The 109,099-nt window shown below is 37.8% G+C and overlaps 3 protein-coding genes, 1 long non-coding RNA gene and 1 pseudogene across 9 annotated transcripts; 2 read left to right on the top strand and 3 right to left on the bottom strand.

The window, feature by feature from the left end:
* The first annotated feature begins 13,717 nt into the window (after positions 1 to 13,717).
* CLEC1A (C-type lectin domain family 1 member A) lies at positions 13,718 to 43,849 on the top strand. Of its 5 annotated transcripts, none has more exons than XM_033223406.1 (6): positions 13,721 to 14,030; positions 23,306 to 23,404; positions 31,429 to 31,605; positions 37,188 to 37,339; positions 39,422 to 39,540; positions 41,896 to 43,849. In XM_033223406.1, exons 1-6 carry the CDS (start codon positions 13,916 to 13,918, stop codon positions 42,098 to 42,100), a joined length of 867 nt encoding a protein of 288 aa, XP_033079297.1. In that variant the 5' UTR covers positions 13,721 to 13,915; the 3' UTR covers positions 42,101 to 43,849. The 5 variants fall into 5 exon arrangements, with proteins under 5 accessions (XP_033079301.1, XP_033079297.1, XP_033079298.1 ...); XM_033223408.1 differs by lacking the exon at positions 13,721 to 14,030 and adding an exon at positions 20,011 to 20,108 and having other exon boundaries at positions 41,896 to 42,991; XM_033223409.1 differs by lacking the exon at positions 13,721 to 14,030 and adding an exon at positions 20,011 to 20,108 and having other exon boundaries at positions 23,306 to 23,446; positions 41,896 to 42,991.
* Positions 43,850 to 43,980: 131 nt separating this feature from the next.
* Positions 43,981 to 48,011, top strand: LOC117090818. The gene is made up of 4 exons (XR_004440135.1): positions 43,981 to 44,845; positions 47,404 to 47,458; positions 47,642 to 47,734; positions 47,875 to 48,011. It is a non-coding gene; the product is annotated as an uncharacterized LOC117090818 (long non-coding RNA).
* Positions 47,652 to 85,085, bottom strand: CLEC9A (C-type lectin domain containing 9A). Its single transcript, XM_033223404.1, has 8 exons — positions 84,792 to 85,085; positions 72,683 to 72,837; positions 61,155 to 61,942; positions 59,573 to 59,653; positions 52,567 to 52,713; positions 50,616 to 50,767; positions 48,965 to 49,086; positions 47,652 to 48,003 (listed from the first exon to the last, which is right to left on the bottom strand). The coding sequence occupies exons 3-8, from the start codon at positions 61,405 to 61,407 to the stop codon at positions 47,871 to 47,873; spliced, it is 888 nt and encodes a 295-aa protein (XP_033079295.1). The 5' UTR covers positions 61,408 to 61,942; positions 72,683 to 72,837; positions 84,792 to 85,085; the 3' UTR covers positions 47,652 to 47,870.
* On the bottom strand, positions 68,424 to 75,794 carry LOC117090812 (annotated as a pseudogene).
* Positions 85,086 to 92,450: 7,365 nt separating the features above from the next.
* On the bottom strand, positions 92,451 to 101,663 carry CLEC12B (C-type lectin domain family 12 member B). Of its 2 annotated transcripts, XM_033223412.1 has the most exons (6): positions 100,980 to 101,663; positions 98,772 to 98,870; positions 96,915 to 97,133; positions 96,273 to 96,427; positions 95,961 to 96,076; positions 92,451 to 93,357 (listed from the first exon to the last, which is right to left on the bottom strand). In XM_033223412.1, exons 1-6 carry the CDS (start codon positions 101,068 to 101,070, stop codon positions 93,207 to 93,209), a joined length of 831 nt encoding a protein of 276 aa, XP_033079303.1. In that variant the 5' UTR covers positions 101,071 to 101,663; the 3' UTR covers positions 92,451 to 93,206. The 2 variants fall into 2 exon arrangements, with proteins under 2 accessions (XP_033079303.1, XP_033079302.1); XM_033223411.1 differs by lacking the exon at positions 100,980 to 101,663 and having other exon boundaries at positions 98,772 to 99,073.
* Between the last annotated feature and the right edge of the window lie 7,436 nt (positions 101,664 to 109,099).

Raw genomic sequence — 109,099 nt, 5'->3', positions numbered from 1 at the left:
GCGGCCTCGGTTCTCGGTGGCTGCAGTCGTCTCCAAGGACATGATAGGCCGAGTCGTGGCGGCTACTCGCTCACTTGTCCCCACCCTCCGGGGAAAGAGCCTTGGGCTCTGCCGTGCTCCAGCTCGCACTGCTGAGGTCTGGCCTCGTCAGCTGACTGAGCCGCTTCAACTGCAACCCCTCCTTCCCAGCCGCCTCCTCAGAGAACCCACCGACCCACAAACCAGCTCCCGCAGGCGCCTTGCCGCCGCCTCTTTTTTGTTTTCTGTTTTTGTTTTCTGAGGTGGGGTCTCGCTGTATTGCCCAGGCTGGAGTGCAGTGACACTTAATCTCAGCTCACTGCTGCCTCCGCCTCTCAGGTTCAGGCGATTCTCCTGCCTCAGCCTCCCGAGTAGCTGGGATTACCGGTGTTGGCCACCACATGCAGCTAATTTTTGTATTCTTAGTAGAGAAGGGGTTTCGCCATCTTGGCTCTGCTGGTCTGGAACTCCTGGTTTCAAGTGATCCGCCCGCCTGGGCCTCCCAAAGTGTTGGGATTACAAGTGTGAGCACCTTGCCTGGACATTAGGCTTTACTTCTGAGTTCTCTTTTTTCTATTCCATTGGCTCATGTGTCTACTTTTATACCAGTACCATGCTGTTTTGGTAACTATAGACTTAGAGTAAAATTTGAAGTCTAATTATGTGATGCCTCCAGATTTGTTCTTCGTGCTTAGGATTGCGTTGGCTATCCAAGCTCTTTTTTGGTTCCATATGAATTTTAGGATTGTTTTTTCTAGTTCTGTGAAAACATGATGATGGTATTTTGATGGAAATTGCTTTGAATCTGTGGATCACTTTGGGCAATATGGTCATTTTCACAATATTGTTTATTCCAATCCATGAGCATTGGATGTGTTTCAATTTATTTGTGTCATCTGTGATTTATTTCAGCAGTGTTTTGTAGTTCTCCTTGTGGAGCTCTTTCACCTCCTTGGTTAAGTATGTTCCTAGGTATTTATTTTTGCAGCGGTTGTAAAAGGGTTGAGTTATTGATTTGACTGTCACCTTGGTTGTTATTAGTATATAGCAGTGCTACTGAATCGTGTACATTGATTTTGTAATCTAAGAGTACTGAATTTGTTTATCAAGTCTAGGAGTCTTTCAGAGGGGTCTTCAGAGTTTTCTAGGTGTACAGTCATATTGGTGGCAAACAGTGATAGTTTGACGTCCTTATTATCAATTTGGAGGCCTTTTATTTCTTTCTCTAGCCTGATTGCTCTGGCTAGGACTTCTAGTACCGTGTTGAATAGAAATAATGAAAGTGGGTATCCTTGTCTTGTTATAGTTCTCAAGAAGAATGCTTTCAGCTTTTCCCCTTCGATATGATGTTGGCTGTGGCTTTGTCCTATGTGGCTTTTATTATTTTGAGGTTAAGTCTTTTCTATGCTTAGTTTGTTGAGGGTTTTTATCATAAAGGAATGCAGAATTTTATTGAATGCTTTTTCTGCATCTGTTGAGATGATTGTACGGTTTTTGTTTTTAATTCTAATTATGTGATGTTTCACATTTATTGACTTGCTTATGTTAAACTATCCCTACATCCCTGGGATGAAACACACTTGATCATGATGTATTATCTTTTTATATATTTCTTTTTTTTTTCTTTTTGAGACAGAGTCTCATTCTGTCACCCAGACTGGAGTGCAGTGACATGATCTCAGCTCACCACAACCTCCACCTCCCGGGTTCAAGCGATTCCCCTGCCTCAGCCTCCCGAGTAGCTGGGACGACAGGCACATGCCACCACACCTGGCTAATTACTGTATTTTTAGTAGAGATGGGGTTTTGCCATGTAGGCTAGGCTGGTCTCCAACTCCCGACCTCAAGTGATCCGCCTGCCTCGGCCTCCCACAGTGCTGGGATTACAGGCGTGAGCCACTGCGCCCGGCATTGTACTATCTTTTTGATTGGCTGTTGGATTCAGGTAACTAGTATTTTGTTAAGGATTTTTATGTCTATATTCATCAGGGATATTGGTCTGTAGTACTGGTCTTTTAAAAATTATATTCTTTCCTGGTTTGAGTATCAGGGTGATATTGGCTTCATAGACTCATTTAGGGAGGATTCCCTGTTTTTCACTTTTTGACTAGTTTCAGTAGGATTAGCATCAATTCTTTGAATGAGTGATAGCATTCAGCTGTAAATTCATCTGGTCCTAGGCTTTTTTTGTTGGCTTTTTTTTTTTAATTACAGATTCAGTTTTGCTCCTTTTATTGGTCTGTTTAGGGTTTCTACTTCTTCTTGATTTAATCTAGGAGGGTTGTATTTTCTACGAATTTATCCATTTCCTCTAGGTTTTCTAGTTTGTGTACTTAGAGGTGTTCATAGTAGTCTCAAATGATTTTATGTATTTCTGTGGTATCTATTGTAATGTTTCCATTCTCATTTCTTTTTCTTTCCCTGGAGGATAAACTATTTATATTTTATTTGTTACAATATAATATATTGATTGCTTCAAAAAGCAATCAAACCCAAAGCAAACAAAAACCTAGAAATCCAGAATATGACAGATACAAATGTGTGACGATTGCCTTATAAACAGCTTGGGAAGCTATATTTCTATATCAACAATGTCAAATTTGCAAAAGACACAAAACTAGAAAAAACAGTTAACATTATTTCCATAGATCATATTATTCTCTCTTTTTTTTATTATTATACTCTAAGTTCTAGGGTACATGTGCACAACGTGCAGGCTCATTACATAGGTATACATGTGCCATGCTGGCCCGCTGTACCCATCAACCCATCATTTACATTAGGTATTTCTCCCAATGCTCCCACCCCCCGCCCCACGACAGGCCCCAGTGTGTGATGTTCCCCACTCTGTGTCCAAGCATTCTCATTGTTCAATTCCCACCTACGAGTGAGAACATGTGGTGTCTGGTTTTCTGTCCTTATGATAGTTTGCTCAGAATGATGGTTTCCAGCTTCATCCATGTCCCTGCAAAGGACATGAACTCATCCTTTCTTATGGCTGCCTAGTATTCCATGGTATATATGTGCCACATTTTCTTAATCCAGTCTATCATTGATGGACATTTGGGTTGGTTCCAAGTCTTTGCTATTGTGAATAGTGCCACCATAAACATACATGTGCCTGTGTCTTTATAGTAGCATAGTTTATCATCCTTTGGGTATATACCTAGTAATGAAATCACTGGGTCAAATGGTATTTCTAGCTCTAGAGCCTTGAGGAATCACCACACTGTCTTCCACAATGGCTAAACTAGTTTACATTCCCACCAACAGTGTAAAAGCATTCCTATTTCTCCATATTCTCTCCAGCATCTGTTGTTTCCTGAGTTTTTAATGATTTCCATTCTAACTGGTGTGAGATCGTATCTCATTGTGGTTTCAATTTGCATTTCTCTGATGACCAGTGATGATGAGCATTTTTTCATGTGTCTGTTGGCTGCGTAAATGTCTTCTTTTGAGAAGTGTCTGTTCATATCCTTTGTCCACTTTTTGATGGAGTTGTTTGTTTGTTTTCTTGTAAATTTAAGTTCTTTGTAGATTCTGGATATTAGCCCTTTGTCAGATAGGTAGATTGTGAAAATTTTCTCCCATTCTGTAGGTTGACTGCTCACTGTGATGGTAGTTTCTTTTGCTGTGTAAAAACTCTTTAATTAGATCCCATTTGTCTATTTTGTCTTTTGTTGCCATTGCTTTTGGTGTTTTAGTCATGAAGTCCTTACCCAGGCCTATGTCCTGAATGGTATTGCCTAGTTTTCTTCTAGGGTTTTTATGGTTTTAGGGCTAACATTTAAGTCTTTAATCCATCTTGAATTAATTTTTGTATAAGGTGTAAGGACGGGATCCAGTTTCAGCTTTCTACGTATGGCTAGCCAGTTTTCCCAGCACCATTTATTAAATATGGAATCCTTTCCCCATTTCTTGTTTTTGTCAGGTTTGTCAAAGATCAAATGATTGATTGTAGATGTATGGTATTATTTCTGAGGCCTCTGTTCTGTTCCATTGGTCTATATCTCTGTTTTGGTACCAGTACCGTGCTATTTTGGTTGCTGTAGCTTTGTAGTATAGTTTGAAGTCAGGTAGCATGATGCCTCCAGCTTCGTTCTTTTTGCTTAGGATTGTCTTGGCAATGCAGGCTCATTTTTGGTTCTGTATGAACTTTAAAGTGTTTTTTCAATTCTGTGGAGAAAGTCATTGATAGCTTAATGGGGATGGCATTGAATCTATAAATTGCCTTGGGCAGTATGGCCATTTTCACGATTTTGATTCTTCCTATCTATGGACATGGCATGTTCTTCCATTTGTTTGTGTCCTCTTTGATTTTGTTGAGCAGTGGTTTGTAGTTTTCCTTGAAGAGATCCTTCACATCCCTTGTAAGTTGTATTGCTAGGTATTTTATTCTCTTTGTAGCAATTGTGAATGGCAGTTCACTCATGATTTGGCTTCTGTTTGTCTGTTATTCGTGTATGGGAATGCTTGTGATTTTTGAACATTGATTTTGTATCCTGAGAGTTGCTGAAGTTGCTTATCAGTTTAAGGAGATTTGGGGCCGAGACAATGGGGTTTTCTAAATATGCAATCATGTCATCTGCAAAGAGGGACAATTTGACTTCCTCTTTTCCTAATTGTATACCCTTTATTTCTTTCTCTTGCCTGATTGCCTGGCCAAAACTTCCAACACTATGTTGAATAGGAGTGGTGAGAGAAGGCATCCTTGTCATAAATAGCTCTTATTATTTTGAGATACGTTCCATTAATACCTAGTTTATTGAGAGTTTTTAGCATGAAGGGCTGTTAAATTTTGTCGAAGGCCTTTTGTGCATCTATTGAGATCATCATGTGGTTTTTGTCGCTGGTTCTGTTTACATGATGGATTACGTTTATTGATCTGCATGTTTTGAACCAGCCTTGCATCCCAGGGATGAAGCCCACTTGATTGTGTTGGGTAAGTTTTTTGATGTGCTGCTGGATTCAGTTTGACAGTATTTTATTGAGGATTTTCGCATTGATGTTTATCAGGGATATTGTTCTAAAATTCTCTTTTTTTGTTGAGTCTCTGCCAGACTTTGGTATCGGGATGATGCTGGCCTCCTAAAATGAGTTAGGGAGGATTCCCTCTTTTTCTATTGATTGGAATAGTTTCAGAAGGAGTGGTACCAGCTTCTCTTTGTACCTCTGGTAGAATTTGGCTGTGAATCTGTCTAGTCCTGGACTTTTTTGGTTGATGGGCTATTAATTATTGCCTCAATTTCAGAGCCTGCTATTGGTCTATTCAGAGATTCAATTTATTCCTGGTTTAGTCTTTGGAGGGTGTATGTGTCCAGGAATTTATCTATTTCTTCTAGATTTTCTAGTTTATTTGCGTAGAGGTGTTTATAGTATTCTCTGATGGTAGTTTGTATTTCTGTGGGATTGATGGTGATATCTCCTTTATCATTTTTTTATTGCATCTGTTTGATTCTTCTCTCTTTTCTTCTTAATAGTCTTGCTAGCGGTCTATCAATTTTGTTAATCTTTTCAAAAAACCAGCTCCTGGATTCATTGATTTTTTGAAGGGTTTTTGTTTTTGTTTTGTCTCTATCTCCTTCAATTATGCTCTGATTTTAGTTATTTCTTGCCTTCTGCTAGCTTTTGAATTTGTTTGCTCTTGCTTCTCTAGTTCTTTTAATTGTGATGTTAGGGTGTCAATTTTAGATCTTTCCTGCTTTCTCTTGTGGGCATTTAGTGCTATAAATTTCCCTCTACACACTGCTTTAAATGTGTCTCAGACATTCTGGTATGTTGTGTCTTTGTTCTCATTGGTTTCAAAGAACATCTTTACTTCTGCCTTCATTTCGTTATGTACCCAGTAGTCATTCAGGAGATGGTTGTTCAGTTTCCATGTAGTTGTGAGGTTTTGAGTGAGTTTCCTGAGTTCTAATTTGATTGCACTGTGGTCTTAAAGACAGTTTATTGTGATGTCTGTTCTTTTACATTTGCTGAGCAGTACTTTACTTCCAGCTATGTGGTCAATTTTGGAATTAGTGTGATGTGGTGCTGAGAAGAATGTATATTCTGTTGATTTGGGGTGGAGAGTTCTGTAGATGTCTATTAGGTCCGCTTGGTGCAGAGCTGAGTTCAAGTACTGGATATTCTTGTTAACCTTCTGTCTCACTGATCTGTCTAATATTGACAGTGAGGTGTTAAAGTTTCCCATTATTATTGTGTGGGAATCTAAGTCTCTTTGTAAGTCTTTAAGGACTTGCTTTATGAATCTGAGGTGCATATATATTTAGGATAGTTGGCTCTTCCTGATGAATTGATCTCTTTACCATTATGTAATGGCCTTCTCTGTCTCTTTTGATCTTTGTTGGTTTAAAGTCTGTTTTATCAGAGACTAGGATTGCAATCCCTGCTTTTTTTGGTTTTTGTTTTTGTTTTTTTGCTTTCCATTTGCTTGGTAGATCTTCCTCCATCCCTTTATTTTGAGGCATCTCTCTGCATGTGAGATGGGTCTCCTGAACACTGCACACTGATGGGTCTTGACTCTATCCAATTTGCCAGTCTGTGTGTTTTAATTGGGGCATTTGGTCCATTTACATCGAGGGTTAATATTGTTATGTGTGAATTTGATCCTGTCATTATGATGTTAGCTCGTTCTTTTGCCTGTTAGTTAATGCAGTTTCTTCCTAGCATCAATGGTCTTTACAATTTGGCATGCTTTTGCAGTGGCTGGCACTAGTTGTTCCTTTCACTTCTAATTGAACTTTCTTGAATCTTCTCTCTTTTTGTCTTGCTTAATCTAGCTAATGGTATATCTATCTTGTTTATCTTTTCAAAGGGCCAGCTTTCTGTTTCATTGATGTTTTGGGCTTTTAAAAATTTTTTTTGGTTTGTTCATTTAAATATCATTTAGATCTGCTCTCATCTTTGTCATTTTCTTTCTTCTGCTAGCTTTGGGTTTAGTTTGTTATTATTTCTGTAGTTCCTTGAGGTGTGACATTAGGTTGTCAAGTTGTGCTGTTTCAGACGTTTTGAGTAGATATTTAGCACTATAAACTTTTCTCTTAGCACTGCTTTTTTTTGCTATATTTCATAGGTTTTGATAACTAGTGTTTTATCATTCATTTCAATTAATTTTTAAATTTTCATCTTGATTTCATTGTCAACCCAAAAATCATTCATGAGCAGATTATTTAATTTCCATGTATTTGTTTAGTTTTGAAGATTTCTTTTGGTGTTGATTTCTAGTTTTTTTCCACTGTGGCCTGAGAAGATACTTGATATTATATGTGTTTTTTAACTTATTGAGATTTGTTTTGTATCCCATCACATGGTCTATCTTGGAGAAGTTTTCATGTCTGATGAGAAGAATGTATGTGCTTTGGTTCTTGCAAACAATGTTCTGTAAAGTCCATTTGTTCCAGAGTGTAGTTTAAGTCCACTATTGGTTTGTTGACTTTCTGTCTCAATGATGTCCTGCTACAGGTGGAATATTGAAGTCCTCCACTATTATTGTTTTGCTGTCTATCTCTTTCTTAGCTTTAATAGTAGTTGTTTTATGAACGTGGGAGCTCCAGTGTTAGGTAAATATAAATTTATGACCGTGATGTCTTCTGTTTGGATTGATCCATTTATCATTATATAATGACCTTCTTTGACTTTTTTTTTTTTTTAACTATTGTTACTTTAAAGTCTGTTATGTCTGGTATAAGACTAGCTACTCCTGCTCACTTTTCATTTTCATTTGCATGAAATATCATTTTCTACCCCTTTACCTTGAATTTATATGAGTCCTTACATGTTAGGTGAGTCTCTTGAAGATAGCAGATATTTGGTTTGTACTTTTTAAAATTGATTCTGCCAATCAGTTTCTTTTAAGTGGAGCATTTAGGCCATTTATGTTCAATGTTAATATTGAGATGTGAGATATTGTTCTACTCATCATATTAATCGTTACCTACATACTTTGTGTTTTTCACTGTGTTGTTGTTTGATAGGTCTTGTGAGTTTTATGCTTTCAAGAGGTTCTATTTTGGTGCATATTGAGCTTCTGTTTCAAGATTTAGAACTCCTTTTCACATTTCTTTTCTTTTCTTATCTTTTTATTTTTTTGAGACAGAGTCTCACTTTGTCTTTGAGGCTGGAGTGCAGTGGTGCGATCTTGACCCACTGCAACCTCCACCTCCCAGGTTCAAGCGTTCTCCTGTCTCAGCCTCCTGAGTAGCTGGGACTACCTGCACCCACCGCCATGTCTGGCTAATTTTTGTATTTTCTTTTTTCTTTTTTTTTTTTGAGATGGAGTTTTATCTCTTGTTGCCCAGGCTAGAGTGCAATGACCTGGTCTTGGCTTACCATACCCTCCACCTCCTGGGTTCAAGTGATCCTTCTGCCTCAGCCTCCCAGGTAGCTGGGATTACAGGCACCCGCCACCATGTCCAGCTAATTTTTGTATTTTTAGTAGAGTTGGGGTTTCGCCATGTTGACCAGGCTGGTCTCAAACTCTTGACCTCAGGTGATCCGCCTGCCCTGGCCTCCCAAAGTGCTGGGATCACAGGCATGAGGCACTAGGCCTGGCCTAATTTTTGTATTTTTAGTAGAGACGAGGTTTCACCATATTGGCCAGGCTGGTCTCCTGACTTGTGATGCTCCTGCCTCGGACTCCAAAAGTGCTGGGATTACAGACATCAGCCAAAACACCCGCCCCTGTGCACATTTCTCATAGTGCTGGTTTGGTAGCACTACAAATTCTCTCAGCATTTGTTTGTCTGAAAATGACTTTCTCTCTCTTTCATTTCATTATATCTCTGTTTCATTTTGTTTTGCTGGATACATTGTTGGCTGACAGTTGTTCTGTTTAAGGCAGCTAAAGACAGGGTCCCAATTCCTTTGGGCTTATAAGGTTTCTGTTGAGAAGTCTGCTGTTAGTCTGATAGGTTTTCCTTTATATGTGACCTGATGCTTTTTGTCTCATTGCTCTTAGATTTCTTTTCTACATGTTGGCTTTGCATGGCCTAATGACCATGCCTTGATGGTGATCTTTTTGCAATGAGTTTCTTAGGAGTTCTTTGAGCTTCTTGGATTTGGATATCTAAATCTCCAGCAGGGCCAGGGAAGTTTTCCTCAATTATTCCTTCAAATAAATTTTCCAAACTTTTTGTTTTCTCTTCTTCCCTCAGGAACACCAATTATTTTTAGATTTGGCTGTTTTACATACTACTGTATTTCTTGGAGACTTCGTTCATTTGATTCTTTTTTCTTCGTTATTGTCTGATTGGCTTAATTTGAAAGCCTTGTCTTTGAATTCTGAAATTCTTTCTTCTACTTATTCTAGTCTTTTGTTAATACTTTCCACTTATTTTGTAATTCCCTAAATGTGTCTTTCATTTCCAGAAGTTCCTTTTTTATGATATTTAGCTCTCTAGAAAATTTTTCTTTTGTAATCTGAATTTTTTTCTTTTAAATTTCTTTATTTTGGTTTTCACCTTTCTCTGGTATCTCCTTGAGTAGCTCTTATACAACATTCTGAAGTCTTCATTTGGTATTTCTAAGATTTTGTCCTAGTTTGGCTTCATTTCTTGAGAGCTAATGTGATCTTTTGGGAGGTGTTATAGAACCCCATTTTATCCTATTAACAGAATTAGTTTTCTGGTTCCTCTTCATTTCGGTAGACTGTTTCTTCTAATTATCCTTAAATTTATTTTTGATTTGACTGTGTGATTTTATTTCTTATTTTCCTTCTTAAGGATTTGACTTTAATGTTTATAGTTCGTTATAGCCGAATTTGGTTCTTGGTGCTTTTAGGGTTGAAAAGTCTGTATGATTTCCTTGGTTATAGAGAAACTTTGTATGATGGCTTTCTCAGATGCTAGACATAGCAGTAATGTACTCAGTGAGTGAGCAAACTTACTATCTCTGGAAGCTTATCTCATTCCAATGTGGTATGCACTTTTAAACTTATTTACTTTTCCCCAGTATTTCATTCACTGGGTTGATGGTTCAGGCTTCAGGCCAGTAGTGGAGGTGTTCCTAGATAGGAACCAGTTGTGGCTAAAGAAAGTGGATAAATGCAATACCCAATGGTGGGCAGAGGTCTCAACCTTGACAAAGGGGGCTGGGGGAGCTGTCAGTGAGACACACTGAAGTCTTATCAGGGAAAGGGTGGCAGCCACCTTAGCTCCCCTGTCAGGTCAGCAGGGAAGCTATCCATCTCCCAGACACACACCTGTCCCAACATTCTGGCTATTTAGATCAGACAGGCCTTTCTTTTCATCTGTTGGAATGTTAATGCTCCAAGTAGACAATTGTGACTCTGCCTCTTAGGTAAGCCTGAAACTGGAGGGTGCTTCTCCTGTGGGGATGCGGTCACCCTGAAGTGTTCGAGAAAGTCTGTCTATGGGTGCACCCATGCTGAGCTCTTGTGGGAGAAGACCCAGCTGTGTCTGCAGTGGTGGATGAGGTTGGTAAGAAGTCCCCTTCTCCAAGATCCTTGATAAGCATCAGGGCTGTCTGACTGTTGGGACAGCTATAGACATTCCCTGCTGAACCCAGCACTGCAATTCTGCCTCTGTTGAAAGAAACTGCCTACCAGTGGAACAATCTAATCCTCAAGACCTGCCATCTGGATTCTTTGGTCACACCGGGTGTTCCCTTGATGTGGCGCACTCTCCCTTTCCGTAGGAGTAGAAGTTCCTGAGAGACAGACTACTGTGAGTGCTGCTTCTCCTCTGGGTCTAGCCACTCACTGGCTCCAGATTAGTGCTGAGAGATGTCTACTAAGGATCCAGTGATATGACCTGTCTTCCAGTTTTTCAACAGCAGGTATCAGCACCAGGTCTGATGGGGGTGCCAGAGGCGTGACATAGACTCTGTGAGATTCCTTGATTATAGATAACTTTAGTGTGTTGTCTTTCTTGAATGCTGGTTCAAGTAGTAATAAACTGGTCATGTGGATAGACTCAGGACCTCCTGATTAGATAGGGTGGTGCAGGAAGTGGTCATAGCTGAGGTCATACAGTAGTTTTGTCCTTCCTGAGTGCAGTGTTATTCCACCTACGGATGCTGTAATGGACTGGGTTGGTAGCCTTCCAGCTACTGGGTGGCATTTACAAAAGAGTACCAGGTGTGGTAGTAGCAGTGGGATTTGTGCTTGCCTTATGTTGCCCAGGGTAGGTAGTCTGGCTTCTCAGGTGATGGATGGGGCTATAAACTTCCCCAGGGTTTCTGTCCTTTGTATTAAGCTACCACGGTGGGTGGAGGGGCAAAGCCAGGTGAGGGCTGTGTTAGGTGGGTCTGCACTCTGAGTCACCATGTGCCTGGCAAGCAGCGGTCCCTGTTGGAGATGGGTTTGCACAGGGAGTGGGGAGTAGCAGGCAGCAATAAGCCTAACCCAGATTTCACGCAGTTGGCAAGGCAGATCTGGCTCCTAGAGTACTCTGCTAGCAGCAGTGAGCTAAGTTCCAGGCAGTCTGCACTCAGAGCTCACACCAAGTTGCCATGGTGACAGCAACTGCTGGCTTTCGGGCCATGCCATACTCTGTTCACCCACACAGCTGGCACCCAGATCCTGTACTCACGGCTGCAACACATTTCCCACTCATCTTTCTGGTTCTGGCCAAGGGAGTTCATCTTTGCTTGAGGTTATATTGTGAATTTCAGCTGGGAGTTTTTACAATGTGCATCCCCTGGCTGAGCTAGTTGGCTGAGTTCCACGAGGTTGTCTGTGAGGTGTAATAAGGAATAGCTTCCCTTGGTTCGTGCTGGAGACTGGGAATACACACAGGTCTCTTCCTGCTGCTGCTGTTACTTTTATATTCCTCACTGCTCTTTTGATTGGTTCCAGTGCTGGGAAGGGTTAAGGCCTTCCCCCATAACATGGACTTTCAGGTTCCCCACGGGGGTTTGTATCCTGGAGCCAGTCTCTTCACCTCTCACACCCTGGAGGCTTACAGTTTTTCACCTAACTCACGGTGTGGGATGTAACCTGCTGCTTTTTTCGAAGAGTCTATGGATTATTTCAGTTTTCCTGTTCAGTTCCTACATTGCTTCTTGGAAAAATGTACACAGTGAGAATTTTTATTTTTATTTTTTAGGTGGAGTCTCACTCTGTCGCCCAGCCTGGAGTGCAGTGGCACGATCTTGGCTCACTGCAACCTCCACCTCCTCGGTTCAAGTGATTCTCCTACCTCTTGCCTCCCCAGTAGCTGGGATTATAGGCACCTGCCACCACACTCGGCTAATTTTCGTATTTTTAGTAGCGATGGGGTTTTGCCATGTTGGTCAGGCTGGTCTCGAACTCCTGACCTCAGGTGATCCACCCACCTCGGCCTCCCAAAGTGCCTCCCGTGGTGTGAGCCACCATGCCTGGCCCACAGTGAGAGTTTTTTACTCACTATTTTGTCCTTCCAAGTGGTAGAGTCATGCTAACACTGCCTCCAATCTGTCATCTAAAAAAAAAAAAATCCTGTTTTTAAAAAATTTAGAATAATTTGATGAACAACACACAGCTTGAAACACATGTGAATCCACAATATGCACTTCCTCATAGATCTTTTAGATGGTCTGGCTACCCCACCTGGAGCATTCTGACACTCCTTTATATTTAGCATGCTTGATTTTGCCCATCTATCACTTAACATCTGGAAAAGTTTTGGTAGAGTAATATAAATCTATTGTACAGACTCAGGAAGAACTTTTAGACATTATCTAAAACAATCTTCTTGTCTTTCAGTTTAGGAAATGCAGACGCAAATTGTTAATTGTCCTCCCAAAGCCACAAGGTTGTTACTGATAACTATCTTACTATGGTTTGAATGTGTTTCTTGCACGATTCAGGCGTTGCCAGTGTGGTCGTATTGAGAGAGGTGGGGCCTTTAAGAGATGATTTGGCCTTGAAGGCTTCTCTCTTGAGGATGGTATTAAGACCTTTATAAATGAGGCTACATGTAGCATTTGGCTGGCTTGTCCTTCTGCTTTCTGCCACGTGAGAATAGCCTTCCTCCACTACAGAGAGTGCAGCTCTCTCCTGACATCCAAACCTGCCGGTGCCTTGATCTTAGATTTCCCAGCTTCTGGAATGATGAGAAATAAATTTCTATTGCTTATAATTTATCTGCTCTCAGGAATCCTGTTGCAGGTCAGCACAAACAGACTAAGACAGGGAATATAATTCTAATGTACTGATTCAGGAAGAATTTTTTCACACTACCTAAAATATTTTCCTCTCATTTTAGGAGATTTAGGCACAAACTAACTGGCTTCCGCAAACCACATGGTGGTTAGTAATAGTTTTAAAAGTTTTTACTTCCAGTAAAATGTATAATTCCTCATCATCATAATGTACCAAATGTGCTATAAAATGTTACATCAAGTTCAGATACTATAAGAAAGATCACTACTCTGTTCTTGGAGAAAGGAAGGGGTTAGATCCTATAATCTCTTCTCTTTTCACAAAGGCACAGAGAGGTTAAACTAAGTGACTACCTAAAGAATGGGTAAGAAATGAGGATGTGTGTCCTTCCAAGTTATTATTATTCCACAGACTCTGAAGGAACCACAGTGCTACACCTTGCTATTGTAAGTTCTTGCCTTTTTTACACTGAAGTTATATGAAAAATGCACACAGGTAAACAAGACCTGAGAGAGGCCAACTTTTTGATAACTGTTTAGACAGAGACTGCCTAAACAGAAAACACATGCTGTTTCTCCCCAGCCTGACTGATTTGGCGTTCAGAGTACAAGCTCACAGGAGAGGGGCTGGGCCTGTTCAGTCAGGAACTGCAGTCGGAGACTTCCCCTGCTACTTGCTGGGAAAGAACATTAGGAATGCCTTTCAGTGCCTTGCTTCCTGAACGAGCTCACAGTAGCCAGGCGGCCCAGGGCAATCCGACCAGATTTCACTCTCACCGCTGTAGGAATCCAGATGCAGGCCAAGTACAGCAGCACGAGGGACATGCTGGATGATGATGGGGACACCACCATGAGCCTGCATTCTCAAGCCTCTGCCACAACTCGGCGTCCAGAGCCCCGGCGCACAGGTACCCTGTCTCCTGGAGTCCAGATAGACCAGAGCCCTTGTGAAATATGTGAGATGAGCTATCCCTCCTAGAAATTTATACATTTAACTTCTATCTTATGATTTTATTTCCAATTACTCACCCTGTGACATAGTAGTGATTTTTTTTTCCAGTTCTATTCAGTTCCATAATTCACACAATTAGAGAAGGATTTTATTTCCTGGGCCACTCAGCCAATCTAAAGCTAAAATATGACTTCAGTTCTAGTGAAAAGGACTCACATGGTAATATACACAGGACTAGGTTCTAGGTCCTAACCCAGGTATGCCACTTTCCTTCTGTGTAACCTTGGATGAGTTATTTAAGTATCCTAGTAGCATCATATTCTTTATTTATAAAATATTAATGGCCACAAACATGTATAAAGGGCTCGTTATGTGCTGGCAGTGTTTTAAATACTTTATATTAATTCATATTAATTTGAATTAATATTAAATAGAAGTAATAAAACTTCTTTTACAAGGTGGTTGTGAGTACTGAGAATGATAAATTATGTAAAATATTTGAATGTCTGTCTGAACTGATATAGACTGACACAAAATTGCTGAAAGGAACACTTGAGGAATTCTCAAGAAATGGAATGTTGAAAGGAATCCCATATTTTAGCATTCATTCAGTGCCTGTATTTTAATATGTCCTTTCCCTCTGATTATATCATCATTTTCTTCACCTTTGTAAATTTGGATATACATTTAAAAAATTTTTTAAAAAGATCCTGTTCCTTATTTCTTTATCAAATAACTTGTAGTTTTCCTTCCTTTCTCCTACTAAACCCTCCATTCGCTTTCTATTTATTAAATGACTCTCGACCTGAGACCTACTAATATGGCTCTTTTTTTTTTTTAAACTAAATTACCCAGTAAGCTGTTAAGGGACACTGGGGATTTCCAACCTCTTTGAAATGAAGCTAAGTGACAAAAGTAGGGATGTCAGCTTCTGTAGCCACAGGATATGTGTAACAGGATACAAAGTGTTTTCCTCCAAAAAATCTTAGGAAGAGTCCATTTTTAGGGCTGTGGTTTTGAGTAGCTTGTATATAACTTCATTTTCCACCTTTGACTGGAGCCAGAAGTCTCTCAAGGATTAGTGATCAGCATAATCAGGAACAGCATGTACAAATAAATTCTGCTGAGGTTGAAGGGTGGAGAGGGATGTGGAGCAAGATAAAACACTAGCTGCAACATCTGGGAGCTTCTTTGTAAGAAATGGAAATTCAAACAGTAGGAGTAGAGATTACAAAGAATTGTCTTGTAGGAAATCATCTGGAAATAGTTATCTTAAGCAATATACATGAGATCTTGTTTTCATCTTTTTATGGTAATGCAAACATTCAGGGGAATGCCATCATAGAAGTATAATTATTTCTTAGATAAACATGTCTGATATACCTTCGCTGATAAAAATAACAGCAGAAATCACTCAAAAAATTTTGGCAATGTGGAGGATTCAGCTTCAACATACTGATGTGACACCATTAAGAGCTGGCAACTTTTATTTTTTAGAATTAATACAAATCACACATACATTCATTTAATTTCTAGACTTTTGTCAATAACAATTGACATAACAACTATGTTTGTGTTTACAAATGACAAACAAGATAGTAAAAATGCCAAACAATTAAGATAGTGAAAATGAAAGACCACAACCTCATATGTTTTCCACAAACTTATGTTTGGGGTCATGTTATCCTAGTACTGAGGATATAATGTCCAATGTGATATGGTCCCTTTTCATAAGGAAATTGAAAGTCTAATACAATTCTCAACTGAGGAATAAGTATAATAAGGTGTTATGGCAGAAGCATGTACAGTACAGCTGAGAGCTTGGTTATGTCTACCTAATTAAGTAGAGGAGCTTAGGAAAGGCTTAACAGGAGGAGCGACTGTGGAGTTGAGTTAATTTTAAGATCTTCCACATAATGTGGAATCAGGAGTGAGGATGTTTGAGAGGCTGGGGAACACTACAGACAGAGAGACATATGAAGGGAAAGTCATGAAGGTTTTCAGTAGCTTTGTATTTTTAGAGAACTATAAGCAATATGTATGGCATAGGTGTAGAGTCAGAGGAGGGAAACTTGGCAAAGGGGTAAGTCTGGCAAGTTAAGGAGGGATTTTAGGGCATGCTGATCTATTTTAATTCTATTCAATAGTTAAAATGAGGTTAATGCAGGATTTAGATAGGAAGAAACAGAATTTTGCATTTGGGGAAGACCTTCCAGGCTGCAATGGAAAGGATAGGTTGAAAGTATAGGAAACTGGATGTGCCAATACCATATGTTTTCACTAGTCCGGTACAAGAGTAAAAGAACCTGAACTGAGGCAGTATAGTAAAAATGAGGAAAAAGAATCAGATATGAAAGACATGGAGGCAATGGAGTTTAGATCATCAGTGACTGGTTACATGTGAGGAGACAAGGAAAGGGACCTCGGTGGTAGGTTGACTAGGTTCTGTCTGATGTAATGTGGATGGTACTGCTGTTTAACTGAGACAGAAACTATAGAAGGGACAGGAAAGATGATGAATTGAGTTTGAGTTTAAGGGGTCTGTAGAAGGAGGGACATGCATTTGGAAGCTGTCCAAAGACACCTGTATATTAAGCATGTGGGTTGGGCTACATATACTTGTGGGAATTACTGGCATAGTAATTAAATAAATAAATAAAGTAGATGAGGTACTTAAGTCATTAAGTAAAATAAATGGATAGTAACTAAAATGTATGGGAGTGAGTGAGATCATTGAGGGAGGAAATGTAAAACGAAAAGATGAATGAACAGAAGAATAGAGTGTCAAGGAGAAAATCTGAGGGAATATCAGCATCTGAGGAGCAAGAAGAATGAAAGATTCCAAAAGGAGCTACTAGGGATGAATGGCAGAGAGTGGTAGAAGCAGGAATCTGGGAGAGAGACATCAAGGGCATCAAGAGACAATAAATTCAAGAGTAATGGAAAATCAGAGTAATGGGAGACAATAAATTCAAGAGTATTGGAATAAAGTCAGTGATGATGACTGTGAGTTTTAAAAACAACAAATAAATACTGCAGAGAGTTTAAGTAAAAGGAAGACTAAAATGATTATTTAACAATTTATCAATAAGGAGGAAAATATTTAGTTTTGATAGCAGTGGTTTAAAAAGGAACTGATGGTTATATAATAAAATAAACAATTACTTTGGTTAAATAATTTTAAAAAATTTAATAATAAATCCAAGTTCCTCTTTACCCTTGTTCACATTAACTACAGTACTATTGCATTTCCCAGTGTCTTAGTTTTATTTCCTCAATTACAGCATAAATCTCTCATCACAGTCATGACATAAATCACTGCTAACTGATTCAACAACTCTTTAAATCAAACCTACTCATGACAAGACATTATGGGATGCACTAGAGGAGCCTGTTTTTCAGGTTCTTAGAGAAGTGGAAGGAATACTCTAAATCAATAGTTGTAGTAAATGTCATTTAGTACTGTTAAATCAGTGTTGGAGGCCACAGAAGCAATATAGGAATGAATGAGTTACTGATTGAGTTTAGTTTTGCGAGTTCCCAGAGGAAGTGACATGATCTGGACCCATGAGGCTAACGAGTATAATGGGATCCTATTAGGAAGAGCCTGATACAGCCCACTAAGAAACTGACTAGAACAGAATGAGCCTTGGGAAACTTTTCTTCCTATGGAAGAGAGGAAGTGTGGCTTTCAAAATTCATCTTGCTGCTAGAGTGGATATTTCATAATGTAGAAGTGAAAAGTTGCAAGCTGCTGTCGTTCTATGATTGCAGATGCACTGCCATGTATAAATATTGATCTGAGATGTGTTGGGAGGATAAGAAGATGATTGAAAATGTCCAGCTCTGGAATCAGTCTGCTTGGGTAGCTCTATTACCTACTAGCTGTGCAAACTTAGGCAACTTCAGTGACTCCTTGGTAATTGAATTTTTGCAAAGGTTGCTTCCAATGAAATAAAGTGTATCTAGAACATACTTATAGTTACTATTAGTAACTATTTCTCTCTCTCTGTTTTTCAATATTCTCCATCCAATCATTCTATATAAAGACATGGAGAAACACAATCCTGGGGAGTTACTAATAATTCCTTAGTAACTATTACTAATAGTAGCTGTGTGTTCCTGAATAAGCTGTCTAAACCCGCTAGGCCTCAGTTCCCTACCTGTAAAGTGAGAGAATAATATCTTCCTTATAGGGGTTGTTTGTGAGGCTAGATGAGAACATTCATATAAGACATTTTTCTCAGTAACTCAAGAAATTTGAGCAATTATCATTAATGGTAATGTTGTGTTTGAATTATATTTCAGTAAGCAGTATCTGTTGATGGGGATATAAAATTGCATCACCTAAATTTTACTGAAGAGGAAAATATAATTCAGCTTCTAAGTACTGTGAATTGGAACCTCAATGATATTCTAGAAATATCTCATATGTTCTTAGATGTATACTTTTTTCAAATAATAGGAAGGATAACACACATTTTCATTTAGAGAGTATGAAAATAGCGATATTTGAAATAGATTCATAAGAGAAAAGAAACCTGCATTTACATGAACACAGAAAAGCAGACTCAACCCATGAACTCAGATTCCCATGAGGAGGTTTCCTGTGCACTACATGTGAGGATTAAGGAAACAAAGACATTTACATTTCAAAATACAAAGGGATCAAAAAGTACTTTCTGAAATATTGTGTACATTGCCACCAGTTTTGCCCGCATGTCTCTGTGACTCCTGACTGGCTCACGGAAAAGTGTGCAAAGTATAGTGTTAAACATAATGACTTAATCCTAGCTCTGCAACTAGTTTGTAATGTGCACATTATTTAAACTCTCGGTGTCTCCTCCAGTTTTTAAGACCTTTTGCATTCATAGGTGTACTAATATACATGTATATGGTAATGTCAGCTTAGTTTCTTGGGTGGAAAACAAAATTTTCCCTCTCTGATGCCTGATGAAGGGTAACTGGTTCAGTTTGACAACTCTCCACCCACAAAGTTTCATATAATTACACAGTAATTGGTATCCAAAATTTGACCCTAGCACGAAGGCCTTTTATACTATGGTTATACTAAGAGGATACAGGAAAGGTTTTTTTTTTCTATATATATCTTATTATTCTTAGGGATGTTTATATCATTCCTTGGCCTATCCACACCCCTTTCTAAATATGCCTCAGGAGAGAGCAAAGGGGTTCTCTTCCAAAAAATAAAACCACAATAAAGCCAAGCCAAACTCAAGCGACTGCCCAGGCATCTTATTTTTGCGAAAATCTTTCTCGTGTTAGGATGAGGGTGATCCCTGGAGAGAGACTTCAGTATGATTAGGAGCACTTGGAATAAAACTGAGAAACATTAGACTACAGTTAGAAGAAAAACATCTAGAAGGAAAAATAGCATCAAAGAAAAAGAAAAAGTGAAACTTTCAACTTCATGGATTTTCCATCATGGGAGCTTGGCTTCCTGGAAGATGAACTACCCAGGATTGTGTTTCTCCATGTCTTTATATAGAATGATTGGATGGAGAATATTGAAAAAGAGAGAGAGAAAGTGAGAGAGCAAGAGGGAGATGGGAAGAGAGAAGAAAAATTTCAAAATGGGAAAATTTGATCAGAGAAAGAGGATTTCTTAAAAGAGATTTTTAAAAACCTTTTAAACCCTATTATACTTCTTTTATTTTTTCTGATCTAAAGGCAATCTTAGGAAGGATCCTGTATTTTTTTTCTTTTCGTGAATGTAATTATCATTGAAAGATGTTCTGATTTCTAAAGTCCAGGCCATCACTTCACAGAAGGAATTTGAGTTCACTCTTTTTGGTCCTTTGGGCAGAAAAACAACACCTCCCGTGTCCTCGATATTATGCAAGGGAAAGCAGATTTATTTCATTTCATTTCATTTCATCACTACTTTTGAGAGAAGATCTTGCTCTGTCGCCCAGGCTGGAGTAGAGTGGCACAATCACGACTCACTGCAGCCTTGACCACCGTGGCTCCAGCAATCCTCCCACCTCAGCCTTCTGAGTAGCTGTGACTACAGGTGTGTACCACCACGGCTGATGAATTTTAAAATTTTTATAGAGATGGGGATGGGGTCTCACTATGTTGCTATCTTTTGTAGAGATGGGATCTCACTATGTTGCTCAGGCTGGTCTCGAACTCCTGGCCCAAAGCAATCCTCCTGCTTCAGTTGGGAGGATTCCAGAGTGATGAGATTACAGGCCTCAGCCACCGTGCCTGGCGGAAAACAGATTTATAAAGAGATGAATAAGTTGCTTGACTGTCATAGTTCTTCTTCTCCTTTACTTCTTATTTTTAATTTCAGCCAGACAAATATTAATTATAAGAAGTAGCAGGATTTAAAAAATTATTACAACTTTGAGATGTGTATTAATGTAACTATGTTTGAGTAGGGGTAGGTAGGCATATAACACAGATATTTGTATATAATGTACCTATTCATCCATTTATTTCAATTGAGCTTATTTCAGCTACTGTCCTAGGAACTGGGTTACAATAATGACTAAATAGATACTTTCCAAGAAAGAGCTTAATTTTTCCTGGAGTAAGACAGATATAAGCTAAATGAAATAACAAAGATATACAATATATTTAATGGTAATGAGAGGTATGTGGAAAAAGAAAATCACCATGGTGGTAGGCTCACATAAGCACTTTTAACTATGGAATCTAGAAACATCCATATGATTAACTGTCTTGGACTGTAAGAAAGTTTACAAATACAGGGTTTTGGAGAGGATGATTCACCCAAACTATATTCTGCCTCTAATCTTTTTTTTTTTTTTATGTTCTGCTGATCTGAAATACTTTTACAATCAATACCATGAGAAAACCATCCTTTTCCAGAAAAACTAAGACTAAATAACATAGCTCAGTTAACTGAAGGAAATAGGAGGAAGCAAATCTCCCTTAGATTTGTTCATGATATAATCTCACAAAAGTCAGTGTATAGAAACCACCATGGCTGGGAGATGTATTTAGCTGAGTCTGTTTTCTGCTGACATAGATGTTGCTGAGAAGTCAATAGACTACAAACAAACAAACAAACAAACAAACAAAAACCCTGTAAGCTTAACTTTGGAGAACCCACTTATCTCTTTAAAACTTAGATAGTTTAAGTCATATTAATTTTTTATAATTTCATTTTTCAATTATTGAAACTGTCAAAGATTTACTCCGCCCTTATGTCCCAGGCACTACTTTCAGCAGTGGAAATACACTAGTGGACAAGATAGACAAGATCATTGTTTTAATGGAATGCTAAATGGAGAGAAAGGAAAAAGAAACAAAAGTCATGAAAATATTACCTAGTACAGGATGAGTGATATGCTAGAGATGGACTCATGGACCTCTTCCAACGATGTGCCATTGAAACTGAAATTAATGCAGAGGCAGAAGTAGGGCTGATACGAGGTACTTAGGGTCAAGCTTGATCAGATTAAGGATTAAACGGAAGGCCATTGTGAGTAGTACATGTGAGTGAGAGGAAAATAGTTCAGAAAGGGATGAAAGAGCTAAGGAAGGTCTCAATAAGACTAATACAGGATTTAATTTTAAGTGCAACAAAGCTTTTGAAGTTTTTAAGTAGGGAAGTAGCATAATAAAATTGCCTTTTTTTTTTTTTTTAAAGGAGCAATCTGTGAAAAGTGATTTGGATTTTATTCTAAATGCAATGAGAGCTATTTATAAAGGAGATGATTGCTAAGAAATAAGATTCACATTTAAAAAATACATCAGTATGTCTACTCTGAGACTTTAACTTATTTTCCCTACTAGATTGTAAGTTCCAGAGGATAGTAATCATATTGTCTATTTCTATATTCTTTACTAGTTATCATTCCCCATTTGGAAATAATGTTTCATATAAATCTCTGTACCTAGAATGGGTTGGGCACGGTGGCTCATGCCTGTAATTCCAGCACTTTGGGAGGTGAAGTAACAGGATCACTTGAGCTCAGGGGTTAGAGAACAGCCTGCAGCCTTGGCAACATGGTGAAACCTCATCTCCAACAAAAATATAGAAAAAAAAAAATTAGCCAGGCGTGGTGGCACGTGCCTGTAGTTCCAGCTGCTCAGGAGCTGAGGTGGGAGGATTGCTTGAGCCTGGGAGGTGGAGGTTGCAGTGAGCCGAGATCACGCCACTGCACTCCAGCCTGGAAAATCTCTGTACCTAGAATGTTTTATGTATAGGACCTTGCTAGAAGGAAAAGAATTTTCTTTCAAAAAGCCCCTCCCATCTCTTTAATCTTTCTGTTTCAGAACGTGACTTGAATTCTCAGTGAAGTAGAACTAACGGGCTACAAAGAGATGAGAGTTTGTTTGAGGGTTTCACTCTCTCTGTTTCGTTTTTATCACAATGCTAACTGCTAGCTGCACCTGAGTGAAAATCTTCCCTGTCAGATACGTTAGGTCATTCAGACTCAGATAGGTGACCTCACTAGGTGAAGGGTCTACCCATGACTTACAGTAAAACCTCTGCAATTACTAGTCAAACTTATGAGAATGGAGGGCAAGGAAAGCATGTTTGCCACAGTTTTAAAAATTATTTAACTGTTGCAAAAATAGTTTAGATTCATCTTTCAGAAATTGATGATCCTGTTTCTTTATAATCTATTTTTGAAAAAAAAATCAAATGAATGAACAAACAATATCCTTACAAAAGAGGGACTTTCAATGAGGCAATTCCACAGAAAAACAGTAAAATTATTACTTCCCGTTACTAACACGCAATTTGCCTTTTAGAAAAAGCATATACGGAACTTGGGGGGAGGGGGATGTTTTTCAAAAGTAACAACAAATTAATTTCATCTTTCCCCTGATTATGTAAAAAGTTGCCCCTTGGTAAGGTTCAGAGATTCTCAGGCTGTGTTTCAGACATGTTCATGATAGTCTTTCATAATTAGAATTTTGACAAGCAGAAGGTAGTACAAACAACCACATAAAGATAATGCATAGTGTGCCTCAGTGCAAAGTAAGACTTGAGAGGTGGATACAAATGGGTGGGGCGTGTGAGAAAATCTAGCTGTGATAAGTGAGGCTTGCACTGAGCCTTATGATGATGTTTCTGAGGACAGAAATCAAGTTAGCCAGCCCCCGTTACTGTTGTCCAGCATAATTTGTTCCAGTGCAGAATCAACTCCTCTCCCTTACCTGTTATTGACTTAGATGCAAGAGGAAGAAAAAGCTAAACTCTGCTTTCTCTTCTGTTCCCTGCAGAGCACAGGGCTCCCTCTTCAACGTGGCGACCAGTGGCCCTGATCCTGCTGACTTTGTGCTTGGTGCTGCTGATAGGGCTGGCATTCCTGGGGCTTTTGTGTAAGTCTGCGCTCTGACCTGGGGGAGGATCCCGGTTCCAAGGTTTGTCTAGGATGAGAAACACTTGTTATGGATTTGTTTTTTAAGCTTTAATTCTTTAGCCTTTGGAAAACTCAGTGTATCTTTTTTTAAATGCCACTATTTAAATGGTGAATAATGGAAGAAGAATTAAAATATGACAATCAGTTGCCAACTAGAATTAAACATACTGTTTGAGATAAGAAGGGATTTGTCTGGTTGTTTATACGTCAATGTCTAAAAATATCGTTTATTTTAAATAAATGCATGCTTCAGCCCTCTCGCATTCCACAAAAGACTAGGGTGTCAGATGTTTTGACTCTGAGAATACAAGGTTCAGTGGGCTAGTGCAGAATATACTACCCACAGAGCCACGCATACCGTCAATACAAGGAGAGTAGGTAAACTCCTTAATCATCATATTTTTTAAAGGCCAGGAAGTTATACAGTCATTTTATAAAAACTTGTGAAAATCAAATCAGAAAAATGCATATCTAAAAATATTTAAATTTCAAACTAGTAAAAACAAGTTAAAAAGCTTAAAAAAGAAAGTGGATGAATTTGCCTCAGTAGGTGAAGACCCCACAGCAGTGTTTCCTGAACAGCTGAAGAAGGTTATTCAAAGAAAAATGTGAGGCCGGGCGCGGTGGCTCAAGCCTGTAATCCCAGCACTTTGGGAGGCCGAGACGGGCGGATCACGAGGTCAGGAGATCGAGACCATCCTGGCTAACATGGTGAAACCCCGTCTCTACTAAAAAAAATACAAAAAACTAGCCGGGCGAGGTGGCGGGTGCCTGTAGTCCCAGCTACTCGGGAGGCTGAGGCAGGAGAATGGCGTAAACCCGGGAGGCGGAGCTTGCAGTGAGCTGAGATCCGGCCACTGCACTCCAGCCTGGGTGGCAGAGCGAGACTCCGTCTCAAAAAAAAAAAAAAAAAAAAAGAAAAATGTGATATAGGAGAGCAGATTTTAATGTCAAAAATTGGGTTTTATAGGAATTTTAAGACTTTTGTTTGTATATTTCAAAATTAAAAATAATTTCTTATTGCCCCTTTTGATCCCAAAAGTTTTATTTCATTATGATATAACTATTATTTTGCAACCACCATTATTCTTGGAAATACAGAGGAACTCTCATGATTTCTGAGAGATTTCTATACTTACGTGTAGAGACCTGAATTTCAAATCTGAATGTTGAACATTTCTAGTAAAATGACATTAGGAATTTACTTACTCTCAATGATCCTAATTGCAAACTGTAAAATCATGGAAAAAATAATAACACTATTTCAATAACTCAGTAAGTAACAATATACGGTATATTGTCAATACTCAATATAATAACCAACATATAAACAGATTGGTGGTTTTATGTTGAGTAACATTTGAGAGTATACATAAAAAGATTTATCAAGCAGTAAATATAGGTTGAGAATTTATTCTTGAAGTTAGGAACTAATATTATAACTCCACATTTCTATTTATGTCATTTTAAATAGATATAGATAAATTACTTAAATTATACATTTTTTAAGGCCAGGAATGGTGGCTCATGCCTATAATTCCAGCAACTTTGGGAGGCTAAGGCAGGCGAATCGCTTGAGGTCAGGAGTTGGAGACCAGCCTGGCCAACATGGTGAAACCTCATCTCTACTGAAAATATAAAAATTAGTCAGGCGTGGTGGTGGGCACCTATAATCCCAACTACTCAGGAGGCTGAGGCACGAGAATCGCTTGAACCCAGGAGGCGGAGATTGCAGTGAGCCAAGATCACACCACTGCACTGCACTCCAGCCTGGGTGACAGAGTGGCACTCCATCTAAAAAAAAAATATATGTATATATATGTATAATATATATCTAGACTCCATCTAAATATATATATAAAAATATTTATATATATAAAATATATATAAAATATATATTTTAAAATGTTATATGTGTGTGTGTGTATATATATATATAACATTGAGGTATGTCCTTTATATGCCAATTTTGCTGAATGTTTTAATCATAAAGGAATGCTAGATTTTTTCAAATGCTTTTTCTGCATCTATTGAGATGATCGTATGATTTTTGTTTTTAATTCTGTTTATGTAATGTGTCATATTTATTGACTTGTGTATGTTAAACCATCCCTGCATCCCTGGGATAAAACCCACTTTATCATGGGGTATTATCTTTTTGATGTGCTGTTGGATTCAGTTAGCTAGTCTTTTTTTTTTTTTTTTTTTTTTTTTTTTGAGATGGAGTCTTACACTGTTGCCCAGGCTGGAGTGCAGTGGCACAATCTCAGCTCAGTGCAACCTTCGCCTCCTGGGTTCAAGTGATTTTCCTGCCTCAGCCTCCTGAGTACCTGGGATTACAGGCACCCACCACCACGCCTGACTAATTTTGTGCTTTTAGTAGAGACAGGGTTTCTCCATGTTGGTTAGGCTGGTCTCGAACTCCCGACCTCAGGTGATCCACCTGCCTCAGTCTCCCAAAGTCCTGGGATTACAGGCATGAGCCACCGCGCCAGGCCTCAATTAGCTAGTCTTTTGTTGACGATTTTTGCATCAATGTTCATCAGGGATATTAGTCTCTAGTTTCTTTTTTGTTCTGTGCTTTCCTGATTTTGGTATTAGTGTGATACTGGCTTCACAGAATGATTTAGGGAAGATTCTCTTTCTCTATTTTTGGGAATAGTTTCAGTAATATTTGTACCAATTCTCCTTTGAATGTCTGATGGCATTCAGCTGTGAATCCATTTGTGAATGGACTTTTATTTGTTGGCAGTTTTTTTTACTGTTTCAATTTCACTATTTCTTACTGTTCTGTTCATAGTTTCTATTTATTCCTGGTTTAATCTAGGAGGGTTGTATATTTCCAGGAATTTGTCTGTCCCCTCTGGACTTTGTTTATAGTAGCTTTGAGTGATCTTTTGTATTTGTGTGGCATCAGTTGGAGTATCTCTCATTTCATTTGTAATTGAGGTTATTTGTATCTTCTCTCCTTTTCTTGATTAACCTTGCTAATGTTCTATGGATTTTATTTATCTTTTCAAAGAACCAGTTTTTTGTTTCATTTATCTTTTGTGTGTCTTTTTTTTTTTTTTTTTCATTTCAATATCATTTAGTTGGCTCTGATCTTTGATACTTCTTTTCTTCTACTGGATTTGGGTTTGGTTTGTTCATGTTTCTCTGATTTCTTGAGGTGTGACCTTAGATGGTCTATTTGGGGTTTTTCAGATATTTTGATGTAGTCATTTAATGCTATGAACTTTCCTCTTAGCACCGCTTTTGCTGTATGCTAGAGGTTTTCATAAGTTGTGTCACCAATATTATCGTTCTGTTCAAAATATTTTTAAGTTTCTGTCTTGATTTTGTTGTTTACCCAAAGATCATTCAGGATCAGATTATTTTATTTCCATGTATGTGTGTAGTTTTCAGGGTGCCTTGTATTGTTAATTTTCAATTTTATTTCACTATGCTTTGAGAGAACACTTGATATAATTTCAGTTTTCTTAAATTTATGGAGACCTGTTTTGTGGCCTATCGTATGGCCTTTGTTGGAGAATGTTACATGTGCTAATGAAAAGAATGCATACTCTGCAGTTGTTGGATGGAATGTTTTGTAAATATCTGTTAAGTCAATTTGTCTTAGGGTATCGTTTAAGTCCATTGTTTCTTTCTTTGTTCTTCATTGTTGACTTTCTGTCTTCAAGACCTGTCTAGTGCTGTCAGTGGAGTAGTGGAGTACCCCACTATTATTGTGTTGCTGTCTATCTCACTTTTTAGGTCCAGTAGTAATTGTTTTATAAATTTGGGAGCTCCAATGTTAGGTACATATATATTTAGGGTTGTGATACTTTCCTGTTGGATTATTCCTTTTATCACTATATAATGTCTATAATATCTCTCTTTGTTTTATTTTATTTATTTATTTTTTTTACTGTTGTTACTTTAATGTCTGTTTTGTCTGATAAAAGAATAGTTACTCTGGCTCATTTTTGTTTTCTATTTGCATGGAATATCTTTTTCCACTTCTTTTTTTTTTTTTTTTTTGAGACGGAGTCTCGCTCTGTCGCCCAGGCTGGAGTGCAGTGGCCGGATCTCAGCTCACTGCAAGCCCCGCCTCCCGGGTTTACGCCATCCTCCTGCCTCAGCCTCCCGAGTAGCTGGGACTACAGGCGCCGCCACCTCGCCCGGCTCGTTTTTTGTATTTTTTAGTAGAGACGGGGTTTCACCGTGTTAGCCAGGATGGTCTCGATCTCCTGACCTTGTGATCCGCCCGTCTCGGCCTCCCAAAGTGCTGGGATTACAGGCTTGAGCCACCGCGCCCGGCCTTTTTCCACTTCTTTACCTTAAGTTTATGTGAGTCCTTATGTGTTAGGTGAGTCTTTTGAAGACAGCAGATACTTGATTGGTGAACTCTTATCCATTCTGTCATTCTTTATCTTTTAAGTGGAACATTTAGGTCATTTACATTCAGTGTTAGTACTGAGATGTGCAGTACTGTTCTATTCATTATGCTAGTTCTTGCCTGAATACCTTGTTTTATTGTGTGTGTGTGTGTGTGTGTGTGTTATTGTCTTATAGGTCCTGTGAGATTTATGTTTTCAGGAGATTCTAGTTTGGTGTATTTTGAGGTTCTGAGGTTCTATTTCGAGACTTAGCACTCCTTTTAGCATTTCTTGTAGTGCTGTCTTGGTAGTTACAAATCCTCACAGCATTTGTTTCTCTGAAAAAAACTATCTCTCTTTCATTTATGAATCTTAGTTTCACTGGATACAAAATTCTTGGCTGACAATATTTTGTTTGAGGAGGGTAAAAATAGGACCCCCAATCCTTTCTGCCTTTTAGGGTTTCTGATGATGTCAGCTATTAATCTGATAAGTTTTCATTATAGATTACCTGATGTTTTTGTCTTACAACTTTTAAGATTCTTTCCTTCATCTTGACTTTAGATAACATAATGAATATTCACCTAGGTGATAATCTTTTTGCAATGAATTTCCCAGGTGTTTTTTTAGCTTCTAGTATTTGAGAGATTGTTTGGAGGTTCTAGCAGGAGAGTGCAGCTACTTGTATACCCTTGACCAGACTGGTCCTCCTCTATCGGGTATGGTCATCCTCTTTGACCATGTGCATTCAAGAGGGATGCACATGGAGCAGTGAGGGAGGAAGGGGACACACGCCTAGCCAGCCAGATCAGCTGAATCAACACTGGCAATCAATGGGGTGACAGATATCGCAGCTAGATCACCCTTACATCCTGAGCTTCTAGTGTTTAGATGTCTAGATCTCTAGGAAGACCAAGGGTTTTTTCCTGGTTTATCCCCTCAAATAAGTTTTCCAAACTTCTAGATTTCTCTTCTTCCTCAGAAACAATTATTCTTAGGTTTGGCCATTTACTATGGCTCTAACTTACTTGGAGACTTTGTTCATTTTTTTTTTTTCTATTATCTCTGTCTTTGTCAGATTGGGGTAATTCAAAAGCCTTGTCTTCAGGCTCTGAATTTCTCTCTTCTACTTGTTCTACTCTATTGTTGAAACTTTCTAGTGCATTCTGTATTTCTCTAAGTGTGTCTTTCATTTCCAGAAGTTGTGATTGTCTTTTCTTTATGATATTTATTTCTCTGGATAATTTTTAAAATCCATATCCTATATTGTTTTTTAAAATTTGTTTAGGTTGGACGTGCTGTCTCATGCCTGTAACCCCAGCACTTTGGGAAGCTGAGGAGGGCAGATCACCTGAGGTCAGGAGTTCAAGACCAGCTTGACCAACATGGTGAAACCCCATTTCTACAAAGCTATAAAAATTAGAGAGGCATGGTGGTGGGCACCTTTAATCCCAGTCACTTGAGAGGCTGAGGCAGGAGAAGCAAGTGAACCTGGGAGGCGGAGGTTGCAGTGAGCCAAGATCACACTACTGCGTTCCAGCCTGGGCAGCAGAGTGAGATTCTGTCTCAAAAAGAAAGAAAGAAAACCATAAATAAGTTTCTTTAGGTTGGTTTTCATTTTTCTCTGGTATCTCCTTTAGTAACTTAATAATTAGCCTTCTGAATTCTTTATCTGGCAATTTGAAGATTTCTTCTTGGTTTGGATCCATTGCTGGGGAGCTAGTGTTATCTTTTGGTAGTGTTATAGAGTCCTGTTTTGTCATATTACCAGAATTACTTTTCTGTTTCCTTCTCATTTGGGTATATTGGGTATTTCAGTGAAAAGATCTGGAACACACAGGCTGCTATTCAGATTCTTTCATCCCATGGGGTGATCCCTTGATGTTGTGCTCTCCCCCTTCCCGTAGGCATAGGACTTCCCCAGAGCCAGACTGCAGTTATTGTTATTCTCTTCTGGGTCTAGCCACCGTGGGTGCTACCAGGCTCCAGGCTGGTGCTGGGGAATGTCTACAGAGTCCTGTGATATGATCTATCTTCAGGTCTCTCATCTGTGGGGCACCTGCTATGGGGAAGTTGGCAAGGAAGTGAAGTAGACTCTGTGAGAGTCCTTGGTTATAGATCTGTTTAGTGTGCTGGTTTTCTTGAATGCTGGTTATGCTAGCAGTGAAGTTGTCAGAGGGACACACTCAGGACCTCTGGTTAGCCAGGATGTTGCAGGCAGTGGAATTAGCTATTGTCTTCTCCCTCCTTGGAGCAGGGTTATTCTGTCTTGAGTTACTCTAATGGTTTGAGTTGGTTGGCCTCCAGCCAGGAGGTGGTGCTTTAAAGAGAGCACCAACTGCAGTAGTAGACAGGGGATGTAAGCTTGTTCTAAGTTTGCCAGGATAAGTATTCAGGTTTCTCAGGTGATGGGTGGGACCATACAGCTCCCAAGAGTTTATGTCTTTTGTGTTGGGGTACCAGGGTGGGTAGAGAAAAAACATCACATGGGGTCAGGTTTAGGCAGGTCTGAGCTCACACTCTTCTTGGGCAGGGCTTGCCATGAATGCTGTGGTTCATGAGGGTTGCTTCTCAGGGTATTACAGCTGCCTCTGCTGTGTCATACAGGTCGCCAGGGAAGTGGGAGAAAGCTGGCAGTGATAGGCCTTACCCAGTTCCCAGATAGCTGGTGAGGCAAATCTTGTTCCTCCCATACCCCACCAACAACACAGAGTTTATATCCTGGCAGCTCATGCCTGGGGCTCTGATCTTGCCCCAGGCTACAACCCTTCCCACTGAGAAAGCAAGCATCCTTTCAGGTCATGCCCCTCCCCACCTTCCCACGCCATCTGTCACAGTTCCTAGGCTAGTATCTGTAGCAGTTCCTCTTTGCCCCCTGGATTCTGCTTAAGAAAATTCGTATCCAGTTGAAATTATTACAAAATTCATTTGGAAGCTTCTTTCATCCTGTGGCTCCTCTTTAATTCCACTGGCTGCCTTGTCCAAGGACCCTGTGAGACAGAGTCAGGGATGGCTTCCCTGGGCTTGAGCTGGAGAATGGGAGTGCCTCCACGACTCTTCCTTCTGCTTCTTCTACTTTTATATTTTGCATATATTTTATATTTCGCTCCCTACATCCATTTCTGCTCCAGGTAAGGTTAAATCCTTCTCATGTAACCCAGATTTTCAGGTTCCCCAGTAGGGATGTGTGTTCAGAGGTGAGTTTTCCCCTCTTCACACATTTCTGACTGTCTTACAGAATTTTCAGTATTGAGCTGCTTCCTTCAAAGGATCTGTGAATTCTTTCAGTTTTCCTGGTATGTTCCTGAGGTGGTTCCTGGAGGAAAAGTTCACAGTGTGAGTCTCCTCACGCTGTTCTGTTGTCCAAGTGGGAACTCCACCTTAGCCCTCTTAGCTGCCATTTTCTCCCCACGACTTCACATTTTTAGACAGACTTAAAGAAATTAATTTGCCCAAGGTGATACAACTTTTCATATATGTACTAGAGTCCAAACTTGAATATAGGCAATATGAGATCTCAGAGCCCGAGATACTAAAAAATATACTGTTTGTCTTCCCCATAGGCAGAAAATGGAAATAAAACATAGAAATAAGCTGTCCAGTCTGACTTGGTCATTTGGGTTAGTTTTTCAGTACTACCAGCTCTCCAATACTGGTCAAGACACCATTTCTCAAATGGAAGAAAGATTAGGAAATATGTCCCGAGAGTTGCAATCTCTTCAAGTGCAGAACATAAAGCTTGCAGGAAGTCTGCAGCATGTGGCTGAAAAACTCTGTCGTGAGCTCTATAACAAAGCTGGAGGTAAGTGTGTCCTGGTCACTCTGTCCCCATGTTATCTGGCAACAGATAGATGGATTTCCCGCCAGTGAAAGTGAGAGTCAAGTATTATTTAACTAGAGGTCTGGCAAACTGAAAAACGGTTTGGGCTTCCAGATCATGATCAGTTGTTGGGATCCTGTGATTCACATGTGTCTGTGATACCATACATCAAGGCACTCTTCAAATGCAGACATTTTAAAACGATACAAACAATTACCTAAGAATAACCAAAATAAGACTACAAGTAAGGAAAATACAGGGTTATGTCTCAATTTACCTCAGCAAATGTTCTTACAAATTCTTTCCTAGTAAGAAGTAAGCAAACTCATAACTGTAGTTCTCAAATCTTAAAAATCATACAGGGACTAGTCCAAAAATGCAAATAACCTGAATCAAACTCAAGTTATTTTAATTCAGGATAACTTGGCTGAGTATCAGAAATATGTAGCTTATTAAGGACCACAGATGATGACAGTGCCAGTGGCAGGTGAACCACCATTGATAAATTTACTGCTGGAGAAGTCTAGGAGCATCGCTTCAGTGTGAGTGTGTATGTGTATTCCTATACTATTCTTTTCAAGTTTTGTGATAATCCACTTTATTCAAGTCAGCTCTCTCTTCTGCTCTCTTTATCGTGCTTACTTAGGAAATGGCATACATGTTCACGTTTCCACTTTTTATTTCTTTTTTAGGAACTCTGAAGGAGGGCAAAGTCTCCTCATCTGCTATACACACACCACTTCCCACCTGAAACAGACATCCTGATTGTGTGGCTACCTAGGAAAAAATATTAATAGGCACAGTTTTACTTCTCTAAGTGATTCTTTCCTACATGACTAATGACCTCAATGGTCATAATGTCCTTATTTACTAATTTTTCTTTTTCCATTTTTTTTGGGTGGGGGGAGATGGAGTCTCACTCTGTTGCCTAGGCTGGAAGGCAGTGACACAATCTCAGCTTGCTGCAACTTCCTCCTCCCAGGTTCAAGCAATTCTCCTGCCTCAGCCTCCTAAGTAGCTGGGACTACAGGTGTGCACCACCACACCCAGCTAATTTTTTTTTTTTTGTATTTTTAGTAGAGATGGGTTTTCACTGTGTTGGGCAGGCTGGTCTTGAACTCCCAACCTTAGGTGTTCCCCCTGCCCCGGCCTCCCAAAGTGCTGGGATTATAAGTGTGAACTACCCCGCCTGGCGCTTATTTACTAATTTTCCAACAAAGCCCAGTGTGCATACTTTTCTTTGTTGTTTGCCATATCTTCAAAAAGATAATCCACTACTCAACAGGCTGAGGCTGGAAGATTGAGCTGAGGAGATCAAGAGCAGCCCAGGCAACATAGTAAGACACTATCTCAGAAATTATTTTTATTTTTATTTACTTATTTATTATTTATTTTTAAAGTCAGAGTCTCACTCTGTCACCTAGGCTGGAGTGCAGTGGTATGATCTCGGCTCACTGCAGCCTCCGTCTCCTGGGTTCAAGCGATTCTCATATCTCCTCCTGGGCAGCTGGGATTACAGGCATGCACTACCACATCTGGCTAATTTTTGTACTTTTTTTTAGTAGAGATGGGGCTTCTCCATGTTGCCCAGGCTGGTATTGAACTCTGGCCTCCAGTGATCTGCCCACCTCAGCCTCCCAAAGTGCTGGGATTACAGGCATGAGCCACTGCACCTGGCCAAAAAAAATTTTTTTAAGGTAACTGAGATTTTCCTAACACAAATGGTCTTTCAAATTTTTATTTAGGTATATAAAAACAAATAAAAAGAAAAGCTATGCAAATAAGTCATATCTAATATAAATATAAAATCTAAATGCAAATATATTAAAGTTTCTTCTCATATAAAATTCTTACATACTTTTGGTTAGATGTCAGTTCTCAGTTTTAATCTGCTACATTTTATTTCTTACCCTCATCTTACCCATTATCCATCCATCCATCCACCCACTGAAGTGATATTTATCCATTTAGTTAGTACTACTACCAGTACGGTGGGAGTATTTACTGAATGCCTACTGACGCATATCTGACAAAACACACAGGATGTCTACTCTCATGAACCACTTACTCTAGTGGGGTGGTAGAAGTAAGTATATTGAAAAACATAAAATAAGATGACTCATGTCTTTGTCTGTTTGTGTTGCTATAAAGGAGTACCCGAGCCTGCGTAATTTATACAGAAAAGAGTTTTATTTGGTTAATGATTCTGCAGGCTGTACAAGAAGCGTGATGCCAGCAACTGCTTCTTCTGAGAGCCTCAGGCAGCTTCCACACATGGGGGAAAGTGCAGCAGGTAGCAGGACAAGAGTCCAGGAGGCAAGAGATTGGGGAAGGATGTGCCAGGCTCTTTTTAACAATCAGTTCTCCTGGGACTAATAGAGTGAGAACTCACCAAGCTGTTCATAAGGGATCTGCTCCCCTGTCCGAGACACCTCCCATTAGGACCCACCTCCAACACTGGGGATCAAATTCCAATATGAGATTTGGAGGGGACAAATGTTCAAACTGTATCAACCAGCATTTCCAAGTTTTCCCCCAACGTTCCCTATTTTAGTACTAAAAGTCCCACATCCTGGGAAACTCTAGGTCCCAGGTATATAATAATGATTGGCCAGCCTAAATATAATGTATGAGAGATTAATCAATCCTATGAGAAATGAAGGTAAACAAGGCAAGAGGGATAAGGAATTCAAGGGTAGTCTGTTGCTACTTTAAATAGAAAGGTCATAAATCCTTAATTAAGATGATTATATGGTAGCAAAGACTTGTAAAGTTGAGGGAGTTAGCCATGTAATACAGATAAATGACAAGCTTTATAGGTAAAACAGGAAACATAAGAGCCTTAAAACAGGAATGTATCTGCATATTCAAGGAATAATAAGAAGCCCATGTGGTTGGAGTGGGAGACTAACAGGAAGCTAGGTAGAGATCATATACAGCATTAGGTGCCTTTGCGAGAGATTTGGCTACTATTTTGAGCAGATAAGGATTAATTATGGGGTCTTGAGCAGAAGAAATACATGATCTGGCATAAGTTTTTAAAGGCTTAATCTACAATTATGTTAAAATTAGACTGGAAGAGGAAAGAATAGCAACAGAGAAATCAGATAAGAGATGGCTATTACTAAAATCCAGGAGAAATATGATGGTTCTTCTAACTAGAATATTGTTTCTGGAAATGATTGCATGATGGGACACAAATGGATGTGTGAGAAATGAAAGATTCAAAAACAGCTCTAGAATTTGGGGGCAAAACAGCTAGAAGCATAGAGATGTGATGGAGTGAAAGGAGGAAGAATTCTCTGGCTACAAGGGGAAAATTAGAAACCAGGAATGCTGTTTGGGAAGCTAGATATATGAGGAAAAAATTCTGGGCCAGACATGTAAACAGTCTTACATTCCTTTTGTCCAAAACACAGCAAAAATGAAGGGGAAATGGAGAGAGAAAGGACTGTAAGAACAAAAAGACGATTAGCCTTTTTTTTTGGATGACATATTTTCATGTATTTATGAAATGGAATGTCCTTCCTGGGGTTTTTGGCCTTGCTAATACGACCATTATTGTTTATTGATCCTAAATATCTGTGAACATTTATTGCACTATATCAGATACAAAAATGGTAATTTATAGGTAAAGAGAGTTCATAGAAAGTGTACATGTTCTGTTTAGAAATTAGTTGGTATTTTATTTTTCTTAGGTGTATATGCCATGGACAAAACATTTGAGAACAGGTCATTTTCAGTCCACCCATTTTTCTAGCCAAAAATATGCATTTTCTCCTTTAAAAATATATATTTTTGGGGAGAGCAGAGAGGTGGGGAAAACAGGGTCTCACTCTGTTGTCCAGGCTGGAGTGGAGCGTATATGTATATGTATATCTATCTATATCTAGGTCTATACCTATATCTATATGTATACACAGAGAAATGAATTTCTTCTGACCTGTATTCCATTTTCCTCCTCCATTGGTTGAAGTAATAGTATATTAAGTTTTAGTTAGTTGAAGTTAAGGAGGTAAAACAGTTTCTCTATCTCTGTCTCTTTAGTTACATCGTATCACTACCTATTTCACATAAGGCTCTCAGTCCTTTAGTCTCTCACCTTTTGATCTAATTGTCCGTTGCTTCCTCTTAGACATTCATTGAAAATTTCTCTATTAATTCCCATACAAGTATGGGACTTGTTTTTACACAGAGCACATAGAGGGTCACTTATATCTGAAGATCGAAGGTATTTAAGAAAACATTGTATGTGATATGGGAATGAGGTATTAATGCACTGTACTAAAATTGCAGTTACATAGTTTTTATTTACTGAATCCAGAGCAGAATGAACCAGGATTCTCCTTGCTGAGTCCAGTTGCTGCTTCATAATCTTTTTCAGCACAGCACTCTACTACCTATCTAAGCACGTATTACCCATCTAAGTTCTCATAACACCAGGGACCACAGTTGAGACTGACCTTATTAAATGCTTTTTATGTGTAAGTCTCTGCACAAACTGGACTCTGGTTTTTACATATTTAATCTTTACAATAATCCTTTTAGGTAAGCATCATTCCCATTCTTGTTCTGTGTTTTAGGAAGTTTGAGGCTCCCTGCATTTTTGCTTGAGTCTCTCCAGGTTGTTACATTTCTCCGGGTAGAATTCCGAAGCAAGCAGGCCTGTCTGAGAGAGTGCAAAAACTATTGACCTCCACAGCAGGTTCTTCATAACATGACAAAGATATCTTTCTAAGTTATTTATTTAAATTTTGTTTTACTTCATGAAATATTTCAAATTTACAAGAAGATTAAATGATAATATAATACCTACCTGTGTATTAGCTACTGAGATTTTAACATGTTAACTAGGTCGCTTTTAAAATAAAGAAATTGTTATGGATATGACTTGAGTTCTCATCCCACTACAAACCCTCAAGAGACTGGATTAGGTTCCTAACTAAATGACCCAAGGTCATGTATCCACATAGGGTTAAAACTATAGCGCTCAGGGCTTGGATGCTATATTTGCGATCCCTACCCAATACTTCTCTGGCCTGGATGCCCAATTTAATTTGTGACACATGGAGATTCAGCATTCTAACTTTATGCTTGCCTCAGTATTTTTTACCTTAAAGACTCCACATCATATCGGTATATACTGTATTTTTTAAAACTTATTTTACTATTATGTAAGATAATTTTGAGAACATTATAGAAACTTTATTTCCTAAACACAATGTGGGTTGGAGTTTCTGTACATTTCAACTGCTTTGTGAAATTGAATATTCTCTTCACGTGCTGAATTTCACAGGCAAGTGGCAAAGTTCCAATCATTTATTACTAGATTCCACATAAGCAATTAGTGTCTGTTTTAATTTCTACAACATACTTAGGACCAGTTATAATTCCTGGCATTTAGTAGGTATCCAGTAAACATTGTAGTTATCATTGCCTGGGCAATTAATTAAATATTGAAGAGGAGTTAATTCTTTCTTAGAACATCAAATATTATGTAATTTCAAGAGAGGAGCAAGACAGACTCATACAGAAAATAACAATAAAATTGGCTTTTTTCCAAGTGCATAGATGCAGCCCTTGTACTGAACAATGGAAGTGGCATGGAGACAAATGCTACCAGTTCTATAAAGACAGCAAAAGTTGGGAGGACTGTAAATATTTCTGCCTTAGTGAGAACTCTACCATGCTGAAGATAAACAAACAAGAAGACCTGGTAAGATTCTGAGGCTTTTCTCAAAAAGAGGCCTTAAAAGAGTTAAGTAAGAAGATTCTAAGGATCAAGGACATCGGTCTACAGTTTTTCACACTTGTTTCAATCAGGGCCTGAGTCTTATTCCTATTGTTTTGAATGGTCCCCTGAAGTAGCTAGAAGGAGTTGTGTTCTCCACAAATACACACCCCTTAGAAAGAGGAGCAATATCACTTTAAACTCCCCTCTCAGGGAGCAAAGGTAGAATGTCCTAACTTTTTCCTGTTTTGGTTTGGGTAGAAAAGGAAGAATATTGATGCAATGTCAGAAACATGAAGATAGTACTGCCTGCTCTTCCATTTTAAAAGTGGCAAAGCTTTTAAGTGGAAAATATTTAACTAAATTATTACCATAACCTGCAAATACATATTTTGCTTTCCAGAAGTTTACAGTCTAGGATAGAGTGGTCAAGGCAAATGTGACAATAAAACTACAAATTGACATATATTGAGTTAGTACCTGCAATTAAAGTACACAATTAAAATATGATTATTCCACTTTCTCTCATATTTATTATTGCCTTTGAATAGAAGTTCTCAAATAGTATGGCTATTGCTTATTTATCGTTGTTTCTGTAGAATTTGGCAGAGATTTTTCTTGTTGAAGAGTAGGTTATCAACAAAGAGTTATTGAATTGAATTAAATTCTCAGCTCACTATACAAATTCTTAATATCATTCTAGTTACTTCTTAATTTCTACCTACTTCCTGAAATCTGTGATGAAAGAATCTGTGTAATTTCTCTCAGCTACTAAGACAACATTTTATAACCCTTTCTCGATGGCTTAATTTAGGCATAAAGCGAGGCAATTTCTTTGACTAAGACAGTGTGCCCTAGCATAAACCCTCCTAATTTTTCTTATTCTCTTTGATTCCTCTGCCTCCAGCATACACTGCAAACTCGGGTATAAAATTGAACTATATTATATCAGGTGGTAGGACATTTTCTTGTTAAATCTATGTAGTTATTTTCTATATGAACTTCATATGTTTGTATATTATTTAAATCCTTTTCATATGATTTGCTTTCAAAACTTTTAGTTTGAAGGGATCCCCCCATTTAATTAGAATAAAGATTTTCAACCACAGTTATTTTCACATGTTCACTCTATGACTATTGCTTGCTAATAGCTTCATTTACATTTGCAGTAATCTCTCATTAAATCGGTATATTTTATTAATTATCTGAGGGGTTATGGATGTAACAATGAAACAAAGTGTATGGCCTTGAGAAACTCATTGTATAAATGGATAATTATAATAAATATTTAGATAATGTCTATGTTAAAATATTAGGAGTACACCGAGCCTGGGAGGTTGAGGCTGCAGTGAGCCATGATCGTGCCAGTGCACTCCAGCCTGGGCGACAGAGTGAGACCCTGTCCCCACTAATTCTCCAAAAATATGTATTAGGAGTGCAGAGTGAGACTAGATAGAAGGAAGCAAATCACTTTTTAAATGTAAACATATGTTAAATATGGATATTGGGAAAAGAATTACCATGTGTAGGACTATACACATGTATGCACATAAATATTTATAAATAGAAATTTAAAAATTTATTTCTCCCCTTCCTAGTCTAAGACATAAATCATCCCTGCAAATTTTTCTTTTAGTTTTTTTCTTCCTTTCCCAGGCATTTATAAAGGTTGCTACCTCATTCCTGCACTTTTCCCTCCATATTCTTCCCTGTCCCAGAATCATTCTGCATCTCTTTATTAGTCTTTCCTTCATATTTTTATATCAACATTCATGTTTAATTCTGTGCCTTAAAAACCATGGGTCAGGAGTAAATCTGGGTTGATGTGATTTCTGCTTTCAGAATATCGATATGTGTTCCATATTTACTAAGACAAAATGAGTTATTAAACCTGGACACATTTCTGACAGGCCTCAGCATAGATGCTTTTTCTCTTAAACATGTGAGCATCTATGTGAAGCAGGACTGGTGTGTGCTTTGAGAAAAGTGTTGGCTGGCCCATGCATGTCTGTGCATGTGTGTAATCATGCCTCCAAAGCTAAAGCTTTTCTTGTATGCTTTCCACAGGACTTTGCCCTGTCTCAGAGCTACTCTGAGTTTTTCTACTCTTATTGGACAGGGCTTTTGCGCCCTGACAGTGGCAAGGCCTGGCTGTGGATGGATGGAACCCCTTTCACTTCTGAACTGTAAGGCTTCGGGATATCTTATGGGAAAGGCATTTAACGAAGATATTTTGCTTGAGTGACAGAGTTCAAGAATTTCGTCCATCAAGTATTACTCAAACTTCTGCTTTGTACTGGATACTGTGTTTGCAGGAGGATGACTGAAGATATTTGAACTATAGTGCGTCTTCATTTTGTTGTGTGTGTGTGTGTGTGTGTGTGTTTTGTTTGTTTGTTTTTTGAGATAGGGTCTTGCTGTGCTGCACGGGCTGGAGTGCAGTGGTGCAATCTCTGCTCACTGAAATCTCTGCCTCCCAGGTTCAAGCTCTCCTCTCACCTCTGCCTCCTGGGTAGCTCAGACTATGGGCGTGCACCACTACATCTAGCTAATTTTTTGTATTTTTTGGAAAGTTGGGTTTATGCTGTGTTGCCCAGTCTTGTTTAGAACTCCTGGACTCAAGCGATTTGCCCTTCTTGGCCTCCCAAAGTGCTGGGATTACAAGCACGAGCCACCACACCCGGCCAGTGCTTGCTTTTGAACTGCTTATAAGCCAGTGAGGGAGACAGATACATAGCATTAGTGAAATATCAGGGTAGTTCTCTTGCTGCTGTTCAGAAGTTTGTGTCTGGGACATACTGTGGATGAGAGAAGGGAGCGACAGAGAGAGAGATCTTTATGGGCGAATAAACTGAAGCCTAAGAGTCCAGGCTGTAATGGCGGTTGCCTAAAATCACACAACTTGTCAGTTATCCCAGAGATAGGATAAGATTTCTTGGCTTTCTGTGCATTAGTAAAATAGGGAACACATCTTTAAAAAATGCAGTCTCTGAGAAAAGATTTGCTGAAAATGTAAGGTGTAATATAAAACACTAGTCGTATATATGCCGTGAGCATTTAGATAGGAATACACATGGTATCTGTGTTAGTCTATTTTTGCATCAGCATAAATGAATGCCTGAGGCTGGATAGTTTATAAAGAAAGGAGGTTTAATTTGTTCACAATTCTGCAGGCTGTACAAGCATCCGCTTGGCTTCTGAGGAGGCTTCAGGGAGCATTACTCATGGCAGAAGGCAAAGCAAGAGTTGGCATGTCCAATGGCTAGAGAGAACACAAAAGAGAGGGGGCTGGGAGGAGGTTCCAGGCCCTTTTAAACCACCAGATCTTGCATGAACTAACTGAGTGAGAACTCATTCATCACCAAGAAGAGGGCACCAAGCCATTCATGAGGGATCCACCCCGATGACCCAAACACCTCCCGCCAGGCCCCACCTCCAACACTGGGAATGATATTTCAACTAAGATTTGGAAAGAACAAACATCCAAACCATATCAGTGTCCTTTGAAACAGGAAATTGTAATTTCTCTATCAAAATATATCACATTTAAAGCCATATTTGAACAGACATCCTTCTTCCCTATATACAATATATCATTTATTCTCCCAGGAGACAGGATATATTTGATGTAATCATTTGTATTTTACAGTTAAGTAAACTGAGTTACAGAGAAGGTAGATAACTTTTTAAGTGGCAGAGAAACTATATAAATTTGGAGGAGAACACATAGCTTCACTTTAGTTAGAAATGATTTTTGCTGTTTTGGGTGACCTGCTGTTTCTTTTTTTTCCCCCCTTTAATAATTTATTTATTTATGTATTTATGTATTTTTATTATACTTTATGTTCTAGGGTACATGTGCACAACATGCAGGTTTGTTACATACGTACACATGTGCCATGTTGGTGTGCTGCACCCATTAACTCGTCATTTACATTAGGTATATTTCCTAATGTTATCCCTCCCCTCTCCCCCCACCCCACAACAGGCCCCGGTATGTGATGTTCCCCTTCCTGTATCCAAGTGATCTCATTGTTCAATTCCCACCTATGAGTGAGAACATGCAGTGTTTGGTTTTCTGTTCTTGCAATAGTTTGCTGAGAATGATGGTTTCCAGCTGCATCCATGTGCCTACAAAGGACATGAACTCATCCTTTTTTATGGCTGCATAGTATTCCATGGTGTATATGTGCCACATTTTCTTAATCCAGTCTGTCACTGATGGACATTTGGGTTGGTTTCAAGTCTTTGCTATTGTGAATAGTGCGGCAATAAACATACATGTGCATGTGTCTTTATAGCAGCATGATTTATAATCCTTTGGGTATATACCCAGTAATAGGATGGCTGGTGACATGCTGTGTCTAAGAATGAGTGTGGAAACTTAGGGGCTGAAGAGAAAGAGGCACATGACCCCATTTTCCCAGTAAACTGATTCTGGTATCTAGACTATAATTTTATCACCGTAGGAAGAATGGGTATTTAATATTTTATTTTAGAAATAAACTGTGATTAAATTTACTGTTTCTTCATTTTTTAAGGTTCCATATTATAATAGATGTCACCAGCCCAAGAAGCAGAGACTGTGTGGCCATCCTTAATGGGATGATCTTCTCAAAGGACTGCCAAGAATTGAAGCGGTGTATCTGTGAGAGGAGAGCGGGAATGGTGAAGACAGAGAGCCTCCATTTCCCCCCTGAAACGTTAGGCGAAGGTGACTGGTTCTCCCTCTGCAACTACAAATAGCAGAGTGAGCCAGGCAATGCCAATGCAAGGGCTACTTGAGACATCAGGAAATGGAACATAATCAGGAAACACTGTCTCTCTGACTAGTACAAAATGGGTTCTCGTGTTTCCTGTTCAGGATCAGCAGCATTTCTGAGCTTGAGTTTATGCACATATTTAAAAGTCACAAGAAGTCTTATTTACATGCCACCAACCAACCTCAGAAACCCATAATGTCATCTACCTTCTTGGCTTAGAGATAACTTTTAGCTTTCTTTCTTCTCAATGTCTAATATCACCTCCCTGTTTCCATGTCTTCCTTACACTTGGTGGAATGAGAAACTTTTTGAAGTAGAGGAAATACATCGAAGTAACATCCTTTTCCCTGACAGTCAAGCAGTCCATCAGAAATTAGCAGTCACTCCCCAGATTATACCACCAAATACACAAGGCATTCTTTTTGTTTGTTTCGGTTCATACTAGTCCCTTCCCAATCTATCAGTAAAGACCCCATCTGCCTTGTCTATGCCCTGTTTCCCAACAGGGATGTCTCTTGATATGAGAATCTCAATGCCTTATAAACATTCCTTCCTGTGTCCATTAAGACTCTGATAATTGTCTCCCTTCCATAGGAATTTCTCCCAGGAAAGAAATATATCCCCATCTCAGTTTCATATCAGAACTACTGTCCCCGATATTCCCTTCAGAGAGATTAAAGACTAGAAAAATGTCAGCCTCTTCATCTGCACCTGTAATAGTTTCAGTTCCTATTTTCTTCCATTGACCCATATTTATACCTTTCAGGTACTGAAGATGTAATAATAATAAATGTAAATACTGTGAAGTGTGTGTGATTTTACAATGGACTTGTGATTTGTGGGAAAATTCAGCATGGAAATGCTTTTCAGAATATGATGGCAATCATTATTTGATCGTGCCTTACTGAGAGTTTTTGGGGAATTTACAAGAGTACGGATAACACGATTATTTGGAGAAAATAAGATGTCTTTGAAATACATGTTGTATTCAAGAGAACAGTTTTAACATTTTCCTAAAATGAAATATTTTGAGACAAGCTTATGGCATCAACACATGGTTGATGAGGAAGCTGAGTTGCATTAGTGCACACAGTTTCCAGTCAGGTCGTGGGAAATGAACAGGGACAATGACATCTTTGTAGCTGCTCCTTTGTGAGGTACTTCTTTCTTGAGATGACTCCATGCACAAATATAACAGGGATCGTTGGGAGTGACACCATCACAGCCACCAAGTTTATTGGTTTATTGATAGATCAATTCTGAGGGTTTAATGCTAGAAAGGATAACATTATAAATCTTTGTTTTTCAATAGTGGCAACTGAGGTGCTTCAGTTTTGTTTTTCATAAACATCTATCTCATGGTAAAATGATGTAGAGTAGCAATAATATGATAGAAAGAACACATTGGTGCTCACTTTCATAAATTTCATTTTGTTAGATTGTCACTTAGCAAAGATGATTGCAGATTCTTCCTTGAGAACTTTCCTTTCAATTTTCTGTTGATTTCCTTAAAATTTTCTTCAGGGTTGAGCAAGTTCTGTTGATATATTGTGTCATGAAAAGAAAACTGTATTTGTGGTTAGAAAATGAAGACTTTAGCTCTCTTATTCTGATTTACTTATTAGGCAAGTCACTTTACTTCATGAAGCCTATTTCACTGCATATGAAGTAGAAATAGTTATAATTTCCTCATAATGTTACTGTTAGCTGAAATGAAGTATATGTGAAATCAGTTTCATAGTGTGAACTTCAATAAACTCCAGTCCGGGCGACAGAGCGAGACTCCGCCTCAAAAAAAAAAAAAAAAAAATATATATATATATATATATATATAAAATATATAAGATAAGTGAAGAAAATGCTTTTAAAAGGATCTAGTGATTTATTTTTAAATATGGGGGACACACACATGCATAAGCAATGTTAAAAAGAAAAAAAAAACTTCAGCTGAATTAAATTTAAAAGAGTTTAATTGAGCAATGAAGCATTCACAAATCGGGTAGCCTCCAGAGCCAGAGTAGACTCAGAGGCTCTAGAGCCTCCATGTGGTGGAAGAAGACTTATGGACAGAGAAAGGAAAACGTAGTAAAGAAAATGGAAATGATGTACAGAAAAAGTTGGATTGGTTACAGCTCGGAGTTTGCCTTATTTGAACACAGTTCAAACAGTTGGCTACCTTTGATTGCCCAAAACACAGTGATTGGCACAAGTGTAGGCTAGGGTCTGTTTACACCTCAACTTGTTATAGTTGACATTATGTACACAGAATCCTTTAGGCTAAACTTCAAATACATAAGAAGGCGGTGTTAGGCTAAACTGGATTTATTAATAACAACCAACTTCTTTGGAAATTTGTATTTATGAACAAATTGTAGAAGGGCACCTACTTTGGGGAGCTAAGGATTTTATTACCAAATATTTTTGGTGATGAGTGCAGATTTTCAATGGAAGTAGTTCATATTAATAGGTACATAACAAGAAATGAGAAGTAAGTCTGCAGTTAAGCAATTGTTATGTAAGCCTTGTTGCTACAGAAGGAATATATGACTGATAGGAGGAAGTCAAATGATTTTGTGGACTAAGCTGTAAAACAGAGACATGCACTTATTGAAGTTTTGACTCCTAGCATCCTATATAGCTGCAGTCTAGCTCAGGGATGGATGACAAGCATCTCTTTAAGTGCCATTGATGTGAAGAGTCTAGCTGCCTGCAGAGTGAGTGGTGAATGGTATGTCATTCCAAGTCTGGGACTAAGGGATAGTGTCACTTTACATTGTGAGGAGGAAAAATTAACATACATTTGACATACTTCAGCTCCTTCCCTGAGCGTATTCTTCTTCGTCTTTCCCCTTAATCCCTTTGTCTTTATAGCAAAACTCACAATATTGATCACAATGTGAACAAGCATTTCAAAACAACAGAAAAAGTGTATAGCATAACATTCTCACTACACACTTGAAAATTCGATATTAAGAATAGGAAATAATGATAAAGTGAATTTTAAAATCTGATTTGCTAAGAACAATATCCAGTTGAGAATCAGAGAAGGGCACTGTATGAACTGGTTTTTCTGGATGAGGAGACTTTTTTCTCTCTAGGTTCTTGTTTATGTAATTCTGAAGAAATTGCAGGAACAGTCAAACGAGGAGCCCAGCCTTTCCTGGTAGAGCTGAGATCCCCGGGTACACAATAAGCTCTTTCTTTTCCTGAGGATATTGAACCTGCTCTCAGGATTTATCAACAGGAAACAGGCCATGAGCCCTGTAACAGCAGGAAGTGTGAGAAGGGTAATGGGGAGCTTTTATTTTAAGGATGCAAACACATTATGAACAAGGTAGAAGGTCTAGTAGGTTGTCTCAGGGCCAGCTTTAATATGTGGGAGTTGACTCCTCTGTAGAGAGATTCTTACAGTATTTGAAGATTACAAACAGCAGGATCCTCTGTTTTAAAGTCTGCATAACTTTTGTACACGCTTCATTATATGAATAGATATTTAGGCTCGAATAATATCTACTATTATTCTATCAATATTATTATATATATATGTATATATATATTATACATTTAATGTACTTTAACCAAACATGTAACAAAAGCTTTTTTACATTTGCAAGACAGTTTTATTTTGAGTTATCTTTTCGTTTGTTTAAGGCTAACTTAGAACTCAATGAAAGAGATCTAGGATGCCCAACTCATTGTTGGTGGGACTAGGATCTAAGACTGGCATACTCAGTGTTGTATTTGAAAAGCCTTGGTATCCTGGACCAACAGCAACCTGCAGAGAAGAATCCCCCAACTACAGCATCTGTGTGGAAAGCAGCATTGTTGCTGAGGACATCTGTAGGAGCTGAAGTCAACTGCGCTATAGATAAATTCTAATTTGAAAAAACTGCATCATGCACTATGGGATGACATCAGTTGAAGAATGTTTGCCTTTTGCTTTATTGTACTTTTTAAAGAATGATCATAAATTCTCTATATCCTTTCTCTAAACGTAGTTCCATGACAATGCTTTGAAGAATCTTTAAGGCAAACAGTCTTTGCTAGTAAATTCCGCTATTGTTTCTCCTTTATTCCAGGTTATTACATTCAGCTGCCAACTGTCAGCTGTAAAAACCCAACACAGGAGACAATATATGCTGTGTTTTCTCTGCTGTTCTCCTTTTTCAGGTTCGGCAGAAAATTAGAGAAAAATCTCTTTTACTTAAACACCCACATTTAAACTCTAGGTCAAGGTAAATAAACAAAAACATGCTCTTCTCATCCTTACACAACCTTATCCATTGTAAAAGGAAATTTAGGTAAGAGGATATTTAATTTCATTTAAATGATTCCAAGTGACTCAGAGAATTAGGTTTTATTTTTACTTTATATATTTAAGTGATGTCTTTATGCTTAGGAAGAAAAGATGATAATCTAATGAATCTCAGCTCCTCCTTGTGAGAAATGAAGAATTAAATAAACATATTAAATTAAGCAAATATTTATTGAGAACCTACTAAGTGGCAAGGCGTTCCTGCAGGGACGGTAAGTGGTAACAAGTAATATAATAATAATTAAGGAATCTGTTCTTTCTGTAGATCACAAGGTACTTTGCTATTAATCATCTCTTGGGGATAAGATAGTCCATGCTTCAGGGAGCCTACAGACTTAGGGCAGAGAATGTCTATGGATTTATTTGAGGAGAATCCATTAACTTTAAAGCAGATATTCTCTCCCGAGAGTTGCTGACATTTTACCCATAAACTTTAACTTCTCAAGATCCCTGCAACAGGAACAAAAAAGGGATCATTTTTGTCTGGGATGCACAAATAAAGGTTGACGTGTAGAGATGACTGGTGATGTAGTCCAGAGAACAAATCCAAGCACTGATAGAGCGTTCAACTCTGTGCAAGACTATTCTCGGCACTGACATATATTTACAGTCTAATCCTCATACAATATTTTGAAGTAAGTTCTGTTGTTATTTTACAACGAGGCAACTGAGGCACTGAAAGATGTAATCGAAAGTGCTGGTGTGTTAACCCTGAGGGACCAGACCATGAGCCCTTTGATTTGTGAATGGTAGGGATGGTCATTGAGAGGAAAGAGAGAATTCACAGAATTCTCTGGAGACCATTCTGATCCTGGCATCCCGACTATTCCTTCTGCTTATGTCCAATTTTAGTAGTTCATCTTTCTCGTAGAAATCGAATCTTAAAAAGTACATTGTCTTACAGGCTGCAGATAGAAATCTGTCTTTCTTTCAGTTTGGAAATTCTTATCTCTGTTCCTCTATCCTATCAGTCTGATAACATAATGCCTGAAAGGCTAGAAAATGCATGGAAAGATCTCACAGACGGTGAGTTTAAAAGGCCAAATTTATTTATTTATTTTAAAAATATTAGTCAGCTGTAACTGCTTCACCTCCCCCAACAACACAGATCTGTACCTTGTGTGAAATTTACAGTCATTCTGGGCTTTAAACAATAAAAATGATTTCCGTGCGTTTGTTCTTAACTCTTCGGAGTTTTGTCCTCTGTAGCTCTAAATAAGTTTTATTCTTGCAATGTGAACAATATCGAATGAAATCTGGACGGTGTGGAAGAATATTCCCAAGTGTATTATTGAGTCCCACGTTGCTAATTCCATTGCCCACATTTTGGTTTACTGTTCTGTTTTTGTTTTTGTTTTTGCAGGGGTGTTGGAGGGTGGGTTTTCCAAAGGCCTGTTCCAAATAATAGTGTAATAGAACACTTTGAACACAATTTCTTTCAGACAGAGGATCTTAACGCATACTTCTCGCAGATAAAATACTTCCAAGTGCTGCAGTTAGACGAAAGAAGGGAACTGTTTTTGATGTATCCACAGACTTGGTTGGTTGACTGGGCTCTCTCTACTGGCAACCTGGAAAGGCAAGTCAGCATTTCTGAGGTTAGATTTGGGGGTTTCAGAGATGTTCCTGAGGGTAACTAATGAGATGTGTGTAGCTACTTGTTTTGTTTTGTATTAACATAGCACCTTCCTGTGGTGGTTTCGTCCTCCTTCTTCAGTAACTGCTTATTTCTCTCAGTAAGGAATGTTAATATAACTTGAACAAAAACAGCATGTAAACAAGACGAAAACATAGAAACCTAAAGACAGTCCCTAAATTAGAATGTCTTTGCTGACTCTTAATTTTCAAAATACTAAGGCACCTGATTCTGCTTCTCCATCTCCCCACTGCCATCTGAAAAGCTTAATGTGGAAATGAATAGTTACTCTCTACATACTAAGCAATACAAAAGAAACACACTTGATAATTATATTATTCATCAGACACTCAAATTGTGAGGTGAATTTTCTATAAGATAATAGTAGCAGGGCTGGGAAGGAGAAAGACTTAGAAGGCATGAAGCTATTCTAAATTTTGTTAGCTTTAATCCCAATTAGGCCGGGCGCGGTGGCTCAAGCCTGTAATCCCAGCACTTTGGGAGGCCGAAGTGGGCGGATCACGAGGTCAGGAGATCGAGACCATTCTGGCTAACACGGTGAAACCCCGTCTCTACGAAAAATACAAAAAATTAGCCGGGCGTGGTGGCGGGCGCCTGTAGTCCCAGCTACTTCCGTGGCTGAGGCAGGAGAATGGCGTGAACCCGGGAGGCGGAGCTTGCAGTGAGCGGAGATCACGCCCCTGCACCCCAGCCTGCGGGACAGAGCGAGACTCCGCCGCAAAATAATAATAATAATAACAATAATCCCAATTAGCCGCCTGTAACATTATTATGCTGCTTGTCCCTTGGAGAAAATTCATGATACAAGGTAAAATAAACTTTTGAATTCCCTCATGTTTCTAACTTTTCTTGTAGCATTTTACTCAGAGACTTACAGGCCAGGAGAAGGAGAGGAGCCATCTTGCCAAAGCCAGCGTCCGCTGTGTCCATCCTGAGACAACCCCACCCAGTAATCATAGCTTCCTCTAATCTTCCTCAAGCTGCCAGTGATAAAATCCTGTAAGAGACAAGACCTGAACTGTGAAATGAGAAAACAAACAAACAAAACTCTAGTGAAATATAAAGTGTGACATTTTGCCTAGCTAGAAATTAATGGGAACTTGAAATCTGGAAAAAGAGAGAAGGGAGTATAAAAAAGTGCAGACACATTTTTTAGACTATTTTCTATTGCTGTATGATCCATGTGGTGTTAAAGACTACGAAAAAAATAAGCAACTGGGATTTTTAAAGTTTCAACATATTCAGAGCCCAGTAGGTAGTATACGTCAAGAAAAGAAAGTGTTATACTGAAGCTTCAATATCGAAAGTAAAAGTATTCTTGACATCATAGACCACATAGAATAGTCTTTCTCAGAATACTTCGATATGGAAAAATAGTTCATGAGATTCCAGGAGTGACTTAAGTATAAGCACACTCGGTTAGAAGAAGCATTCTAATTTGTGTCATCAAATTTGCACACAAAATAACTTTTTGAGCATATAATTGTAATAATTTACTTCAAGTGTTCTTGCTTTGTTGCATATCCTTAACAAATTATTTTCTCATGACTTTTGTTGAAATGAACTTCATCTAATTACTGAATATAGCAGGTATACATTTTTTATAGGGCCAAAGTGTGCAATTTTGCATTCTATTTCATATATATTTATGGGTAGAATGAGTTCAAGGAAACATCTTATTGTTCACTTGTTTTATTTTATTATTATTATTATTTTTGAGATGGAGCTTTGCTCTTGTTGCAAAAGCTGGAGTGCAATGGCACTGTCTCAGCTCATTGCAAACCTCTGCCTCCTGGGTTCAAGCAATTCTCCTGCCTCAGCCTCCCACGTAGCTGGAATTACAGGCTCCCACCACCATGCCCACCTAATTTTTGTATTTTTAGTAGAGACAGGGTTTCACCATGTTAGCCAGGCTGGCCTTGAACTCCTGAGCTCAGGTGATCCACCCACCTTGGCCTCCCAAAATGCTGGGATTACAGGTGTGAACCACCCCGCCCAGCCTATTCACTTGTTAAGACATTGGTAAACTAGATTTAATGCCAATTAAACATTTCATTTAGCAGATACTTATTTTTCAAGACCTATTTATTTCATGGCATCACTTCAGTTTTTATACTTCTGTTTTTTCTTGATAATTACAAGATTATTATAGGTTATTATATTTGCCTACAGCATTGAAAATAATACGTTTAAAACATATCTGCAACTATAATGTACGTACATCTTGAAGTGGATTATCATGCTATGAAATAATATTCTCCTTATTCCCTCTGCTTTTTAATTAACCAAGGACATAGAACAAACATATTCTTCTTGATTTCAGATAACCATACTATTTTTATGTTTTCCCATTAAAAAGAAAATAAAACATAAGGATTCTAACTTTGTCTCTTTTAAACCTTTATTTTTACAATTATACTGCTGTTATACAATATTAAGGAACTTTAACTTATGAGAATGAGGGATTTCTTTTAATAAGTAAAATGGTATTTTCAGAATAACATGAGACCACAAAACAGTGTTTACCATTTCTTCTTTGCTCTCTATTTGTAGCAGTGTGGAACCTTCCTTTAAACAATTCTCTTGACTGGTGTGCCAAATTCTCCAATGTTCAGAGACATAGTAACAGCTTTCTCTGTTCTGAATCCAATTGTTTGGACAAGGACTGCAGTTATGGGCTTTGAATATAAACATTTTACTTTAGTATCTTATTGTAAAATATTAACAACATATATCCCCCAAAAAGCCCCTTGCCTCACCCTTAGCAAGGCTGAATCCCATAACATAATGGTTCACATGATGTAGCACTTACCAATTTCAGCTTCTCTGAGGCTCAATAGAGTAAGATTCATGTAATATGTTCTACATGCAATGGGCCTTTAACTTAAATATGAAATTAATTGTGGGATATACTTAACTAATTTTTTTATCTTCTATAATAGTTAATCTGATTATTCCCGTTTTATCAGTCTTTCCTTTCTTTGAATTCACATCATTTATTGTCTTCACTTACTTGCTTATTGTTTCATGTCGGTTAATCTTACTGCCCCAATTTAGCCGGAAATGTACTGGACCATTGCATGAATTGAATAATAAGCTTTGAATTTATATTTAAATTCTGAGCGCTAAACAAGGAAATATTTTGTAGATAATGGAGAGAACAAGTAATCCACCTTAAGAAGTGATTTGAAAACATGCAGGTGAGGAAAATTGGAGAAGAACATAAGTGAACAATATGTTTAGTTTAGGACTCTGATACAACTAAGAAGTAAGCCTTAATGTTTAATCAGTTTTATGGAACCTGTTTTAAGATGGAATATAGTCACAAAAGAAGAATGGTCAAATGTGGAAAAGGGGGACCAAAGACCAAGAATTTGACCAAGTGTTTCTGGCACAGGTTTATAGAAGGAAAGACACTGAAACTTCCACAACTCTGGTTTCTAGACAGTCCCTGTATTTAGGCTAAGAAATAACTCATCAGTAGCTTCCACGGGCCAGATGTTGAGTTGTTTAAAGCTCTTCTATATCTTTTGTTTGGAATCCCTGCTAACCAATATCCTGAACATTGTTAGAGTTATAGTATAAATAATGTAGACAGTGGTATTTGTGACGTTGAAGAACGTGTTGGATTTGTACGTCTCCAAAATGGATATTGTTGTTCTATTGAAAGTTGATGGCTCAGAGGTGGGTCTCACTCGAGTTTGCAGTGGCCTGCTGCATATAGAGACGTTGTTGGGCACACAGTGATCCTTCAAATACTTGATTAAATTTTAATCAGAAGGAACTATGGTTGATTTTTGACATCTCTCATTGGCAATTATGTAAATGGTATCCAGTCTAGGAAAGTTAATTCTCTAAACTATATGTACAAGCATTATGAAATGCCAATTAAGTAACCATAGAATACTTGACAAACTATATGACAGGTAGAAATAGACTGCATTAGGTTTAAAATGCTTGTAAAGCATATAAAAGATTAAACTGGAGTAAATTCATAGAATTTTAAAAAAGAGCTAGGTCCTGCATCATAAAAGAATTTTGTGGTAAATACTCATTGTCAAAATGAATTTTTTTGCTCAAAGCTATCTAAACTTGAAACTAAAACAGTATCTAAACTAAATATATTGGGAAATTTGGAGCTAGAATTAAAATACCCTTACAAATTTGAATGGCTGGATAAAACGATGTCTTTTTGTGTGTGTGCGTGTATTTTTTTAATCTGACCTACTAATTGCACACGTACCTCTTTGGCATTTGACAGTGCATTTCCTTTAGTTGTGTTCTTTTGGATCCCTGGTGTTTCCACATAGTATTGGATGTTATAATAAGATTGAACTAAAGAGTGATCAAAATTATGTTACTCTTATTATAAAATCCTAACAGTTTTGCAGAGAACAAAATGTGTGTCACTGTTTCTTTTGACGCATTGGTGTATATATTTAGATGTATACAGTGGAAACTGATTTTTATCCATTACCTGAACTAAAAGAGTTTTGCATGAAGGTTTGACAAAATTTCATCTGAAGGACATGGCTTCTCTTCCATTCTGTAAAGTTTAGCAGTGCCCTCTCTTGTTGGATGAGTTTTTCTTGCTGCTGCATCGCAGTGGTGGACACCTGCAACACTTCAAATGACAGCAATCATTCCTAATAAGATACTGACATTTTATAGCAACATAATCCTTCAACACAGACTAAAGACAACTACAAATTACTATTATTTTTGAGACTTGAATTTGTATTATTTTAGTTTTTGCTTAAAGCTTACATTGTACAAGAATCAAACACTACAAAGGACGTGGAATAAAACTTCTCTTTGCACCCCTTTTTAATTCACTCGATTTTACTCTCCCCAACCAGATTTACCAATTTAATTTTTATTATTTGGGAGGTTTTGAATGTTACACATGAAACAAAATGAAACTTTGCAAATGAAAGCAAATGAAGATAAAACTCGCACTCTCCCATTAACACAAATGGTAACAATATGTTTACATGGTTTTGCACCTTTTATCATTAACATACATATTTGAACATAGTTCCATATCAGTACATAGACATGTAAAATTATAGTACAATGGCACAACCAGGATATTGACATTGATACAATCAAGAAACTCAGCTCCTCCATTACCATCAGGATCTGTCCTTGCCCTTTTATAAGTACACCCACTTCCCTCTTGCCTTCACCCCTTGTTTACTCCTGGCAATCACTAATTTGTGTTCCTTTTCTATCACATTGAATGAAATATAAATGGTATCTTACAGTACGTAACCTTTTGCTCTTCGCTTCATTCACTCAGAATAATCCTCTGGAGACTCATGCAGACTGTTGTTTAAATAAATAGCTCACCTATTTCTTATTGTTGAGTAGAATTCCATGATATGGACTACCACTACTAGTTTAACCGTTCACCCACCGAAGGACATCCGGGTAGTTTTCAGGTTTTAGTCATTACAAATAGAGCTACTATAGGCACTCATGTACAGGTTTTTGTGTGAACATAAATTTTCATTTCTATGAGGTATACGCTCAAGAGTGCAATTGCTGTGTTTTAAGGAATTGTGAAGTTTAGATTTTTAAGAAACTGCTACACTATTTTCCACAGTGGCTACAGCATATTACATTTCCACCAGGAATGAGTGAGTGATCCGCTTTCTCTGTAGCTTGACGTGCATTTGATGTTGTCACTTACTGTTATTTTAGCCATTCTGATTATGTATGTAGTAATATCTCACTGTAGTTTTAATTTGCATTTCCTTAATGGGTAATGACATTGAATGTCTTTTCTTGTGCTTATTTGACATTTGTATATTCTCTCTGGTGAAATGTCTTTTCATGTCTTTTTGCCATTTTCTCATTGGATGTTCTAGTTTTTTACTGTTGAGTTTTGAGAGTTCTTTGTACATTCTAGGTTCTAGTCCTTTGTCAGATATTGATTTACAAGTATTTATTCCCAGTCTGTAACTTGTCTTTTATTTATTTACTTATTTTTGTAAATATGGGGTCTTACCTTCTTGCCCAGGATGGTCTTGAACTCCTGGACTCAAGGAATCCCAAAGTGCTGGGATTATAGGCATAAGCCACCACACCTGGCCTGTAACATGTCTTTTTATCCTCTTCCTAGTGTTTTTTGCAGAGTATGTATGTTTCATTTTGATGAGGTCCATCCAGCTTACCAATTTTTCCTTTCATTAATCATTTTTTGATGTAAGTCTAAGAATTATTTGCCCACCTTTAGATTCTGAAGATTTTGTCTTATATTTTCGGAAAGTTTTATAGTTTTATGCTCTACATTTAAGACTGTGATCTATTTTGAGTTAACTTTTAATTTTTGTGTAAGGTATAAGACTTAGGCTTATTTTCTTTTTCTTTTATTTTTTCTTTCCTATGGATGTCTAATTTCTCCAGCACCATTTGTTGAAAAGCCTATCCTTCTTCTTTCAATTGATTTGCACTGCTGAAAAAATCATTTGGGCATATTTGTATGAGTCTATTTCTGGATTCTTTATTGTATTTTATAGCTGTCTTTTTGTCCACTAATACACCTAGCTTTAATTAATACAGGTTTTGGAATCAGATAAATTGATTCTACTCAGTTATATAATTGGTTTAAAATAAGTTTATGATATGTTAATCATTATCAGATTGTGGCTATTGAATAGACGTATTGTACAGAGAGAATGGCATCAAGAAAAATTAATTAGTTAATTAAGAAACAAATCAAAACACCTATGCATATCAGCCAGACCTTTAGTATTAAAAATCCTCTTTTAGAGAGAAACAGAACAAAAGAGGAGAACAAATGGGCAAATCTGTAAAATTACGTTCATATTTTTAACCACAAAACGGAGGTAACCAAGATCACACACAAAAATCTTCTGACCAAGACAGGACGGTCACGGTGGCTCTTGCCTGTAATCCCAGCATTTTGGGAGGCTGAGGGGGGGGTGGATCGCTTGAGGTCAGGAGTTCGAGACCACCATGGCCAACATGGCAAAGCCATGTACTAAGAATACAAAAATTAGCTGGGCGTGGTAACGTGCACGTGTAATCCCAGCTACTCAGGAAGCTGAGGCAGGAGAGGCACTCGAACCCAGAAGGCAGAGGTTGCAGTGAGGTGAGATCATACCCCTGCACCCTGCACTCCAGCCTGGGCAAAAGAGTAAGAAAAGAAAAAGAAAAAAAACATTCAATTACATATCTACATATTCTGATCTGTTTTACTTATCAACATTGCTGCTGAGAAGAAAATACCAAACATCAAAAGCCATGGACTAGACAAAGCAGATGTTTATGCCCTGTCCATCTGTGGATAGGTAAAAAAACTCAGGCTGTCAGCTGCTTGGAGTTTTTTCCCTCTTTTTAGCAAAATGATGGATCTAACCAGAGTCGAGTGTAGGACAGTGATGCGCTAATTTTATCCTATTAATGATCTGGCATGTTTAGACATTGAAAAATAATAATTTTCCTCTTAGATTCAATATATAATTCTAAAATTTTATATTGAGATGCTTTTTTAGATTAGCCATATTATAGAAGCTGTTGTTGTTTATTACTATCTGAACAGCTTATACTATATGAAACTAATAAAACTGGAGAAAGAGAAATGAGACTTCTCTTCAGAGTTTCAAATGGGAAGCAAAATATAGCACCTTTATTGGGGTTGAAGTTGTAATAAATTTGCAATGAGGACTAAAGACAAAACAATATAATTACCTAGGGAAAAATAACAAAATACTTTTAACGTCCCCCAAATAAAATTATTTGTTGTATGATATTATACATTATACCTAATTGATGAATTAAGAAAATGAACAGTAAAAACAAATAAAAAAGCTGATTTCTTAGAAAATATTTTGAACTATAGAGTTTTTTAAATAAAAAATTAATGGCATAAATAATGTAGAAAAATTAGAAAATGTGAAATAGTAGGAAGAAAACTAAAAATTAAGTCTACTTACTTTGAAACCTACCACTCAAATATGGCCATTAGTATTTGGTTTATATCTATTGAAACTCTTTCCTATGTACGTATATAGAAAAGTATTTTATATACAACCTTTAGAAAACCATATTTTTATATAAATGTCTTTTTAGAAATCTGCTTCTTTCGTAAGAAAATATTGCATAATCATATTTCCAAAACAATAACAATGGTTCTAGAAGATTTCTTTAAATAATGGCATTGTATTCTTTTATATAAATATGACTTAATTAATTTTACCAGTCCTTCTATTGTCAGGTAAGAATGAACTGTCCTTTAGTAATATATATGAGCAATTTGTAATTAGCACTTTCATTATATTCATGTTATGATACTTTTAAACAAAAGGTTATAATTTTTATTTACTACTTTTTGTCAGAAACATGGTCCTGTTTAAAAAATATATATGTATGTAAGTTAAATATGTTTTGACATTTGTCTTACAATGCAAGTTTTCATAAAGATAATTGGATGTAACATTTTAATTTAAACTAGAACATAATCAAAATGGAATATTTATTAAAAAATAAACATGACTTTTGTAACTCAAAGCCTACTGGCTATAACATAATCTATAACCAGCTGGGACAAGTAATTAGTTATTGAACAGAATGTTTCACATGAAGAAGCTGCTTATTGCTTAACACAACAGTTTCAATATGGTAACTGGTTGTATTTTTTTAAAGCCCTAAGTGTTAAAAATGTATAAGAAGACCTAGGCAAATTATAAATTTAAAAACAACAATAAAAATTAATAGTCACTACACTTGAACAAAAGCTAAAGGAAAATATACTTTACATCTGTATAGTGATATTTAAATTTTGTAAGTATACATTTTTAGCTATTAAGACAAAATTTAAAAAGCAAAAACTTTTATTTGTGAGAATTTTCTAGAAATTACTGGAAGTCTTAAGCACATGGTTTTCTAGCTATCTTTCTTTTATCCTCATCAAAGTAACATTTTCTTCATACAATTTGTGTTTGGGGAGTTAACTTTTTTTAAAGATACACTACATTCATAGGATTAAAACATTAAAAAAAATCCAAAAAGCAAACATTGAAATATCTTTTTCTCCACATTGTCACGATTTATCTCACTCCTCTTGCCCTCACTTTTAGTATTTCTCATATAACCTTTCATTGTTTGTTTAAATTCAAGAAAATGTTCATTTTTAGTCAAATTGTAACATAGCATATACATTTAAAAAATAATTTCAGCTTTTATTTAGATTCAGGGGGTACATGTGCAGGTTTGTTACTCAGGCATATTGCATGATGCTGATGTTTGGGGTACAACTGATCTCATCAGCCAAGTTTTAAATGCCGTTTGTTTGCGCTTTACATGCAGAAGTGTTTCTTCTTTCTTTTGTTGCTCTTGCTTCCAGGTATTCTGTTGTGTAGATGATGTACCCTTATTTATTAACATGGTCTCTTATCAATGTGGTGGGTATTTGAGGCTTTTCCCCTATTGTTAGATTGCAGGTTTATCCACAGGAACAATTTCTAAAAGTGGTACTGCTGGGTCACAATTAAGACAGTTTAAAATAACTCACCATCTTAGGAACATGATTTATAGGTTTCATATAAAAAGATTTCCTCTACTAGACCGAGAAGACACTTACGTATACACTGAACAGCAAATCTTTTGACAACATGGAAAATGTAGAGTGTATTTTTTTTTCTTTTTGAGACAGAATCTCTCTCTGTTGCCCAGGCTGGAGTACAGTGCTGCGATCTTGGCTCACTGCAGCCTCCACCTCCCTGGTTTAAGCAATTCCCCTGCCTCAGCCTCCGGAGTAGCTGGGATTACAGGCGCATGCTACCACTCCTGGCTAATTTTTTTGTATTTTAAGTAGAGATGGGGTTTCACCATGTTGGCCAGACTGGTCTCGAACTCTTGACCTCAGGCAATCCGCCCACCTCGGCCTCCCAAAGTGCTGGGATGACAGGCGTGAGCCACCACACCTGACCTAAAGTGTACTCTTATAATCATCCTTATTATGTAATATATGATTTTTGTCTATACAGTAGAAAAAATATTTGGCAATTGGAGACTATAGATTTATGTTTATATAAAAACCAAATTATATATCCCATTCACTTGACAACACTGCTTCAAGATGTTGCATCTTTAATTAATTTTTGTTTTTAATTGGAAATGATTTTATACTTTAGGTTTCAAAATCTTCTTACCCCAAATAATTATTTGTAAAATAACATTGAAATTCATTATATAGAATTAACATTTAAACAGTACTTTTAAATATTTGCAATGCAATTTAAATATGAATTCTTATATTGTAGAGGTACAATGAAGCCTCGCAATGTGTCATTAAAAGTCCTCAATTTTTGCAGACGTGGATTATTAGATGTTAATTGACTTAACTGGTCTTTCAGATATAAATTGTTTCTATTGTGTTTGATAAACAGGTATTTAATATGTATGTTTCTTAAAAAATGAACTCACATTTGCCTAAAATATGTATTTTTTAATAAGACACAAAGAGAGTAGATAGAGAAAAAGAAAGCTGTCTTGAAGTTCTAACATTTTTGTTAAGCTGTGAAACTTTATCTGAGGAGATAGACAAAGTAACAATTACTGAGTAAGCTCTTAGCAATTCTTAAAACCTTCCTGTAAAAACCAGCAGAAAATGAAGCTCATGACATTACCTGAGCAAGATCAAACTTCCCATATTTTGTGAATGCGAATCTGAACCTTTCCCTTTCTTTTTCTCAGAGTTCATAATTCTTCCTCTCCGGCTGATGTCTTTTAGATACAGATATGATTTGCCAAGGCATATAAGAAAGAAACATCTATCCAAACAATACCCTTCACCTCTATCTTTTAATGTACATTTTTCTTAGTACTAGCATGAGTGATGTTAGAAGTTCATAGTTCTTTTTCTGGAAACTGAAGCTCTGTAATTATTAAATTTTATAAAAATTGCACTTGTCAAACATGAAAACATTTCTTCTATTTGGACTAAAAAGCAATGTGGTTAAATGTGGCCAAACAAAGCTCTTGGGTTTGCATTAAACATTTTAAATTGAAACTTGCCTAATATAAATACTCTTTAAAAGTCAAATTTAAATTAAATACGTATTAGAAACAGAAAAGCAGACTGTGAAATCTTTCAAATTGCATGCTTTAGCATGTTAGCATGACTCACAAATTGAATCAGAATATGTTATTATTTTCATTGTTTCTCCCAAAGACTTACAGCACATAATTTGAGTTTAAAAACATGCAATAGATCACTGAAAGTTATCAGTGGCATCCAAGTGCTCAGAGAGTTCTATCCAATGCTTGAAATTTGAGGCCATTATTTTACATCATTTATGTGCATTCACATATTACTTAATTGATTTTCCATCCATTTATAAATTATGAAGTTCCATACATAATTATATACATATATCATATATATAAGCTATTTGTAGTGTATAATACATATGTCAATATAGGTTATCTTGAAAATATATTTTTGTACTTACACTTGACGCCCAAGAAAATGGATGCTGTTAATAACCCCATGCAGAAAATACATGAAATCACCATCACAAGACACCATGCTCCTAACCATGGAATAGGAAAAATGAAACCAAGTTAGAGAAAGTAGATGAAAAAGAGGGGGCAAGGATGGATTGAGATTGAGTAAAAAAAGGAATTAACATTGGCATTTCTACTGAGAGTTGTTGGGGCCTGGAATGTGTAAAAGAAAAGGAAAAAGAGAACCTTTGCTCAAATGCATTGAAATGCAACGCATAACTTGGAATACATGTGATATGGAAATTGCCAAATTAAATAGATTTAATAGTATACTTCTGTTATCCTTATCTTTGATGTCACACCTTATCAACGAATTATATGTATTCTTTTCCAACCATCTTTTAGAGATTCCCCCAAGCCAAATGCTGGCTTTATCTTTTGAGATAAAAAATACTGTCTCACATCTCCCCATCTCTTCAGTGTTACTTGAACATGATTAAATAAAAGAAAGATACACATTTTAAATAGATACTTTTAAATAGACATTCTTGGAAGACGAACAAGTTTTCCAAGGTAATTTTACAACCCTGCAGAGAGGAAAAAAAGGAATATGTGATTTTTTTGTATTCAAACACTAATCATAGAAAAATAGTTAAAATTTATCTTTGGATATTGTGATAGGCAGAGAAACGCCCCTGCCTAACATGCCAGTGTCATAATTCCTGGAACTTGTAAGTTACCTTATGTGGAAAAGGGACTTTGAAGATGTCATTAAGTTAAGGATTTGGGATGGAAAGATTAACCTGAATTATCTGGATCCTCTTTAAGTGAGAGGTAGGATATTGGAGGGACAGCATGGCATGATAATGGAGGCTGAGAAACATTTAAAGACATTATGTTGTTGGCTTTCAAGACAGAAGAAGGGTCCATGAGCCAAGTAAAGCAATAAATACAGCTCTAGACACCAGAAAAGACAAGGTATAGATTCTTCCACTAGATCCCTGCCAACACCTTGGTTTCAGCCCATTGAAATACATTTCAACTTGTGACATCTAGAGCCCTAAGATAATAAATTTACTTTCTATTAATCCCCTAAGTCTGTGTGATTGGTTACACCAGCAGACAGGAACTAATATAGATATTAAATGATGCAGACAGAACTAATCACTGTAACCAACAACTCTAGGCCAATGAGATCTTGCCAGTTTTTCAACCTATGTTTTCCCTTTTTATTTCTTAGTATTTATCAGATAATTTGCAGAATATTTTAATAGGACTTCAGTTAATTAAAGTTGTATTTTTTCACAAATTTCCCAACTCTAGGTATTCTTTTTCTTTTCTAGAGAGGCAAAGGAAAAAACAGTTCCACATATTTATCAAGTTAATTGCTCTTTTTATTTTTCACCTTTACTTACTCCTTCTCCACTTCTTTAGCATTTCACGGACATTACAGTACCCTTAAGTAGACTATCTCAGATTAGAATAAACATCTTGGCCTCATGATAGAGCAGAAAAAAACAAAACAAAACACAAAGAACAAAAAACATGAACCCTAAAGTCTCACACAAAATAGCTGGAACTGGTTATCTGAACATTTGTTGCAAGACAGACATTTCTGGTAAGTGTTTGGTGCTGGACTATCCCACTGAAGAGAGGTGTATATTTCTTCCTCATGCATGTCTGAGGTGCTTTGATAGGAAAGCAGTCCACACAGGAGGCTGGAACAAATAACTCCTCTTGTGGTTTGGAGCAGGTTGGTGAAAGAACTGAAATTGGTTACATTTTCACAGTAGTGAGAAACTATGTTTGTGTTTAAGGAGTAGAATAGATGCACCTTCATTCAGAAAGTGGAAGTTTATGAAATCTAAGCCAAAACACAACTTGGTGAAAAAGGAAATGAGAGAGAACTGAATTCGGAATGGCCAATGATAGAACATTTTTTATCTGGTTTCCAAAATGTAGCAGATGTTGAAGGTGATAGCAGTGAGTTCAGAAGAAAAAGATGTAAGTGCAAAGAACGCACTAGCATTTGGTATAGGAGATGAAGCATGGGGTGACCTAGACAGTAAAGATATAAAGATAACTCACATTGGGCAAACCAGGGTGTAAAGAGTGGGAGATCACTGGGTAGCCTTAAACAACAAAGCTAGGAAGGGATTTCAACCTTAAGCTAAGTTTATATACTGTATATCTGTTGGTGTAATGCTAGTTACTGTGATAAATAAACCTCAAAATATCAGCAACTTAACACAATAAAAGTTTATATCTTACGTAATGATTTAGCTCCAGGAATCCTAGTTAGTGGTAGCATTCCTCCAAATGAGACTTGGGATTCTTTCATCTTGTGAGACATTGGAGTCCTTGACTTCCATCCACTGGGAAAGAAAAGAGAAGGTGATGAATCCACACCTGCTCTTGAAAGCCATAACCTAGAATAGCATGTCTCACATTCACATCCACCAAAGGCATGCCCACTTTTGGACACAAGGTTTGAGCTTGCAAAATGTATGTTTTGCCTGGACAGCAAACTCTTGATGACCACTTCACTCTAGAAGGAAAGCATGAACTATTTAGCTGACAAATGGCCATTTCTGCCACATCTTGTGACTATAGCATCAGAAATTTGAGACTTTAATCATCATTCATCGTTTGACCACTTGTCTTTATGGCCAAAGGTTATGCCTAAGTAACATAGTCTATGAGTCCCAACATTATGCAAAATTACACTGTTTACTTTTGTTTCAGTATCTCACTGGATGCATCAGTCTTTTCCCTAGCAATCAGGCCCCCAGAAAGAAACAAAGGGCATACTCAAGGGGTAATCTAAGGGCATTTAATTAAAGGACCGTATATAAAGTTTCGAGAAGTGTTAAGGGAACCAAAAAGAGGTGTGACATATGCACTGGGAAGCTGTCAGGTGGCCTGAATAATTAAGTTGAAAATGTTTATTGGAACTGCATGACCTGCCTGACAAACGCCCTGGACTAATATAGAGAACGTGTACCTTTGCCAAACGAACACATGGCAGGGAGAGAGCCTGTCGAATTAATACCCTACCTCTGATCACCAGTGCCTTCCATTGGCTGAATTTACAATTCAGGGGCCAAGTTTATGTGCTCTGATAATGTGTTCATTTGAGCTCAGCCTCTCAAAACACAAGTCAGAACTGAGATAGTCCCCAGGGGCAATTGAAAAGAATATCCAGCCCATTCGCATATATGTATTTTTAGACGGAGTTTCACTCTTGTCGCCCAGGCGGGAGTGCTGTGGCCCAATCTTGGCTCACTACAACCTCTGCCTCCTGGGTTCAAGCAATTCTCCTGCTACAGCTTCCCAAGTAGCTAGGATTACAGGCATCTGCCACCACGCCCAGCTAATTTTTGTATGTTCAGTAGAGATGGGGTTTCGCTGTGTTGGCCAGGCTGGTCTCAAACTCCTGACCTCAGGTGATCCACTTGCCTCGGCCTCCCAAAGTGCTGGGATTATAGGCATGAGCCACTGTGCCTGGCCCCATTCTTCAATATTTTATGTGATGCTCACATGACCTGAGATTCACATCTGAAAATTAACGTAACTTAATCCCACATAGCCTTGAAGTAGGATCACTTCTATCTTGAGGAGAAACAGAGGAAGAAATCATAAGCATACCAAATGTACATTGAGACTAATGTTAGGAACATGGTAACAGAAGCGTAAGTTGTCATTAATTTCCAATTGTTCTCAACTTTTATCAGCACTAAATATCAGGCTCAGAAAGACTCCTTTTCCCCAAATATAGAACATTCCCTGATAAATTTCACTGTATGGAGCCATTGGCTTCTCCTAGTGCAGGATTAATATGTTCCCTTTATTACTTTTGATGTTTTTAATCGTATCTTTATTTATTGTTAATTATATTCCAAGTACTATTTTCAAGAACTTATACATGAATTATTTTGATTATTACCAATGGATCAATGAAATAGGCGCTGTCATTAGTATCAAATACAGGCATGTCTTGTTTTATTGAGCTTTGTATTATTGTACTTTGCAGATATTGCTTTTTTTAAAAAAGTGAAGATTTGTGGCAACCCTCTTTCAAGCAAGTCTATCAGTGCCTTTTTTTTCCAACAACCTATGGTTACTTTATGCCTCTGTGTCACATATTGGTAATTCTCATATTATTTCAACACTTTTCATTATTATTACTTGTTATGGTGATCTTTGATGTTACTGTTATAATTGTTTTGGCGACCCACCGTGAACTATACCCATATAAGCTGTTTAATTTTGTTGATAAATATCAGTAAATACTGTGTTGTTCTGACTGTTCCACTCACTCACTGTTCCGTCATCTCGGTACCTTTTCCTTGAGCCTCCTTATATTCCCTGAGAACTAACAGTATTAAAAACAGGTCAGGTAATAATGCTACAAAGGCCTGTAAGTGTTGAGGGAAAGAGTTGCATGTCTCTCACTTTAAATCAAAAGTTAAAAATGATTAAGTTTTAGTGAGGAAGACATGTCAACAGCCAAGATAAGCCAAAACCTAGACTTATTACATAAAACAGCTAGCCAGGTTGTGAATGTAAAGGAAACATTCTAGAAGGAAATTAAAAGTGCTACTCCAGTGAACACACAAATAATAAGAAAGCAAGATAGCCTTATTACTAATATGGAGAAAGTTTAGGGGTCTAGATAGAAGATCAAGCCAATTACAACATTCTCTTAAGCCAAAGCCTAATTCAGAGCAAAGCCCTAACTCTTTTCAATTCTACAATGAGTGAGAGAGGTGAGGAAGTTGTAGAAGAAAAATTGGAAGCCAGCAAAGGTTGGTCCAGAGGTTTAAGGAAAGAACCCATTTCTCTAGCAAAAAAACGAAAGATGAAGCAGCAAATATTGATTTAGAAACTGGAGAATGTTATCCAGAAGATAAAGTTGAGATAAGTGAAGGTTGCTACATTAAACAACAGATTTTTAGTATAGATGAAACAGCTTTGTATTGGGAAGATGACATATAGGACTTTTATAGCTAGAGAGGAAAAGTCAGTGGCTACCTTGAAAGCTTCAAAGGACAAACTGACTCTATTGTTAGGGGCTAATGCAACTGGTGACTTTAAGTTAAAGTCAATGGTCATTTATCATTTCAAAAACGCTAGAGATCTTAAGAATTGTCCTAAATATACCCTGCCTATTCTCTATAAATAAAGCAACAAAGCCTGGATGACAGCACATTTGTTTATAGCATTGTTTACTGAGTATTTTAAGCTCACTGTTGAGAACTACAGCTCAGAAAAAAAAGTTTGTTTTTTTTTCCTCTAAATATTGCTGCTCACTGACAATGCCTCTATTCACTCTAGAGCTCCGATGAAGATGTACCAGGATATTAATGTTTTCATTCCTGCTAACATAGCCTCCATTTCTGCAACCAGTGGATCAAGGAGTAATTTTGACTCTCAAGTCTTATTCTTTAAGAAATAAATTTTATAAGGCTATCACTGCCACGGATAGTGATTCTTCTGATATATCAGAGCAAAGTAAATTGAAAACCACCTGGAAAGGATTTACTATTCTAGATGTCATTGAGAAGATTTGTGATTCATGGAAGGAGTCAAAGTATCAACATTAACAGGTGCTTGGAAGAAGTTGAGTAAAACCCTCATGGATAACTTTCAAGGGTTCAAGACTTCAATGGCAGAAGTAACGGCAGATGTGCTGGAAATAGCAAGAGAATTAGAACTGGAAGTGAAGCCTGAAGATGTGGTTGAATTGATGCAATCTCACGAGGAAACTTGAACAGATGAGGAGCTGCTTCTTATGAATGAGCAAATAAAATGGTTTCTTGAGACAAATATTCCTGGTGAACATGCTGTGAACATTGTTTAATTAATAACAAAGGATTTCAAACACTGCATAAACTTAGTTTTTAAAGCAGTAGCAGGATTTGAGAGGATTGACTTCAATTTTGAAAGAAGTTTACTATGGGTAAAAGGCTATTTAACATGATTTCCTGCTACAGATAAAAATTTCATAAAAGGGAGAATGAATTGATGCCACAAACTTCACTGTTGTCTTTTTTTTTTTTTAATGGAATCTCACTCTGTCACCAGGCTGGAGTGCAGTGGCACAATCTCGGCTCACTGCATCCTCAGCCTTCCAAGTAGCTGGGACTACATGTGTGCACCACTATGCCCAGCTAATTTTTGTATTTTTAGTAGAGACAGGATTTCACCATGTTGGCCAGGATGGTCTCCAGCTCCTGACCTTGTGATCCGCCCACCTCAGCCTCCCAAAGTGCTGGGATTACAGGGCGTGAGCCACCATGCCTGGCCCACTGTTATCTTATTTTAAAAATAGCTGCATCTGCATCTACCCCATCCTTCAGCAACCACCACTCTGATCAGTCAGCATCCATCAACATCAAGCCACAACTCTCTACCAGTTAAAAGGTTTCCACTCACTAAAGACTCAGGTAATCGTTAGCATTTTTAGCAATAAATTATTGTGTTTTTAAATTAAAGTATGTACATTTGTAGACATAGTGCTATTGCATACTCAATAGGCAACAGTTTAGGGCAAATATAACTTGTATATGCATTAGGAAACCAAGTTATTAGTGTGACTCACCTTATTGCAATGATTTCTTTATTGTGGTGATCTGGAACTGTGTCCACAATACTTCTGAGGTATGCTTGTAACTTAGTTGTAATTTGAAGCACAGAGGAGTCGAATTTTGCTAAGTTCACTTAGATAATAGGTAGAAGATTTAGTATTTGGAATGAAGTGTTCTGATCTGTGCTACTAATGTTTCTGTTATTTTGATTTCATGTGTAAGATGCTTTAGATACGAATACCAGGAAAAAAATATCTTTGTAGGCACAGTTTGATTGGCTTACATTTTTAAGTTGTATTGTTGCCATGCACTAAGATACTATTCTTCTAAATTTATGTGTGCCATAGTGATGTATGAACATATGCTTTTCCATTTTGGGGAGATGAAATGAAAGCCAAAGATATGGTTAATTTTTGGATAATGTTCTGAATTATTAGTTCCTATTTGGTTTCTGTAAATAAACAATTAAAAATAAGGAAATAATAATATGTTCACTCCAAATCCAAGATCTCTAGGCATTTGAAATAGCAAGTAGAATTTGAGCTATTTCTGTTATTTTTCCTAAACCCTCCAAATCTGCTTGTTTATTCATAGTCTAGAAAAAAGATAAAGATTCAAGTGTCTTTGAGTGTTAGTGCACAAAGATTTAAGAGTAACACACATTTATTGAGGATGTATTACGTGCCTGGTATTCTGATCAATACTTTATATAATCATATTAAATGAGCTTCACAATTACCTTATGAACAAGGTCATAATATTAAACCCTTTTCGTAGATGAGGAAATAGAGTTTTAAAGACACTAAATCACTTATAGAGAGAGTAAGTTCTAAAGTAGTGATATTTCTCTAACTGTATTAAAGACTACTTGTATAAGAATTGTGTCATTGGCCGGGCGCGGTGGCTCAAGCCTGTAATCCCAGCACTTTGGGAGGCCGAGACGGGCGGATCACAAGGTCAGGAGATCGAGACCATCCTGGCTAACATGGTGAAACCCCGTCTCTACTAAAAAAAAAATACAAAAAACTAGCCGGGCAAGGTGGCGGGCGCCTGTAGTCCCAGCTACTCGGGAGGCTGAGGCAGGAGAATGGCATAAACCTGGGAAGCGGAGCTTGCAGTGAGCTGAGATCCGGCCACTGCACTCCGGCCACTGCACTCCAGCCTGGGCGACAGAGCGAGACTTCGTCTCAAAAAAAAAAAAAAAAAAAAAAAAAAGAATTGTGTCATGGTGCTGGTAAAAACCCACATCTCTGTGTGTCCTCAGGCTTCCCACTGAGTAACATCAGTATTTGTGTTTGAACGTCTCAATGTTTTAACCAACACCTCAGCTGAGATGTTTGAGAATCATGTTTATAAATTGTATTCACTAAAGAAGGGAAGCTGTGGGAAAGAAATGCAGTTTTTGCCTATTATCCTGTGAAAGGGTGACTTTCCATGTATTCTATAAATACTTGCTGAGTTATTCAGCAAGAAGCAAGCATAGAGTTGTTAGGAAAAGACCTAAATAAAGCGTTTTAACTTGTCCTTCTGTGTAGTAGCCTCTGGGCCTTCTTGAGAAGCATTTATTCATTTTACAAACCCCACAAGCTTCCTCACAAACTTTCTTTTCCTTCGTTTGCACAAAAAAATACTGCTGTTGAGTCTAACCAGAAATGAACTTGGAATAGTAATTGTCTTTGTGTAATGTCTTTCTGTTTCCTGTAAGCCAGGATCTGGGGTTGGTGCTGGTAATACAATAGTAAATGGAGAAGTCACAGTGCCTGCTTTTGTAAAGTTTCTGGTATAGTTAACACTACAAAGTTTTATTTTAAGTTGTAGAACTGTGAGGTATCAATGGAGAATGTATTATTCCTATGTTAAGTATGAGAAAATAGAAGTTAAAAAGTCTATGTGACTTGTTCATGATTGTACTTTAAGTGACATTATCTAAATTGTTCTACCGATTCCAAGTTTAGTATTCATTTTGTTACGTTACGCTATCTTTCAAACTTAGATATTCTGCACACATTTTAAGCTTCGATATTTTGCCCAACTTAACTAAGCACTAGCCTATATTGTCCTGATTTTAATTTTATGTGTGTATATATGAAGATGCAGTAAATCATATTGCATTCAGGTAATTAGAAATTAGACAAGAAGAAAGAAAATTAAGGGAAAGTAGAATAATTGGGAAACAAGTGATCAATTTATATATTGGCTTCTGGATATTCAAAGAAGGGAGTAGGTAAGTGATTCTGGTAGTAAAGATAATATTAAACATGACATCAAGGAGAAGAAAGGAAGAAATAAGCAATTTTTGGCTATTGATTTTTTCATTCAGAACTTTCATTGTGCAATAAAGCCCTTAACTGTGATATCCTGCCCCTTTCTTCGCATTAAGGTAGCTGGTCCACCTTGGCCATGCCAGCCTTCCTCTCACACATTCAATAATGTGTGTTCTCACAGAAGGTAGGGTGCCTTTTCTGATTATGAAAATAGGCACAATTCACATTTCCTTTTCCATCTTCAGAAAGCTCAAACCTGTGAATGGGAAAGGTAGAATAAATTCCTTCAGAGACTAAGGAAATAATCAACAGTCAAACTCTGTGTATAGTATTTTGATGCACAAAATGGAGCCTCCGGGGAAAACAGAAAAAAAAAAAAAGTTTCCCAACCGGCTTGGTAGTACAAGGTATGTGTATCTGAAAAGCTCAATAGCAATTTCGTGTAGCGTAAGATTAAGGAGCATGGGAACCCTTGTACAATAGGAGCCCCAAAGAAGAGATTGAGATAGCTCTGAAATGATGGGAAAAGGCTTTATTTACAAGATCAGACTTTAGTTCGGTATTGATGGAAGGGCAGGATTTAGATGAACAGATAGGAGATGGACAGGACAAATAGCTGCAATGGATGGCAATAGGTTCATGGAAAAGTGAATTGATTCAATATTTTTGAACTGAGGATTTATGTTACAGGATAGATGATCTAAGACAGCATGTTGTATTGTAATGGCTGTTATCTTGTATTCTCTTCTAGATTGTTTATCATGAGAGGACAAAGAATATATATTTATTAGTTTATTTGGCATATATCTGCATAACTATGTGACAACATTGTTCTATGGGCTGAGGATAGACTGATAAGGAAAGGCAAGAAAGCCAAGGGCTTTCCTGTGGGGGAACTTCCATTTCAGTCAGGTGATGTCAGTAAGAAGCCCACAAATAGAAAATTTCTGACAGTGGTAAAGTTACAAAGAAACAAAACAGTGGTAGACTGTGTGGATGTGGGCTGAAGGGAAGCTAATTTAGTTTGGGTAATTAGACTTAGCGTCATTGAATAAGTGATGTTTAAATAGAGATTTGATTCACAAGAAGGAAACAGTCATGGAGTTGTGGGGGCAGAGCATTCTAGGAGAAGAAAATAGCAAATGCAAAAGCCTTAAGACAAGAAAACGAGTCTGATTTGTTGGAATAATAATAATAAAAAAAAAAACCCACTAATTTATCTGCAATATTGTGAATGAGGCAGCAAGTAATAGGAGATAAAGCCCATGGTCTGTGCAGAGTTGTAGCTGTAGTATCCTGAGATCCTACCTGTAGTAAATACTTACTAAATATTTATTAGATAAGTCAATTAATAGTATAAATAATGATCAGATTGTACAAGATTTGGTTATCAGTTTAAATTTTACTTGGAGAGAGACTGTAGTTTTGATATGTAGGATGGACAAAAGATGTTGAGACTGGACATTGGAAAACCATATAGAAAGCAGCTGAGGTTCACAACCCAGTGTTAACAGCCCATTTGCCTGCATCATGTGTAGAAGGATAGAGCTTCATTAATGGACATTGGAATTCTCTTGTGAACCACAAAGTATCGAATTCTTGGAGACTTAGAGGATAGAAGAGTAGGCAAAATGCCACTGAAAAGTCAAAAGACTCTCAAGTTTACAACTTTCAACTGTAAAATAATAAGGATGAAATTTTGATTAAAAAATATGTGGAGGGGGCCAGGAGCGTGGGCTCACACCTATAATCCCAGCACTTTGGGAGGCTGAGGCAGGCAGATCATGAGGCCAGGAGATGGAGACTATTCTGGCCAACATGCTGAAATCCTGTCTCTACTAAAAATACAAAAATTAGCTGGGTGTGGTGGCACGTGCCTGTAATCCCAGCTGCTCAGGAGACTGAGGCACGAGAATCACTTGAACCCAGGAGGTGGAGGTTGCGGTGAGCCAAGATCGCACCACTGCACTCCAGCCTGGTGACAGAGCGAGACTCCATCTCTCTCTCTCTCTCTCTATATATATGTGTGTGTGTGTATATATATGTGTATATATACACATACATATGTATATATATGTGTATATATACACATACATATGTATATATACACACACACACATATATATGTGTATATATACACATATATACACACACATATATATATACACGTATATATATACACACACACGTGTGTGTTATATATGGAGAGAATCAGAGCAATCTAAACACACACACACACACACACACGCACACACACTCTGTTCCATGGTAAAGATGAATGTAGAAATGAATGGGAATAATATCAGGTATAAAGATTGGTTGTGGCTTAGACAAAAGAGTTTAAGAATGGGAGAGGGGAAAGTAGAATTGCCTTATGACCAGTGCTCTCTTGTTTGAAGTAGGGGGTAAGTGACTCAGTTGCTGCTTATATAACCCATAGTAGGGTATAGAGACACATTTCAACTATTGAGTGACTTGGACTGAGAGGAAAGGGGATCTCAAGAATAAGAGTTTCTAGTATTACTTTCTATTCTGAGTGTTGGGGACTTACATATATTTTTAGGGAACTGAACCATCTCCCACTTCCAGACCTCATTAGCGTTATGGTGGGATAATCCGATCCAATGAATTAAACCAGTCCTGGCTTTGATGTATTCCTATTGTAAACATAAATAAGCACAATGGTCAGAATCCCGCCACAGCTGTTGGTAATGACATAAAGACAAAGCTTTATGATAAGACCTCGAACAAAACAAAAAGTTGGATTACATGTCTATATTAATATTAATGTATTTCATTTGATATTTGAATCTGTACCAATTTCACGTGTCTTAGAACTTAAAAAAGCTTGTAGGACACAGGTAAAATTGTACACAAAATAGCTGATATTCTAATCTTCCTTTGTGTTTATAGCATATATTTATATCTACAATCAATTGAAGATTATACTCCCAAGTAGACTACTAAATATGATTCAAAGGAATAAATGTAAACAGTTAGAGAAAGAAAACACAAAGAAATACATTATTGGTGAGCTTTATATTCCTTAGATTTAAAACTCTATATGGTTTGGTTTTATTGCTTAGCTTGCCTATAAAATCTTACCTACAGAAGTATTAATTTAGTTAGTTGAGTCAAGGAGTATATAATGTCTTTCTCAAAGGGATTTATTAATAACATACATCTACCTTTCCTGGTTTACTTTTCTCTAGTTAGCAATAATCACTACCTACTATACTGTATACTATGTCATTTGTTTTGTTTCTTGGCTGTTGCTTCACCTAAAATATATGCTCCTTGAGCTCAAGGATTATTTTTTCTGTTTTATTAACTGCATAGGTCCAAGTTCTGGATAGTTTCAGCACATATTTGTTGAATTAATGAAGGAATAGGTAAATCAATCAGTATATGAGTAAGAAAACTAAATGGAGGACAAATGTCTATATTCTTTCACACCTCCCGGAATAACAAGTGAGAATGCATTTTTGGCAAATAGGAAGTGACTTGAGGTTCTTGAGCAATATGTAACACTCAGAATGGCATTCCACAGGAGATATTGTGTGACAGTCGCATTTGACTGCTTATTTCTAAAAGCTTAAGCCACTAGTAACCTTTCTGTTATTTCCTAATATTTTCTTTAAAATATATCAATATTCTATACTTCCCAATAGGAACTGACAGATAAATTCTACCTGAAATCCAACTATATGATTTCTTTTTCTTGAAAAGTTGCATGACTACTTTTAGTTATAAATCTGTAAACTAGAACCAGCCTAGACTAACACAGATTCAGGATATACATATATGTCTTCAATCAATCTTTTTGTAATAGAGCTGAGATTTTAGGAAATTCTCTTATTTTGCTGGAGCAGAAACAAAAGCTAATTAATTTTACTGGATATCCTCTGTATGAGTTTGAGCCCACAAAAACAATAAGTGGGCAGTGCAGCAAGTTAGAACAACACAGGACACAAATGACTGAGAACATCATTGGGCTGACTCTTTTCGTGTGACCCACTACGTACTTGAGCTGTCAGGAAGGGACAAGTCAATTTGACTGATCAACTCTAGCAATGTTGTAGAATATTATGATTGGATTGAATATTTGGGTTCTGTAATCCTTACTAGGTTTCCATAAGGTTCTTAGATTAGTACAAACTGAAAGATGTTAAGAAAAATGTAAAAAACAAAAAAGGTCAAATGTTACATTTGAGAGTTTTCTCCCTTGCCTCCAAAATATTTGACGTAAGAATCTTCTCACCAGAATGTTCTGGTTGTCAATCTTCAGTAGAGTAGCATTTAGATCAGTGCAGTACTGCTTACTCTCTTTCCATGTCAAGTTGTGTTTGAAGAACCCGTAGCAGTTATCTCCATAGTATCTCCAGTTTGTGTCACAGGGGCTGCGTTTATGGTCATCTGGAGAAACCAAGCAGAGGAATGTTGTTGCTGTTTTTAAATTGGAATTACATTTTCCCTACATTCAATGTTTTCTGCAGATCTCAAGACTCCCTTCAGTTACCATCAGAGAAATGCTCCAGGGATTGGAGAAATGAAGAGGTTAAAAAAACAATACTTACTAAAAGTGCCCTTCTGTTTTTGTTGTTGTTGTTGTTGTTGTTTTTGACTGTGTCTCACTCTGTCGCTCTGGCCTGGAGTGCAGTGGCACGATCTTGGCTCACTGCAACCTCCACCTCCCAGGTTTAAGTAATTCTCCTGCGTCAGCCTCCCAAATAGCTGGAACTACAGGCACCTGCTACCATGCTCAGCTAATTTTTTTTTGTAGTTTTAGTAGAGACAGGGTTTCACCATGTTGTCCTGGCTGGTCTTGAACTCCTGACCTCAGGGGATCAGCCCGTCCCGGCATCCAAAAATGCTGGGATTACAGGCTTGAGCCACCAAATCCAGCTGCCCTTTTGTTCTGATTGTTTTATTACATATTGGCAGAAGCGCTTTGCTAATTGTCGCAGAGTTCCTGAGAGATTTTCATTCTCAACTTGTAGGTAATTTTGCTGCATGACAGCTAGATGTAAAAAATAAATAATAATATTTTGTAATCAGAATTATAAAAATGATACAAAGATTTTTTATTGAATTTTCATTTCATTAAAATTGCCAATATCTGAAGAGTTTACTAGATACAGGTGATTAAATGAGTGTTGAAAAGAGTGAAGGGGCTATAAAGAACAAATTAAGAAATACACAAAACTGACACCTGAGGGTTAATAAGTGAACTGTTTGAAGGAGACAATCACAAATAAAAAAGATCCCTAGATCAATAATGTGCCCAAAGTGGTTGTTTTGACATTTTCTTGAATACAGGATTCTCAGCTGAGTTCAGAGAGGTGAATGAACTCATTTTCTGTTCCTTGTGTGATGCCAGACTATTCATTTATTTTAAAATGCACACTGATTTCTTGTTATGGTTAAAGTACTTGTGATAAGATTGGGCATGGTGGCTCATGCCTATAATCCCAGAATTTTGAGAGGCCGAGGCTGGCAGATCACTTGAGGCCAGGAGTTCGAGACCAGACTGGCCAACATGGCGAAACTTTGTCTCTACTAAAAATACAAAACTTAACCAGGCGTGGTGGTGTGCACCTTACTGCCAGTTACTCGGGAGGCCAAGGCATGAGAATCTCTCAGACCTGACAGGTAGAGGTTGCAGTGAGCCAAAATAGCTCCTCTGCACTCCAACCTGGGTGAAAGATCAGAACTTTGTTTTAAATAAATAAATAAATAAATAAATAAAGTACTTGTGATAATTAGGTAAATAACAAAGACATAAAAGATGATAAATGAAAGATTCTAAAATATCTTATGAAAAATCAACAAATATGTAAACAAGCAACAGCTATGCAGACTACAGTGTGCCGTTGGAGGACTGTGAGATTTACTGGAGGGAAGAAGCACAATACTTTAGTAAACAAAGTGGGATGAAGGAAATTTGAGGTAGAGAGAATAGAATGAGAAAGATTTCAGACAGGGGAACGTAGGATTTACATATGAAATTGAAAAACTCCATGGTTCTTAGGATATGCAAGATAGGAAAAGGGACAAAATAGTTTTTTTTTTAATAGTTTGGATCCATATTTAGGAGTTCTTAAAAGCCAGTAGTAAAATTCTTAAAAATATTTTTAATTAATAAAAACCTAGAAAGTTATTTTGATCACAAGGAAAAGGTCGGTGTTCTCCTTCATTGAGAATATCTTGGCAGCTGTGTATAAGACAATTGGAGTAGTGACAAACAGACAAATAGTGACAATTGAGAAGCTTAGTGGGATATGCCATGACCCTTCAGTATTACCTTCCTCCAATCGAATCTTTGGCAAAGAGTCAGCACTTACACCAAATCCCCAGAGCCACCAGCCCGACAACCATCCCCACGCACAGAATCAGCAGAATCGGCCATCACACGCCACCAGGAGTATGCCACTGTAGGCATACAAGAAAGATATCAAGGAGCAGGCAGTATGGGTTAGCTATGGGGAAGGCTCACCCCTGCCCCGTCCCTGCCGTCTCAAGATTCTCCAAGTAATAGAAAGAGCTTCACTGGCAGATCTCACCTGTGTTCTCTTGATTATCATCAACAATAGGCACGGCCCACTCCCATACCACACACCCATCCTCATCCCCAGTGGACTTTACTTCTCCAAGCCAAAGCATTACTCTCTGTTAAGGCCTGATGTGTTTGTATTTTTTGTTTTGTTTTGTTTTATGCCCACCCGTCCCATGCATAACTGCTTTAATAAACAGCAACTGGAGAATCACACACCCATTTAACTTTATGAAATGAGCTTTTATTTTAGCTTGCATTGAAAGTAGTTATAAGAACAGCCATACAAAGCTAGATGATATGTTTATTGTAGGAATATTGGGGAGGATTTTGTCTATTTTGCCATTAGAGTAGCTCTTCCTTTATGGAAGATTATTTTGTTGTTGTTGCTCACATTTAGAAAACGAAGTTTCCAAACATTATCTTTCCTTGTCCCCTAAACCTGTATGCCTTCAAACACTGAACTCTCAGAGCCTTAATGCAAAGTTCCCTGCTCGTATGTTTGATATTTGTATTCTAAATAGGTCTGTATGAACCTATGAAGGTACAGTTCAAATGCTATAGAGCACTCACGTTATTCAGGAAAAAGAAATGAAACTATATATACTATCAATAGTAGAAAAAGAAAAAATAGGTTGTATTCATTTTCCTAATTCATTTCCAACTTATTGGCTCTGGGCATTCTTACCTGAGGTGAGAGCTGGTTTCCAAATTTCAGTATTTAAGGTGATGTATCCATCTTCAACCTTCATGGCTACCTGAAGACTGCAAGTGAGCACAGGGTTCAATGACTTTGCAAAATGTAGTGTCCAACTCTGACAATTTCAGTATCTGTCAGTATATGATCTTCCTCTCTGGTAGGGTAGAACCATGTGAGATGGGACACACTTTTTTTTGTTTGTTTGTTTGCTTTTTGTTTTCCAGGAAGCCCTTTAACAGGTGCTCAGAGATACATGGACCTTGAACACAAAAACACAAATAACTTGTGGTAAAGAAGTAGATAGAGCATTTGTTTCCTGTCTCTTTATCTTCAACATTAAGTAAATAGATACTCCACCATGTGTATCCTTCTGAAGAACAAAAGTTCATGATTCATCTTAGCCCTAGCATAGTGAAAATCACATTGTTCAAATGAAGTGATTTCTGATGGATAGCACACCAGCAGATACACAGTTTATCCCATTGTGAGAAGCAAGTCTAATATAATTGGATCTTATAGAGGCTAAATTTCATGGTCTTGTGTTGGAAGAAATCGTTCCTGATTATGACCTAGAATTTACCCAACTTCTTGCATATTTTGTACATCAATTTTTTTTATTTGAAGGCTCCATGTGGGACAGGCCTGATATTGCTTAGATTTAGATATTGAAGGAAAACTATTAAATAAAGTAAAATAATACAGTTAGTGACTTGCTGCATTATTCTTCAGTAATGTTTGCACTTTACAGTGAATTTCTTGGAAATGGAGAATTTTGATGTGATGAAATCACCTAATTTCAGGTATAGTGGTGATTAGATTAATATTTAAGGCTGAGTTGCCGGGCGCGGTGGCTCACGCCTGTAATCCCAGCACTTTGGGAGGCCGAGGTGGGCGGATCACGAGGTCAGGAGATCGAGACCATCCTGGCTAACACAGTGAAACCCCATCTCTACTGAAAATACAAAAAAATTATCCGGGCCTAGCGGCGGGCGCCTGTAGTCCCAGCTACTTGGGAGGCTGAGGCAGGAGAATGGTGTGAACCCGGGAGGCAGAGCTTGCAGTGAGCTGAGATCTGGCCACTGCACTCCAGCCTGGGGACAGAGCGAGACTCCATCTCCAAAAAAAAATTTAAGGCTGAATGGTTTCCTAATGTCCTTTCATCACTATGTCATATGTATTGTATTGCATACGTTTAACTTTATGAAATGAGCTTTTAAGTTATTTTAGCTTGCATTGAAAATAGTTTTAAGAACAGCCATAAAAAGCTAGCTGATGTGTTTATCGTATGAATACTGGGGAGGATGTTGTCTATTTTGCCATTAAAGTAGCTCTTACATAGCTTTATAGAAGATTTTGTTGCTGTTATTAAATCCCCATGATCAATAAAGCTTCAATTTTTCCAAATAAGTGTTAGTCTTTTACTTTATAAGTGATCTGATTTCTTTTTTTCCCTCTAATTAGCAGAATGTTAGACTTCTCGATATAGTAACTATGTGAGTTGTAGTGGCAGATATTTTGTTTACTAACATGCCCTTTGACATAGCTTGTACATATTTTTTTCTCCCTGCTATCTCCTTCACTCTGAATTCTTTGTCAATTCACTTAAAATGATCTTCCATTCTAAAATTTCTTTCTCTACACTCTTCAAATTATTTTGAGAATGAAGTGAAGAATAAACAAACAAAAAATTAAGATAGTACCTGATTTTGGAAACAAAAACTTAGTATGATTCAAATATTTTTACCAAAAAACCAATTCTTAATAATAAAAAAGCTTACTTCAAATAAATACTGAATTCCTTAAAAGTACTAAAAATTAAAAAAAATTAAAATCCCAAACCCATTTTTGTCACTGAGTTTTTTAAAATCTCAGTTAAAATATTCAGTAGTTCCCAGTTGTAAGCTGGGTAAATTCAGTCACTTACCATTCACCTACTACAGCGTCTGTCCTTGTAACTTCTGTTTTAGCCAAAAGGGACTCTTAACTCTTTCTTCACTCGTTCTCAGGCTATGTGAACTTTCTTTTTGAACATTTAGAACATCTTCCCTACTCAACTACACACCAGCCCACGTTCTTGTCCCTCTTCCTTGCTTCACTCTTTTCCGTAACGCTGATCACTACCCAACACACATAGAGATATCTTTGGTCATACATTTTTTGTCCCAGAAGAAAATGTCCCATGGCTCTAAAATAGTGACTGACATGCAGTTAAAGCAGGTTCTTGAGTAACATCCTTCTGTGTAAGGTTGTTTTGTTATAACAATGTTGAGAAAAAAAAAAATTCCTTCTCAGCTGGGGCCACTGTGTGGAGCTTGCATGGTCTCCCCACGTCTGCATGGGTTTTTCCTGGGCTCTGCTGTTTCCTCCCATGTCCCAAAATGTGCACGTTAGGTGAGTGGGCATGTCTACACGGTCCCAGTGTTAGTGAGGGTGCGTGTGTGTATGCCCTGCGATGGGATAGTGGCCTCTTCATAGTCAGTGCCCACCTCGACCCTGAGCTGCCGGGATGGTCTCTGGCCACCTGAGACATGGAGCTGAAATAAGTATGTGGGAAAATGAATGAATGAATGAATGAATGAATGAATACAAATGATTGTAAAATAAGAATCTGTAAAATAGTCAATATACAAATGCAGGTAAATAAGCAATGCAGTTGGAAAGCGCTCAGTGAGCCCGCCCTATTCCTGATTGTGTATTGTTGAACTGCATGTTTTAGGAGGTGCTTCTGTCAATTTTTATTTTGCAAACACCTATTCCTTGATTTTACCTACTACTATGACCACCAACACCTGCTGATTTACTAAAAATTGGGTATATAATTATCTTGTTTTCATTCATCTTTTCTGAATGGACATATTATGTATAGTTCACATTTGTTTTAATGTTTACTCTTAGAAGTGTTTTGAGTCTTTATTTACAAGGTAGGTGATGTTTTTGTGACCAGAAATATGCTGGTTAGTTTGGTTCTACCTTGTTTCTATGCAGCTTCCAAGAATCTATTGATGATGTTAAGTGAGGACTTCCTGTGTTACCCAATACATATTTGTTGAATGAATGAATGAATGCATGTATGTATGATGGGCATTATCATCCTGATTTTGAACATGGGAAGAGAAGTTTAAGAAATTTGGGGGATTTTTAAAATCATGGTATTTCTTGTAAAAAGTAGTACCTAGTAGCATCTACCCAGCGTGTAAATTCTTTCTACTACATTTTGATGTCTTTCATATACTCCATCATCTATGTTTATAGCTGAAGAATGAGTAAAAGACACTAAGATAGCAATGACAAGGAGTACATGCAGTAAGAATTGAAATTAGTGGAATGTGTAACGTTGTAGATAAGACTGATTAATATACAGGGATGGCCTGTGGGTATGTAAAAGAGAAGGACCATAAGATGTTGACTACTGTGGGTGTTACGACTGCAGACAGGAAAAAAAGGAAGTATTTTGCAATTGGTGATAGCTTTTCAGACTTCTTACCGCCTTTAAGCTAAAGCCTTAGGGGCTTCTATCAGTGATATTTGGTCCTCTCTCTTCATTACAATTGTTGGTTCGCCTTTGACTTACCGGGCTTTCACACAAATACTAAATTCTGTAAGATTTCCTGTCATAGAAAAGTATAATTAATATTTTCTCCTTCATTTACAGAAAGCTTAAACATGTGGATTTCAAAGTGGAATGAGCTTTATTAAAAGTTAATAAAGCAAACAACTAATAACTATCAGACCAAAATTATGGCAGATCATTTGTGACAAACAGTAGTGAAAATGAAGGGAAACGTGTCAGACTGCAGTCGTATCACAAAGTTTATCAAGCATTTGCATACAAAACATATGTAAGTAAAAAGTTAAATAAGAATGATAATCAATTGGATTAATTAGGATTTGCATTGATATTTGAAGGAAAGGTAAATATTGCCTAAGAAGAGAAAGAAGAAGGCAATGTTTATCAGGCAGGGCAAACATCTGAATAAAAGTCTAGAAGTTTGATTAAGTATACTTCTTGTAAAAAACAGTACCAGGCACTGGGCATGGTGGCTCACTCCTGTAATCCCAAGTACTTCTGGAGGCCAAGGTGGGAGGATTGCTTGAGCCTGGGAGTTTGAGGTCAGCTTGTGCAACATGGTGAAACCCATGGTTTATAAAATTAGCTGGGTGTGGTGGCGCATGCCTGTAGTTCCACTGTGTAGGAGGCTGAGGTGGGAGGATCAGCTGAGCCCAAGAGGCGGAGATTGCAATGAGCTAAGATCATGGATCTTGCCACTACAGTCGAGTCTGGGTGACAGAGCCAGACCCTGTCTCAAAAACAAAATACTAACAATAAGAAAAATGTACTATCATCTAATCTACCCAGTGTGATTATGGGAAATAGTGTGATTGATTGAAAGAAAGTGAACTGATCAAGTATATTTGAATTGAGGATTCATAGTATGTTAAGTATATCTGCCATTGCACTTTCCTTTAAAATTACTATAAAATTTCATGGCAGGGACAATTAATCATATTTGAACGTATATGATACAGAAGGGGGGCAGAGAAGTGCTGGGCAGAGAAAGGTGGGTCCCTGGCGAGGGCTCCACCCCCGGGCCTTTCCCCATAGTCCTAGGTGAGGACAGGCACTCCTGCCTTCATGCCCAAAGGTTGCATTTCCCAAGACCACCCTGGGCCACATGTCCCCATCCTGTGCCTATAAAAGTCCCAAGATTCTAGCAGGCAGACACACAAGTGGCTAGACATTGAGAGTAGTCATCAGTGGAACAAGACACAAGTGGTTGGATGTCAAGAGCACATGGGCAGGCCACCAACTGGTGAAACAAGGCAGAGTTTGGCCAGGACAATCTGAGGAGAACCCACGCCACTGAGTGGCCAGACTCCAGGGGAAAACCATCTCCCTTTTGCCTCCACCATCTGCTGAGAGCTACGTCCTCTCAATAAAACCTTGCACTCATTATCCAAGCCCACGTGTAATCTGATTATTCTGGTTCACCAAGGCAAGAACCCTTGGATACAGAAAGCCTCTGTCCTTGCTATAAGGTAGGGGTCTAATTGAGTTGACTAACACAAGCCACCTATGGATGGGTAAACTAAGAGAGCACCCTGTAACATACGCCCACTGGGGCTTCAGATGCAAACATTCACTCCTAGATGCTGCCGTGGGGCCAGAGCCCCACAGCCTGCCCCTCCCCTAGAGGTTTGAGTAGGGGTGCACTGAAGGAGCGAGCCATACCTCCACTGCACGCTCTGCGAGGGGGACAAGGGAACTTTTCCCATTTCATATGTTTATTGATCACTATGGAAGTCCCAGGCATGTTTCTATTTTCTGGGGACTAATCGTTAATGAATCATACAAGCAATGAGCTTATAGTATAGTAAAGAGTGGGGAGCACAGATAGTAAAGAAACATAGAAAGCAAAGATCAAGATAATTGTATATCATGAAAAGTGCTACAAATGAAGAAAAGTGATATAATCGAGTTCTTCTGGACAGGCTTGAGGCAGACCCTGGTTGTGTTCATGAGGATTGGTTTGTTTAAGCTTCACTGTCAGTGCTTGGACAATTGCCCAGGTTTCTTCCATTTTTAAGATAATCCAGAATAATCCAAACTTACTTCTACGATGACAGTTGCCATTTATTCCTCTTTCTATATGCTTTTATCAGTTATATTTGTGGTAGGCACTGAACTTATGGCAAATTTACTATTAAGAAAAATAAAGCACAGAGGTTCAGTAACTTGCCAAAAGCCACAGGACAAGCAAATGTTGATCCAGGATTTGAATGAATCAGCCTGTCTTCATAGTGCTTCATTTTAATTGAGACATTTTATTATCCAGGTCAGGTATACTCACCTAATTGGGTGACTATATTAATACATTTCAAAATAAATTCCATCCTGTATGCATCCTCTGTCTCCTCCTTGTGGCCATTTATTTTTCTTCTGCTTTTAGTTTATTTTTGTTTCCCTTATGTCTTTGATAACTATGACTTTCATCTTCATTTTTCCCTATTTCTATTTTTGTAAATACTTCCGAATTCATTGTCATTCTGGCCATTCTCGGGTACTATCCAATTAGGCCCCACTTTATTTTATTTTATTTTATTTATTTATTTTATGGCTGAATAGTACTCCATTGTGTATAAGTACCACATTTTCTTTTTTTTAAATTTATTATTATTATTATTATTATTATACTTTAAGTTCTAGGGTACATGTGCATAACATGTAGGTTTCTTACATATGTATACTTGTGCCATGTTGGTGTGCTGCACCCATCAACTCGTCAGCACCCATCAACTCGTCAGCACCCATCAACTCATCATTTACATCAGGTATAACTCCCAATGCAATCCCTCCCCCCTCCCCCCTCCCCATGATAGGCTCTGGTGTGTGATGTTCCCCTTCCCGAGTCCAAGTGATCTCATTGTTCAGTTCCCACCTATGAGTGAGAACATGCGGTGTTTGGTTTTCTGTTCTTGTGATAGTTTGCTGAGAATGATGGTTTCCAGCTGCATCCATGTCCCTACAAAGGACACGAACTCATCCTTTTTTATGGCTGCATAGTATTCCATGGTGTATATGTTTAGGCCCCACTTTAAAAGTGTCCCCTGAAATAGGCATGAGATGTGAGAATGGAAAGACTGTTAAAGAACAGAGTGAGAATGAATCCTTCCATCATGCTAACTCAGTATTTCTTTTAAGGTATCTCAATCAACAATACTTCCATAATTAATAACTGTGTTTCCATATTTTCCAAGGTGAACAATATTTTCTGACAGGTTTAATTCATGTGAGAGCAGCAGGAAAGGTCAAAGGTGATTCCAAGTTTTTGGCAGAGGAACTGTAGGTATGGAATATTCATTTATCGAGATGGAGAAACTCGTCAGGAAGAGTTGCCCATTTTTTGATGTGTTAAGTTAAAAAATTCTATAATAGATCAAAGTCAATATGGCAAGAATCCAGTCAGATATGTGGTTCTGGAGATCAAGCAATGGTATGGAAATATAGTTTTGGGCATTATCAATGTATGGCTGTTATGTCATGAGGTTACAAGAAATTAACTCCCATTATGGCCGTTTAATGGGTGCTATCCAATTTAGTTCATCCCAGAATGAATTAAAAAAAAAAAAAAAGAGGACAAAGAACTGAATTCTGGGACACAACAACATTTTAAATTAACTTAAGGAGGAATCCAAGTCTGAGGGAGGATTGGGATGTGAGTGAAGCAAAAGGAAAACGAAGAGAACAGTGTCCTAAGGAACAACATATTTTAGAGAAGAATATATGTTATGAAAAGGAAATAATCAGTTTTTTTTTTTTTAATGCTTATCTGGTGAGTAAGATGAATTCTGAGAACCAGCCATTAGATGTGTTCAGATGGAGGTTAATGGTGACTTTGACCGGAGTGTTTTCATAGAAATAGTAAGGAAAAAGCCTAATTAGCATAAAGGAGAAGTAGGATGAAACAGTAAGCACAGAGAGATTTTTTAACATTTTGCTGTTAAGAAAATTAGAGAAATGTTAAGAAGAAATATAAGAAAATTAGAATCATGTGTATGGGGACATGGTAAACAAAAGATGGCTTTTGCTTGTTTTTAACATAGAGATATTGCATCACACTGGGAGGTGAAGGTGAGTGAACAAGTGGAGATGAAAAGAAATTGATAGTGTCCAGAGTGAACAAAAGAAAGAAAATTACAAGCTTGAAATCCCTAAGGAGGTAGGTGGATTGATTTCAATATACAGATGGAGATTGATCATAGATAATGTTACGACATCTTTGGGGTGTTGATTTTCTGGTTGGAAACCTTTGTGGCCGCGGCGTCTTTGCCCGAGTTCTTGTCCTGCGTCTATGGTTGCTAGATTGTATGTTAATATTATACTTAGCTCTGTAAGAAACTGCCACACTTCCTTCCAAAGTGGCTATGCCTTTTTACCTCTCACCAGCGGTGAATGAATGCTCCTGTTGCTCCACATCCTTGCCAGCATTGGATGTTGTGAGTATTCTGGATTTTAGTCATTCAAATAGTATGCAGTGGTTTCTCCTTGTTGTTTTAATTTGCAGTTCCCTCCTAAGGTATGACAGTGAGCATCTGCAACACTGAACTTCTTGGCTCTCCAAACAAGGCATAGCCTTGTCTGCATTCCTTTCCCTACCCTCACTTCCCCTTCTACTTTGAAGGTTATTTGTAGCATTTATTTGTCTCCTGTAACCCTGCCAATCCTTCCCAGCCCTCAGAGCCTTCACTGACAGCATCCGGCAGCTCACTCGTTCCTGATCCCATAGTAATCTGTGCATAACTTTTCCTGAGATTTATTACATCCTGTTATATGCTGTTTCTTCTATTGACATTGGTTGCTATGCCCATTTCTCAACCTCCTAGCTTCAAGCAATCCTCCCACCTTAGCCTTCCAAAGTGTTGGGATTACAGGTGTAACTAACTGCACCTGTCCTTGCTGCTCCCGTTTCTAAATAAAATTTCAATCTGAGTAAAAACTAAAGCCAATTCCTTCCCAAAACGGTGGGAGCGGGGAGGGGGGCACTGACACAAGATGGAAGACAATCAGTAGCACCAGACAATGAGTCAGCAGAGTCAGTAAAGCCTCAGGCCATGAGTTAGAAGACACTTCACAGATTAAAGGAAATCTACAGAGGAGTAAGAAACAACCAGGGAGGGCCTCCTGGAGATTATTGTTTGACTCCCTTTCCCTCTATCTCTAAAGAGAAAGAGAAGAGGACGTTTTAGACTGAGGGATCAGTAGGAGCAAGAATAAGGAAGCTGCCTGATTTACAGAGGCTCTCTACTGCCTCCAGCATCAGGCCTTTGAAATACACTTACGTCTTTCCACCAGCAGCTCCAGCCTTCATCTCCACTGGAATCTTCCCTCACCCATCTCTGCAGATGATACATACCCCCACATATCAGTCATTATTTTCTAAATACATCAGCTCACACCTTCCTATTATTTTACATTTGTTCAGAATCTTTCCTAACCTGGAATGCCCTTTCCCCTTTCTCCTTTAATCACGCCTTTCTTCTAAAGTAGGCTCAGATTACCTTCTCTGTCAGCATTATGTGTAATGACATACCTTCCACCCTACTGCCAGTGGTTCTTACCTCTTCTGCAGAGAGTATCATCACTTTGAATCATTTAGATCGCGGCTAACTTGGGAATCTTTACCATTATGTGGATCAAATAACCAGATCTTGATAAGAAAAATAAAAATGCTATTGTCACATAAGTTGCTGGGTTTAATCATTTGTGGGCCTTAGAGTGTGTTTTCTTCAGGGCAAGGTAAGCCGATGTGCTTCACAGTAGCTTGCAAGTTATTTGAGAAGAATCAGAACATGTTGCCCGTCTAGCAGAAAAGCATTTCAACGTCACCACAGATTGCTACAGCCGCGGGACAAGCGGGAGCCCCGCCCCTTCCGAACTGCGGCGGTGGGAGCTGCTGCCCTCCGGGGCACAGGACCACTCCAGCTCTGCAGCCTGCACCTTCCGGGGCCGGGAAACTTGACAGTTTCTTGTAGAGCTAAGTATAGTATTAACATACAATCTAGGAACCATAGACAGTGGAAAACATGTACACGCAAACACTGGCACACACATTTTCTTTATTCATAATTGCCAAACATTAGAAGCAAGTATGATGTCTTTCAAAAGATGAGTGGATAAGCAAACTGCGGTACATTCATACAATGGAATATCGTTGGACGATAAAATGACATGTTGTCAAGCTATGAAAAACATGGAGGAATCTTCAATGCATATTACTAAGTGAAAGAAGCCAGTAGGAAAAACTGTCATATTATGCTAACTATATGACATGCCAGAAAAGCCAAGACAAAGAAAACAAAGAGATCAGTTGTTACTAATGATTCAGGGGAAGAGGAAGACTGATAAGAAGGGGGAAGACTGATGAGTAGGTAGGGCCCAGTGGATTTTTGTCTGCAAAAATGTCTGCAAAAATGTACACCCATATACATAATCAGGGCTCTGAATTTCTTAAACTTTTCAAATTTTGAGGCAGGGCCTATTGAATGGGGTGGGGGAGACCTTCCTGATTGTTACCTACTAATGTATATACAAATTTGAGACAGGTATTTTGAGGGAGAGAGTGGAATTCAGGTACAACTTACCTAGTACCCCAGAAAGGTGTCAAGTGGAAGTAGAAAAAAAAAAAAAAGAAGTGTGTGAGGTAAAAAATTAAATTCTAAATGAGGACACGGAGGTTCTTGTGGAAACTTTTTTCTTGTATCTATATATACATATATATATATAAACACACACACACATATACACACACACTATATTTTCTTTATCCACTTGTTCATCAATGAAATGAAAATTTAGGTTATTTTCATATTTTGACTTTTGTGAACATGGGAGGAAATGAGATATTTGCAAGACTAACTCAAACATTGCATTAAATGGTCCATATTTAATATAAAGAAATCAAGATAATTAATATATACCTCTGACTTTTCAGATAATGGATGTAAGCGCTATCCTGAAAGGTGGCAATGGAGCAAAAAACCAGTAATATAAAATAATTCAGGAATCCATAACATGGCAAGACAGCAAGGATACAAATTTTTAGAGGGTCTCTAAAATTTCTACCCCACTCAATATAGAGAATAAGGAACTGGTAAGTATGCAGGTCTCCTGTCTTTTGTTAAAATTTACAGAGGTGAGGTGAGGAGGTAAGGATAAGTTAAAAAAATTTATTGAGTACCTAATAATAAAATACTATGCTCTCAGGCGAGTCTATAAATGATCACATTTAATTCTTCCTTTGTGTGCAAACAACGGCCCTACAAATCTGGTAATATCGTTCCTTAATTTTTAGATATGAAACCTAGGCTTTAGAGGATAAGAAACTTGATTTAGATCACACAGCCTGGTTTTACATATTGAATAGGATAGCAAATAAAAAGAGACAGAGGAAATACATACTTCCTCATTTAAATACTTATTTTTGTCTTTCATCATTGAATTCCAAATCTAACATATCATTCTGGAAAAGAGATGCTAGGGAAATGATAGTGTACAAGAAGAAGAAAAAAAAATATAAAACAAAAAAGAGAATAATTTTAAAAAGACATTGTATCTGTAATTTATAATTATTCTAAGGTGGATACATTGATATTGTATAAAGTTAAGGTTTACACAACAGCTCACCTGTCTTCTGACAATTCTGACAATCAAATGCAATACTTTGGAAAGTTTTAGAAGAACATGTCTCATGAGGGAATCAAACTTTCAGTCTAGGTAAATGAAAAGTATGCTGAAGGAAGCGAATGTACAACCGATTCTGGGAGGAAGCTTTAAAAGTAAACAATGGGATTTTTATTTACATTGGATTTAATAGAGTTTGGAGGCAGAGGAAAAGGCAGGGTAAGAAATCAACTTTCTAACTTGTGCATTTTTTTTCCAATGTCCATCCTCAGCACAGAAACCGTGGTGGTGTCATGGAATGTTATCAATTTCTGATACATTTCATCATGGTCAAGTCAGCTCCAGGAGACAGCATCATGGACGATTTGACTTATGTTCTGCTTTTGTCTTCTACAGAACTTTGTGTCTCACTGTTATCTCCTTCCTGGCTGGGGTTATCACATGGCACATCCAACTATGAGTGTGGAAAGATAGCATAATCCTCTGACTGTGTCAAATTCTTAGGAAAGTGTGACTCTTATAAGATGGCACAATCGCTTCCCTGATGTGTTTCAAGTTCTTAGAAAAATGTGGTGAGCTATTCCTTTTTCTTTTGGCAGATTTTTGTCTTGGTGTTTACCAAGTGATCCCAGATAGAGAGGTGGTGGGGGAGAGAAGGAGAGAGCACGGGACAGAGAAAGAGAGAGAAAGAGAGACACAGAGAGACAGCGAGATGGGGCAAAAAAGAAAGGGAGAGAGAGGAGAGAGGGAGAGAGGGACAGAAAGAAATGGAAAGAGGGAAGGAAGAAAAGGAAGGAAGGAAGGAAGGAACGAGGAAGGAAGGAAAGGAAGGAAGGAAGGAAGGAAGGAAGGCAGGCAGGCAGGCAGGCAGGCAGTTAGTTTTACTGCGTGGTCTGTGCCCTTAACCACATTGATTTACCTCCATGAAATGAATTTCCTATTTCACCCTCTGATTACATAGAGGTTACTTCATACAGATAATCTATAATGAAAGTGATTGGAATGCAGTAAGCTTATTTTTTGCCAGGATTATAATACCTGGTATGATACTAGTTTACATCTCTTACAAACTACCTAAGAGTAAATTTGTAAATTCTGGTATATTATTAAGTGAGATCTATGCAATTTCAAATACTGGGAAAATATGTGTACTAAAATATGCATTACTAGAAAATTAAAAATTACTCACTTTAAAAAATGATTTGAAATTCCTGTTGGAATTCTTATAACCAGGATGCCCTTACATCCCTTAGGAGACATTGTCTGGTAATTTTCATTGCTTTTATGATTAAAAATGTAGTTCTTTTGGTCTACTGTATTAGTCTGTCCTCATGCTGCTAATAAAGACATACACGAGACTTGGTAATTTACAAAGAAAAGAGGTTTAATTGACTCACAGTTCCACATGGTTGGGGAGGCCTCACAATCATGGTGGAAGGCAAAGGAGAAGCAAAGTCATGTCTTGCATGGTGGCAGGGGAACTCCCCTTTATAAAACCATCAGATCTCATGAGACTTATTCACTGTCATGAGAACAGCACAGAAAAAAACTCGCCCCCATGATTCTATTACCTCTCACTGGGTCCCTCCCACGACATGTGAAGATTATGGGAGCTATAATTCAAGATGAGGCACTTTTCTTGCCTTATGTATTGCTATTTCCCTCCACAGCCTCTGTTGCTGGTCTGATGTTGGCTGATTTGAAGCCACTAGGCATGCCATCCCTACTTGCTTGCCTCATTCATAAATACGCCTTCTTTAAAAAACACTTTATTGGATATAATTGACATTTAAAAGCTGTACATATGTAATATATGCAACTTAATGTTTGTAGATAAGTATACAATGTAAATAAACCATCACAACAATGTGTACCATAAACATAGGCATTATCTTGTAAAGTCCTCCCACCTTCTTTATTTATTGTTATTATTTTTGTATGATAAAAACACAACGTAAGATTTACCCTCTTAGAAAACTCTAAATATATAATGTAGTATTGTTGTCTATAGGCACTATGCTGTACAGTAGATCTCTAGGACTTATTCATCTTGTGTAACTGAACTTTCTACCCTTTGGCTAACACTTCCTCATTTCCCTCTCCTCTAATCCCTGGCAACCACCATTCTACTATCTGCTTCTATAAGTTTGGTTATTTGAAGTTCCTCATACAAATGGTATCATGTAGTATTTGTCCTTCTGTATCTGGCTTGTTTCACTTAGCATAACATTCTCCATATTTATTCATGTTGCTGCAGTGGGAGGACTTCTTTCTTTTTAAAGGCTAAATAATATTCCATGGCATGGAGATGTGTTTTATTATATTTATATTGTTATATACCCTGAAAAAGAGAGAGAGAAAGAGAGGGAGAAAGGAAGAAAAGAATGAAGGAAGAAAGGAGGAAGGGAGGGAGAGAGGGAGGCAGGGAAAGAAAGAAAGAAGGAAGGAAGGGAGGGAGGGAAGGAAGGAAGGAAAGGAAGGAAGGAGGGAAGGAAGGAAGGAAGGACGTCAGACAGACAGGTGTCCAACTTGTAGTTACTTGTCCAGTAAAACTAATATACCTGTGGAACAAAAAATTACATTTGATTGAGGACCACATTGTTAATTTTGGCCACCTGTTTATAATCTGACTCTTGATTTCAGTTCTCAGCTTCACAGTGGATTCTGATTCCAAAAGTGTATCATCTCCCCTTCTTGCCCAATTTGACTCCATCATACCCACCCTGAGGAAAACTAATATGTCTAAATCCTTCTGCATGTAAGTACAAATATATACAAGTATGATTATATATGTTTGTATGCAGCCTCGAATATGGCATCAACGCTATTGTCCCTGTCTCAACCATGTGTATTCATCACCAATGGAGCTAGTTCACTTGTTTTCTTAATATATAATGGAAGGTTGGCTATTTTACTGGAATAAGGGCCATTGGGCCTGCCTCAGTACAAGGATTTTCAACCTTAGCTTCACATTGGAATCATATAGGAAACTTTAATTTTTTTAAATAATCCAGCTACACTTCTCATCATTGAAATCAGCATCTTACGAGGTGGAACAATCTTAGACATCAGTATTTCCTCAAAGCTCCCCAGTATAATTTCAGTGTGCAGCAAAATTGAAAACTATTTTCAAAGAGCTAGATAGATCAAACTTCATATCACTTGTCCATCCTGACCATGCCAGTTAATACCTTCAGTAAGGGCTGTTGGCTAAGATTACAACAGTGAAATAGCTAAGAATTGTCACTACATCTGTCCCAATTCTGACCTGTCCCGACCTAATGTGGTCTGCACAAACCAAACTAATTTTGCTAACATTGCAGAAAGAGCCATCCAATTTGAAGATGGTTCCAGCACCTTTGTCTCTGGGCCTATGTGCTCAGGGAGTTAGTATTGATGTTATTTATCCAAACATTGTCACTCAGGCTGAGTTAATAAAAATCACCTGTGTAGTTTGAGAAACTTACAGATTCTCCATTTCTGTCTTCCAGTCATTCTGATTTTATAGATCTGATGTGTGACCCAAATATCTGTGCCTTTAAGGTACTATTCATGTAAATTTGATGTGAAGCCAGGTTTCGAACCCACATTAAATTCTCACATTGCTATAAAGAAATACTCAAGACTGAGTAATTTATAAAGAAAAAAGTTTAATTGGCTCACAGTTCTTCAGGTGGTACAGGAAGCATGATGCTGGAAACTGCTGGGCTTCTAGGGAGGCCTCAGGAAACTTACAGTCATGATGGAAGATGAAGGAGGAGTGGGTACTTCACATGGCTGGAGCAGGAGCAGGAGAGAGGGTGTGGTGTGGGGGTTGGGGGGGATGCTACACACATTTAAACAACCAGATCTTGTGAGAATTCAGTATCATGAGAACAGCACCAAGAAGATGGTGCTAAGCCATTCATGAGAAATCTGCCCCCATGACCCAGTCACCTCCCACCAGGCACCACCATCAACATTGGGGATTACATCTGGACATGAGATTTGGTAAGGACACAGATCCAAACCATATCAATGGTCTTTCCCCTAAAAATATACCATTTGCACATACCTGTATATATAAATAAAATATCTCAGGGATTTTGACTGGAGAGGGTGTTGGGGGCAGTAGGAAAGGAAGAGAGAAGTAAAAGAAAGAGATGAAAATTTCTGGAAACAAGCCCTGTCTCATAAGCTAAGTTATCAGAATCAAAGGATGAAGGATTCTGACACAAAGGGCTAATGTATCTTGAGAACTCTGGATTTCTGCATCTACTGTAGAGGCCGTCAGGGATAACACGATGATAGCAGGGCAGCAGGGAGGAGGCTCTTAGTAATAAGAGCTGATCAAGATCCAGAGCACTGTGAGGTCAGAAACAGAACTTTTAATGAGTATAAAAGAGTTTACATGAAATAAGAATTAAAATATACAAGATACCAGAAAAAACCCGATAACTTCTTAATAGGAACAAAATAACCAATTAAGGTATTCTAATTGTTAAAAGTAGATCTTCTTATTAGAAATAGAGGAATGAAAGAAGTTATTTTTCTCCTGGGAATAAAACGAAACCCAAATGTGTGGGAGTCAGAGGCAGAGATTTTGAACTTTAATAAATAATTTTATCTTTGTGAGAATGCCAGGGGCAAACTGCTAAAGAGAAATGAAAGCATCAAGTTTCTTCTTTAATCCATGGGTATGTAACTTATGTTTGAATCCTGTATAAGAGCTAAGACACTCTGTTTACTTGAACTATGAAAATTGTATTTCAAAAGTTGTGCTTAAATATATTGTTTGTAATTCTTACTAAATTTTCACATTGACATTTTTCCTTTATTCTACAGTTTCTGTTGGTGCAAATATAAAACACTGATTAGTTCATAATTTTAAATATTTAGAGAATAAGAAGCTACTAGATGGTATGTATGAAGTTGTAGTTTCAAAGGACTGTCAAAGGACTGAAATGCATCTAACTTTGAACTTGGATTATATCAATTTTCCAGTAAATTCTAGATTTCTGATCTAGCAAAGTCAGTATCAAAGGCTAATTTCACCATTATTTTCTGCCTATATATAGCTATGAACGATGTGAGGATAAATGGAAAACTATATCCTTTACCAGTATTCTCAAATCAGCAATTTTGTTCCAGGAAAAATCTTGAACCCTAGATTTACAATATTTAGCATCTAGTGTGCAGGAACACTGACAAACTGTGATTCAGGAAAGGTCTAAATAATTAAAGATAATGGTTCTTATATTTTGATGTCTTCAAACAGTTTATTAGGACTTTTCTGAGGGAAACAAAATATCAATTGTAAGAGAATATATTTTTATAACAACACCCAGATTACAAAATCAATAACATCAATATTACTAATTTAAATAAATGATAAACATATAAATATTGGCCAGGGAAAGTGACTCACACCTGTAATCCCAGCATTTTGGGAGGCTGAGGTTGGCAGATAGCTTGAGCCTAGGTGTTTGAGACCAGCCTGGGCAACATGGTGAAACCTCGTCTCTACAAAAAAATACAAAAATTAGCTGAGCATGGTGTTGCATCCCTGTAGTCCCAGTTATTCTGGAGACTGAGGTGGGAGAATTGATTGAGCCCAGGGGAGCAAGGCTGCAGTGAGCCAATCACATCGCAATACTCCAGCCTAGGTGACAAAGTGAGACACTGTCTCAAAAAAAAAACAAACAAAAAAAGTAAATATTAAATGCTTATGCTTCTTCACCTAGATTACAAGTTACCTAAATTTTAAAGATTAATAAAAATACTTATTTTTGTAGGGTTGTTGGAGAAGAAAAGTTATTTTGCAAGTGCAGGGTGACACTTAGCTGGTTCACAGTGGTACAAACATTTGCTAAAATAGAGTATTTCCAAATCAGTTGATACAGTGCTGCAGCCCCAGCTACCAGGATCCTTAGCCTGGGATCCCCCAGACCTCCACGTGATCCAGCAACTATCACAACAGGCATCTCTTGGACCTTGTTCTAGTGCTGTGGCCTGTGTTTTTAAATATTTAATTATCACCCTAGTTTTTAAATATTTAAATATCACCCTAGTGCACACGTGACGATATAATAATAATGTAAGACAGGCAAAGAAATTCAGTGAAATGATTTTGAGACAATCATAAAGCCATAGTGTGGCTATTCCCCTTAGTCCCCAGGGATAATTGTAAGACTGAATAATAATATCAAATCAGAAGATGTCAGACAAGGAACTGGAGAACGTTTATTAAACAAGTTCATTTGTCTGATGATGTAAATACAGAGTCATTTTAAAAGCTGGTTTTGGCTCTGGTACCGTGGTTTCCTCTTTCCTCTCCAAGTCTCTTACTTCTTGGAGAATTTGGAAGAAGCATACTAATCCAAATCCTCAGTCTTCACTGGGGCGGCCGTCTTCTCGCAAATCCAAAAAATTTCGGCACTACAGCGAGAAATATAAATATTTCCTTTTTGAAAATAAGCACATCCTTTGGATCCATTGATCTGGTCCAGTTCTTTAGTACTAAATCTGAAAATTAATTTGAAATGTATTATAAATTCTATATTTGAAATATGATCACTATTTAGTGCTCTCAGTTGCTCTTCCAGCCAGTGTCATGTATCTGAATATTAAGAGACTCCTGCCTCCACAAACCTTCAAAATCTGAAACTGCGTAAAACTGGCACAAAATCTGCCTAGAGCTGGCACATCTGGGTTCTTTATTTAAGTGGATCATGATCCCAGGTAGAATTCTTTAAGAAAATACTTAAATCCTGGGCTGAGAATTTGTATGTCCTTCAGAAATATGGAATTCCATTAATGAAAGCTACTCAGTTCAGCTTATATTAGAAGTACTTGAAGTCCTTCGGGACTTTATGAAGAAAAACATAAAAATAAAATCACCTTCTGCTATAAAAAGCTATCACATTTTACTATGCACAAATATAACTTTTCACATAGTTATACATATGTGGTGGGTAAAAAGAGAACAAGACAGACGTTAAAAGAGGAAATGAATGACTGTATAGATATGGTGCTGACAATAGTATTCACTTCCTCTGCTAAGAAAGTGATGTTAACCCTGAAATAATGTCTTTAGAAAATTATACTCGTCAGGTCTAAATTTTCTGTGTGCCCAATATTGTTTTTTCCTGAATGACCTGCATTACACTGCCATATTCTTTTCTTGCTTCAGGGCTAGGCTTACTAAATCTTAGCCTGCGCTTTTACTCAGTAGTCAAGGAAATGGTTCTACAATCTGGAAGCTCAGTCTCTCTAACCTGAGTTTGACATGCTGGCTTATCTGATAGCTGCATGTCTCAGGGGCCAGGGTCTGTAGGTTCCGAAGCCTGCTGTGGGGACCACCTCCCTCACACTTTGATTAAGAGTGAGTAGAGAGGCCAAGGATGATTAAAATCCCTTTGGGAGAAGGGACACATCTTAGATTCCAACATGGAATGTGTTTACACGATGTGATGGTACTACTGCTGGAAACCCTCAGTCTAGTAGCAACACCTCAGATTAATATGAATCAGTTCATGCCGAGTATGGCTCTTGTCACGAAGAGTAACTGTCACTTTTTTTGTTTGTGTATTACTCTGCATGTGCTTTTTGTCATTATTATTAGTGTGAAACCAGACTAGTTGACTTGATATGATTAATAATGGTGATTAGAGAATGGGGGATTAGTGTTTGACTAGAAGTAGCCACGATGAAACATTGGGAAATGGATGAAGATAAAGTGTATCCAGGGAGAAAGTAATAGACCTAGCATTGTTTGTGATTTAAGGAACTGCTGAGTCACTGCTGAAGCAGGGCATCTTTGACAGAAGATGAGTGGTTATTATTCAGTTTAAGAAAACTGACAACATGCTTTAAAGAGTGAAACAGGAGGGAGGGGGATGGATAATTATTTGTTGGGGGAGGAAGGTAGATAAAAAGCCATTATGGATACAAATATCTTGTTAGATAGAAGAAGTAAGACCTAGTGTTTGATAGATTATTAGGGTGAATACAATTAACAATAATCTACTGTACATTTCACAATAATGAGAAAATAATAATTTGAATGTTCCTAGCACAAAGAAAAGATAAATATTTAAATTGATAGATATCCCAATTCCACTTATTTAATCTTTACACACTATCTGAATATATCAAATTATCTCATGTACCCCAAAACATGTGCATCTCTTATGTATCAATAAAAAATTTAAAAATCCATTAAGATGCCAATGATCTTAAATTTTATCTAATATAAAAATACTATTACATTTAAAATATTAATACAGTTGTTTCATTTAAATGTACTTATGATGAGGCGTTCCTCAAAAATTTTTTTTTATCATCTGTGAAAGAATTTAGCAAACCTAATATCCCCTTACACATTTTTGTTGACATCTATTTTTTCATAACTTTAAATAGTTAAAAAAATTGAAAGTTTCCAAGTGTTATATATTCTATTTGTCCTTTAAATATTCTCATCCAAACCTTGAAGTGGAAGGTTTAGTTCATTTTAATTCATAAAAGACACTGGCCATATGTTGTAATTTGCAAGTCCTCAACACGACACTAATTGTTGAACTAATCAGTCAATTCAGTCTTACTTTTTGTTAGAAAATGGTTGACAGTTATTTGCTATAAATAAATGTGTGGATGTAAATGTGTGGATGTGTGTTCTTATGACCAGCAGTACCCTTTTGGATTGGAGGTGATGGAGAATCACAACAGCTGAGTGACTGAGTGCACAGTCCCTAAAGTGCAATTTATGAGCTGAGTGACCTCAGGCAAGTTACTTAATCTCTTTGTGATAATATTTCTACCTATAAAATGGGAATATAACAGTGCTTTTTTCAAGGGTTAATATTTATAAAATCCTTTGAATGTAGTATTAGGTGTATGTGTGTTAAATAAACACATTTCTACCAAAAGATAAAGTTCAGTGCCTTGCCATAAATTTGTCACAGAGATGAAATGAACTATACCTCCTTTCAGTATTTGTTACTGGAGCTCTTTTCTCAGTATGTTGTACTCCTCTTTTTATGTCTGTGTTTATAATTCTCACAATCATTATTAATTTTCCCAGGATTCCATGGAAAACTTGTGTTTACCCTCAATAGTTAGAGACGTACAAGGATGGAGAGGGAACAGAGCCATCTTCCCAGAACCAACTTCTGCCAGAGGAGTCCCATGATAATCCCAGCCAAAAGAATGAAAACATCAGTAATGGCTGTGACATAAGAAAATCCTGAGAAAACGGAGAAAAAGTTTTATGTGAGTGCCACATTCCAGTTTGCAGAGTTAAGATAGATGAGAACATTCATTAAATTCATGTATTAATTCTAAGATGCACTGAATTTCCATCATGTGAATCAGATATTTTATTTATTTCTCTCTCATTGTATAGATAATGTCTAGAACTAGAGAAAGAGACTCAATCCTACCTTTTCTTCCAAAGTGTCTATCTTCACTAGGGTGGAGTTCTTGTCTATGCAGTCCTTTCTACTGTTAGTCCAGGTTTTCTCTTCATTTGTTGTAAAATAATAGCAACTATTTTGGTACCATTGCCACATTTTAGGACATGGATTACATCTGTGGTCTGAAAAGGAAATTATACCCAATAATATAAACTGAATGACCCTGGAGTGACTGGAGAAGGCTTTGAAACAAAATCATTTAATTGAACAACATGGTCTGAGAGCCAGCACCCTCTGAAAATAAGGTGACCCCTGGTTGTGGGTTGGGGCAATAGGGATTCTCTTTTCAGGGCTTAGTCTTCTGGCCTCAGAATTATCAGCTGTGCTTTTAAGCTTTCATAACAACAGGATCACCTAGAAATAGTTAATAAAATGAGGGGCTGAAGTATCTGGATTGGTATCATTCCAAGATACTTCCCAAATTTTCCTATGGTTTCAAAAATATTAAGTGAATTCGTATATTTCCTTGCTGTCTGTAAATGTGGTGCAACATCATTGAGGTTCACTGGATGACATAACTCTCTCAATACTCTGAGGTGGTGCATGTGATCAACTTAGACCAGGGCGACATATGCCATCTGACTGGTCAGCAGGTCTAAGTCTGATTACCTGAAGCATGAATGATTAGCTCTTGGCACAGTTTGATGGCCATTTGTTCCTGCCTCTTCAGTAGACTGGAGATCTGTGACTTGAGAAATTCCTCCTCTATGGACAAATTATTGGAGTTGCCCAGTTGCTGAGATAAGTTATCCTGCCGCTGGTGGATGGTTTTCTGAAGTTGACTCAATTTCTCTGAATCTGAGTTAATGTCATTAGATATCTGCAAAACTCCAAGACATGACAGGAGACAAGTTCATTTATTCTTCTATTCTCATAACTGTAGATAATTCTTGTGACAGAAACGTTTCTTAATTGTTCAAGATTTATTAGTAGCTGTTAGTATTCGAGGTATCATGCAAGAAACAAACCAGATGCCTTTCTATTCCAAATTATTTATAGTTCTTTTAAATTTTATTTACATTTCTATTATTACACTATATTAAAATAATGATTTAATAATTATGTATTTCTGACATCACATCTAAGGAAGGGCTAGTCATTCTGCCACTCATTTCTGTGAAATTATTTTATTTTTGTTTTATTTTATTTGGAGATAGATGGTGTAATTGTTGTTTTAATGAAAACAGCATTCTTTGGGACAATGGCTATCGCAAACTCTGCAGATGACCTGAGATGCTTGTTTACCAAAAGGAAAAAAAAAAACAGATCTTAATGGCACATCAGACCATTTCTGGTCATGGGTCCATGGAATATGCCCTTTTCATAAGCATTTAAGGTGCTTCATCAGCCAACAAATTTAAGAAACACTGCACCAAAAGCACTAAATTTTAGAAAAGAAATGTCACCCTTCTATATCAAACCAATGAACATATGTTATTGCATTTTCACTTAATTTTTAAATATACATTATTGTAGAAGATCAGCTGCTAATCTCATACTGACTGACTCCAGAATATCTGTCACTGCTGCTTAAACATCATATTCCTTTTCAAAAGAGCAAGGTACATCATTAACCTCTTTTTATGTTGACAAAGATATGTCCAAATCCTAATTATCCATTAAATCTTAAAAAATTATCCATTAAATCATTAAAAAGAAATGAATGTAGCAGAGGAGATGTTAGTATCATTCAGCAAATTAACTTTCTTGACTATGAGTTCCCTGTAAGTGAATAGCATGACAATTCACTACTCTGTATACCATATACTTAACAACTCTATAAAGTTTGTATTCTCAGAATATTTTTCTCATTACTCAAGAACTCCCTACCATGTTCATCCCCAACTGCCCAAGGATGGGTCAGAATCAATAGAACGTTACTTTGTGGCCGTGGTGCTTGAGAGTGGAGCTTCCATTGTCATGTGGAGATGGTTCAACTCTCTTAGTTGGTCAAGTCTATCAGGCCATTCTTCCTCCTTGTTTATATGTCTTTCTCATTCATAGAAATCAGGCTGCTGCTGTTACTTGGAAGATTTCTCTCCACTAGAGAAGTCTCATGTAAGCAGACTGAGCCTAGTCTAGTGCTAAGTCTTCCAGGTAAATAACATAGCATGCACTTCCTTCAGTACATATTTCTTGACTTTATTTCTCAGCCTTGGAGTGATAAGTGAATATGTGTCTAGGCAGAAAAGAGGCTCTTTATTCTAATGAATAACTAGACACCAAGAGTCTTCATTTAAGTCCAGTTTAGCTTACCAAGATAAAACAATGAATTTAGAACCACATCCTGATAATGTCTTTTGCCGGTTTATTAGGAAGATATGACGAATAGGAGAGATATGAGACAGCAGAAAAGTATCAGAGGATTCAGGATGCTCGGACCCATCTGCAATCCAAGCTGATTACACATGGTTTACACATATGTTTTCTAGTTGCTTTTGTTGGGTTCGATGCGGATATACTTACACATCATCCCCAACGTCACCAGCCCAATCAGCAACATCAGGCAAAGAGTTAGCAGACCCAGGGCAGCATGACGCCAAATGGGAGATGGAGCCGGATGCCCTGGAGAAAGCCCACAAAGCAATTGGCAAACAGAACTGCTTTGTGCTTGTTTCGCTTTGGTTTGTTTATTTCTCACACTTAGGGAGCTTCCAGATACTAACATTTCTTTCTTGCTCCTTTAATGCCCTCATTTAGAAAATACCTAATATGGGGCCGGGCGCGGTGGCTCAAGCCTGTAATCCCAGCACTTTGGGAGGCCGAGACGGGCGGATCACGAGGTCAGGAGATCAAGACCATCCTGGCTAACACGGTGAAACCCCGTCTCTACTAAAAAATACAAAAAAAATTAGCCGGGCGAGGTGGCGGGCGCCTGTAGTCCCAGCTACTTGGGAGGCTGAGGCAGGAGAATGGCGTAAACCCGGGAGGCGGAGCTTGCGGTGAGCTGAGATCCGGCCACTGCACTCCAGCCTGGGCAACAGAGCGAGATTTCGTCTCAAAAAAAAAAAAAAGAAAGAAAAAGAAAATACCTAATATGAAGTGCAATGAGGGTGCCATCGTTGGTTCCCCTCCATTTCTCCACCGCTCTTCTTCCCTTTAAGAGGAAGCTTCTCCTAATTTCAAGGTTTTTGCTTTACTTCATTACCCACTTTTCTTCCTCAAGTTTATTGAATTCATAAATGAGAGATCTATACACTGCTTTTCTGGATGATACTGACAGTAGGAGACACCTCAAGCTTTTGAGCTGAAAAGTCTCTATAAGGCAGATGTTCTATCTGCCTTGTAAAAGTGGATTCTACTTTTTAAAGTATCTTTTACCTATTAACAATAACTTATCTATTATTCATGCTATTTATCACCTAATAAATAATGAATGAATACTGAATGAAAGAAGGAAAGAATGTGCAGTCTAACTTACAAACAGCAGAATAGACCAGAAAGCCATTAGCATCCTACTCATAGTAGTTGTTGTCTACAATATCAATGATTGTCATATTTTCCTTAGCTTCGTATTCCTTGATTTAGGTCCAAATAACATCTAGCCCAATATTTTAGATATAGCATTGGTCTCCAGGTGTACTTATATGCACCATATCCACACCTCCCTTTTTCCTCACAGATTAGAATTAGAAGTTAAAAAAAAAAAAGGCAAAAATGTGGAACCACCTTTATTAGACACATGCAAAGTCTATTCCCATCATCTTTTTCTAAATATCCTTCCCTCAAATGTCATGTACCACACAAAACGTAAACATAAATCTAGAGGGCAGAAGAAAGAAGTTCAGATGACTGACATGATTCAGGGGAACCTGGATAGGTAACATATCTGAAAATAAGAGATGTGGTCTTATGTCCACAGAATCTGATTTGATTCTTGAACGTGGAGACTGCTATTTATTCCAATTAGGCATAAGAGAATGAGCTAAAGACCAGCACTGCGTCTGGGCTTCCCCACATAGCAGTTGTGTGAGCTTGCTTAAATTATCTAATTTCTCTCAGCCTCAGTTTTTCCATCTATGTAATGGAGAAAATACTAATATTCGAACATTATTGTGCATTGTCATCACAATTATATCTGTATATAATGTACATAAAATACTACCCAGATACTATTATTACTGGTTCAACATTACAAATTATACTTGGATTTCAACTACCCTAAAATTTGAAAAAATACTGACAAAAGAGAAATTAGCTCTGATCCATTTCTAACCCACTCTCTCATCTTCCAGTTTTCTCTGAAGTAACCTACATCATCTAAAAGAAAAATGCCCTCTACCTTCTCTATTTTAGAAGCCTCCAATCTGGTTTCTGAAAGAATATCCTCCTCGCATCTCTAACAAGGTAGAAATATCAAGGATTATATTTGTAAAAAGAAATCTGTAATTCCCCAGGCTCAATTTCTGGCATGTCCAGTCAGAATTTTTCTCTACAACACAGAGCTTCCTGAAACATAGTGATATTACACAATTTTAAAGAGGTTCTGAAAGCCACATATTTTCACTTCAACCTTGGGAACACTCACTCTTCTAAGACATTCCACAAGATTTGTCCCCATTTTGGAGATTTCACAGCACACTGTCTTTAACACCAGCATTAAAGCTGGCACCTCAAATCATTTAACACCTGTCCACTCCCCAAGGACACAGCTGGTGTTCTCTGAACTCCTACCTTTTTTTCTTAGGTTATTTCCATGTCGGTTATTCCTTGCTCCAGCATAATCCTGAAATGTGAGGGTTGCGTAGGTCACTTCTTCAGACATTGTAGAAGAAAACCCTACTTTAAATTATCTAATTAATGTTTCAATATCTTGAGGCCTGGGAACACGGTGTCTTTTTCAAGGCTGGGAGCTTTGATATAGGCACTCAGCTGACCCAGACACACTCCACTGGCCCTCTGTAAGAGGAGAATGACAATTTGTTTCTCTGCAGAGAAAGTGAGAAAAGTCAAATATTCTCCTTAGAAATATTCTCATTAGAATGTTACAGATCTCAAACTGTCTGCTCTGTCAGCATTGTTCCTCGCTGTGCAGCTAAGATGGGGTGCTTGGAGGCAGAACAGGAGGAACGTGGAGAACCTCCATGATCCTGGAGGTAGAGACTGCTCTGAATGTTTCAGAAAAGAGTCAGGTTGTCTTCTTTACCTCTACCTAAGGCTAGCTAATCTGCCTGAAGATGCTGGTTCTACTTTATTCTCAGCCACATCAGATATTAAGCAGAGACACACATTAAGACAGGAAGAGCTGTGTCACAGACCTGGCTGCTATTATAGGAAATTCAAACACGTGTGTGTGTGTGTGTGTGTGTGTGAGAGAGAGAGAGAGAGAGAGAGAGAGAGAGAGAGAGAGAAGAGAGAGAGAGAGAGAGAGAGAGAGAGAAAGAGAGAGAGAGAGAGAGAGAGAGAGAGAGAGAGAGAGAGAGAGAGAGTTGGTAATGGGGCATGGAGAAGAAATTGATAGCTACTTAGCTACTTAACGTGAATATGAATGGGAGTGCCCTCTTCTGGCAAGATTGGAAAAGTTCCTAACAGAACAACCACCCTAGAATAATCCTGCAGACAGCAAGGAATACACAGGACAAGATTTTTGAAAGATTTTTAAAACCTGAAGTTTCAGGAGAGTGAAAGTGAAAAAAGCAGGTCGATTCTAGAGAGAATGAGACTGGCACACGGTAAGGTGTTTTTGTTTTTTTTTTTTTATTTTTTAGACGGATTCTCGCTCTGTCGCCCAGGCTGGAGTGCCGTGGCGAGATCTCGGCTCACTGCTTTTAGTTCATTTGTTTGTCTTTCAGTCATTCCTGCAGGGTAGCAGAATTCTTATAGAAAGCATGCTGTATTTCTGGATTACAAAATCAGATGATGCTGTGTGGGGCAACCACAGCTACAAAGAGTGCTGAAGTAATTGGATATCCACACAACTACTGGTTAATGAGGATCTCTAGAGTATCTTTAGGACTTGAAGCCTCTTTAAACTTCTATGTATTTAGATTTTTTTTTTAAACTTAATAAAATAACCAACCTCTATTTTCTCTTGCTTAGGTCTAAAAATACTCTGAAAAGATGCATCCAGTACAATTGAAGTAAACTCACTGCACGAAGCATTCTGACTGTGATATTACAAATTTGAGGCCGGGCGCGGTGGCTCAAGCCTGTAATCCCAGCACTTTGGGAGGCCGAGACGGGAGGATCACGAGGTCAGGAGTTCGAGACTATCCTGGCTAACACGGTGAAACCCCGTCTCTACTAAAAAAAAATACAAAAAGCTAGCCGGGTGAGGTGGCTGGCGCATGTAGTCCCAGCTACTCGAGAGGCTGAGGCAGGAGAATGGCATAAACCCGGGAGGCGGAGCTTGCAGTGAGCTGAGATCCGGCCACTGCAGTCCAGCCGGGCGACAGAGCGAGACTCCGTCTCAAAAAAAAAAAAAACAAAAAACAAATTTGAACAACACAACATGAGCAATAAAGAGTTGACAGTTTGTATAAACAGTGCTCTATTAATTGGAAGAACAGGAGAGAAACAACATGTTGCACATGTAGTTGGTCATAGGATTTATAGCCATAGGATTTGCATACACCTTAAAGAACTGAACCTACTTCTAATCCTACCATAACTTTTCATTAAACTTACTAATTTATATAACAAAGTAAACTGTTGTTAAGAATCTGCGGGAGGTGGAATAATAGCCCTCAAGGATGCCCACGTTCTAATCCTCAGAACCTCTGAATAGGGCGGCTCACCCTGGCAAAAGGGTGGGGGGAGCAGGGAGGGATAGCATTAGGAGATATGCCTAATGTAAATGACAAGTTAATGGGTGCAGCACACCAACATGGCACATGTATACATATGTAATAAACCTGCACATTGTGCACATGTACCCTAGAACTTAAAGTATAAAGTGTATATATATACTTTATATATATATGTATACTTAAAGTGTGTGTGTATGTGTATGTGTGCATATATATATATAGAAGAGGGTGGTTTCCTGGCATGTGCCTCACCCTCAAGCCAGGAGACTGGCAGCCTAAAATGTGTATAGACATTCCTGTTTTCATGCCCCAAATATTTGCCTTTTGGCCTGCCATGCCCCCATTCTGTACCCGTATAAACTCTGAACTCTAGGCTCCAGATCAGATGAGCAGACAAGGAGATGAGAAGACAAGCAGATGAAAGGTGGAATGACATGGCAGAGAAAGAGAGAAGAGGAGAACTTCTGAACGCCAGGAGGAGTTCAGCTGGGAGTGGTCAGAGAGTAGTTTGGCTGTTGGATGGCCGAACCCAGAGGAAGATCACTTCCCACTTTATCCACCTTCCAGCTCCCCATTCATCTCACTAGGAGCCACCTCCATCACTCAGTAAAACCCCCACATTCATCCTTTGAGTTCATGTGTGACCTGTTTCTTCTGGGATGCTGGACAAGAGCTTGGAATATAGAAAGCTGTCACACTGGCCCTCTGCCCTTGCAGAAAGGCCGAGGAGGCACTGAGCTGGTTAACACTTAAGCTGTCTGCAGATGGCAGAGCTAAAAGAGCATTGTAACACTGGCATTCCAGGCACCCACCTCTAGACACTACAGTGGGGCCCGAGCCCAAAGGGCTCACCCCAGCCCCTGCACCTGCCTGTCCGCATGCTGTCCCTCCCACAAAGGATTTGAGCTCATGGCAGTCAAACAGACACACCCCTGTCACACACCCTGCAAGGGGGGCCAGAACCCTCCCATTTCACCTTAATCACATGATTTCCCTCAATCACACTCGGTGGATTAGATGAGATTAGATGGTACTGCTTATTTTTTATTTCTTTTTGAGATGGTCTGGCTCTGTCACCCAAGCTGAACTGCAATGGCACAATTTTGGCTCATTGCAACCTCTGCCTCCTGAGCTCAAGTGAACCTTCCACCTCAGACTCCCAAGTAGCTGGGACTACAGGCACACACCACCACACACAGATAACTTTTGTGTGTGTGTGTGGTTTTTTTTTTTTTTGGTAGAAGAAGAGTTTCAGCATGTTGCTCAGGCTGGTCTCAAACTCCTGAGCTCAAGAAATCTTCCTACCTCGGCCTCCCAGTGTGTTGGGGTTACAGGAGTGAGCCAGCATGCCTGATGCCTGGTCTTGCTTTTTACAAGAAGTACACGGGTATTCAAACTTCCTGACCTTTATTCAGATGTTTGCCCTGCCTGAAAACCATTGCTTTCTTCTTTCTCTTCTTAGTCAATATTTACCTGTTCTTCAAATATTAATGTAAATCTTAATTCAATTGATTGTTATTTATTATTTAACTTTTTACTTACATATGTTTTGTGTATATATGCCTGATCAACTCTGTGGTATGATGCAGACTGGCACATTTTTTCCTTCAATTTCTCTACTGTTTGCAACAAATGCTCTGCTGTAATTTTGGTCTGATAGTTATTAGTTGATTAGTTTATTAACTTTAAGAAAAAGCTTATTTAACTTTGAAATCCACATGTTTAAGCTTTCTGTAAATGAAGGAGAAAATATTAATTATACTTTTCTATGACAGGAAATCCTACCATTTCCAAATTAAACAGTATTTAGTATTTGTGGAAAGCCTGGTAAGTCAAAGGCGAACAGCTTTGGTGTAAAAGTGGTATACATTCAAAAGTCTGAGAATAGCTAGCATCAGTTGTGAAACACTCACTTCCTTTTGTTTCTGTCTGGAATCATTATTATAACCCCCACAGTGGTCAACATCTTGTTATCTTTCTCTTTTACACATCCACCGGCCATCCCTGTATATTGATCGGTCTTAGCTGTAATGTTATGTATTCCACTAATTTTCATTCTTACTGCATGCACTCCTTGTCATTGGTATCTTACTTTCTTTAACTCATTCACCCAAAAACATAGATAATGGAGTCTATGAAAGACATCATGATGTAGTGGAAAGAATTTAGAAACTGAGCAAATGGTACTACTTTTTACAAGAAGTGTGATGATTAAAAAGTTCCTCAAATTATTTAAACTTCTCTTCCCATGTGCAAAATCAGGATTATAATGCCTGTGATACATATATGCTTCATTTATTCAACAAATATGTATTGGGTAACACAGAAAGTCATCACTTAACATCATTAATGAATAGATTCTTAGAAACTGTGACTTAGGTGAAGCAAGGTAGAACAAAGCCAATCTGATCGTAGGCTAATGGATATAAACAAGAGCTAAGTACTTACAGCATATTTCTGGTCACAAAAACATTACCCAAGTTGTAAATAAAGACTCAAAACACTTCTAATAGTAACTGTTAAAACAATTGTGAATTATACATAGTACATACATTCAGGAAAGAGGAATAAAAACAAGTAAGGTAATTATTTACTCAACTTTTGGTTAAACAGTGGGTGTTGGTGGTCATAGCAGTAGGTTAAATCAAGGAATGGATATTTGCAAAGCAAAAATTGTCAGAAGCACCTTCTAAACGATGTAGGTCAACAAGACTATTACTGGTAGAGTGGGCTCCCTGAGTGCTTTCAGACTGCGCTGCTTATTGTCTAGTTTATACTGCATTTGTATAGTTATTGACTATTCTACAAATTCTTATTCTATTATAATTTGTATTCATTCATTCATTCATTCATTCATTTTCTGATCTGCTTATTCCAGCTGTATGGTTTAGGTGGCCAGAGCACATCCCGGCAATTCAGGGACAAGGTGGGCACTGACTCTGGACAGGCCACCATCCCATCACAGGGCACACGCACACACACACCAACATTCAGTCACACGGGGAGCATGTAGACACACCAATTCACCTAACGTGCACAGTTTTGGGGTGTGGGAGAAAACTGGAGGACCTGGGGAAAACCCATGCAGACAGAGGAGACCGTGCAAACCCTACACAGTGGCTTCAGGTAGGAAGCAATTTTTTTCCTCAAAACATTATAACAAAACAATCTTATACAAAAGGATGTTACTCGAGAACCTGCTTTAAGTGAATGTCCATCATTATTTTAGAGCCAAGAAACATTTTCTTCTGGGGATAATGGATGAAAATTGTATTACCGAAGATAACTATGTGTGTCGGATAGTGATCAGCATTATAGAAAAGAGTGAAGCAAGGAAGAGGGACAAGAATGTGGGCTGGTGTGTACTCAGGTGGGTAAGATGTTCTAAATGTGTGTGTGTGTGTGTTTTGTGTTTTTGTTTTTTTATAAAAAAAAGAAGTTCACATAGTTAAAATCTAACACTCTGTGCTTCATAAAGACTAGCCTCATGATTTTTCTCCGTGAATACTCAGCACCAATTTCAGTGTCTTGAACGTAATTAACATTCGTTAAATATTTGCTTTAAAACAGACAATTTAGAGTGTTCTTAATCTATAAAATATTAAATGAATAAAAGGTTTTATTTCAAATTCAATTTCATCAGGAAATTTGGAATAAATAATTTTTTTAGGCCGAGTGTGGTGGTTCATGCCTGTAATCCCAGCACTTTGGGAGGCCGAGGCAGGCGGATCATGAGGTCAGGAGATTGAGACCATCCTGGCTAACATGATAAACCCCGTCTCTGCTAAAAATACAAAAAAAAGAAAAAACTTAGCTGGACGTGGTGGCAGGCACCTGTGGTCCCAGCTACTCGGGAGGCTGAGGCAGGAGAATGGTGTGAACCTGGGAGGCGGAGCTTGCAGTGAGCCAAAATTGCACCACTGCACTCCAGCCTGGGCAACAGAGCAAGATTCTGTCTCAAAAAAAAAAAAAAAAAAAAGAATTTTTTAGCTGTATATAGTTTCCTTAGTGAAGAAAAGGAGAAGGGAATAAGATACTCAAGCAAGGTTAAAATATTGAAGCAGAAATAAAATAAGCTAATAATGGGCTTTAGAGGGTGATTAAAAGGTAACTAGCAAAGACTCTGGATTCGGGAAAAGGAAAAGAAGCATTTGTGATATCTGTCTCTCTTTCCTGAGTTCTCTGCTTAACTTTTGCTGAGTAACTCAACTTACATTTATAGAATGTGGGGAGGGAGCAAAATTAGAACTCAGTGTTATCAAGGGCTAGTTCCTTTGGCCCTGAGAGTCTCTGTCTTCACTCAGCTTGCTTCTAACGCCACAAAGTCATATTAGGGGGATAGACAGAAAGGCAAACATGTATTTTGTGGAACACAGATATGATATAAGACTCTCAGACTGTGGCTGGAATGATCAAAGATCCAAAAAGAAAGATTAAATTACAATGAGAAAGAGGAATGAAGCAATGGAAAGTCCAGAGTCTGAGATATAGGAAAGGAGTATCTCCAAAGGCAGAGTGTTAAATACTTCAGGCATTAAATATACCATTCCAAGCTTTAAAGAATCAACAACGAATCTTGGCACTTTCCTGGTGACTTACAAAAATAAATGGGATATGTTTTATAATGAAATCAGCTGCTCAAGACGTAGAGAATGTGGATACCTCAACAAAGCAATCTAATGGTTATTTTTAATACCATCTTAAAGTTTTTGTTAATAAACAAAAACTGTTTACAATAATTAAAACATCTTCTCAATGTCCTTGGATCTTACCTTTACATATCTGATTTAATGTAACGAATTAAGTTTTCATATGTGCCTGTTTGGTACCTTAGAGAACAGAATAAAGCTTTATTGGAAAAGTGTCATTTGAACTATAACCTCCACACATTTTTTTTTCTCTCTGTTACTTTGTCACAGTTATTTTTTCAATTTTTTTTTTTAGTGTTTCTGTATTTAGGTAACAAAACACTGAAGTAAGGCAGTGACAAAAAGAACCTGAAAGAGAGGGGTTATTGTGACAGAATAGCCTCAGGACTTGCTGATGAGTCGGTGCAGAAAGGAAGGAAGAGAGGGAGGATCAAACCCCATTCCAACCTCAATCTTCCAGAAAAGCCTGAGGATTAGTGATGGGAGAGCGAAGAGTCCCTTTTGGCTGAAACAGAAGTTATGAGAACAGAAGCAGTAGTAGATGAATGGGAAGTGACTGAATTTACCCAGCTTATGATTGGGAATCCCTGAATATTTTAACTGAGATAAGAAACTCAGCAACAAAAATGAGGTTGGGATCTAATGTTTTTTTTCTTTTTTTTTTTTTAATTTTTAGTCCTTTCTTAAAATTTGACATTTATTTCAAGTGTGATTTTTTAAAATAAGAATTAGTTTTGGTAAAAATATTTGAATCATACTAAGTTTGGCTTTCCAAAATTAGGGAATGTCTTTTATGTGTGTTACATTTATTCTTCACCTCATTCTCAAAATAATTTGAAGAGTATAGAGAAAGAAATTTAGAATGAGAGATAATTTTAAGTGAGTTGAGAAGGAATTCAGAGTGAAGCATATAGCAGGGAAGAAAAAAATCTACAAGCTATACTAAAGGACAAGTTAATAAACAATATATCACCTACTACAGCCCACATAATAACTATATTGAAAAGTTGAATACTCTGCTAATTAAAGAAAAATAGAATTCAGATTATTTATAAGGTAAATGCCTACTACTTAAAGTTTTGCTAGTCATGGTGATTTAACAAAAGTAAAAATCTACCATAAAACTATGTAAGAGCTACTCTATGGCAAAATAGACAACATCCTTCCCAATATTCCTATAATAAACGCATCAGCTAGCTTTGTATGGCTGTGCTTATAACTACTTTCAATGCAAGCTAAGATAATTTAAAAGCGCATTTCATAAAGTTAAATGTGTGCAATCATATTATATTGTGATGAAAGGGTGCTAGGACTCATTCAGTCTTAAATATTCATCTAAGCACCACTGTACTTGAAATGAAGTGATTTCATCAAATCAAAATTCTTCCATTCCAGG

This window comes from Trachypithecus francoisi, unplaced genomic scaffold (assembly GCF_009764315.1).
Source record: "Trachypithecus francoisi isolate TF-2019V2 unplaced genomic scaffold, Tfra_2.0 Lachesis_group11, whole genome shotgun sequence".
In the NCBI taxonomy this organism is placed as follows: domain Eukaryota; kingdom Metazoa; phylum Chordata; class Mammalia; order Primates; family Cercopithecidae; genus Trachypithecus; species Trachypithecus francoisi.
This window is presented reverse-complemented; position numbering and strand designations above follow the sequence as displayed.

Excerpts from the sequence above, each read along its gene's own strand:
- CLEC1A (XM_033223406.1), top strand. The coding sequence starts at position 13,916 with ATGCAGGCCAAGTACAGCAGCACGAGGGACATGCTGGATGATGATGGG. Across the intron at positions 14,031-23,305 it reads TCCAGAGCCCCGGCGCACAG|AGCACAGGGCTCCCTCTTCA; the intron begins GTACCCTGTCTC and ends TGTTCCCTGCAG. Across the intron at positions 39,541-41,895 it reads ACCCCTTTCACTTCTGAACT|GTTCCATATTATAATAGATG; the intron begins GTAAGGCTTCGG and ends TCATTTTTTAAG.
- CLEC9A (XM_033223404.1), bottom strand. The coding sequence starts at position 61,407 with ATGAAGGTGCATCTATTCTACTCCTTAAACACAAACATAGTTTCTCAC. Across the intron at positions 59,654-61,154 it reads GTCTTGCAACAAATGTTCAG|GAGCATGGTGTCTTGTGATG; the intron begins ATAACCAGTTCC and ends TTCCATGGTTAG. Across the intron at positions 50,768-52,566 it reads GCAAAACTCTTTTAGTTCAG|CCCATAACTGCAGTCCTTGT; the intron begins GTAATGGATAAA and ends TTATATTCAAAG.
- CLEC12B (XM_033223411.1), bottom strand. The coding sequence starts at position 98,973 with ATGTTAGTATCTGGAAGCTCCCTAAGTGTGAGAAATAAACAAACCAAA. Across the intron at positions 96,428-96,914 it reads GCTAATCATTCATGCTTCAG|ACCACAGATGTAATCCATGT; the intron begins GTAATCAGACTT and ends TTTCCTTTTCAG. Across the intron at positions 96,077-96,272 it reads TAGACACTTTGGAAGAAAAG|GATTTTCTTATGTCACAGCC; the intron begins GTAGGATTGAGT and ends CCGTTTTCTCAG.